General features: G+C 46.4%; 2 protein-coding genes and 1 pseudogene across 9 annotated transcripts; all 3 read left to right on the top strand.

The window, feature by feature from the left end:
• The first annotated feature begins 762 nt into the window (after nt 1–762).
• TPST1 (tyrosylprotein sulfotransferase 1) lies at nt 763–94,316 on the top strand. Of its 6 annotated transcripts, none has more exons than XR_014022543.1 (7): nt 764–991; nt 30,322–31,267; nt 66,206–66,404; nt 89,100–89,150; nt 91,489–91,536; nt 92,065–92,113; nt 93,679–94,316. XR_014022543.1 is itself a non-coding variant. In XM_081298387.1 (7 exons), the coding sequence occupies exons 3-6, from the start codon at nt 30,423–30,425 to the stop codon at nt 91,504–91,506; spliced, it is 1,113 nt and encodes a 370-aa protein (XP_081154513.1). In that variant the 5' UTR covers nt 764–991; nt 1,877–1,951; nt 30,322–30,422; the 3' UTR covers nt 91,507–91,536; nt 93,893–94,316. The 6 variants fall into 6 exon arrangements, 4 of the variants coding, with proteins under 4 accessions (XP_081154514.1, XP_081154513.1, XP_081154512.1 ...); XR_014022544.1 differs by lacking the exon at nt 92,065–92,113 and having other exon boundaries at nt 93,679–93,815; nt 93,893–94,316; XM_081298387.1 differs by lacking the exon at nt 92,065–92,113 and adding an exon at nt 1,877–1,951 and having other exon boundaries at nt 93,893–94,316.
• Nucleotides 94,317–98,635: 4,319 nt separating this feature from the next.
• Nucleotides 98,636–99,340, top strand: LOC308652193 (glycolipid transfer protein-like; annotated as a pseudogene). The gene has a single exon. The product of its transcript is annotated as a glycolipid transfer protein-like (transcript).
• Nucleotides 99,341–105,889: 6,549 nt separating this feature from the next.
• KCTD7 (potassium channel tetramerization domain containing 7) lies at nt 105,890–121,162 on the top strand. Of its 2 annotated transcripts, none has more exons than XM_081296933.1 (4): nt 105,890–107,241; nt 110,123–110,331; nt 113,241–113,419; nt 113,788–121,162. In XM_081296933.1, the coding sequence occupies exons 1-4, from the start codon at nt 106,915–106,917 to the stop codon at nt 114,162–114,164; spliced, it is 1,092 nt and encodes a 363-aa protein (XP_081153059.1). In that variant the 5' UTR covers nt 105,890–106,914; the 3' UTR covers nt 114,165–121,162. The 2 variants fall into 2 exon arrangements, with proteins under 2 accessions (XP_081153059.1, XP_081153060.1); XM_081296934.1 differs by having other exon boundaries at nt 105,892–107,241; nt 110,123–110,292; nt 113,788–121,160.
• Nucleotides 121,163–129,705: the final 8,543 nt, after the last annotated feature.

Raw genomic sequence — 129,705 nt, forward strand, 5'->3', positions numbered from 1 at the left:
TTGTTTACCCACTGATCAATTGATGGATATCTGGGTCATTTTTATCTTTTATTTTGGCTACACGATTGATGCTGCTGTGAACTTAGTGTACAAGTTTTACTGTGGGCTTCCTGATCATTACAGCAGCTCTTTAAGATTTCAAAACCTGATTCCGAGACGGTAAGGAAGAATTCTGGATAGGCTGTTGGCTCCTGGGCCCAGCATTCTGCAATCCACGTGGGCAGAGCTGAAACAGTCGCTACGCCAGGACCTGCCATGGGCGTGCAAAGGAGCTGCCACCGTCGATGACTGACTTTGCGCGGTGAAATCTGGACCCTCTCCTCAACCCCTCCCTTCTCTTCGCCTTTTTCCTCTTTCCCACTCGGTGGTGGGGACAGACGTTACTCGTTGACAGTCTGTGGGAGTGGAACGCGGCGAATCTGACGCTTGCGGGAGCTGTGGGCGGAGGAGGTGCGGAGTACCTCTAGTTCCGTCCCGCGTCCTGCAGCCGGGGACATTCGGGCCTGCACGTGGGCGAGCAGGGCTACTGCCCTGCGGTTGGCCACGCGTGCTGCCGATCGGGTGACAGGCCGCTGGCAGGTGGCGGCCGTGGCCCTCGGGTGCGCACGCGCAGGACGTGGGACCCCCGCCCCTTGGCGTTCTGACCCAAGCCCCGCCTCCGAAGGTGGTCCTCCAGAGCCAGCGAATCAGAGAGGCCCACACGGAGCGCGGCCGGGCCCCTGGCAGCCAATCGCGGCGCGCGTGAGAGGCCGCTGCCTCCCGGCGCGCGCTGGGGCGACGACCTCGGGAGTCGCTGCTGAGGCGGCCGCGGTGCGGGTCGCGGCGGCGCGTCTCCCGGGGCCGGCCCGGGCTGGCGGCGGCGGCGGCGGCGGCGCTCGGCGGCGAGAGCGGGCTCCCGGGCCGACGCGATGGCGCCCACCTAAGGCGGTGGGGGAGGTGTCTGGGCTCAGCATGCCGGCGCGGCGGCGCGGCGGCTCCTCGCTGGTCGCAGGTAAGGGGGCTGCTGCTGCCGCCCGCCGCCCGCCGCGCCCCGGCCTGCCCCGGCCTGCCGCGACCTGCGCTGCCCTCCCTGCCTGCCCTTTTCCCCTCCTTCTCTTCCCCTGCCCTCCCCAAGCGCCGCCGCGTCCCAGCCCCGCATCCCTTCGGGGCTTCTAGCGTCCGCGCCCGGCAGGGAGCCGCGTTTGCACGCCCCTCGCCGGGCTTCGCTGCCGCCGCCCTGCTCCCGTCCGTCCCGGCCTTCCTGCCGTGCCCCCTTGCATTTCAGTCCTCCCACCCCCACCCTAGCCTTCCCGCAAAGCTCCTTCTGCCTTTCGGTCATCCCAGCACCTAGCTCCCTTTGCATTTGAGTCAGCCTCTTCCCTAGACTTCCCGCCTGCTCCCAGTGCTCCCCGAGCGTTTCACACGCCCCATCCTAGCCTTCCTGCCTGCCCCTGCGTTTCAGCCGTCCTCACCCAGGGCCCCATCCCTAGCCTTCATGTGTGCCTTCTGTCCCCTTCGTGTTTCAGTGGCTCCCACTCCATGCCTAGCCTTTTTATCTTACACCTTTTGCATTTCAGTTTCCCCGCGACCTAGTGTGTGTGGGGGTGCATTTCAGTTGCTGGTCCCCCACAAGGTGCCCCTGGGTCTTGCCTTTTGGCTCCCAGATGTCTTCCTTTTCCAACTTATCATCCACGTTTCTAACTTCTTCCTTCCTTTCCACTTAAATCTTGGGTCACTTTCCTACTCTTCTCAGCATGCCAGATTCATAGACTCAGCAGGCAGTTCGTCATTAAATTACCTGCACCTAGAATATGTAAGGTACCCAGCTCTGGGCCTGCCACACAGTAAGTTTGGCACACGATGAATGTTCACACCATCAGCCTCTGCCTCTTTCTAGGCCTTTTTGTGCTCTCCAGATGGTGCCAGAAATCCAGTAACCAGAGGGATTTTTGACTCTTCTACCATAAGAGAGGTATGGGAGATGGAAGGATGAATGAAGGGATTTCACTGTCAACTACATACTGCATTTATTCAAAACAAACTCAGTTCTGCTATCTTTGTGGCTTATATTGTTTTATGTTAATTGCCTTTGTAAAAAATTCTTAGATTGCTGTTCAGGGAGCTTTGTGATATAATCACATCCTCCCCCCTCATCTAAACAGTTTAGCAAACCTTTGTTTTAGGGAAGAAAGAGCCCCTACCACCTGGCTGAAGCAGTATTTTTCTGTAATCCTGTTGACTTGTTTATTTATTAGTTGGCTAATTCAGGGACCTGCAGTGAATTTTCACCCTTTAAAAGCCAGAGGAGGAATGGTAGTAAAATGAATCAGACATCAGTACTCTGTGTGCATGTATGATTACATGACCTATGTAACTAGATGAACAACCAGATGAATGAGAAGTTATACTCAATTTATGTATGAAGTGTCAAAATGTATTCTACTGTCATGTATAACAATTGAAACAAATTTTAAAAAAGCCAGATGAACTCAGGCTTGGAATCAGCTGCTGAAGGGATCAGATAGGCTTAAGAGTGAAGTTCTGTAAGGGTTAAGAGGAACCTTCCACGTGTCTGTCTCCTACTTTCGCAATACTGTCTGTCCGAGAATAACAGTTTTTCAAAAGAGCAAAATAAATTTGACTTTAAAATTATCAAAGCATTGTTTTGGGCCTTGTGCTGTTCTCACCACATTTGCTGTGATGGTGTCAAGCCTGAATCAACTTTTCCTGCTTCTGGGCTCCAGGGTAGACTGGAGAAAATCATGTAACAGTGCTCTAGGTGCCGTTCTAAACTTCTCAATCCAACTTCACTTGCACTGGAGATCCTTTGAATCACCTCTTGGGTCCCTCTGATGTACTAAAGCCTGCATTGCTACTCTTCTCTCACCCTTGCTTTCTTACTGCTTGTTTGACCTTCTGCTTCATGGAAGAGATAGTGGGCATTGGTCTGGCCTCTCAAGGATCTGTCGGTACCTGTACTCATCTCATTTCTGTTCTTTTTTCTTCAAGGCTGACATCTTTGGTCTTTGCCCATGTAGTCCTTTTTCTCAGCATGTATACATGCTCAGGTTTCCACCTTCCAAAACAAAACAAACCTTCCCTTGCTGCTTCCCTCTTTTTGTCTTCTTCCTTTTTTCATCCTCCTCCTCCTCTTCTTCCTCCTCCCCCTCTCCTCATCTTCCTCCTCCTCGTCCTTCCTCCAACAACTCCTCCTTCCTCCTCCTCCTTCTCTTTCCTCCTCCTCCTCTTCCTTCTCCTCCTCCTCCTTCTTCCTCCTCCTTCTCCTCCCCCTCCCCCTCCTTCTCTTTCTCCTCCTCCTTCTTCCTCCTCCTCCTCCTTCCTCTTCCTCCTCCTCCTCTTCCTTCCTCCAACTCCTCCTCCTTCCTCCTACCTCCTCTTCCTTCCTCCTCCTCCTCCTTCTCCTCCTTCCTCCTCCTCCTCCTCCTTCTCCTCCTTCCTCCTCCTCTTCCTTCCTCCTCCTCCTCCCTCTCTTCCTCCCTTCTCCTCTTTCTCCTCCCTCCTCTTCCTCTTCCTCCTCCTCTCTCTCTTTTTTTTTTTGGTACTGGGGATTGAACTCAGGGGCACTCGACCAGTGAGCCCCATCCCCAGCCCTATTTTGTATTTTATTTAGAGACAGGGTCTCACTGAGTTGCTCAGTGCCTCAATTTTGCTGAGGCTGGCTTTGAACTTGTGATCCTCCTACCTCATGGCTAGTGTTTCATTTTTGCCCATTTCTGTTTTCTCTGGCTTCCTTGTGAGATCACACATTTGTGGCTGTAAATTTCACTTGTGTTTAGGTTTTAAAAGATATTTGTGCAGTCCCCATTTTCCTTGAAGTTCAGGGCCCAGTTTTCATTCCTCTACTGGATCGCCATACATGGATGATTGGTTCTTCAAACATGGTCATCTTTTCCTTCCTTAACTCTACCCATGGGCCTCTTAAGCACACACCGGAAGCTTTCCTCCTGTTTAAGGCCTTCACCTTGGAATCTCATGGCCATCCTCCATACTCCGAAGGTTATGTCTGCCCTACTTCCTCTTGCTGCTACCTTACATCGTTCTCTCATTGGCAGAGATTAGTTCAGGTCTTGGTTATATGCTTCCTGAGCAGTTAGCTGCTGGGTCCTGAACTCTGGTTCATCCTTCACACTACTCTTAGGACTTGTTCCATTTTTAAAGAGTGATCTGATCGTGCTGCTCGTTTTTATTTTATTTTATTTTATTTTTAGTTGTAGATGGACACAATACCTTTATTCATTCATTTATTTATTTTTAAAAAATATTTATTTTTTAGTTGTAGTTGGACACAGTATCTTTATTCTATTTATTTATTTATATGTGGTGTTGAGGATCAAACCCAGGGCCTTGCACGTGCTAGGCAAGTGCTCTACCGCTGAGCCACAACTCCAGCCCTATTTATTTATTTTTATGTGGTGCTGAGGAACTCAGTGTCTCACAAGTGCTTGGCAAGTGCTCTGCCACTGAACCACAACCCAGCCCCTCATTTCTTTTTCTTTCTTTCTTTTTTTTTTTGGTGGTACTGGGAATTGGACCCAGGGATACTTAACCACTGAGCCACATCTCCAGCCTTATTGTATTTTATTTAGAGTCAGGGTCTCACTGAGTTGCTTAGTGCCTTGCCTTTGCTGAGGCTGGTTTTGAATTGGCGATCCTCCTGCCTCAGCCTCCTGAGCTGCTGGGATTGATTATAGGCATGTGCCACTGCGCCTGGCAAATATACCATACACTTCTTAACCATCATCTTCAATGCTCCCACCCATCTCTTCTGTCCTTAGGAAATCACTAATCTATTTTATGTCTCTTTAGATTTATATTATAGAATAGAAATAACTAAGGCTGGGGATATAGCTCAGTTGGTAGAGTGCTTGCCTTGTGTGCTCAAGGCCCTGGGTTCAATCCCCAGCAACACACACACACACACACACGAGGAAAAAAAAAAAAAAGAAAAATAACTATTCTGGATATGTCATTAATGGAATCATACAATGTGTTGTCTTTTGTTACTGGCTTCTTTCACTCAGCATAATGTCTACAGCTTTTTTCCCTAGTGTAGCATATATCAGTATTTCATTTCTTTCTCCCTAAATCAAGAAGTCTCTTTAGGCACTATGATTGATGAGACAGTGGTGAAAAGGAAAAGTTACCTGCTTATATGTAAGAGAAAAGCATTGCAGGTAAGCCCTCTGATAAAAATAGACACTTTTTCTTCTTGGTGCTGAAAATCAAACCCAGGACCTCCCTAATGCTAGTCACATTTCTACCACTGAGCCAAACCTTCATCCTCCCTCTCAGAGAAAAAAATAGAACAGTTGATAAGTGATTGGCTAAATGTTTAGATAGACGACTGGGGAGACTTGTTTTGAGAGGTGACACATGGTTGAAGATCAGAAAGACACGAAAGAGCGAGCCATACAGTGATGGATCAGCTAGAAGAGTTTTTCAAGCAGAAAGAATAGTGAAAAGAGTCAGGAACAAGCCTCATGTTTACAAGGGAAGAACATCAGAACATCAGTGCTGGAAAAGAACCAGAAGAGCAGAAGTATTTATCAGCGAATAACAGAACAGTTTGTGGATAGGCTGCATTTTGTTTATCCATTAATCAGTTGCTGGGTATTTGGTTTTTTCCCACTCTGCTGTGAGAGCGCTGCTGTGAATGCACATGCCCAAGTCTTTCTGTGTGCTTTCTGCAGTAGCCTCATTGTTGAGTCATGGAATGGCTCTAGAACCCAAAGGTTTACACGGGGAGGGACTGCAGGTCAGCGTGACTGGACTATTTCACATTTCCACTAACAGTGTATGAGGGTCCATTTTCTCCACTCCTCACCAAAGCTTATTACTATCTGGCATTTTGATTCCAGCCATTCTTGTGGGTGTGAAGCTGAATCTTATTGTGGTTTTGATTTGAATATCCCAGATGGCTAATGTTTGAGCAAATTTTCATGTGTTTTTTGGCCATTTGTTTATTTTCTCTGGAGAACTGTTCCCATATTAAGATTTCGTTGTCTTTATATTGTAATATATTCATATACAATTATAATATATACATATATAAGACTATGCAATCTCTGTACTTTTTAAAAATTTCTTTGTAGTTATAGATGGGCACAATACCTTTATTTATTTTTATGTGGGGCTAAGAATTGAACCCAGAGCCACACATTTGCCAGGCAAATGCTCTCCCAATGAGTCACAACTGCAGCCCCTCTGATCATACTTCTTCATTCCAAACTGAGTGCCTTTTAATTTATTTTTCATGCCTTTTTGCCCTGGCTAGAACCTCCTATGCAATGTTGAATAGCAGAGTTGTGAATGGATATTTTCTCTTGTTCAGGGAGGTCATTAAGTGTGAAATTACTATGTACTTTTTTTTTTTTTTTTGGTACCAAGGATTGAACCCAGAGGCACTTAACTACTGAGCCACATCCCCTGCCCCCCCTTTTTATTTTTCAGACAGGTCTCCCTAAGGCTTAGGGTCTTGCTAAGTTGCTGAGGCTAGCTTTGAACTTGGGGTCCTCCTGCCTCAGCCTTCCAAGCTGTTGGGATTACAGACGTGAACCACTACACCCAGCTTGTGCACTTTCTTAAATGTCCATTTTACTAGGCTGATGAGGTTTTCTTCTGTTTCTAGTTTACTCCATGTTTATTATGAAAGGGTGTGTTGAATTTTGTCAAGTGCCTTTTCTGTGCCTATAGGTAGGATCATGTGTTTTCTGTCAGTGTGTATTTTGTTGGTTTTCTTACGTTGGACCAACCTTGCATTTTCAGGATAAAACACCCTCAAGATGTAATCTTTATGTATGTTGTTAGGTCAGTTTGCTGATATTTAATTGAGGATTTTTCATTTATTTTTTATAAATATTGGTCTGGGGGGCGCTGGGGTCATGGCTCAGAAGTAGAGCGCTCACCTAGCACATGTAAGGCCCTGGGTTTAATCCTCAGCACCACATGGAAATAAATAAAGGTACACTATAACTAAAAAATAAATATTAAAAAAAAACACTGGTCTGTAGTTTATTTTGGTACTGGGGATTGAACTCAGGAGCACTCGACCACTGAGCTACATCCTTTAAATAAATTTGTCATTTATTTAGGGACAGGGTCTCACTGAGTTGCTTAGTGCCTCGCTTTTGCTGAGGCTGACTTTGAACTTGCGATCCTCCTGCCTCAGCCTCCTGAGCCACTGGAATTGCAGGCATGCGTCACTACACCTAGCAAGTAGTTTAGTTTTTGTAATGTGTGTTTAGTTTTGAAATCAGAGTAAAACAGTCCTCATATAATGAATTCAGAAGTGTTTCTTCCTCTTCTGTATTTTTTTTTAATATTTGTTTTTTAGGTGTAGATGAACACAACACAGTGCCTTTTATTTTTATGTGTTGCTGAGAACTGAACCCAGGTCCTGCCCGTGCTAGGCAAGCACTCTACTGCTGAGCCACAATCCCAATCCCCCTCTAATGTATTTTAGCAGAGCTCTTTAAAAAAAAAAAAAAAGTTTTTTAAAAATAGCTTTTTTTTTTTTTAAAGTTAACATTTGTATTACAGGAAAAGTAAAAAAGACAAAAAACAAGTCATCTAGTCATGAGCAGCTTAATTGGATGTGTCCCTGCAGGTCTAGAAGAGCTTGTTAAGAATTTGTGTTGGGGGTGCTGGGGTTGTGGCTCAGCAGTAGACTTGCCTGACATGTGTGAGGCACTTGGGTGGATCCTCAGTACCACATATAAATAAATGAATAAAATAAAGGTCTATCAACAACTAAAAAAAAATTAAAAAAGAATTAGTGTTAATTCCTTACCATTGGGAATTCAGCAGTGGAGCCTTCCGTTCTGGGCTTTTCTTTGTGGGAAGGTTTTTTGTTTGTTTGTTTGGCACCAGGTATTGGCTTTGGTTTGGTTCAGGGTCTCACTAAGTTGCTGAGGCTGGCTTTGAACTCAAAAATCCTCCTGCCTCAGCCTCCCAAGTTGCTGGGATTATAGGTGTGTGCCACTATGCCCAGCCGTGGGAAGCTTTTGATTACCTAATTCTTTCTCTTCTTATAGGTATATTCATATTTTTTAAAATTTCTTTGCGACTTGATTTCGGTAGTTTGTGTCTTTTAGAATTTGTCCATTTCATCTAGGTTATGTCACTTGTTGAATTACAATTGTTTTTCATCATTTTTATTTTTGTTAAGATCGTTAGTGTTTTAGTCAGCTTTTTCACTGCTGTGACTAAATGACCTGACCGGCACAACTGTAAAGGAGGAAGAGTTTATTTGGGGGCTCACAGTTTCAGAGGTCTTAATCCACATACAGCTCCTTTCCTCAGGGCTGCAGGTGAGACTGGAACAACATGGCAGCAGAGTGTGGCAGAGGGAAGCAGCTTCCGCAATCAGAAAGCATAGGGACTCCACAAATATATACCCAAAGCCACGCCCCAGTTCCCACCTCCTCCAGCCACACCCGTCACTTCATTACCACCTAGGTAATCGCTGTCAGGGGTTAAATCACTGATAGATCAAGGCTCTCACAACCCAATCATTTCTCCTCTGAACCTTCTTGGATTGTCTCACATGTGAGCTTTTGTGGGTCACCGCACATCCAAACCATGACAGTTTTGTCTGCCTTTTATTTGTTACAGGTTTTAGTACTTTGAGTCTTCTCTCTCATTGTCATCAGTCTTGCTAAAGGATTGTCAATATTCCTGATCCTTTCAAAGAACCAACTTTTGTTTTGTTGATGTTCTCATGTTATATTCTGTGTTTCATTAATTTTACATTAGTATTTATTATTTCCTTCCTTCTGGCTTTGGTTTGGTTTCTTCTTTTTCAGGTTTCCTAGGGGGATAATCATGTTGTTGGTTTGTGATCTTTTTTAGTATAAGTATTTACCACTGTAGATTTCCCTCATGGCCCTGCTTTTGTTGTCATTTCAGAGTGTTTTGTAACTTTCTTATGATGTCTTTTAGGCTCAATGGTTATTTTGGAAGGTTGATGTTTAATCCATATTTGTGAATTTTCCAAACTTTTTTGGGTAATGTTTTCTAATTTTCATAAAATAATACTTTGTATGATTTCTGTCATTTAAATACATTAAGAATTTGTTGTAGTTGCTTTTTGTTGCTGTCACTGAAAGACCTGAGAATAGTAATTTTAGAGGAGGAAAAGCTTATTTGGGGGCTCAAAGTTTCAGAGGTCTCAGTCCTGTCGACGGCTTGTTCCATTCCTTGGGACTTGAGGCAGGATATCATGGAAGAGAGTGTTGTGGAGGAGAACAGCTCAGGACATCCACCACAGAGCAGAGAGACTCTACTCACCAGATACAGACTTTCTACCCCTAAAGGGTGCCCCCTGCGGCCCACCTCCAGCCACATCCTACCTGCCTTCAGTTACCACTCAGTCACTTCCTGTTAGGGGATTAATTCACTGATTGGGTCAAGGCTCTCATAACCCAATTATTTCATCTCTAAGCCTTCTTGCACTGCTCACATATGAGCTTTTGGGGGACACCTGGTATCCAAACCATAATAGACTCATTCTGTGCCTTCACACAGGATTTATCCTAGAGAATGTTTCACATACATTTTCAAGTAATGCACAGGCTGCACTTTTGTTGCCTGGAGGGTTTTATAGATGCTAGGTCTAGTTGCTTTGTAGCTGTTCATCTCTTCCATTTCTCAGTAATATTTTATCTAGTTATTGAAGTGGAATATTGAAGTCTCTGACTATTAATGCTGAATTCTCTATTTCTCATTTCAATTCTGTCAGTTTTCACAGTGCATTTTAGGGCTCTAATGTTAGTTGCATGCTATTTATGATTATTTTGTGGTTTTGTCAGTTATTAGATTCACCTCTTCTAAGATGTACCTTTTTTGTCTCTAGTGACAATTTTGTTTTCAAGTGTATCATATCCAGTGTGTTATAGATAGTCCAGGGTCTCTTGGTTGCGGTTTGCATGACATACCTTTGCCTCTCCGTGGCTTTCAGCCTGTCTGGTTTGGTCTTTGAGTCTGTGTGTCTTGTAGAAAGCATACATTTGGATCATGTTTTTCATTTTTCGTTTTTGGTCCATTCTCAATCACTGCCTGTTAAAAGTTTTTAATCCATTTACATTTAATGTAATTACTAGTATATTAGGATTTGCATCTACTGTTTTACTATTTGTTTTATTATAGATGTTTGTTAGGTCTAGTTGTACGTTCTTTTTTGCTTTTCTTTTTCCATTACTATTGTTTGTATTAATTAATTTCCTGTATATGTTTTAGTTATCATTTCTTTTACTTGCAGTCATGTATTACTTAGAGACAAAGAACTTTTTTTGGGGGTACTGGGGATTTAACCCAGGGTTGTTTAATCATCGAGCCATGTCCCCAACCCTTTTAAAAAATGTATTATTTTGAGACAGGGTCTTGCTAAGTTCTTAGGGCCTCACTAACTTGCTGAGGCTGGTCTTGAATTTGCAATCCTCCTACCTCAGCCTCCTGTGTCACTGGGGTTACAGGCATGTGCCATCATGCTCCGTGACAAAGATATAGTCTGAGAAATGCTTCATTAGGTGATTTTGTCCTTGTGCACATATCACAATGTATTTACACAGACCAGGACATAATAGGACAGTCACTCAATGTAGCCTGGTGTTGTGGTCAAGAGACATGGCAGGCATGGCATGCAGGAGGCTGTGCTCGTGTAACAGTGAACACTGTTCTGAGGCACCTTAAAATTTTAAGTAAGTACGAGGACAAATCAAAGTGCAGTAAATACATGTGCAGTTAACGTAGTTGTTATTGAATTTTGTGTACTGTACATAATTGTATATGCCATACTTTCACATGACTGGCAATACGATAGGTCTCTTTACAGATGCCTCACATCACACGCATGGGCAGTGCATTGAACCATATGCTGTGATGACTGTGGTGTCACTAGTGATGGGATCTTTCAGCTGCATTATAGTCTCATGGGGCCACTGTCGTCCTTGTGGCCTGCTGTTGACCAGAGTGGTTTTATGTGGCCCTTGACTGTAATTTTCAATTTTACTGGTGATTAGAACTGATAATCTAAAACAATATAGTTTGGAGTAATACCAACTTAATTTCAATAGTGTACAAAAAGTTGGCTTTAATAGAGCCCTGCTCATTTCTTCCCACTTCCTCTTTGAAATTACACCTTCTACATTATAAACTCGTCAACAGTTCTGTAACTATTGCTTTATACAGATTTCTTTTAATTCAGCTCAGAAGAATTATAAACAAAAATATACTTTACTATCTTTGGTTTTTTTCTGTGTAGTTACCTTGGTGCTGCTTATTTCTTAATGTGGATTTGAATTACTGTTTAGTGCTTTTTCATTTTAGCCCTGAAGACACCTTTTGTTATTTCTCATAGGCAGCTCTCCTTGTGACAAATCTCAGTTTTTGTTTATTGGAATGTCTGATCCCTTTATTTTCAAAGGAGAGTCTCATTGGACATATGGTTCTTGGTTGAGGGTCCTGTCTTCACTGGGAATATACCATGACACTACCTTCTGACCACTCTGATTGTGGATGAGCAGTCAGCTATGTATCTTATTAGGAATTTTGTATGCGCGAGTTTCATTTCTCTTGCTCCTCACAGTTTTAGTATTGTGTGTCTAAATGTAGATCACTTTGTCTTTCTTACTTAATATGTGGAGATGAGTGCTTATGTTGCATTTGGGATGTTTTCAGCCATTACTTCCACAACTCTTGTTGTTTCCTTCTCCTCTTCTGAAACTTCCTTTCTGCATGCATTGACATGTGTGGTGTATTAGTTTTTCTTCATTCTTTTTCTTTCTCTTCTTCAGTGTGGATAATTGGTCTTTGTTTCCTGCCTCTTCTTCCTCCTAGCCTAAGTCTGTCGTTAAGACCCTTTAGTGAATTTTTCTCTTCTAGTTCTTTCAGTTTTGTTTAAAAAAATAATTTCTGTTTCTTTAGTGAAAAATCACCCATGTAATTTCCTTTAATTCATTGTATGTGGTCTCATTTAGTTCTTTGAATATATTTACAATGAAGTCTTTGTCCAGTAAACGCAGGGTTTGGGCTCCTCAGGGATAGATTCTATGTATTGCCTTCCTCTCCCCACTCCCCTGTACTTTCCTATCACTTTATGGGTCTAATCATTTTTTTGTTGAAAAGCAAGTGTTTTAAATAGTATAAAATATGGGTACTTTGGAAATTAAACACTCACCCTCTCAGAATTTGTTTTTGCTCTTTGTTTTGTGACTTTCTGGGACAAATTCTGTAAAATCTGTGTTTTTTTCCTGTGTAACTACTGAAGTCTCTGCTTTATTAGCCCAGTGGCCCACTGAAGTAGGACAGATTCCCTTACGTATCTGGAGACAGCAGGTCATGCGACCTTTGCTGAGTGTGCATGTGTGGTGTGGCTCCCTTACTGTACTGGCTCAGCCTTCATTTCTTGCTGGTTCAGAACGTGGATGTCAGCCAGTGGCAAGACAGGGCCTTCCCAAGTCTCTCCTGGGGACGCGTATGCCTTCTAGATTCTCAGGAATATGTTGAGGTTTTCTCCACTGTCTGAACATCTTCTTCCCCAAATTCTCCTGTTAATTTAAAAATAATTTTTTTTAATTTTTAATTTACATCGTTTGCTCCATTTGTTACTGCTGCTGCCTGAGCTGTGAAGCTGAACAGTTGTCTCTGGTTGTTTTTAACAAATGCCCTGGGAATAGGACTGTTGCCATCTAGGGAGCTCTGAGCCCGTCAGATGGTCAAAGCCTGGAGTGCAGTCTTCTGGAGAGCGGCTGGGTAGGTTAGATAGTGACAGGTCTTGGGAATGCTTTTTGTGGAGTGCCCTTGAGCTGTTCTGCCACCATGCGTGGCCACTGGGTGTTCCTAAGGTGTTTGCAAGGCTTCTGGAAAGTTTTCAAGGCTTCTTCAGAGCTGAGGAGAGGAGTCTAAGGCAAATTAAAATGCCACAAACTCGCTCTGCTCACTAAGAGTCAGCCGCTTTTCTTGTATAAACATTCCTTGGATTCCTGTAAGCCTTCAATTTTCAGAGTTCTGACAAAGTTGGTCTTGACCGTTTTTGCCAGTGTTCTTGTTGCTCTATGGAGGAGTGACTTGTGGAAGTCCTTCCTTTGCCATCCTGGAAGTACCTTCCGCTTTACTTACCTCTGTGTGGCTGAGGGGCTTCACACACAGCATTTTAGCCTGTTTATCGAAGGGTCACAGCTCTGAGGTCTGTGATTCTGCTTGTTTCTCTTTTGTTCTCTTACTTCCTACATCCAGAGTAAGCTATTACTTATTAGTTTTAGTTAATCTTTCCTCAGTGTGTGCTGTTCTCTTCCACTTTGAGAGTTCTTGTTACACTGTTTTTTTTTTAATTGTCCCTTTATTTTATTTATTTGTTCGAGGTGCTGAGGATTGAACCCAGTGCCTCACACATGCGAGGTGAGCGCTCTACCCTGAGCCCCAGCCCCAGCCCCAGCCCCTGTTACACTGTTTTCTTTGCTCAAAACACTGCCCCTGTGGTGGAACTACTTGCTCACTCTCATAGACTCATTCTGATCTGTGGCCGTGCCCCTTCCTGGAGACCCCCCTGTGTCTTTGTGCATCCCTGTTGTTTGACCTTGTTATTCCATCATGGCATGTGTACATAGCATGTTTTCTCTCCCTACTGGTTTTTTGAAGTCAGATGATGAATCATACTTGTCTACATGCTCGGTAAGTGCTCAACTGAAATGTGGAGTAAGGCTACATAGGAGAACATTCCACACTCATTTACTGTTGCCAGGGATTTCACTCAGTTCATTATTGAACCGAAGGAAGTTTCCACCTTAGAAAAGTTAAATGACAATATATGATTATATGCTAAATCCTCAGTAATGTGCAAGAAGATAAAATAGTAAGGCAATTAGATTTTTCCCATAGAAATTACTATAGAGTGGTTTCTTTTTTTTTTCTTTTAGTTGTACACGGACATGTATCTTTATTTTTTTATTTTTTAATGTGGTGCAGAGAATCGAACCCAGTGCCTCACACGTGCTAGGCAAGTGACCTACCACTGAGCCCCAGCCCTAGCCCCCTATAATAGTGGTTTCTGATGAAAGACTTCCTGTCCAGTTTTTTAATAGAAAAGGTCATAGAAGTTAAGCTATGAGTAATTTTGGGTCAGAGGTTTAATCTCCCACAACAGAGTAGGAACCTCTTTACCTAGGAGTGAGTGGGCTCCAGTGAAACCACACTGATAAAAACACAAATTACAGAGCCACTTGTCTTCCACTTAGACCTTTATCTCTTTTTCTTTTTTGGTACCAGGGATTGAACTCAGGGGCACATGGCCACCAAGCCACATCCCCAGCCCTATTTCTATTTATTTATTTATTTTTAATATTTTCTTTTTAGTTGTAGTTAGACACAATACATTTATTTATTTACTTATTTGGTGCTAGGGATGGAGTCCAGCGCCTCACATGTGCTAGGCAAGTGCTCTACCACTGAGCCACAACCCCAGCCCCCCCAGCCCTATTTTGTAAATACAAAAATTTAGAGATAGGGTCTCAGTGAGTTGCTTAGAGCCTCACTTTACTGAGGCTGACTATGAACTCACGGTCCTCCTGCCTCAGCCTCTGGGATTACAGGCAAAGGCCACCATGCCCAGCTAGTCTCTCTCTTTTTTTAAACTTATTTATTTTTTCAATTTTTACTTTTTAGTGGTGCTGGGGATCGAACCCAGGGCCTTGTGCTTGTGAGGCAAGCACTACCAACTGAGCTACATCCCCAGACTAGACCTTTATCTCTTAAGACCAGATCTCGCCCTCATTCTTGGTCTTATCCACATGAAGTGGTCAGAGACTTGCAGAAAGTATGCAGATATGCATGCTGCTTATTTATGGGAGTAAATCATTCTAATTAGGTGGTTATTGTAGAGAAAATATTGTTCAAAAGCTGACATTTTTAATCCATATGCTAATAGTAGGTAGTCTCAAGTTTACCTCATTTGTACCCTAAGTGTTAACACACCTGGCTTTACGTTCACCCCAAGCCTGATCTGGGGATCATCACTGTGTAGAGTCAGACATGGGCTCCTGCAGGGCCAATAATTTCCTGAGAATCAAACCAGTAAGCAAGTTGTTTATCCTCTTTGAGTTGTTTATCGCCTTTTCCTCATAGGTAAAGTTACTGTAGGACAGAAGGGCTCTTTTACTTTTGTTTCTTACAGCAAGCCTAAGTGATTGCAAAAAAAATAAGATTCTAATTCATTTATCATTGGACATCTGAATTGGTAGAGGCAGATGAAATTGACTGATAGAGTGCATTACAAGAATCATTTAAAGGTTCCCACTTTTAATCCAGAGGTCACAATTTACTGGAAAAAACAGGTAAATTAACCATAAAATGTAAGAAGTAGCATGAAGCTGGGCATGATAGTGCACACCTGTAATCCCAGTGACTTGGGAGACTGAGGAAGGAGGATCTCAAGTTTAAGGCAACATAGTGAAACCCTGTCTCGAAATAAAAAAAAGGGGTTGGGGATGTAGCTCAGTGTAAAGCACTCCTGGGTTCAATCCCTAGTTACCCCCCCCCCAAAAAAAGGAAAAACTATAAATGAAGAGGATTGAAGAGGGGTGAGTGGAGTGAAGGGAGGGGAGTGGAGCGAGGGCTGCCGACTGGATGGAGCGGGTTGTGTTCCGTGCTTTTGTGATTATATATCCTGGTGTTGTACATTCCTGAAAAGGAAAAAAGACTCCTGTGTCATATGGGGGGGAGAGGTGTTAGCAGGGCTTCCCAGAAGTGGTGGCAGAGATGGCAGAGGTGCAGTGAGTGTGGAGGTGCAGGCAGGTCAGGGAAGCTTCAGGTTGGTGTGGGAGCATCAGGTGAGAGTGGGAGGAAGAGGCTGGATCCTGAAGGGTCTTACAGGTTAGAGTGAGGATTTTTTGTTGTTTTTTCTGGGAGAAGTAGGAAGCTATTGAAGGCTTTTAAGCAGGGAGATGGCCAAATTTATTTGCATTTTTGAAAGATCATAAATGAACTCAGATCACTTCTGAAACAGGGAAGTCAAATTCAGTTAGGGAGAGCAGTTGGGAGTCACTTTTTGAGAAGGCAGGAAGGTAAGGTTTAATGCCATACTGGTAGGGAAAGCGGGGAGGACTGAGGAGGCAGCGGGAGTGCAGCACTTCTAGTTGACTGTGCAGAGGGTTCAGGCTCTTAGCTTGGGAATTCAAGAGGAAGTTGTTCATTGACAGTGGAGGAAAGAGAAGAGCAGGAGAGACTTTGTAGGAAGGGATCTGCATTGTAGGGTTGGTTGAGGTTGACTTACCATAGAACTTGCAGGTAGAGTTGTTCCTTTGCCTCTGGTCAGGTCTGAGATTTGGGATAAGCAGTCTTGATTGCTGATGGATTTGAGGGTGGTCAGACAAGAGGGAGGTTGGCTGTAGATAAAGCAGGGTACAGTAGGTGTGTGGTGAGGGAATGTGGTACCATAAATAATCTTTTGTCACTGTTTTGTGGTATTTGCTTTTGAAGCATTGTGACTTTATATACATAATTGCATGTTTTTCTGGATTTTGTATTTTTTTCACTGATTACTATTAGCATCTCCACAGTTAAAATATTTTTGTAAAAACCTTATTATCTTTTGGACTTTTTTTCAAATACTTAGAGAAACTATTTCTCCCTGCTATGAATTTTATGATTATTTTGTTGATTCAAAACAAATTCTGTTGGGATAATGATTGGAATTGCAAAATGGTTTCATTGCTTCCAGATTACTTTGCTTCTGCTTACTTTTGTAGTTCCTTGTTTCATTTTCAGTATTTATTTGTTGAGCATTTGCTTTGTTTCAGATGACTGTGTACGTATTTCAGGGAAGTTTAGGAAAAGGTTTCGCTGGTTATTCATCTGTAATTTCCTTGCTTTTTATTTTATCCAGAATGCAGATATCCACTGCATAGGTGAGGAAAGGGTTTTAATTGGTGCTTTAAAGGGTCTTGTAGTCTGTGGAGTAAACTAGTAAGGTGGGTGAATCTGCCACGAAGATATTGTTACCAAGTGACTGTAGGTTACAGAAGAGGGAGCAACTGACAGGGGCGAAAGGGAAGGCGGGGCAGGGGGCAGGAAGAGGGAGTAGGACTGGAGCCCTGGGGAGACATGTGTGGAGGGGAGAAGGGGTGTGGCACAGGAGCAGCAGAGGCGGGCCAGGCGCCTGGTGTGGGTGCAGTGGTCCTGAAGAGGGCAGGCCACTTGTGCAAGTGCTGGGTGACCAGGAGAAGGAGAAGGAGCCATAGCTCCATCCTTTACAGGTCCTTCTCATGTGACCCACATCATTGTCATGCAGTGAAAAGGGACTTGCAGGTTTTCCTTTTCCTTTTGTAACCTCCCCTAGACTGTCTTCTTCCTCTCATGATTTATGTTCTAATTACTTATAAAAGAGTTTGATTATCATCTCACCTATTTTATGGGTGCAAGAACTATATTTGTCAGCTTTTTGTCACTGTGACAAATACCTGAGAAAAACAACTTTTTAAAGGAGGAAAGAATTATTTTGGTTCATGAGATTTTAGTCCATGGTCATTTGGCTTCAGAGCAGAATCATCACGGTGAAAGGGTGACAGAGGAACGCTGTTCAGTTCAGGCATCTGGGGAGCAGAGGGTCAGCGAGGGGCCGGCAACAAGAAATACCCTTCCAGTGCACACTCCCAGTGACCTGCTTCTTCCAGCCATGTCCCACCTCAAGCAGTTTCCACCCCCGCCCCTGTAGTTCCTCAGCTGTCAGTGGATTAATCCATTGGTGGGGTCCAAGCTCTCATGATCAGTCACTTTCCGAAGGCCCCACCTCTGAACATGCTGCCCTGAGACCAAGCCTTCACACAGGAGACCTGGAGGACAGTCCAGATCCAGCTGTAGCAAGGATGCTGCTCGGCACTTTATGTAGTGTGCCTGTGACTAAGAAAAATCTGCATCCAGCCCAGAACTCAGGTCTTACTCTAGTAGGTTTCTTTTAAGTTAATTCAATGCCATCTTTTTTCCCTTTTCTAGTTGCTTTTGATTCTCAAAGGAAGTTGGTAGAGAAGTGGCATAAACTTGAGTTACTGAAGGAGATTATAATTCGAGTAGTTAGTGTTCTTTGTATTCTCTGTCATGGGCAGTTTAAAACAAATGATAAATGTGAGCTTGGAGAATCTACAAGAGGAACAGTGTGGCCAACCATGATCTTATTTACAGGCTTAGGAAGGTTAGAACTTAGTAACTTAAACGTCTTGTTTTGTTGTATTTTAACTATTTATTATGAAAAAATTCAAATGTTTCCACAAACAGATGGTGCTGTTGAGCGCTTCAGCTTTTGTCATCTAGCTTCCAAGTTGACTCGGCAGTCTCGTCTCACAGAACCTCCCCCTCACTCCTGCCCTCTGATCATGTTGAAGCAATCCAGATATTATTTCATTTAACTTGAACTTCTAAAACTCTTATATTGAGTTCATCCTGTGCCCTATTTGTTTCCTAGACATTAGGTCCCCCTAGAAGTAGCATTCCACCAGGTCTTCCTTGCCCAGTGAAGTTTATTGACGGGTTCTTTTCCTCTAGGAAGATGGTCCAGATGACTTTCAGAGAGTGTCAGTGTGTAGATCGTGTTCTTCTTGCCATTTACCACTTCTCGGCAGTGGCTCCAGCCCCAGCCCCAGCCCCTAGAGTGCTGGGGAAAAGTGCCCCGTGTTGGTGCTGTGATCCTGAGCAGACTATGGAGAGACCTTGCAATATGGGTTCATTTGTCTCAGGTTTGGTGTCTGCTGAATGGCATAGTTGTCACTCCAAATTAACCTGTGGGTACTCACGGGCAGGCTCAGTTGTGATGCAGTTATTTTTACTTTTATTTAGAAGCTAGAAGTAGATGGTCAAACCAGCAACAGACTGGACTTTAGACAAAGCCAAAGCTGATGCCATATTGATTGGCATCATGAATAGGCACAAGAAGCTCATGATTGCTGTGGGAAATAGCTAATCATCAACCAGGAAAGAATGGCTGTGGGCCACTGCATTTTGTAATTTGTCTTTTTTGGGGACATTTCCCCAGCATCTTTTTGTACCTGGAATAGGCAGCCAGTAGGGTGAAGTAAGTGTGCTCATGAGTCCATGTGTCTGGGCCAAGATGTATAGGGGGTATTGGGTCTTGCTGACCACTGACCTCTGTATCCCTGTATTTGTTTACCAATGCTAGTGTTTTCTCTCTCTCTCTCTCTCCCTCCCTCTCTCCCTCTCTCCTTCTCTCTCCCTCCCTCCTTCTCTCTCCCTCCCTCTTCCCCCTCCCCCCCTCCCTCCCTCCTCATTACTGGGGATTGATCCCAAGGGTGAGCTATTCCCAGCCCTTTTTATTTTTTACTTTTTATTTTAGGATAGGATCTTGCAAAGTTGCCCCTGGCCTCAAATGTATGATCCTCCTATCTCAGCTTCCTCAATAGCTGCAATTACAAGTTTGTACCACCACACCTGGCCCAATGGTATTTTACAGATGCAATCTACTTTATAAAAATTATAAAGATTGGGGGGCTGGGGTTGTAGCTTAGTGGTAGAGTGCTCGCCTAACATGCTGGGGCACTGAGTTCGATCCTCAGTACCACATAAAGCAAAATATAGACATTGTGTCCACCTATAACTAAAAAGTAAATTTTTTTTTTTTTTAAATTACAAAGACCGGGATCTGGAGGTGTAATTCAGTAGTGGAGTTCTTGCTTAGTATTTGTGAGACCTTGGGTTCAGTCTCCAGTACTGCAGTGAATAAATGAATAGAAAAAGGAAAATATTTGTAATGATCTAAGTATAGAAATATAATGTCAGCACTCTCCTCTAAAGCATTGTTTTTGGGTGTCTATTTCATGTGGCCTCCTGGGAAAGAGCAGTCCTATTAATAGTGATTTCTCAGATTGTTTATTATGATTTCAAATCCTTTTTCTTTTCCCTAAAAATAGACATGAAACCAAACATTCTGTTCTTCTCTAGCTCAGCCTCAGCTCTGTGAATATTCCAGGAGGGAAACAATTGGTACTGCTTGTCTGGAAATACAGTGAGAGACACTTACATGCACACAGTGGTTAAAGGTTTGACTTTCTTCTTGAATCAAAGGGCTTCTTAAATCATGGACGTGGTGGTGCGTGGCTATAATCCCAGTGACTCAAGAGGTTATTGTAGGCCAGCCTTAGCAACTTAGACTCTGTCTCAAAATAAAAATTATAGGGGGTTGGACGTGGCTCTGTGCATGCCTAGTGTTTGTGAGAACCTGGGTTCAATCCTTAGTACTGCTCAAAGGAAAAGGAAAAAAAGCTGCTTTTCAAGAGTCTGAGAAGAGCCAGTAGGACAGTGTGAGCAGCTCTGCAGTGTCACCTGGAGGGAGAAGCTTTGCAGCCCCGTTGGCACTGCTGCCTCTAGGAGCTCGGTGTGCACACTGCTGGTGTCTGCTCATCGTGCCTGGTGGAGGTAGACCAAGTTTCTGTGTTTCAGGCACCTAGACCCGTCATGGCCTGCGTCCCATCTGTAGGACAGAGTCACCTACGTGGCATGTTTATTGCTCAAGTTAGGTTTTTATGCATTGATTGGAGTAAGTAAAATACATGAAATAAAATAAAAAGTGACCTTTGACAAACAGGTAAGGTTTAGAAAAGAGGTGAGGGAAAACTTGTTGGGTCTCAGCTTGTACATCTGTAAATGAGAGCACTGACCCTGGATGACGCGAGGCCTCTTTTAGCACTGGTGCCACATGCTTCTGTGATTCTCCAAGTCCAAGAATCATCCAAAGCAAGACAATCAGGCTCCATGAACTTAGTGTAAGTAACGGGAGTGTTTTGGGGAAAGCAGAGTCCTCTTCTGTTCCTTTTCGGTATCCCTTACAAAGCCTTTTGAAATGGATATAGAACACACCCCCTAATATTATAGGGGAGACAGTATTTGTTTAATTAATGCCACAGAAATAAAGACTTGATTGTGTCACTTGACAACTGCACGTGGGCTGGAAACATGACAGGATTTTCTTTTCCCTATATTATTCCTTAGAAACAATGGAATTGCCCTCATCTGAACCCTATGAAAACTTCCAAGGTTAGGAGTGCATCCTCAGTTACTTCACTGTGAACAAGAAACTGCCAGCTTGGGTGATGACCTATCAACCTGATCTCAGTCAGTCCTGCTTTGTAGATGCCTATAGATAGGTAGATAGGGATTTCTTACTCCCTTCCTCCCTCCCTCCCTCCCATCCTTCCTTTCTTTCCCATACTGAGTACTCGGTCATATCCCAGGCCCTAGGGATTTCTTGACAGGTGGAGAAACAACACAGATTTAGTGTTGCATGTCTTTAAATAAATAATCCTTTTAAAGACTATTTTCAAGAAAGAGCCCCCCACCCCAGGCTTTGAGCTGATGACTGACATAATCCTTATGTTTTAAAGGGATCCCTCTGGCTTGGAGTTGAGAATAGGCTGTAAGGGATAGGAGTAGAGTGGAGGATACCTGTTGGTGGTCCTGGTGGAAGACACCAAATTCTGATGTATTTTGAAGGCAAAACCAATAAGCATTTTTTTTGGGGGGGGGGTGTCAGATTTGGATGAGGAAGATGACTCAAATATGTATTGAGTGCTTTAAAATCTCTATATTCCCACCCTCCTTGACCCAGCAGTTCCTTTTCTAAAATTTTAAGAAAATAATTGTGTATGAAAGTTCTTTGTATATACAAGAATATTTATCAAAGTATAATTTAGAGTAATGCATTCTTTTTTCAGTTTTGATGTTTTAAAGAAAATGTCCATTGATTTTTAATCCATAATCCCTCCAGTGCCTTTAGGACTTGAGAAAATTTCCATTCTGCTTCTTTGCTTTGCTTGTTGTTTCTATCTCATCAACTTTCTCCATGGCCTTCACTGTTCACTTAAAAATATATATATATATGATTATTAACCCATATTAGTTGTACAAGTTACCAGGTCTCATCGTGACATTTCCACACACTCATATGTCATCCTGCCTCCCTGCTATCCTTGCTCTTCTCTTAGTGCCCTTTTCCTGGTAGGTCCTCTAGTACTTCCTGATTATCTTTTAAAAATTATTTTAAGTTCAAGATTCCACAAATGAGAGAAAATGTGATATTTGTTCATGTCTGGCTTATTTTACTGACACGATGATCCCTAGTCCCATCCATGAGATGACATGATTTTATTTTTTATGGCTGAGTAATGCTCCATTGTGTATATAATATGTACAATATATATACACACACATATATCTTTTAATCCATCTGTTTGACACGTATTGTTACCAAACCCACATTTGGAGGCTTATCCCATAAAAAACCCCATGTCTGAGATTCGAGTGTTGGGGAGAAAGAAAGGCTTTTTTCAGTGGTCGAAGAATAGAGAGCAACTTTCTTGCAAACCAGCTTGTCCACTCCAGTGGGTTGAGGGGTACAGATAAAGAGAAGAGCTATGTGGAAGAGAGAGGTATAGAAAAGGAACATCCCTGTCTCTTCTGGGAAGCTCCTCCCAGGACTTGGGTGCCATCGCTTTTCACTCCTCTCTGGTCTAGTGCCTCCACTCATGGTGCCTCAGAGGAGGGAGGCATGGTTAGCCTTAAGGGAGGGGTGGGGGAGATCATGCCAGTCCAGGTCAAGCTATCCGTATATTATAGTTGTAGACAAAACGTTTCTCAAGCATGCAAAGCTGAGTAGAATCTGACCCTGAAGTTAATACAACAAAGAAGACACAACATGAAGACAGGGATATCAAGCCTTTCCTCTCATTCTGGTCACTCATGGGACATTGCAGGCCCAAGTGAAGAGTTGGGGTTTTCAGCAAAATTGACATTCAGGTCCCTGAAACCTGGACAACTGCTGTCAACATAACCCACACATCAGAGGTGTTACCTGTAGCAAAGCTAGTGGGAAGCTGCTGATCTGTTGCCCAGCTCTGTGGTCACTGCTTTGTAAGTCAGTTAAGAACAGGTGATGCTGGAAGGTTTGCTTGGTGTTTCTGGGCCATAATTCCCCCCTTGTCTTTGTTTATTGCTCCTCCTGAGGGGGTAAGGTCTATTAGAGGTGGTTTAGGAGGCCACCGTGGACCCCACTGGTTTTGGCTGGTCTGTCCTAAGGGGCTGTTAGTCTTTAAACCCTCTGTCCTTGGGGATGAGCAGAATTAGAGGTTATTCAGGCAAGTTCAGTGAGGTGATATGGCAGTGACGTTGGTTAATGAGTTCCCCTTTTTTTCCTTTTGCTTCTCCTTTTTAGGGGGTGCTGATGGGCAAAAGTCCATTTATCCTCTATAACTTCTTCCAGCTGAATTTGGGTATAATTAAGGGGCCTGATAGAGCAGTGAAATGTCCCTCTTGTTAACTTAAGTAGGTCTAGTTAGTGCCTAGTTGTAGGCCTGTTTATAACCTGGAGTGACTACCATTTGTGATTTCGTGGCTTTCAATCTTCAGCTACAGATGAAACCAGACAGTTGAGAATGCATGGCCAAAAAAGTAGGGTAGCTGTCCAGGGGCCCCGGAGACAGAAACCAGGCGATGTCTGGCACCATGTTCTGAACATCCTGGGCCAAGCTGTCTGTAAGAGCCTGTGTTTCCCCAGTATCACAGGAGTTTACATAAAACAGTAGGATGTGTTGGATGTCCGTCCTGCTGCCTGGCAGTCCAAACAGATGTTAAGTATCACCTTACGCCAGGTACTTAAGCCTAAAAGTAAAAGAACCATGTGAACTGTGAGAACACAAGGGAAGTCAAGCCAGAGAGTATCCAATTGGACCCCTTGTTTAGGGGCTCCTTTCTCTTCTAAGTGGTTCCACAGGCATGGACCACTGGAGAAAATCATACCTGGGCTCAGTGGAGCAGTCATTTTCTTGTCTTGACCTGAATAGAGATCCCTTTTCAGAGCTGTGAACTCTGTCTTCACTGTGGAGGTGCCTAATGTTAAAAGGCTTCTGTTTTTCATCTCCTTTTTTCCTGGGTTACCATCACATACTCAGATTTGTGTTGTTCTTGGTCCATAAAACTATTTCCATATGTGTACATCCCAAGGTCTGAATTTTCCAGTAGCAGGTCTGTTAGATGAGACTCAGACAAACAGTTCTGGCAGAGCCTTTTGTGATGGTTCTTATCAGGCTCCTTTCATTACCTCCTGGCTTTATATACCTTTTGGTGGGACTGACCCAAGCGACTCCCTCTTGATTCTGATCTTTTATATTCCCTCTTGTCTTTGTGAGAGTTTCCCTGAAGACAATGCTAATCCTGTTTGTCCCTTGTTGTCCCATTTGTTGGTCTAATCTGGTCCCATGTTAGGGGACAGTGATTGACAATTGGGAGTCAGTGTCACAACCCTTTTAGCTACATTTGAACAGCAGAGTTGAGGAGGAGTGGCTTGTAGGCCAAGCTTGCCTGGATTCCATTAAGTTTAATTTTATTCTTGTAGGCAATGGCTTCCATTTCATACCACTGGGAAAGATGATTTTGTTAGAAGAGGTACTTCTGCATAATTTTTAAAAGACACTAGTTACAGAGTTTTAAAGGAAAACATAAAACAGAACCAATAAGAACAAAACAAATTCAGTTGTGTAGTGGTTTTGAACCAATTTTTAACTGAAGAGAATCAAAGGAAAACCAATTTGTATAGTAATTTAAATTTTTATCAGAAAGCTGTATTTAAGAGTACTTGTTAGAGGCTGTTCCATGAATCTGGTAAATGCTTTAGAGAAGAATCAAAACTGGGTGATAGGGCTGGGGCTGTAGCTCAGTGGTAGAGTGTTTGTCTCACATTTGTGAGGCACTGGGTTCCATCCTTGGCACCACATAAAAATAAACGAATAAATAAAGATATTGTGTCCATCTATATTTTAAAAAACTAACTGGGTGATACAGAGTTGGAAAAGTTGTGGCTACAATTTTGACCAGCGCTTAGCAATTGACAAGACAGTTCAGTTATTTCATGCACAGCATTTTAAGATTACAATCATGACTAATGTCAGGACCATCAGACTTCTAAAGATTATATAATAAGGGCTGGGGGTATAGCTCAGAGGCAAAGCGCTTGCCTTGCACGTGTGAGGCACTGGGTTCGAGCCTCAGCATCACATAAAAATAAACAAATATAATAAAGATATGCTGTCCATCTACAACTGCAAAAAAAACTTAAAAAAGATTATATAAGAGCTTTAGAATATTGACATAAAATTAATACCATATATCACATATATTGTAAAATAATAGATGTGCTTCAGAGTTATAAACCATATTTAGCCAGAGTTTAAAGTGACAATTCAGAAGATTAAAAAACAGATGTTCAAATAAACCTTAATTCTTTTAAGTTTTCAGTTTTCCTAGCAATCAGAAACCTAATAAAGACCGGGGGCGGGGGGGGCATCCATAGTTATCTTGATAAAAAAACAAATTTTGTTTCCTAGGCCAGTTCTTGTAAAATTTTACTAAGAGCAGCTCAAAACTTAAGAAAACTTATTGCTTTAAACATAGGGATTTTTATGAGAGCTTGATAGTTATGCACAATAGTTGGCAAACTCACACGCGCCTGGAATTTGGTTGTAGCTCTTGATTCTCCTTTCCCCTCATCTTTTCACCCTTCCCCATTCTTCTTCCTCCTCTCTGCCAGGTTTCCTTTTTTTACATTTGCCTGGTCCTTTTTACTTATGCCAAAGGTGACATTCCCTGTGGTACATTTACATATGCACATAACGTGATTTTTAAAATACATCTGAGTGGCTTCCTCTTCCTGTATCTTCACTCTGCTTCTAGATCTCCTTCTGCATTACGATCTTTCCATTATGATACCCTCTTCTTCCCTTCCCCTTTCTTTTATTTTACTCTAGCTTCTGCATATAACGGAAAACCTTCGATCTTTGAATTTCTGAGTTTGGCTGTTTTCACTTAGAATGATGTTCTCTACTTAGTGTCAGATGCCATGATTTGATTCTTCTTTATTACTGAGTAAAATTCCATTGTGTATGTATGCCACAGTTTCATCTATTGGTGAACACCTGGGTTGATTCCGTAATTTAGCTACTGTGAATTGTGCTCCTGTAAACATTGAGGTGGCTGAATTGCTATATGATGCTGATTTTAAGTCTTTTGGGGAAAAAAACCTAAGGAGTAGGGTAATTGGTTCATGTGGTGGTTCCATCCCTAGTTTTTTGAGGAATCTCCATACTACTTTCCGTTGTGTGGTTAAACTAGTCTTTAGTCCCACCAGTAAAGTTCAAGTGCACCTTTTCCCCCACATCCTTACCAGCATTTATTTTTTGCTTCGTTTCCTTCCTTAAATTTGCATTTTGAAACAGATTCATACAAAATTTCTGAATTTGTGCTCTCCTTTAGCTTTCCCACCCCGTTCAGCCTGCGAGTCTCAGTCTCAGTGCCACCTTAAGAAGACTTTCCTATTGATTGATCACTTTTTAAAAAAAAAATTTTTTTAGATGTATGGACCTTTATTTTATTCATTTATTTATATATGGTGCTGAGAATCGAACCCAGTGCCTCACACAGGCTAGGCAAGCGCGCAACCATTGAGCCACCGCCTCAGCCCCTTGATTGATCACTTTTGAAAAATAGATATGTATGCTCTGTGTGTGTGTGTGTGTGTGCCATGTATATGTGTGCTGTGTGTGCGTGAGTGTGTGTGTGCATCTGCGTGCCGTGTGTGCGTATGTGCATGTGTGTACATCTGCGTATGTGCGTGCATGCATGTGCAGTGTGTGTGCCATGTGCATGAGTGGGTGCATGTGCATGTATGCATGTGCTGTGTGCGTGCGTGTCTGCCGTGTGCGTGCATGTGTGTGTGTGAGAGAGAGAGAATCAGAAGAGGAGGGACAGCTTGGTCCTTGTTTTCTGTTTGGGAGCCTGCATAATTATTTCCTACACACTTAAACTTGGTAGGATAGGTCTCGATGGGGTTTGTTGTCGTTTGTTTTGCTTGAAATGTAGACCCTTCCTTGCCTCTAGAGACAGTTGTCTTTTTGTAGTTCAGGAAGGTTTTATTTTTGAACTTGTAATGTAGTTTTAGTTTCTTCAACCAAAATGTTATTATTATAGTGTTGAATTTTAATTCTCTTTTTTGTGTATTATCTCTCTCTTTTTTTTTTTTTGCCATTCTCTTTTCTTCCCACATATTTCGTTTTAAATTGAACACTGGGAAAGCACTTTAATTGTATTTCCATGTCATGGAAGTTTTGTGTGTAGACATTTCAGTGCTTATCTTAATTAATGCTTCCTCCTTTGCAGTTTTTTCTTAATTAAGCCAGTCTTTTAATCTCCACCTATTTGTGGTTCTTTGTTGAAGCTTTATGCTTGGCACAATAATATGTGCATGGACATCTCTCAGATGGTTTGAATACTTGCATAAACAAAAACCAGATCTTGGTTGATGTGTGCTACTGAGAGTGTTAAAATGTTTTTCTATTAATGTGTTCTTTTTTTAAAAGACAGCTATATTGAGATGCAGGTTTATATATCACAAAACTCATCCATTGTGAGAGTACAGTTCCATGATTTTTAGGTTTCATAGCGTTGTGTAACTGTGATAATATCCTGCTTTTAGAATATTCCAGTTCTTACAAAGTGTCCCTTTGTGCCTGTTTGCAGTTAAGTCCTTGCTTCTGCACTCTGTCTGTAAATCTGCCTCGTGTGGATGTTTGTATAGATGCATGCAAAGTTACTGCTCATGTACACACAGATACAGTTTTTGCAGTTGTTTATATGTAAACAGCTGTTAAGTAAGGTATGTAATGGACACACACACATACACACACTGTGTGATTGCTTTCATCTCCGTGTGTGGCTTTCTGGGGTCGCCTGCTTTCCATGTGGCTCCGTGGGCTTGAACCAATTTATTGAACATTTGCTGAAAATTTATAATGCTGTGAGGCTAAAAAAATACTATCACGAAATATTTCCCCCAAGCACTGTGATGAATCCAACAGCACTGGATTCCAAATTAAATTGTTAAAACTGTGACACTGGTGTGGGGTCCAGAAGCTGCATTTTAAAGAATTATATTACTTTAAATTTTTTTTGTTGTTGCCAATGGACCATTATTTATTTATTTGTATTTATGTGGTGCTGAGGATCAAACCCAGTGCTTCACACATGCTAGGCAAGTGCTCTGCCACTGAGCCACAACCCCACCCCAGAAGCTGCAGTTTTTAAAGGAAATAAGAATGGACGTGGACCCGAGCGTCTCCAGCAGCCAGGCTTTGGTCCCCTGTCAGTAGCAGCGTGTGGGGCAGGAGCAGCCATGCACATGGCCCTGGTTTGTGCTTCGGCAACGTCCTTTCATGTCTCCCTTGATGTCCACACGCAGGCTTGGGTTGACCCACCTGCCCTGACCGTGGCTGAGCCTCAGCCTGCCACAGTGCCACCCTCTTGCTCACCAACCACCTGGTCCACCACTTATGTGACGGTGCACCTGAGCATGTGTGTTACTTACCACTCCGAATGCGGCACCCACTCCAGCAGTAAAGCGGCCACTCCTCCTGGCTTGCCTTGCCTGCCCTGCCCTGCAGAGCCTCTGTGTCTACTGAGCAGCAAGGAGCTTTACCCAGCATTCTCAGTTCAAACATAAATGTTTTTTAGGTTGTTGTACCCTTTGATTGATTTCCAGAGCACCAAATATTTTGTTTTTTGTTTGTGGGGATTTTTTTTGTTTTTGTTTTGTTTCTGGATAAGTCTCATCCAGCTTTTCCCTTGGTTTGGGTAGAAGAATTGCTGGAAGTGCTCCCCTCAGAGTGTATTCTTTTTCTAGTATAGTCATTTCCCCAGTTACACTTACTGTATTAGTCAGGGTCAGAGAAGCAGAACTAAGAGAATCTGTGGGGGGATGCAGACACGGACAGAATAGATGGTTTTTTGTTTGTTTTAGGTATTTTGTTTTTATTTATAGGTGGGCACAATATCTTTATTTTATTTTTGTGTGGTGCTGAGGATTGAACCCAGTACCTCATGCATGATAGGCAAGTGCTCTACCTCTGTGCCACATCCCCAGCCCAGAAGAGATGGATTTTAAGGAATCGGCTGATGCTGTCATGGGGCTGGCAGGTCTGCAATCCACAGGGCAGTCTGATAGGTATAGCAGTCTGGAAGCTCCGGCAGTGGTTCTGTGCTGTTTTGGGATTTTCTACTTTTTTGGAAAAATTTGTCTCTTAAAGCCTTTAACAGTTAAGGCCCTCCTGTGTTGTGGAGAGTGACCTACTTGACTCAGAATCTGTCAATTTAAATGTTAGTCACATCTGAAAATTCTTCCAACAACATTTGTGTTGGTGTTTGACCAAACAGATGCTCACCGTGGCCTGGCCAGGTTGACACGTGGAACTAACATCATGCTGTCCTCTGAAGATGCAGGTCCTTGTCTTAGTGCGAGTGTGGTCTGATTGCTGTCTGCTTCTCAGGGTGGACCCTTGCTCCCACTGGACCGGCAGTTCCAGCTGTTTACATATTTGACCACGAGGCACCTGCAGCTTTGGAGTGCCCTTCGTCCAAACCTCCCCTCTTCCTCCCGGGCTCAGTCACAGGCCTGTGTGCCAGCAAGCATGTGAACACTAGCTCTCCTCAAGGGGTTGTGTCCTGTCAAGCCCTCGGGCTCTGCCTGCAGTTCCTCAGCCTGCACAGCCTTTTCAGTTGGCCTATGTGCCCCTTTTCCTATTGCTGCCTTATCCCTCTGCATTTCTTTGAGTGCTGATCACATTTTATTGTCACTGTTTGCGTATCTGTTTGAAGACTTTGTCTTCTGAGAGCAAAGCTCCTACACTGCCCTCCTTCTCACGGTCTGTCCTGGTCAGACATGAACTTCTGGTTTTCATTGCCTGAATGAACACTGAATCTCTGCTGAGGATTTGGAAGCTACATTCATACTTCTTTTGTAGTAGTTTCTCATCATACTGGAATGTGGAGATGGTGATTATTTGGGGATGAAGCAAACCTGAGTGCAGGTGGTCAGCCTTGGATCAGATGCCAGGCATGCTTGGGTGTCTTCAATACTTGCTTGACTCCTTGGTGCAGACGCTTTTATTTTTTCTCCCATCTGATGCCTGCTATGTAGGCGTTCTGAAGCAGAATTTACTGCTGGCATGTCAGACCTGTTCCATTAAGAAAAGCTGTTTCTGATAATTTATTTATTCACGCATGTTGTTTTGAGGATCAAAAAAGGGCCTCATGCATGCTGGGCAAGTGCTGGACCACTGAGTGAAGCCCAGCGAGGAGTTCCTGCTCACTTTTGTGTTTACTGTGTTCTGAGAATGCCAGGGCTGCTTCAGCTTCTTCACACCTAGAACTCAGTGGTTGGTAGCTGGAGACTGTTTGTAAACAATCAAATAATGTGATGATAAATAAACTTTTTCCTTGTTTTACCAGATATTAATCATCTTTCTGAAGTACAATCTCCATGGCCTGAACTTTTTTTGAAAATCATTTTGAGCAAAGTATTTGTTTAATAACAAGATAACCACATCAAGATGGTTGGAAAACTGAAGCAGAATTTACTCTTGGCGTGCCTGGTGATCAGTTCTGTGACAGTATTTTACTTGGGCCAGCATGCCATGGAATGCCACCACCGAATAGAGGAACGTAGCCAGCCAGCCAAATTGGAGAGCACAAAAGCCACTGTGCGAACCAGCCTGGACCCTAAAGCCAATAAAACCTTTGCCTATCACAAAGATATGCCTTTGATATTCATTGGTGGTGTGCCTCGGAGTGGGACCACACTCATGAGGGCCATGCTGGACGCACACCCTGACATTCGCTGTGGAGAGGAGACCAGGGTCATTCCTCGGATCCTGGCCCTGAAGCAGATGTGGTCGCGGTCCAGTAAAGAGAAGATCCGCTTGGACGAGGCTGGTGTCACTGATGAAGTGCTGGACTCTGCCATGCAAGCCTTCTTACTAGAAATCATCGTGAAGCATGGGGAGCCAGCCCCGTACTTATGTAACAAAGATCCCTTTGCCCTGAAATCCTTAACTTACCTTGCCAGGTTGTTCCCCAATGCCAAATTTCTCCTGATGGTTCGAGATGGCCGGGCATCAGTGCATTCAATGATTTCTCGGAAAGTTACTATAGCTGGGTTTGATCTGAACAGCTACAGGGACTGTTTGGCCAAGTGGAATCGTGCCATAGAGACGATGTACAACCAGTGCATGGAGGTCGGTTACAAAAAGTGCATGTTGGTTCACTACGAGCAGCTCGTCCTCCATCCTGAGCGGTGGATGAGGACCCTGTTGAAGTTTCTCCACGTCCCATGGAACTACTCAGTGCTGCACCATGAGGAGATGATCGGGAAGGCCGGGGGAGTGTCGCTGTCAAAGTGAGTCCAGGGCACACTTTTCCTTCTCACCCTGTGTCCCCCTGATGAGTTTGTGGGTGTGTGTGCACGGATGTGGGAGTGCGCATGTGTGCGTGTTTGTGTGTGCATATGTGCGTGTGTTTGTAGGAGGGTTGTGCACAGATGTGTGTGCATATGTGCATGTTTGTGGGTGTGTGCGTGTGTGGATGTGGGTGTGAGCATGTGTGGGGGGTGTGTGCATGTGAGTGTGTGCACATATGGGTGTGAGTGTGCGTAGGTGTGTGTGCGTGTGAGAGTATGTGCACATGTGGGTATGGGTTGCGCATGTGTGTGTGGGTGTGGGGTTACGTGTGGGTGTATGTGTGGGCGTGGATGTAGTTTTTTTATACATAAAGTTTAGACCTTTCTGGAATAGGGGTAGCTAGGATGCAGAGTTTTCTTTTCATTAGTTCTCTGTCGGCTTATTAGATACCCTTCTGTCCATGTAATCTCTGTGCGTTTATAGTATCTTGGTCCTTTGTGTCTGTGTGCTGGATGCCAACCAGCTAACAGGCAATGAAGGGCCTTTCCTCTGACCTCAGCCTCAGAGTCCGGGTTCAGTGTTACTGGCTTGTGACTTCTGACTTCCAGGTGTGCTTGTAAGTGTCAGTTTGGCTTCTGGGTAGAGTTAGGGTAATACAGGGAATGCACCTACCGTGTCAGCGGGCACTTAAGGAATGTCAAGCATTATAAAATTTTAGTTAAAGCAATAATGAAGGCACTATGACCTTTTACAGATAAGACAAGGTCATGGAAAGGTTAAGGGGATGTGCTCATATTGAGATGCAAAGCTGTCATTCAGAATGTGCCAGATCCACTGAGCTCTGCTGTTTTCTAGCACCTTGCCACAGGCAGCGCCCTGTCATCAGGCAGTGATCCCCTTCTGGCTGTTTCCAGGAGGCAAGAGCCGCCATGGTTGGAAAGCTTCATCCACACGGAGGTCCTTAGGGGCGAGCGCTTAGAACAGTGACTAAGCCTTTTGCTCAGTCTTGCACTCTGCCTCCTTTCCATGAAGGGGTGGCTGCAGTGGACCAGTTGGTGTGTGCCCTGAGCAGTAACTGTGTGCGGAGAATGAGGAGATAACAGTGGAAAGCACTGTTAAATTCAGGTGGTGCCTCCTTATTGAAGAGAATTTGGGTTAAATTTTATTTATTTATTTATTTTGGTCTTTTTTCATTTATCAAAGTAATGTATATCCCTGTAAAAAAGAGAAAGCAGTGTGCAGTGTGAGCCACTCCTTCCACTGAGCGCATCTCCTCACTTTCCCACGACTGTGACTTGTCTAGTAAGCACTGCCTTTCCATGCAGACCAACTCTGAGGAATGCCTGCCTGCCGGCGCCTCACTCTCAGTTACTGGTGGTTTACATATTATCAGCCATTACCATCACAGCAACTCTAGATCATTTGTATTGATTGAAAGAAAATTACAGTCCTAGTCACTGTCACTGCACTTTATTGTTCTTTCCAGATAATAATCTGTAGTTGATTTTTAATGACCTGTATTCCTAGGTAAGTACAGCTGGGGTTCTGCCTCTGGATTCAGCCAATCATGCATCAAAAGTATTTGCAAGAAATTGCACTGAAGATGTACACATGCAGCATGACAGCTGTCTATACAGCATTGGCCCTGTTGTAGGTCTCAAAAGTGATCTAGAGGTGATGTTAGCTATAAGGGAGGGTGTGAGCAGGTTGTGTGCAGATGCTGCTCCATTTGTGTGAGGCTCTTGAGCATCTACACAGTTTGCATCTACAGGGTTCTGGAGTCCGTCCCCTGCTGATACCAAGGGCTGTGGTGTGCCCTGGCCAGGAGACTGGTGCTAGTTCTGCTTGTCAGTGCAAAGAAGCTGACAACACCTCCAGACTCTCCTAGTGGGGACTGAAGAGATATGTGAAGTTAAATCCTGGGGATAGGAAGGGAGAGACCGTTCTGCATGTGTACCTGCTGTGCTTAAGGGACACAGATGGAGGCCATCCATAGAACCTTTAAGTCAATGAATTTCATCAGGGAACAAGCCTGGGCATCTAGTCTGTTGGTTGGAGACCCAGTCGAGCTCTGGGCTTTGTCACAGAACCTTGGCCACGTTGCAGGTGTCTGTGTGAGATGTTCAGTGTTCGGCTGGGTGAGCGCTTAGTTCATGTGCACGCCTATACTCACCACCCACACCAAGGAATAGGGAACCTCAGCAGCATCCAGGAGGCTGTGCCTACTCCTTCCTGTCAGTGCTCCTCCACCCAGAGCTGCCCTGTGCCACCCCAGTCTCCACAGGTTGTCTTGCTTGTTTTTAAACTTTATTTACATGCAGTTGTGCATATTTTTTGTGGTTGGCTTCTCTTATTCAGTGTTGTGTTTGAAATTCATTTATGCAGTTGTAATTAGCAGTGGTTGCTCCATTGTTATTCCTGTAAAGTGTGCCACAGTTGATCCGTTCTTCCATGGACAGACACTTTGAGTTGTTTCTGGTTTGGGGCCATTGTGGATAAAGTTGCCAAGAACGTACTTGTACGTTAGTTTTGTGGAACATGAGCATTCTTTTTGAGTGTATTTCTTTCTTTTTGAGTATATACCAATGAGAATTATTGGATCATACTTATATGCTTGTAGACACATACGCATGCTTGCATGCACGCACGCGCGCACACACACACACACATACTATAAAATATATACTTCCTTAAGATTTTCTAAACTGTATTATTTGTGGGTGTTTATACTGTAATTGTCTCTCATCTTTGCCAGCACTTGAACCTTTTAATTTTAAACTTTCTGATAGGGTACATGTGTTTTTTGTAAATTTTAAAACAAAATTAAAAAATGGCATATGAACCTCTTTTTGAAATAATCTTACCCAGAATTCCAATGTAAAGCACAAGAGCAAACCTTTAGTTGAATCTAAATTATCACATACTTCCTCTTTTAAGACTGAGTCCCTACTCTCGAAAAACCACGAATTCAGGGATAGGGCAGAAGCAGTTATTTCTTTAGGACCAAGTTGTAACTATTTGGTGTTCATTGTAATGTCGATTTATACCTCAGAGTCAGTCATCCTGTGTGCCTATTCCTGTGTACAAACATTGCTTTCTTCTGGAAAAATTGTTTAAAATCAGTTTCTTTTTTTTAATTTATTTTTTAGCTTTAGATGGGCACAATATCTTTATTTTATTTTTATGTGGTGCTGAGGATTGAACCCAGTGCCTCACACATGCCAGATGAGCACGCTACCCCCTGAGCCACATCCCCAGTCCCTAAAATCAGTTTCTTAATACTTGTTTTAATGTTATGTAGTATGATAGTACTTAAAAATATTTGGGAAGCCTGAAGGTTTGCAGATGTCACCAGGTAGCCCAGGAACCTAGGTCCTGGCTGTTGAAGACATTGATGTGGGACAGGCTCACAGCTCTGCCTGCCTCCGCTGGGGCTGGCATGGAGATGCCCCACTGTTTCCAGTCAGGGTGGTGCCTTTTCCTTCTCTGGTCAGTTCCAGTCTCAGAGAGCAGGTGGGGGTGAAGCCCAGTGGTGAAGCACTTGCCTGTCACGTGAAGCCTGGCTTGGGTCCCAGCACTCAGGGGGCACTTGACCACTGAGCCTCATCCCCAGCCCTATTTTGTATTTTATTTAGAGACGGGGGTCTCACTGAGTTGCTTAGCACCTTGATTTTACTGAGGCTGGCTCCTGCCTCAGCCTCCCGAGCCGCTGAGATTATAGGTGTGTGCCACTGTGCCCAGCTTACAGGTCTATCTTTTTTTTTTTTTTTTTTTTAGTTGTAGATGGTCACAATAACTTTTTTTATGTGCCTCACACATGCTAGGCAAGCACTTTACCACTGAGCTACAACCCAGCCCTGAGTCTCTTTTTTTTTTTTTTTTTTTTTTAATTTTTTACTTGTTCTCTTTAGTTACACATGACAGTAAAATGTATTTTGGCATATCATGTAAACATGGAGCATAACTTCCCATTCTTGTGGTTGAACAGGATGTGGAGTTACACTGGTTGTGTATTCATATATGAACATAGAAAAGTTATGTCTGATTCATTCTACTATATTTCCCATTCTCATTCCTGCCCCTGCCCCCAGTCTGGTGAAACTCCATTCCCCCTAACCCCCATTGAGAGTAAGCATCTGCATATCAGAGAGAACATTCAGCCTTTGGTTTTTTGGGACTGGCTTTTTTCAATTACCGTGATAGTCTCTAGATCTATCCATTTACCAACAAACACCATAATTCCATTCTTCTTTATGGCTGAGTAATATCCCATTGTATGTATATATCACATTTTCTTTATTCGTACATCTGTTAAAGAGCACCTAGGTTTGTTCCATAGCTTAGCTATTGTGAATTGAGCTTCTATGGACATTGATGTCCACTATAGTATGCTGATTTTTAAGTCCTTTGGGTATATACCAAGGAGTGGGATAACTGGGTCAAATGTTGGTTCCATTCCAAGTTTTCTGAGAAATCTCCATACTGCTTTGCAGAGTGGTTGCACCAACTTGCATTCTCATCAGCAATGTATGAATGTACCTTTCCCCCACATCTTTGCCAACATTTGTTGTTATTTGTATTATTGAAAATTGCTATTCTGACTGGAGTGAGAGATGAAATCTCAGTTTAGTTTTAATTTGCATTTCTCCAATTGCTAGAGATGTTGAATATTTTTTCATCCATCTGTTGACTAACTATTTCTTCTTATGTGAAGTGCCTTTTCAGTTCCTTTGCCCATTTATTGATTGGGTTATTATTATTATTATTATTTTGGTGTTAAGTTTTTTGAGTTCTTCAGGAATAGGTGGCAAAGATCTTCTCCCATTCTGTAGGCTCTCTCTTCACGTTCTTGATTGTTTCTTTTGCTGTAAAGCTTTTTAATTTGATACCACCCCATTTATTGATTCTTGATGTTACTTTTTTTGCTTTAAGAGTCTTGTTGAAGAAGTTGGTTCCTAAGTTGACAGGATGGAGAGCGGGGCCTACTTTTTCATGTCTGTTTTGGTGCCAGTACTATGCTGTTTTTATTACTATAGCTTTGTAGTATACTTTAAGGTCTGGTATTGTGAGGCATCCTGCTTCACTTTTCTCACTGAGGATTGCTTTGGCTATTCTGGGCCTCTTATTTTTCCAAATGATTTTCATGACTGCTTTTTCTATTTTTTTTAATATTTATTTTTTGGTTGGACACGATGTCTTTATTTATTTATTTTTATATGGTGCTGAGGATAGAACCCAGGGCCTCGCACGTGCTAGGCGAGTGCTCAACCCGTAAGCCACAACCCCATCCCTGCTTTTTCTATTTCTATGAAGAACGTAATTGGAAACCTCAGTAAGAATTGCATTAAATCTGTATAGCACTTTTGGTTGTATGGCCATTTTGACAATGTTAATTCTGCCTATTCAAGAACATTTGAGGTCTTTGCATCTTTGAGGTCTTCTTCAATTTCTTTCTTTAGAGTTCTGTAGCTTTCATTGTAGAAGCCTTTCCACCTGTCTTGTTAGATTGATTCTCAAATATTTTATTTGGCTGTTGTGAATGGGATAATTTTCCTAATATCTCTTTCCATTGTTTCCTCACTGATATATAGGAATGCATTTGATTTATGGGTGTTAATTTTATATCCTACTGCTTTGTTGAATTCATTTATGCAGGAAATAGAAGTTAAGTTTTGGTCTATTGACAGTGCCCTCTTCTTATGCCTTGTGGTTAATTGTTTCCATCAGGAAACTCAGGAAGTTCTTGGAGTGTGGAAGTGTTTCTGCTGTTCAGCTCATTATGATAGTAGAAAATGACCTGGGATAAATAGGTCAAAGGGCAAAACTAGAAAAGAAGAACAATGCAATAGAACAAGTATAGGGATCACAGCTACAGTTCAGAGAAGAGTGGCTGTCTGCTCTTGGAGCAGAAAAGGATACAGCAAAATTTAAGCCAAATAAGTTTAGACTGAAAAGATAGAGCAGTGGTAAGAACAAGAGACAGGTATCAAAACTCAGACCAGACAGGTGCACTTCTTAAAATCAGTGAGCCTGTGATGTACCGCCATCATCCCTGAAGTTCGTAGTTTACCTTAGGGTTCACGTGTGATATTGTGCATTCCGTGGGTGTTGCCAGGTGTGTGCAGACATGTATCCACAATTGCAGTTCTGTGCAGAGAGTTTTAACTAGCTAAAACCCCTGTGTGCTCACCAGATCGCCCTCTCCCCTGTGTGCTCATCTGCTCACCCTCTCCCCCTGTGCTCACCTGTTCACCCTCTCCCCTCTGTGCTCACCTGCTCACCCTCTCCCCTCCGTGCTCACCTGCTCACCCTTTCCCCTCCGTGCTCACCTGCTCACCCTTTCCCCTCCGTGCTCACCTGCTCACCCTCTCCCCTCCGTGCTCACCTGATCACCCTCTCCCCTAAATGCAGGAGCATTTTAGCTTGGCCTTTTCACTTAGTAATAGGCACTTAAGATTCCTCTTTGTCTTTTCATGGCCTGGTGGGGTTTTTTTCTTTTGAGGCATTGTATGATTTCCATCTCTTTATGCATTTCAATTTTATTTATCCATTCCTCCACTGACGGACATCTTGGATGCTTCTGAAATTTGGCAGTTATGAATAATTGTTAAAATATCCATTCAGGGGTGTATGTGTGTCAATTCCAAGGAAGACGACTGGCGGATCCTGTGGTAAGGGTATGTTTAGTAAGCAGCTGCCCCGCCATCTCCAGGAGCAGCTGTATTGTGTGTTTCCCACTCACCCTGGTGAAGCCTTTGCCCCCAGGTCCTGGTCAGCATTTGCTCTTGTTGGTGTTTGGATTTTGGCTATTTTTATAGGTGTGTGGTGGTTTCTCCTTGTTTTAATTTGCATTTCCCTGATGACGTGTGATATAGAGTAGCTCTTCGTGGGCTTGTCACCGTCTGTATGTTGTGCATCCATGTCCTCCAGGGATATTGGTCTGTGGTTTTCTTTTCCTGATATGCCCTTATCTGTTTGGTTGGTTGGTTGGTTGGTTGGTTGGTTAAGTTGCAGATGGACACAACACCTTTGCTTTTTATTTTTCTGTGGCGTTGAGGATCCAACAGTGCCTCGCACATTCTAGCAAGCGCTCCGCCACTGAGCCCCAACCCGGGACCTCTTGTTTGGTTTTGGTATCAGAGTGACTGCCTTCACAGACGGAACTGTTCCATGGGATAGTCTGAGGAGGAGTGGCATTAGTCCTCCTTAGCATCCGTCTGCTGTGGGTTTTTCTTTGCTGGAGCTTCTTATTCCTGCTTCAGTTTCACTGCCTGTTACTGGCCTGTGTAGGGCTTCTGTGTCCTTTTGGTTTGATTTTGGTAGGTCATATATGTCTAGAAATTTGTTCATTTCTTCTAGATTTTCCAGTTTATTGGAATGTAAATTTTCAAAACAGGCACTAATGATCTCTGGATACCAGTTATGTCTGTGATTATTTTCCTTCATATATATATATATATATACACACACACACACACATTTATATTTATTTTAGGTGTAGATGGATATAACACAATGCCTTTATTTTTATGTGGTGCTGAGGATCCTACCTGGGTCCCGACCGTGCAAGGCAAGTGCTCTACCGCTGAGCCACAATCTCAGCCCTTATTTTCCTTCTTTTGCATCTCTAATTTTATTAATTTGGTCTTATCTCTTTTTCTTTTGGCTTATCAGTCATGTTTATCTTTTCAAAGAACCAAATCTATTTCATTGATCCTTGTTTTGTTTTTTATTCTCAATTTCATTGATTTTTGGCTCTGATTTTAATTATTCCAAAACCCTCCTTTTGCTGGCTTTGGAATTGGTTCATTTTTCTCCAGGGCCTTGAGAGGCATCTTGTCTGTTTGGGATCTTTCTGGCTTTTCTGTGCAGGAATCACAGCTGTGACTCCTCCTCTAATGGCCTTCGAAGTGTCCCAGAGTGTCTGGTGTTTCGGCTCACTAGTCTCATAAGAATCTTTCACTTTCTCTTCCAATTTCTATTACCCAATCATAATTCAAAAGTGTGTTGTTCAGTCTCCAAGTGTTTCTGTAATTTTTCTTGCTATTGATTTATAATTTTATCCCATTATGATCTGATAGGATGCAAGGAATTGTGTTCTAAGTCCTGAAAGGCCTTGGTGGTTTTCTCCTGAAAGCCAGAGCTGATGTACTGGGGAGAGGAGAGACTGCAGTCCTGTGAGGAGGCTCAGCCTCCTGGTGAGCCGGGCCTCTAGGATGTGAGGAGGCTCAGCCTCCTGATGAGCTGGGTGCTCCACAGACAGCTCCCCAGCACCTCCCCCTTCAGGGACAGATGCTGCTGGACTTGAGGTGCTCCTGTCCCCTAACTTGGTGAGGCTCTGATAAAGCTGCAGTTGGTAGGCAGCCTTCTTCTTTCAGGTTGCTTGTTGATTTGTGGTGTGGGCTGGACCCCAGGCCTCCCACCTGCTGGACATGTACTCTGCCTCTGAGCCCTGCTGGTGGCTTCTGAGGGCAGACCTTGGCAGGAGCAGAGTGCTCTTCAGGGTGTTTCTAAGTGTCATGTTCCCTGTCCTACCAGAAGCACGTGGTTGCATCCGGTCATCAGGGAGGACCAGTAACTTCCACCAGGGCAGGCTCTCCTTTTCCTCAGGCATTGTCCTTAGGGGGTGATGGCCAGTATGACATTTCTCTGTGGAGGAAGCACAAGTCAGGAGGTCTTGGAAGATCCGTGATCTTTGTTAAATGGGGTAAAGGGAAAAGGAGTGAGGTGCCAGTTCAGGGCTCAGGGAAGGTCTCTGCAGAGAGGGCATCTGCGTGGGTTCAAGGCTCTTCTGGTGGTGGCAGGATTCAGGAGTGGATCGAGTCTGTGCACGGGGGAAGGCAGGCTCCCCCTGCCCTCTTCTCCCTGTCCTAAAGCTGGGCCTTCTGTCTCTCAGCTGTGGTCCCTCTCCTGCCCCGCGTGCCCAGGTTTCTGCCTCCCCCCCCCCCCCCCCGGGCTGGCCTACTGGTGCTGCTCCCCAGCGCACAGCCCTGGTGTAGGCAGGAGAAGACCCCAGCGTCTTTGCTCTAAGCAGTCGCCTGTGTCAGGACCATCCCAGGCACATGTTAAAACTGCAGCCTCCATGTGTCTGTGCTGAGGACCCTGCAGTGGCCCCCTGGGCTGAGTACACATAGTGACCGTGGGGAGGCCGTCAGCCGGGTGCCGTGGCCCACGCCTGCCATCCCAGCAACTCGAGAGGCTAAGGCAGGAGGATCACAAGTTCCAGGCCAGACTGGGTGACTTAACAAGGCCCTGCTCAAAATAAAAAATGAAAAGAGCCAGACATGGTGGCGCACACCTGTCATCCCAGTGGCTCGGGAGACTGAGGCAGGAGGATGGAGGGTTCAAAGCCAGCCTCAGCAACTCAGTGAGATACTGAACAACTCGGGGAGACGCTTTCTCTAAATAAAATATAACAAGGGCTGGGGATGTAGCTCAGTGGCATAGTGCCCTGGGTTTACCTCACAGTACCTTTCCCCACCAAAAAAAAAAAAAAAAAATATTTTGGGCTTAAACCCTTTAGTGGCCATTTGTCTTAACTTTTGTAAGTGATCTAACATTTCCATGATTAATAGGCAAATTTCTCAGAATGTATCACTTAGCTTAGCAGATCTTTAGCCTCCACCCACCCTAAAGCGAAGAGTGACCTCTGGGCCTAGGGAGATTTCCCACTCTGCTCTAACCTGCCTGCCTGCCTTATGTGCCCACGAGTGTACTTGGCAAATATGACGATTTGTGACTGTCTTTTGTTCTGTGACTATAAAAGTTTATGTAAACTCTTCCACAGTGGAACATTTCTTTCAGGGCAAGTTGAATGGTCACTTATTTTTGACTTACAATATAATATTTTCTTATTTATTTTAAAAAATGCAGCCTCTGGGGCTGGGGTTGTAGCTCAGCAGTAGAATACTCGCCTAGCATGTGCAAGGCCCTGGGTTCGATCCTCAGCACCACAAAATAAATAAATATATGGTCCATTAGCAGCTTAAATTTTTTTTAAAAAGTAATATAATTTTTTAAAATGCAGTTTCTGGACCCCACACCAGTGTCACAGTTATTAACAATTTAATCTGGAATCCAGTGCTGTTGGGTTCATCACAGTGCTTGGGGAAAATATTTCGTCACAGTATTTCTTTAGCCTCACAGAATTATAAATTTTCAGCAAATGTTTGATTAATTGGTTTACTGGGGAGCTGGGAAAGAGGGATTTTCAAGTGGTTTAAAAAGTTTTGCAATTTGGGAGTGCCATCAATAAAAATGATGCAGGAAAGAACTGGCAAAAACTGTTCAGAATCACTTTTTCAGAACTGCAGAAGTCTTGAAGCAATTAGCCAAGTGAATGCTGAGTCTCAGTGAGAGCAGTGAGTGCGGAGGCACTGTTGCTTCCCCAGCCCCTTGCCGTGGCCACAGGAGCAGACAGTACTGCGCTGCTGATGCTGCAGGGAGAAGGCAGACCTGATTCTCAGAGAACTCCAGTGCCACACTGGCAGCTCTGCAAAGGCTGGTTCAAGTCCATGTACTTATTTCTCCTGACTCTCCTGGCCCAGACTGACCTGCTGGGAGTGGAGGGCTGCAGTTCAAACCTTTATACAGAAATGATTCTGTCCTTGCTGCCTGAGGCGTAGGTGAGAGTTGACCAGAGTAGGCTAACTGAAAAGCCTAGTGGCAATGTCTGGGAGCACAGCGCTGGCCAGGACCTCTGTAGTTCCGCCCTGTGCCTGGGCAGGACGGCATGCGTGCTCAAGGAAGGCTTCAGGCCCATCTCCAGACTCCACAGAGGCAGGGCCAGCCAGTGTCACTGGAACTTACCCCAGACCTCCACAGCCCTGTGGAAAGACTGAGTTTTTCAAATTCAGACATTTGAGGAAATCTGTCCAGCCATTAGCTGGCCTCGATCTAGCAGAACAGAGACTTTAAGTCCCCACACACAATAGACTGACTATCGAAGAGTCTCTAGACAGACAAACTGCTTCACTGAGCAGCAATAGACGGAGAGGGGAGAGAGTATGGTTCCCAGAGGTGCTTCTTCATGGTATCTAATATGCCCCGTTTACAACAGAAAATTATTAGGCATGGAAGGAAACGAGAGAAAAAGAAAAGTCACCAGTAAAGATTGTCCCTGAAGAAGTCCAGAGACTGAACCTGCTTAGAGAAGGATTTTATTTTAAAATTTTTTGGTTGTAGATGAACATAGTACCTTTATTTTATTTATTTATTTTTATGTTGTGCTGAGGATGGAATCCAGTGCCTCACACATGCTAGGCAAGCGCTCTACCACTGAGCCACAATTCTAGCCCCTTAGAGAAGGACTTTAGATCTACTATTCTGATCAGTTCTTCAGAGAGCTAACCATGTCTAAAGAACTAAGAGAAAGTAGGAGAACCATGTCTTGCCACAGAGACAATGTTTATGAAACTGAACGTGATAGAGGTTCCAAAGTCATAGACAGTTAAACCAGATGGAAGATTCATTCCACTGGAGACTGAGGAGGAGGAAGAAAGAATAGGTTAATTTGAAGATAACATCATTTAGCTTTATTCAGTCTAAGCAGCAGAAAAAAATAATTAAGAAAAATGAACAGCCCAAGAGATCTGTGAGCCACCCTCCAGTACCCCAGCATGCACATCAGGGAAGCTCCAAGTTCAAGGTCAGCCTCAGCAACTTGGAGGAGCCGGAGAGGGGAAATGCTTGAAGAAACAGTGCAGGACCCAAATTTGATTAAATGTCTATCTGCACAGCCACGAAGCTCAATGAACTCCTCGTGCAGTAGAACCAAAGCAATGCTCCCACAGGCCTTTTGGTGAAGCCATTGGAAGAGAATCTTTAAAATAGCCAGAGAAAAGCAGCACCACATATAGGAGTTCTTCAAAAACCTACAGCTGACCTGTCACCAGAAACCATGGTCCAGAGGGCAGCGGGACAAGGCTCACACTGTTGCAGGGAACTCAGCTAGACCTTCTGGGTCTGGCCAACTCCTTTTCGGGAAAGAAGGAGAAACCAAATTGAGGGCTTACTAGAGCGGCCTCGAACAAACACTAAGGGGGTCCTTGTGGCTGACATGGAGGGGCATCAGGTGCTGACTCAATCCAGACAGGAGGACAGAGGACAGGGCTGGCGCGGATTCCTGAGGCCTGGAGCAGCAGGGTAGAGCGCACTGCTCTCTCCGCCTCAGGAAACTGCTCCCTCCTCACACCACATGTAGTCTTTGAATAAATTAGTGAGGCCAGGTCTTCTCACCATTATAATTATTTTTTTCAAAAAGTAGGTTTAATATTATTAGTTAACATGGAATGCAGGTTAAGTCCACAGTCAGATGCCCCTGTGTGTGCACTGGAAGGGTCCATATTAAAGGAATGGAAGCCCAGTGCTGGCAAGGCTGGGTGGTATTTGTGCTGCTAGGTAACACCTCCCAGCGACTAAGCACACTGCCTACGGCGCAGCAGGCCCACTCACCACGTCTTCCCAGCGTGAAGCTGGTTCACACTTTAAAAATCACATTGATCTGTGGCAGCACTGTGCATTGTGACAGCCAAAAGCTGGAAATGAACCCAAGTACCTAGCAATGTGGGAGTGTATAAATAAAACCTGATATAGCCACTGGACATGGTGGTGCACGCTGCTGTAATCCCAGCTGCTAGGGAGGCTGAGGCAGAAGGATTCCAAGTTCAAGGTCAGCCTCAGCAACTTGGTGAGGCCCTGTCTCAAAATAAAAAATAAAAAGGGCTGGGGTATGGCTCAGTGGTCACGCACCCCAGGTTCAATCCCCAGTATAAAAAAAGGTATTAACACAGTGAGATGTTACTGAGCAATAAAAGGAGAAGCTCCGCAATGTGTGAGTCTGGTTCAGTCTCATAGATACAGAGTATGAAAAGCCAGCGTGCACCACAATTTCCACTTTGTGACGCTTAAAAACAGGTTAAGCATTCTTTGTGGTAGAATAGTTAACTCTAGATAGTCCTGACGGGCAGGTTATACAAAGGAGACTACTGGGCTGGAAGCTTCTCTGCGTTTGAGTGGTGGTTATGTGGCTGTATATACCAAAAAGTTTGAGTTAACACTGTTTTAAAAGTAACTTTTCTTTATCATGTGTGTTCTCCATATTGAGAAAGATCATTTAAAATCTTTTAAAAAATCTTGATGGCTCTGTCAGTGTTGTTCAAATCAGGGATATGTAATATAAAATTCATGATGGTTAAAGAAGACTCAATTATATTTTCAATATTTATAACTACTGAAAGCCTTAATTAAATTACAAACATGTGAACTAATTCAATTTTGAGATAAGTACATAATCCTAAGTCTAATAATGAGTCTATTGATCACCTATTGAGTTTTAACCATACTTTAAATATTTAGTCACATTTCTTACTCTTGAAACCCAGAACGGGCTTTGGGTAATTACTGACAGTGTTTAACAAAATTGGGTCTGTCATTTCATGTCACAAGACCAAAGCAGGAGTGTAGGGAACTTCTGAGAAATGAAATACCAGTATTTTTACAGCTACTTGTAGGCCATAAAAAAAGAAATCAGATTTGTTCTTTGCGAAAAATGCAGGACTGGCCACCCACCAAGATATTGCTACACTGAGAAAATAAAGCCACCAGAGACAAACCACACCATCACTGCTTTTATCCCAACACTGAAGAACAGGAAATGGGGGGGGGGGGTTTGGGGGGGGTGGTAAACAAAGGAAGAGAGACTTTTTCCCCTTGACTTTGCCTTCATTAATCTAAACCCAGGGTGCTGATTTTCTGAGCAGTCAGGAGCAAACCTCCCTGGTTCCCCCTGTTATTCAGTAGATGTGTGTCAGCCCTCGTGCCATTCTAGGCACCTGAAATGGTGAACAGGACACAGGCTGTAGTCTTGAGGGGACTTACACTGTGGCAGGTGTCCCCACGAGAGTGGCAGGCCAGATGGGAGGGGCTGATGAGGAGCAATTTCCTCTGGACCTGCCGATGATGGAAGCCCTGCTGTGGGCTGTCCCTGAGGACCCCATGGCCTTCCTAAGGAGACTTGCCCCAGACTTAGTCATCAAGTCTCCCTGGCCCTGGCTCAAGACCATGTCTGTCATCAGTGGCAGAGAACAAAGAAGTAGCTACAAATCAGAGAATTCAAGATAGTGGCAGGATACCTCAAAGGGTTTGAGGTATTGGGTCCTGAAGTCAGTGTTTAAGAGCTGATATTGATAAAATGGAGACAAATAGAAAGGATAATTAAAAAACAGAATTGATTCTGATATACAGCAAAAAAAGTAAACCCTTGGCAATATTGATAAAGATAGAGACTGGGGGCTGGGTGTGACTCCTTGGTAGAGGGCTCAGCTAGCAAGTGTAAGGCACCACATAAAAATAAATAAATAAAAAATATTTACTTTATTACATAATGTATCCATCTACAACTAAAAAATATATTTAAAAAAGATAGAGACTAAACATATAAAAGATAAGGAAAAATACTCATAGATAAAAGAAATGTAAAAGAATTGAAAATACTACATGAAGTATATTTATAATAAATTTGAGTGTCTAGAGGCAAAAACTAATTTTGCAAAATAAATGGAGAATTTAAATAGGTTGATTAGCATCAAAGAGATTAAAAGGTGAAAAGATAATGTTTACAAGGAATAGATTGATTATTCACAAGTGAATTATCTCTAACCTTTAAATAATACATTATCCCAGGGTTACTTAAACTATTTTGGATCATAGAAAAAGATGGAAACCCGCCAGTTGTTATGAAGCCATGATTTAATGACAGAACCCAATAGAAATTACAGTAAAGAAAACTGCAGATCAATTTTCTTATACATTTTAGGTGGCAAAATCATAAGTAAAATACTAGTAGATAAGATTCAGCAATGTATCAAAGATCATAAGCTATTTTGACCAAACAACTTTTATTTTAGAAAAGAAAGAATGGTTTACTATTAGAAAAATCTGTCAACAAACTAAAAGAGAAAACCAGATGATCCTTCTGGGCACATGGCTCATGCTTGTGATCCCAGCTCCTTGGGAGGCTGAGGCAGGATTGTGTGCTCCAGGCCAGCTTGGATTCCCCTCTTGGGGAAAAAAGAAAGAAAGAAAACTGCATGATCATATAATTCAGTGCTAGAAGGACTCTTGGTTAAAATTCAGGTGTCACTCCTGCTAAAAGCTCTTCAGGAGAAATAGAAACTTAACTTTGATTCAGACTCTTCGTTCACGCAGCACATTTTTATTGAGCACTCCATCACATGCCGGCGGTGTTCTCCCTGTGGGGAGAAAGCAGTTCACTAAGCAGACAGAAGAAGCCCTATGCTTCGTGGAATTTCCATTAGCATCTGGGAGTCTTCCCATTACAGGAGAAGACAGTGAAACGTCTGGCTAGTCCAGTGGTAGTGGCCATGATGAAGTAAGAAATAGAGGGGTACCACGTAGACACAAATAAATAAATAAATAAAATGAGAGTGTTGTGTCCATCTACAACTAAAATATTTAAGAGAGAGAGAGAGAGAGAGAGAGAGAGAGAGAGAGAGAGAGAGAGAAAGAACAGGCATTAGGAAGTTGCCAGGATGGTGGGAATAGGATTGCCTGTGCGACCTTGAGGGACTTTGGATGGCAGGAGAGAAGAACAGACAGAAATTCTTGTCCTCCCTGGAAGAGACAAGAAAACAAACCACATAGTGTGACAAACATATAATACATTGGGGGATTTAATGAAAAAAGAAACCAAGGGGAATAAAGGGTTAGTACCCAGGGAATTGGGAGGCTTGGGTTGTTCCTATCTACTCTCCTTCCTTGAGAAGGTGGGGTCTGAGAGTCTCTAGCAGGTGAGGGTTACCCAAGTGAGTATCCAGGTAAGAGTGCTCTGGACAGAAGGAGGTCACTGTGAAGATGACAGTGGGGATAGGGGACCAGTCTGGCCTAGTCAATGAACTGCAGAGACAGCCTGGTGGGACTGGAACAGTGAATGGAGGTGAAGGTCTTATGGATTGACTGTGGCTTGTTGGCTTGCCTTCTGCCTTGACTATCCCTGTAAGGACGGACTACTTTAATAGCTTAATGAATCTTGTTGAAGAAGATGCCCTTGTCACTCCCACCCATGTCAAGACAGAATTGGACTGGCTAATGTGGAAGCCTTCCCATGAACCTGCCCCCAACTAAATCCCCTGTGCTCTGTCCTGGCTCTCTTAGAAACCATTTATATGTCTCTATCATTTTATCACCCAAATGTGCATCCCTAGATGCTCTAGTTTAGTCTTACCCATTAAAAACAATTTGGCATGTCTTATAAATTTGTATCTTTGAATCCCCAAGTTTCCAAATTTCCTCCCACCAGTGCTGGTGACTGAACCCAGGGCATTGCTTACACTAGGCAAGTGCTCAACCCACAGGGTCTTGCTACACTGCCCAAGCTGACCTCATCCTTGCAATCCTCTTGCCTCAGCCTCTCAAGTTGCTGGGATTACAAGGGTGCAACAAACACTGTGCCTGATTCTCTGTTCCTTTCTTTAGCATATATCTTATTTTTTAAGAATTCAGGCCAAATAGCCAGTAATGTTATTCATAAGTTAAGTCTTTTTGATTGCAATTTTGCAAATGAACTGCTGACTGTCCAACAGGTTCTTCATACTGATTGGCAGTTGAATCCAGAGGCTGTCAGACTCAGGATCTGATTGGGCAGTGTTATCCATTACACATGGTTGTCTATTTTCTTGTGATTTTTTTTAGCAGCCATTGATCCTTGGTACCAGATTCATCAGTTTCTTGGATCTTGCAAAATTTTGATATTCTAATTCTCTTTTCTTGTTCAGATAATGGAAAATTTTTCTGAAGAGATGCATCCTTATACCTACTATGTTGTTGCCCAGTGTAACAGTTCATATAGGAAAGATGTGATAAATACTTCTCTTAATTTGCCAGTTTTCAAGATAATGTATTAGTTATTTATCACTTTCCCAAGAGACCAATTTGATAGATTTCTAATTTTGTATGTGTTCATGTGGTGCTGGGGATGAACCCAGGGCCTTGTGCATACGAGGCAAACACTCTACCAACTGAGCTAAATCCCCAGCTCTCTGGTTAGTTTTACCAAGTTTTATCATCTGGCCACTCGCAGCCTCTCCTGGTTGGTTCCTGAGTACTTCTGCCATGACCCTAGTGGTATCTGAAAGCACCTTGCTGTTTAGTTCTTCCAAATGCCCTCGTTTCTTTTAATGGATGATGATACTTCAGTACCACTGTCTGGACAGAAGTGAGGCCAGTGAGTTCCACTGGAAATCCACAGAATCTATCTCATATTTTCCTTTTAAATCCACTCCGTGGGCACAGCTGGGTGTGGGTATGTGTGCACATGAACATGCCTCTTCAGTTCATACTGAGGCCTTCAAGTCAGAAGCATCATTGAGCGTTGGATCTTTATCACCACCTTCACATTAAGGCTCTGCTGGAAGGGCACAGGAAGACAGACCTAACTGAGTGCAACTGGTCACTTGTTGCAGCCATCATTGAGAGTGGTGAGAACATCCACAGAAAGACTCTTCTGTATGTGCTGCCTCCTGCCTCCTGCCTCCTGGGTTTTTAACATCAGTCTGTACAGCCCACAAGCCTATCACTTCTTCTAACTCCCTTAGTCTTGGTCTTTATGGAGAGTTACTGCTGCAGCTTGGATGTGGCTTGTCCCCCAGGGGCTCACAAGGCATTGGGCTGTGTCCTTGGAAGGGACTTGGGTCGTTTTCTTGGGATTCCTGAGTTGGTTCCTTTAGAGGGCTGTTCTACAAGGGCAAGACTGGCCTCTCCCAGCCTCTCTGGCTTCCTGTCTGGTGATGTGATCTCTGCTTTCACATTCGCTCTCACCACTGTGATGCCATCAGGTTCTCACCAGAGGCCAGCTGGTGCCTGAATCACAGTTCTTAAACCTCCAGAACTGTGAGCTAAACAAACATCTTTTTTTTTTAATGTTATCCAGCTTCAGTTATTTTGATACAATAAGAGAAAACAGACTACTGCTCAACCTCAGTTATTTTGTACAGTAGCAGAAAACAGATGAATACCGCTATGTATTTAACATTAGCTTAGTCCTTTTTCACGGCACCCCCATCGTTTTGGTTGTCTGAGCTCACTTTCTAGCACACTGGTTGGCAAACTGTTGTCTGCCACCTGTGTTTGTGTACATTTATTACAAATAAGAATTTATTTTATATTACAAATAAGAATTTATTTTATATTTAAAAATTTTAGTATGTCCCACTAAACATGTTTTATTACAATTATACATAGTGAAATGATTATTTCAGTCAAGAAAATTAATATACCCTCACAAAGCCTCTTTTTTTGTGGTAAGACCATCTAAAACCCACCGTCCTGACACTTCAGTACCCCATGTGCAGTGCAGCACCATTAAGTCTGGTCTTCGTGCTGTGCACCTCGTGCTGTGCAGGACCCACCCGCTCATGCTGTGTGAGCATGACGGTGCCCTAGACCTGCATCTCCCAGGCTCCTCCCCCCCTGCCCTGGATCCATCATCCTACTATGTTTCTTTGTGTTCAACTTTTTAAAGATCATGTGTATAGTCAAATCATGTAGTGTTTTTCTTCTGTATCTGGCTTATTTTACTTTTAGCAAGGTGTCTACGAAGGTCTTCCGTGTTCTTGCACTGAGCAGCATTCCACTGTATGTGTGTGCTGCAAGTTTCTTTATCTGCTCATTCCTAGGTCTTTACAGATTTTTTAAGGGTTGTAAAAAATTTAAAAGGAGAATATGAGATAGATTCTGTGGATTGCAAAGCTTAAAATATTTGCTGTCTAGTCTTGTACAGAAAAAAATTGTTGGCATGTACTCTAGTAGGGTTTAGAATCCATGGTAACAGTCTTCTCTGAGTTTGTGATTTTTATAAGATCTGTTGTGTGTCCCACTCCCTGTCCTTTTTTTTAGTTGTAATTGGACACAATACTTTTATTTTTTGTATTTATTTTTATGTGGTGCTGAGGATTAAACCCAAGGCCTCGCACATGCGAGGCCAGCACTCTACTGCTGAGCCACAATCTCAGCCCCTGTTCTGTGCCACTTATAGTTAAAAGTCATTTTTGCTGGATGTAAAATTCTTGGCCTACTTCCTTCCATGTGTGTGCTAAACAGATTGATCCTTATTTTCCTCCCTGAGGTAAAGTACTAATGTTGTATAAGAAAAGAAAATTACAGGACAATATGCCTATTGAATATAGGTATAAAAGCCCTCAACAAAATATTAGCAAACTGGATTTTAGGAACATTCTACATCATGGTCAAGTGGAACTTCTCTCTGGGGTGCATGGGTCCGTCAACATGAGGATCAGCATAATGTGCCCCAGTAGCAGGATGATGGGCAAGAGCCACAGATCATGCAGCTGACGCAGAGAGGGTTTTTTGTTTTTTTTTTTTTTGTTTAAAGAGAGAGATGAGAGAGAGAGAGAGAGAGAATTTTAATATTTATTTTTTAGTTTTCGGTAGACACAACATCTTTTTGTTTGTACGTGGTGCTGAGGATCGAACCCGGGTAGCACGCATGCCAGGCGAGCACGCTATCGCTTGAGCCACATCCCCAGCCTCAGAGAGGGTTTAAGAAGGCCCAGCAGCCTTGCAGGATAAGAGCAGAAGTGCACTCGGCATAGCAAGGCCTGGGAAACAGGCCACCCAACGTCATGTTCAGGGATGGAGAGCCCAGCCTTCCTCCACCTCCAGGAACAGACAAGCACTAATGCTCACCACTTTCTATCTAACACAGTCCTATTCCGAGGAACTGGGCCAGAGAAGGAGATGGAAGGCATCCAGATTGGGAAGGAAGACATTGAAGTGTGTCTGCTGATAGTATGCTGCTAAGCATAGAAAACCCTACCCTCCAGCAAAAAACTGTTAAAACTAGTAAATGAATTCAGTGACGTTTTAGGATATAAAATTAGCATACAAAAAATCAGACACGTTTCTATGTACTGACAACCTATCCAAAAAATAAATGAAGGAAACTATCATTTTTTAAGATGAAAGTTTAAGACAGAATCCCAAAACTTAGGAATAGTTTTAATAAAGGAGTTAAAAGATTTATACATTAGAAACTAGAGAGCACTGATGAAAGAAATTGAAGAAGACAAATAAATAGAAATATCTGATGTTCATTAATCGGAAAAAATAATAGTTAAAATGTCCATATGACTAAAACTGATCTGTAAATTCAACATAATGCCTATGAAAATTCCAATGGGGGTGCACTCCTGTAATCCCAGTGGCTCAGGCTGAGGCAGGGGGATCTCCCAAGTTCAAAGGCAACCACAGCAAAAGAAAGGCCCTAAGCAACTCAGTGAGACCCTTTGTCTAAATAAAATACAAAATAGGGCTGGGGATTTGACTCAGTGATTGAACGCCCCTGGGTGCCGGGTTTCTGTTCTTGAGACTAAAAGGCTCAGGAGTCACTCCAGTTGAACTGGGCTAACTGGGCTGCATAAAATAACCACACAAGAGACACAAATACCTTTTTCTTTGGGGTAGTTGTGACGGCTCCTCTGACCTTAAGGGTCTGCTGAAAGAGAGAGAGCGAGAGCACTCGCTGACCCCTTTTATGGAGGAGAAGCTATTCAAATGAGGCAAGGGGTCAGGTTTCAGGGGGCTGAGTCTATCTTCATGATGTCCACTGTCAGCAGGTTGACTGACACCTGGGTAGGCCACACCCAAGGGCACAGAAAGAGAAGGGGACACACATAAGGCACTTCCATGGAAGATTCTATCCCAAACAGGGCAAAGGGTTATATTACAAAGGAACAGGTGAGCATAGCTTCACCCATGGGGCTGTAACAAGACACACTCATGCACGAGACACCAACCCTCGAACCCAAGAAGGGTGGGGAAAGCTCTGTCACATTTCTGTGAATGAGCACCTCAGCACCCAGCCAGGGAGTGTGACCCAGTCACATGCAAGGTTGGTCTCCCACATATTCCCCCTTTCTTAATATATATATATTTTTTTAAATGTAACTGGGAAATTTTATCTTTCAGTCACTTGACTCTTGGTCCAAGGTCATCACAATCTGCTATTGAAACACAAAAAGAATTAGTAGAAAACATATCATCTTCATAATACAACCAACTTGGAAGATCCAGGTTATTATTATTATTTCGCCAAACACTCATCAGAAGATTTAATCTTTTCCCAATTTTATTGGGAGGTATTGTGTTTGGCCATAGTAATATAGACATTTTCATTGCCATGGCATTTAGGCCTCTTCATAAACCATAGAGAAAAGGGCTCACTTGCATTATTTATTTGCCTCTCCATAAATCATAGAGCAAAGGGCTCACTCACATTATTTATTTGCCTCTCCATAAACCATAGAGCAAAGAGCTCACTCACATTATTTATTACATTGTCTTCTAGAGCATCGTTACTTAGTTCTCATCCTTCCATCAGCACTTATCTGACCATGAAGGATTTTGGAAGTAATTTAAGTCAAGCATTAAGAAAATCCATACATTTTAAGTTTTAAGACATAGCTACAAAGGCTGTAATTGAATAAGCAAGGAATAATATTTAAAGTTGTTACTTTAGGGATTATGAAACCAGGAATTTGCCTAGGTCTGGTTAATTGACATACACCTGTTTCAAAGCCTGAAACTTCAGCATATTATAGCTCTGAAATATTAGCTGGCAATAACTAATAATACAATAAGTTGTATTCTTACAGGCTACAGGATATTTATCATCCTTTCTCTTAACTCTCACATTTAAGGAGTTAATTAGGTCTATTAGTAATATAAATACTCTTGGAAAAATCTATTTTAATAATATTTCCAACAATTGTCCAAATATGTAAATGTCACTAAGTCCAGCATAGTTGACTGGCTTGGGTTTCTCATCTGCTGTCTCGCGTATGTTCCTGTCACTGGTGTGGTCAGTTAGTTGTTCGGGTACCTCAGTCATGGGAGCTGGTGATAACTGGCTGGTGACAAACCTCAAGTCGACGTCCAGTAGCTCGGTTTCTTTTTGGAATGCACACAACTGTTATAGGGTTTGAGTGGGGCGTGCCCGTCAATCATACATAAGCAAGATAATATCCATAAGCAAATCATCTTCTGCCTAATGTAACCACACTGTGAGGAAACACTAAATGTTCATAGCTATTGTAACTGAAGGCTATTCCAACATGTCCTCCCCTTTTATTAAATTTGTTTCCAAAGGAGAACCATGATGAGAGAAGAAGGAAAAAGGGAAAAGCATAGAAAAAAAAAGTGGAAGAACCAAGAAAGAGAAAGCCTCCAGACTGGCCCATTCCTGTAGCTGCAGTTGTTTCCTGCTGTGTGAGCACGCAGTCGCTGTTGACTAGGTCTCTGTCACTTGGGTTCTGATCAGAGCTGGACATGGGGATAAAGCAGCCATGGGGCAGGAGACCTCTCTCAGAAGGGGAGAAGAATTAAGACTTTGCACAGGTGGGGGGGTGAGATTCTGTGCCTCACCTCTGTTGGCCCCAAGTTTTCTCCTGATGGCCCCTCTGTGACTGTGCCTGTCTTAGGTTGTCCCTCCCTTGAGGAATCATTGACTAAGCAGCCATCCTCCGGGGCCAAACAGGGTGATGTGGAGTGTGCAAGGCATTGTCCCCGAGAGGGCTCTCTGTCTCCTTGGTAGATAATGCCCCCGTGGCCTCCACACCAGCATTTACCTTAGGATTAGCAAACTCGGGTTTCTTCTCCGTGGAAGGTCCAGCTCACAGCACTGGGCTGGTGAGGCTGCGTTCAGGAAGGAAGGAGAAAGGCCACAGACAAACAGTAATATTGTGACAAAGCCAAGAGACACAGATGAAGAGGAGAGCACTGCTAAGACTCAAGGCAGATCCCTCATACAGAACTGGCCCTTAGTTGGTGTTACTTACATCTGGTCCATAGCCACCATCCATATGGATGTGGAACAGTCCGTTATTTCAACACTGTCTTTTTCTCAAAAGATTCTTCCGGACAGTCTGTTTACCACAGAATCAATATATAGGTAAACTGACCATTACAGTCAGGACAATTAATCTAGTTTCATGGGTGGACTTTCCAGTCCACACAGCAAGACACATTAAAGGTGGACCTGGAAAATGGGTCCATACAAGTCTTTTCATTATTCTTACTTACCTGACAAGCTCGTGAAGCTGCATGGTTATAAACTCTGTAGCTGGAAATCGACCTTCCTATGCCGGGTTTCTCAGTCATTATCATGATGACGGGCTTAAACTCTCCTTTGATATCTGATTTAATTCACTGAATCATGTTCAGTAACATTAAGACTCAATATTACAATTAAAGAAAATATTACAATTTAAGAAAAAACTTTAAAATATTTGTAAAATCTAGTGTGCATCTCTGGGGTCCTGTAATCCCCCTTTTTTTTAATTTAATAAAATTGAGTAAAGGCTTGGCATAAGTCATAATATCATTAGTTTAAGTTATAGATAATAATACAGGTATTTAAATGATAAGAATAGATTTACCTTTTACTGATTATTATATATTTTTTTTACCTTGGCCACAAAGCTTTCTTTTTTTTTATTGGTTGTTCAAAACATTACGAAGCTCTTGACATATCATATTTCATACATTAGATTCAAGTGGGTTATGAACTCCCATTTTTACCCCAAATACAGATTGCAGAATCACATCGGTTACACATCCACATTTTTACATAATGCCATATTAGTAACTGTTGTATTCTGCTACCTTTCCTATCCTCTACTATCCCCCCTCCCCTCCCACCCATCTTCTCTCTCTACCCCATCTACTGTAATTCATTTCTCTCCTTGTTTATTTTCCCATTCCCCTCACAACCTCTTATATGTAATTTTGTGTAACAATGAGGGTCTCCTTCCATTTCCATGCAATTTCCCTTTTCTCTCCCTTTCCCCCCACCTCATGTCTCTGTTTAATGTTAATCTTTTCCTCCTGCTCTTCCTCCCTGCTCTGTTCTTAGTTGCTCTCATTATATCAAAGAAGACATTTGGCATTTGTTTATTAGGGATTGGCTAGCTTCACTTAGCATAATCTGCTCTAGTGCCATCCATTTCCCTGCAAATTCCATGATTTTGTCATTTTTTAGTGTTGCGTAATACTCCATGGTGTATAAATGCCATATTTTTTTTATCCATTTGTCTATTGAAGGGCATCTGGGTTGGTTCCACAGTCTAACTATTGTGAATTGTGCTGCTATGAACATCGATGTGGCAGTATCCCTGTAGTACGTTCTTTTAAGGTCTTCAGGGAATAGTCCGAGAAGGGCAATAGCTGGGTCAAATGGTGCTTCCATTCCCAGCTTTCCCAGGAATCTCCATACTGCTTTCCAAATTGGCCGCACCAATTTGCAGTCCCACCAGCAATGTACAAGAGTACCCTTTCCCCCACATCCTCGCCAGCACTTGTTGTTTGACTTCAGAATGGCTGCCAATCTTACTGGAGTAAGATGGTATCTTAGGGTGGTTATTATAATTTTTTAATATAGACCTGTCGATCCATCCTAACAATTTAGAAAGAACCCTCAATCTCTTTTTGAGAGAAGGTTTCAAAATATCTCTATATTTTAGAATATTATCTTTTAAATAGGTATCTCTTAATTGCCTTTAAAAAAGTATGATTAAGATTATCTTTTAGTGTAGGGAGCATTATATAAATCTTAAAATATTTTTATAGATAATAGGTCCAGTCAAAGAACTTACATAATATCAATGAATTTTTAAAGTCTGTAACCTTTATTGTTCAAAATTAACATACGACTTTAATTTGGAGAACCTCAGTCCTAATAAATTTTTTTTAAATTTACAATTATTTAACAAACAAAATATGTAAAAATTAACAGTATCTTAGTGTATTAGAATCAATTAAATTTAGTCTTAAAGGACAATTGTCAAAATTGGGGTCTAAGTTAGCAGTTTAATATACTTAGTGTTTGCTGGGGATGTGGCTCAAGTGGTAGCGCGCTCGCCTGGCATGCGTGCGGCCCAGGTTCGAACTTCAGCACCACATACAAACAAAGATGTTGTGTTCACCTGCCAAGAACTAAAATAAATAAATATTATAAAAAATATATATATATACTTAGTGTTTAATCAATTATGTGAATTTATTTACCAAAATTAATCTTTGTCTTAAACAGCAAGAATCATTTGACAATAAAGACCTTTCTTTAAAGAAATAAACTTAACATTTTAATAGGTTTTATCATGTCAAAATATGGACAAAATCTTAGCTCAACTCAGTTTAGTCAAATTAGGAAAATAGCATGAAATATCCTTGAATTAATCAGTTAAAATTAACTGTCAGTTCAGTACATATAACTCTCTTTTTTAATTGTTTTAACTTTTTTATATCATCTGTTTAGATAATAATATAAAAATCTTTTTATTTAGGAAAATATTTTTATCATTAAAATTTAGAATATAAAGACCTTATTTTACCTAAAGATGATTTTTTTGTTTTGTTTTGTTTTGTTTTTAGGAACCAATGTGTGCTTTCTCTTTGTTGAAGCATCTTTTTGTTTTAGAATTTTTTTCTAGTTATACATTGGAACAATTTTTGAAAACTTTAGAATTTATAAACAAATTATTGTACTTTGATAAGAAATATCAATGAAAATATAGTTAAAATCCTTAGATATTTTGTAGACAGAATTATATTTGTTTATCATCTTATGAGTTTGTATAATAACTTGAGAATTAGAAATTACTTGAAGATTGTATTTTTTTAAATGCAAATTTATAGTAAATACATTTATCTCAAATATCTATAACTGAAAGGCAAAGTACCTGATAAATGTACATATAAAACATATAAATTATGGGTTTTCTGTTGAAGAAAAACAATTAGGCAAATATATATTAACTAAACAATTAGACATGTGCTAATTATTTTATAGATTAACAAATATAGGTTATCTGAATACCCAGAAAAATATATATTAAAAATAAGGACATAATTTATAATTGTATTAACTTTATGTAACCACGTGGTTCTTAAAATATTTGGATCCATTTCCATTTATTTTTACCTAGGAGTACAGTCTTTTATGTGATGTCACTTGATGTAACTGAAATAAGATCCTTGTGTATACATATTTATTTTTTATAGTCAGGAATGAGAATAAGGATTTTTTGTTCATCACAGGAACATTGTTGGCTTTGTTCCTGTGGCGAGCAAATGTATCCCCATAACCTCCAAAATTAAAGTTAAATACAAACAAGCATGTTTGATGTCTCTTATCAATAGAACATTATTTATTAACACAACTATAAAAAAAAAGTCAGGTTATTTAACTCAGAACTAACTTAAATTTAAGGCTGCAATGTAGAAAACTGTGGAATTAAATTTTGTCTGAAAAAGATATCTTTCATTAGCATTTACAGGTAAAAGCATTCTTTAAAATACAGGCTCTGAGCAGCTCTGGTAACAATCTGAAACAGTAAGTACAAGATAGCAGCTGGAAGGCGGGACCAGAAGTCCTGTCTGAGTGACTGTGGAAGAACCAATCGGAAGCCCGTGAAAATGTGGGAGGTGGGACCAGGAAGTCCGCTCCTCCAGACTGGCATCTCATGGTTACCATGGTGACGCAAACAACATGGAGTCCACTGCCTGTTGTCGGAGCAAAAGTTCCCCAAGAATTTTCCTAAGGGCTGGGGATGTGGCTCAAGCGGTAGCGCGCCCGTCTGGCATGCGCGCGGCCAGGGTTCGATCCTCAGCACCACATACAAACAAAGATGTTGTGTCCGCCGATAACTAAAAAATAAATATTAAAATTTAAAAAAAAAAAGAATTTTCCTAACCAATTGCATTTTATTTGGTTTTGTTTGTATCCTCCCAGCCCCCCACCCCGGCCAAGATCCTATGGGGGTAGCAGCTTGCTTTGTGTCTGCGACCTGCATTTGCAGCTTGTGTACTCCGGTATCCTGCACTTTTTTCTGTGGCACGAGGGTGCTCCAAAAGTTTTTTAGCAGCAGATGCCAGCGTTACCATCAGATCTTAAGTTAGTCTGTGTTTGGCATTCAGGTCAAGTCATTTAAGGGTTAAAAGCACTGCTGGCCACTGGGGCTAGGACCCCTTAGCGAGCTGCAGCAAGCAGCAGCGGCTAAATTCTCTTGTTCCCAGCAGCTGAGTTACAGCCATTCTGATTCATAGGACAATCATGTAGCAAAGAGGTCAGTACAAACTTTCTGAGTATTGACGAAAACAATAGAAAATTGAAACTTATTTCTTTCCAGGTAAACATCACAACATTTTCTCTCCCTTTTGTCACTCTCGTATCGCAAACATGTAAAACATAAAGGCCAAAAAAAAATTTTTTAAGAATTTTTTTATATTTATTTTTTAGGTGTAGATGGATATAACACAATGCCTTTATTTTTATGTGGTGCTGAGGATCGAACCCGGGTCCCGCCCATGCTAGGCAAGCACTCTACCGCTGAGCCACAATCCCAGCGCCCAAAAAAATCTTTTATAAAGATTTATAAAAACAATTTCTAAAAATCCACAAAAGCGCTCTTTCCATGGAGAGGACTTAACACAGCCCACTAATCATCTTAATAACTATTTTTATTTAGAGTCTCTAGATTATACCCCAATATTAAAAATTTTAATGTCACAGATTTTCCTTACTTTCTACAATTCAGCCCACAATACTCTGCAATCCTAAGCATACTTAACTTCTAGAGAGAATTACCAAACGCACTAACTTCCTTTAATATTTAAATTGGAGTTCCCTTAGGAGCCACCATTTGTTGCTTTTGTCCCGGGGGCTTAAAGACTCAGACCTTTTGCCCCACGTTGGGCGCCAATTGCCGGGTTTCTGTTCTCACGCCTAAAAGGCTCAGGGGTCACTCCAGTTGAACTAGGCTAACTGGGCTGCACAAAATAACCACACAAGAGACACAAATACCTTTTTCTTTGGGGTAGCTATGATGGCTCCTCTGACCTTAAGAGTCCCTAGAAAGAGAGAGAGCGAGAGCACGGTTTATGGAGGAGAAGCTATTCAAATGAGGCAAGGGGTCAGGTTTCAGGGGGCTGAGTCTATCTTCACGATGTCCACTGTCAGCAGGTTGACTGACACCTGGGTAGGCCACACCCAAGGGCACAGTAAGAGAAGGGGACACACATAAGGCACTTCCATGGAAGATTCTATCCTAAACCCCTAAAAAGCGGTTATATTACAACGGAACAGGTGATAGCTTCACCCATGGGGCTGTAGCAAGACACACCCATGCACGAGACACAGACCCTCGAACCCAAGAAGGGTGGGGAAAGCTCTGCCACATTTCTGTGAATGAGCACCTCAGCACCCAGCCAGGGAGTGTGACCCAGTCACGTGCAAGGTTGAATTGCACTGGAAACTGGGTGTTGGTGGCACATGCCTGTAGTCCCAGTGCTCCCCCTGCTGGGCAGGGCTGGGGCAGGAAGACTACACAGATTTGGCAACTTAGTGAGACCCTGTCTCAAATGAAAAATAACAGGGGCTGGGGATCTGGCTCGGTGGTAGAGCACCCCTGGGTTCAATCTCTAGTACAAAAATGAACACACCAACAAAAACTCAAAAGCAGTCCAAAAACTCATGTAGAACCACAAAAGACTAAATAAAGACAGAAATCATGAGCACCAACTAATATCAGCATGTTCTGCAAAGCTCAGGTGGCCAGGACAGAATAGGCTGGCATAAAAACAGACAAACTGCCAGCAGGATGGGGCGGGCATCCAGATGTAGACCTTGCATTATGTCAGTGGATCTTCAGCATAGGTGCCAAGAGCCACACTGCGGACAGGACAGTCTCTTGAATAACTGTCACTGGCAAACCTGTATTCCTAGATGCACAGGATGCACAGACTGGTTCCTCATACCGTGCACCAAGGGCAACTCAGAACAAAGAAAGATTCAAGGTAGGAACTGAAACTGGGGAGTTGCCGAAAGGAAACGGGGACATTTCGTGGTGCTGGTCTGCATTACGACTTTTTGAATTTGACACCAGATTCACAGGCAGCAAAAGCAAAAACTGGTCAGTGGGTGACTTGAAACCTAAGAGGTTAGGAAACAAAGCCACACGTAGCCACTGCCCTGTCAGCAGTCTGTGTGGTTCTGTGTGCACATGCAGTACATGTGTAACACGTTCTTATAAAGTGGAAGTGCCATCACATTTAAAGTCCTGTTTCCCGGGACAGAGTCTGAGCCTTTTCCAAGGTGGGAGCTCTGCAGAGGAGACTTTGGAGAGCCTTCCTCCTGAGCGTCACTGGGCTGGGCTTGCCATGCCTCGTGCATTCCTTCTCATTCCTGTTGCTTTTCCATCCCTGTGGATGCTTTAGTGCAGAGGATGTGGTTTCCTGTGGTGGTTTCTGTGTGGTTTGACTTACACCTGTGGCTCGGCAGAGAGCCTGGCTGTCATGTTCAATTATGCTTAAAGTAAATGTCGTGGAGGATGTGGTCACCATGGCTGTTCTAGGCCGTGGCACTGGCCCTGATCCTTGCAGGAGAGCAGCAGAGCCTGGACACCTGCAGTGGGGGACCTGCTGAGTCAGGTGCCTGGCCGTGCTGGATGAGGCCCTGGTTCTGAAGTACACCAGTCACTCACAGTGATATGAGGCTCCAGGGAGGTGGAGGGTGCCAGAATCCTAACTAGTTCATCTCTAGGGCACTTGAAGCCTGAGGGTTGGTTCATTTCTGGAAGGCTGAAGGAGCTGGGGAGATCTGATGAGCTCTGTTTGCAGGTCATTGTCTAGAGAAGCAAATTATGCTGTCTGAAACCAGGACCCTTCTCCTCTGATAACTGTTTTCTTCTGAACAAGGCGGACACCCTGGCCTATAAAGGGCCAGATGCTCTTGGCTTTTTAGCCGTAGGCTGCCTGTTGTGGTAGAATTTCATGTACATGGCGTTGGCAGCAGGACAGACTTGGTAGTTAGCTTATCCTGCTTTTGAAAATTTTTTGAAACTGTCCCTGTTAGTGATCTTTATCCCCAGTCTCTGAGGATCAATATTTCTTAGGTAACAAAGCTGGATTCTACAGGCCCAATTTCTAGGTCTGTACTCTACTCACTACGCTTTGAAAAAAGAAAACTTAAGTACCTAGAACTTGTGAGAAGATAGGCAGGGTGAGTCCAGAGATCGGATATAGAACAAAAAAGCCACTCTTAAAAGTTTTTTTGTTTTTGGTTTTGGTTTTGGTTTTGAGGATTTTAAACCCAGGGCTGCTTAACCACTGAGCCACATCCCCAGCCCTTTTTATTTTATTTTTTAATTTTTTTAAGTTGTCAATGGACCTTTATTTTGTTTATTTATATGCAGTCCTCCACACTGGCCAGGTTCTTTTGTGCAGAGAGTTGTAGTGAGCCTTGTGCCAGGAAGATACCCCCCCACAGAAACCCTGAATTCCCTTGCGATGCAGCCTTAGATCAGGGTGGACAAAACTGTCTGTAGTGGGCTAGTCAGTATTTCAGGTTTGCACACTGTGTGGTCTTCACCTCAGCTACTCAGCTCTGCCCTTGCCTCAGAAGGGCATCATAGACAATATGTAAATGGCAGATCTTGCTGTGTTATAATGAAATTTTACAAGTGTTAAAATTGGAATTCCATGAGATTGTCATGTGTTATGAAATATTACCTGATTTTTAAAAAAACTGTTCAGAATATAAATGTCATCCTCAGCCTGAAGGCCAGATAAACGCAGGCCATGGAACTGGGTTTGACCCAGGACCTGGCCTGCCAGTTGCACCTTAGCTGTTGGGGGCTGCCTGACTGCAGCAGAAGGCCTGTCCCCACAGGTGTCCTCACAGCCCTGTGTCCAGCCGCTGCACTTTGATCTTGTGTGCATGGTGGTCTCACTGGATTCTGAGCTGCTGCTTTTTGATTCTGAGCTTCTTGAGAGGAGGCCCATGGGCTGTAGTCATCTTTGCGTGCTTATTACCTTAACACCCGGACACACGATGGGTATTCAGAACATACTGGGCTTGATTCATGCTTAGAAATGTGCACTGCCATTTCTGCTGCTCCGATGACAGGCAGCAGGCCTTGCCGTGTGCCTCCCGGGGGCATTCACGGTGGCGCCTTTCCTAACTCGGTGCTATGTAGCAGAAGCCTTTCCAGGGTCATTCATTCTGATGTCCTGTGTGTCTCAGGCTGGGCTTCAACATCTGATCTGCAGAGCCGTGCTGCGTTGGTGTGGAGTTGTAGCAGGTAGTGTTTGCTGGGCCCATGCTGCTACGTTCCAGGCAACTCCAGTTTCCCCCAGACTTCTGATAACTTTCTGGTCATTTTCTTTGTTCTGTGTAGCTCAAACAAAACGAAGCAGCAACATAAAAACACTCCTGTGCTTTCCTCCACATGCTCTGTCCTAATGCCCGTCAATACTGTCCACCCAAGCCTCCAGGCCAGAAAGCAAGCTCACCAGAGCCTCCTCTTCTCTGCACTGCCATATCCACTTGGTGGCTAAGGCTTATCAGTTTTTAAAATAATCTTTGGAATTTAATTTCTATTTCTTTTGGTCTGGTGGAAGCCTTAAGTGTTTCTTGACTCTTTCAAAATATAAATGAATCAGACACAGCATCGTTACCGTTTTCCTGAACCGGCAGGCCTCCTCCTTCAGTCTTCTTGCAGTTGTCAGCGCTGAGTGGTGATCATCATCATGCAATCAGACCCGCCCTCAGTTAGGACCCTTGGTTTTCCCACCATCGTCTAGGAACAGCCACCTTCCACTCAAGGCACACCAGATTGTGTGGGACCTTGGTGCCTTCACAGATGCATCTCAGACTTCAGAAATTGTTTGGATCTTAAAAGGTATGTGTAACACATCATCCACTTACCATGCCAGCCCTCCATGACAAGCACATCCCAGGGTGTGTGTGTCCAGTGGAACAGACTAATCCTTTTGGTTTGTTTACATTTTGCTGTCAAACAAGTTATAGGAAGATGTTTTCGGAGCTTTTTGGATTCAGAGTTTGGACTCAAGAGATTGTGGCCCTAGCTATCCAAGGGTCTACCTGATGGAGATTGGCTCTTCCCAGTTCTGAGGCCCATTTTGTGCATCTCTTCCCAGTTCTGCAGTGAGCAAGGTCATATTAGCAGCTGACATCAGTCATGGTAGGAATTACCCATGGACCTCAGTAAATGCCCCACAACATGCTTTGGTGAGTGCATTGTCAAACCTCCAGTGTAGCGCTGTATGTACCTGTTGTATCTACAGTGCACTGGAACAGTCAAGCCCTGTCTATCTGTGCTACGTCAGATGGAGGGCAGGGCTTTCAAGAAGGCACAGGAGGTGAGCGTGCAGGTGGTGAGGAGGTGGCAGTGAGAGACACTGGAGAGGCAGACACTGTGGGCTCACCCAGCTCATTCCCAGAGCAGGTGACCCTGGGCAAATCACTTGCTTACCCATTGAAAAGTAAATATTGGTCACCTCCCTCTCCTGGGTGGTTGTAAGGATTAAATTAGATATATATACCCCATGCCTGACTTAGATGGACAGAAAATGTCACTCTTTGTGTCCTACAAGCCTTTCTTTTCCTTCTGGAGTATTTTTGTTTGTTTGTTTGTTCTTTAAGTCTCTGCAGACATGACCCCCATTCTCTAAAGCCCATGTGCACACAGAGGTCAGCACTGGATGCTCTTAGTGTCTCTCTTACTCATCCTTAGCCATGGTCTTACCAAGGCGTGATACTTGAATCTCTTGTGCCCATTTGTATAAGCTGCTATAACATGCTTTTTTCTATGAAAAGCTTCAGTCATTTACTTGATACAGATTTATTGAACATCCATCATATGTTAATGTACTAGGTGTGGGTGATGATGAGATTACTAAGACACAGACCCTCCTGTATCCTGTGGGGTGATGGATAAATGTGGGAGACCAACCTTGCACGTGACTGAGTCACACTCTCCAGCTGGGTGCTGAGGCGCTCAGTCACAGAAATGTGTTAGAGCTTTCCCCACTCTTTTTGGGTTCAAGGGTCGGTGTCTCGTGCATGGGTGTGTCTTGCTACAGCCCCATGGGTGAAGCTATGCTCACCTGTTTCTTTGTAATATAACCCCTTGCCCTGTTTAGGATAGAATCTTCCATGGAAGTGCCTGTGTGTCCCCTTCTCTTACTGTGCCCTTGGGTGTGGCCTACCCAGGTGTCAGTCAACCTGCTGACAGTGGACATCATGAAGATAGACTCAGCCCCCTGAAACCTGACCCCTTGCCTCATTTGAATAGCTTCTCCTTGATAAAAGGGGTCAGCGCATGCTCTCGCTCTCTCTCTTTCAGAGGAGCCGTCACAGCTACCCCAAATAAAAAGGTATTTGTGTCTCTTGTGTGGTTATTTTTCGCAGTCCACTTAGCCCAGTTTACCTGGAGTGACCCTTGAGCCCTTTTGAGAGAACAGAAACCCGGCAGAAGGAAACCACTATTGATGTGCAAACAGAGGGCTTTTTCAGTGGTAGAGGGGAACTCAGGTCATGGCAGCAGGCAGGAGAAAGTGGTCCTCTCCATGAGGAGGGTACGGCATGTGGACTGGAGGTAGCTGGGGAGTGGCCCTGCTCTCCTCATCCCATCGCAATCTCTGGTGGGGTTGTTTATCAAGACTGGACTGGCCTGCTGCTGAGACACAGGAAGCCCACATGGGCAGGACAGTGTACTTTACCACAGTGCTGCTCATGATGAGGCTGGGCAGTTGTTACCAATTGCATCTGTCCTGGAAAACCAGGTACTCTTTACCTGGGTTAAGAATGTCCAGCAATGATGTTTAGGGGTGATACTGTGGGGGCGGCGGGGGGGTGGGGAGCGTGTACAGGGTGAAAGTGCGTAAGTTGAATCCTTGAGAAAACTTGAGGGGAAAGAATGTGGTATAGAACAGCAGGCAAGTTTGAGTGGTGGTGCCAGACCCCCAGGGAGGAGCCACCCTGCTGCACATCTGTCCTGAGCGGAGCCTTTGAAAGACCCTCATCCAGTGATGAGCTCTGCAGTGAGGAGTCAGATGCCTCAAGGAAAAGAGCGTTTACCTTTGCTAGATTTGAGTGGCTTCTGTGCGTTAGGGTATAAAACTCCTGAGCACTTCCATAGGACCCCAGATGTCATTTCATTTATGTCATATCTTTTTTTTCTTAAATATTTATTTATTTATTTTAGTTTTTTTAGGTGGACACAATATCTTTATTTTATTTTTATGTGGTGTTGAGGATTGAACCCAGCGCCCCGCGCATGCCAGGCGGGCGTGCTACCGCTTGAGCCACATCCCCAGCCCCTATGTCATATCTTAAGGTCATTAGGCATTTAGTCAAAGGTGGTGCAATCTCCAGGTCGAGATTCAGAACACATTGTCCTGTAGTCTTAATTCTGTGATACTGAAAATCATAAGCAGCACCTTTTCTGTAGAAAATAGGAGTCTTTGGGAAGTCAACAGAAAGATAGAACAAGTGGGTATTTTGCGTTCTTAATGGTTTATGCTTCATGGTATCCCCCCAGTGTTTTATTAAGAAAATTTCAAACATGCAGAAGAAATCGAAAGAATCATGCCCACCAGCAAGATTCTACAGTTAACATTTTACTGTTTGCTTTATTACATACCTGTCCATCTCTGTCCCTCTCTCTAGTCGTCCATCAGTCCCATTTTTTAATGCATTTCAAGTAAGTTGACAGTTTTTCTGAGAGGACTTACCTTTGTTATCCCCCCATGCTGTGATCAATGAGTCAACACAGTTTATACAGATGTTTTCAGCCTGACCCTTTTCCCTGCTTCTAGAAACTAAGGTTGCCAGTAATCACTGTCCAACTTAAATTATTTTTTAAAAAGTCTGGTAAATAGATTTAAACCTTATTAGTGCCCTCCTTTGCAATTGCTTTATAATCCAATTATAATTTTTATCAAAAATAATTCAGAGTTTTAAGTTATAAGTCATCAAAAATAATTTAGTGTTTTTTAACATTTTAAAAATTTAAAGCAAGTATTTATTGCATTGTTTTCAGAGTGGAGAGATCTACAGACCAAGTCATCAAGCCAGTCAATGTGGGAGCTCTTTCAAAATGGGTGGGGAAGATCCCTCCAGATGTCTTACAAGATATGGCAGCGATTGCACCCATGCTTGCCAAATTGGGGTATGACCCTTATGCCAACCCACCCAACTACGGGAAGCCGGACCCCCGGATCCTCGAGAACACCAGAAGGGTGAGTGAGTGCCCCAGGGCAACTGGACATGCAGTCGGACTCCAAGTGGCTTTTTCCTTATTTTAGTTCTAGCTTTTTTATGATCAAAAAATTGTTCTAAATTAGAGTGATTCTGCACATGAGTGCTTTATTATCAGAAATCTGCATTTTAAAGACAATTGTGGCTGTTCCTGTGAACCATGGGGACAGCTCTTCAATGAGTGCCGCCCACTTCTAGGAGTAGTACTCACATTGGAGAGATTCGTCCATAGCTAGTTCCCACAACTTTGCATAAAACCAGAATCATTAAGACTTACTTTTCAAGCCTTTTTTCTCTAAATCTAGTGGATATGTTCCTCTTAAGTGTTTGTATAGAGGAGGCACCACCTCTCGGGACCCAGTATGTGGGAAGAGTGGCTGAACAGGCGGACGCACAGACGCACCAGCCTTCCAGCTGAGGGACAGCTGCTGCCACGGGCAGTTAGCTGTTCTTTGTACAGGTCAGGTTGGTGTTTTTACAAGCACTCTTCCAGAAGGGGCTTGTCTGGGTGAATGCTGCTGCCATCTCAAGGCAGACCTTCCCCATTCTTTCCAACAACTGTTGTCGGACATCCCTGACCTCACTGTGCCATTTCAGCTATCTTCCAGGGTGTGGTGCCACAGCACTGAGCCTTTCACGCTGGCTCCTATCACCATCCACCTCCAGAGCTTTTTCCATGTTCTCTTGTATGTGTCGATGTCCTCCCCCATAGCCTTGTGATAGGTCATCTCTTTATTCTCTTCCTTTTGGTACTCTTAGTTGGAAACCTGGTAACAGTGAAATGTGTTTCCTGAGGCCATTCGCGTGTGGATCCCCTGCTCTTAGTCACTTTCAGTTCCTCCTTCGGTTCTTCATTTGTGGCAATGTAGGAAGGGCTGTCTATTGTAAATCATTGAATATGAAAATAAGCTTATTTTTAAGTAATCTTTATCCTTTTTATACTTACATATAAACATTTTTAATATAAAAATTTAAGTTCAAGCTGGCAGTGGTGGCACATGCCTGTAATCCCAACTACCCAGGAGACTGAGGCAGGAAGATTGCAATTTTGAGGCAGACCTGGGCAACTTAGTAGACCCTCTCTCAAAAAATAAAAAAGGGCTGGTGATATGGTATGGCTGTGAGGTGTCTCCCAAAAGCTCACGTGTGAGACAATGTAAGAAGGTGCAGGGGAGAAATGACAGGGTCAGTGAATTAACCTCTGATGGGATGAACTGGTTGGTGGCTAGAGGCAGATGGGATGTGGCTGGAGGAGGTGGCTCACTGGGAGCATGGCTGTGGGGTAGATATTTTGTATCTAGAAAGTGGAGTCTCTCTCTCTGCTTCCTGATCACATTGTGAGCTGCTTCCCTCTTGCCACGCTCTCCCGCCATGATGGTTAGCCTCACCTTGGGCCCTGAGGAGATAGAGCGACCTTCCATGGACCGAGACCTCTGATACCATGAACCTGCAAATAAACTCTTCCTCCCCTACAGTTGTTCTGCTCAGATATTTTAGTCACAGCAGTGAAATAGCTGACTAAAACAGCTGAGGTTGTGGCTCAGTGGTAAAGTGCCCCTGACTCAATCCCCAGTACCTTCCTAAGTATACATATTTATAATAAAAAGTATTTTTTTCACTATATAAAATTAAAATGGTAGAAGAATGAAAATTATTTATAATATTACCTAGATACATACAATTCTTAATATTTTAGTATATTCCCTGCCCTCTGCATTTTATTAAACAAAGGTAAGATCATAAGTTATATTTCTTCCTTTATGCACGCAGTTTCTGTCTAACCTTTTCCTATTAGTACTAGTGGACATTTCCCATCATGTGCCTGCTTTTTTACGCATAATGCAGTGTACCATCACAGGAGCCATCACCAGTCCTTCCTGAAACATAGCAGTGAATGAATGAATAGATGAGCAAACAGAATACATCTCCCTAGTAAATGTCCCTAGTCCATCTTGCCGTTTTTCTTTTGTGTTTCTCTTTGACAGACGATGCTGTATCAAACATCTTTGAAATACTAAATTTTAGGTTTTTATTTACATTTAGACTAATAAAAGTGGGAGTAAGCCAGGTCCAACCATCTGGGATATTTTTAAGATGCTCAATATATCTTGATAAGATTTTTTAAAAATATTTATTTTTTGGTTGTAGTTGGGCACACACCTTTATTTTATTTATTTATTTTAACACGGTGCTAAGGATAAAACCCAGGGCCTTGCATGGGCTAGGCAAGTGCTCTACTGCTGAGCCACGACCCCAGCCCAAGATTTTTTTTAACAAATACCTTCAAGCTGGAGTTGTGGCTCAGTGGTACAGCGTGTGGTGCCTGGCATGTGTGAGACCCTGGGTTCAATCCTCAGCACTGCATATTAATAAATAAAAAAAAAGATTCATTGACAACTAAAAAATATTTTAAAAAATATTTTCAAATTACCAGCATAATAGAGGGGATTCTATTTTAGATTTTTGCTAATTTTAATAGGTTCCATTGACTAACATAATTGAACATTTTCTAGTTATTAGCTGTGTGTATATATTCTTTCATGTACTGCCTCTTGACTTTTAAAATGCTTTATGTGATTTAAAGTTTTGTGAACTACAGCTTGCTAAAAATGAAGCAGAAATCAGTCTAGCATCCTGCCTTCATAGTCTTGATTGCCTTTCTGTAACTGGTAATTTATAGCTTTCCTCTGCTGGGGGACTTTATGAACCAGGATACATGACTACATGGCATTGCAAAGGTTTCCCAGAGCAGTAGCCAGTTTGGGTTCCCCACTACCATTGGCTTGGCAATGCTGCTCTCAGTGCTCCTGAGGGGCAGGTCAGGAAGCTGCTCTGGTTTGAGTCCGTGTGACTGAAGAATGGGTTTCACACTGGTGACTGGAAGGGTTTCAGAGGACACTGCAATACAGCTTTTCTTTCATTCTTTTTTGTCTTTGCCTGTCTCTTAACTGACAATAATTTTGAGGAAGAAAAGATAAAATGTGAACTATAATTGTATTTTGAGTCCTTTGTAATGAAGCACAACAGAGGCCATTGTGTGTCTTGAAATTGGGTTTCATAGATGTTCTTATGTGATAGCTTGTGGAATGGAATTACAAAAATTGGTAAGAAACCAGTGCCTGGGGAAGGGGTTGGTTTACTCCCCTCTCTTTCTCTCTTCCTTTTTCCAGGAAGCCTAATTAACCATGGGTTCCTACTTTTTTGGATTATAAATTACTGCCCCAGGAGTCTGACCACTCTCTCTTGAAGTGTAACACCTGTGAACAGAATTACCTGTTTCTGTGAGCATGCTTCATGTTAGAGACTCTGCATAAGACCCTCAGCCACATAGGTTAGGAATTTTTTTTTTAAAGATGGAAAAGCCCTAATGTTAGAATAGGTCTAAGATGATGCCAAATAACCTGTAAATATTATGAGAAACTGTAGATCAGGGCTCAGAATTTGGAGTGTTTGTTTTCCTCTGTCCCCTCCCCCCCTCTCCCCCCACCCCCCCCCATGTCCTCCTCATGGTGTCCCCACCTCCCCGCCCTCTGCATAAACTAAAGCTTGGAGCTCTCCTCCTGCCCCAGAGTGCTGCTTGCCGCCTCTCCAAGTCTGTTTGCTGCAACATTTACAGTTAGGCATCACCTGTATCACTCAAGTCTAGGCTCTTCAGAGCTTTCTTCTGCCTGTGGCAACTCAAATGCTAATGTAGCTAGCATTGGTGGCCCTAGGTTTCAGCAAGTCCTGCTTGCAAAGAGACTTGATTGTCAGAGGTGGGCTCCAGAAAAGGAAGGTGGCTGGGGAAATGGTCCCTGATTTATGGGGTGAAGGGAGAAGAAAACTCACATTTGGATTAGGAATACAGAATCTCAGTCTCTAGGTTACAAAGACGGTTTTCATACCGTTGTGGGGAGTCCAACAGTAATGATGTCTGAGTCAGCTCATTTCAGGGACAATTTGCCCAGTTTTGAATGGAAAGTCATGTGTTTTGTGGCTGTGTGACTCACATGGCAAGCTGGAAGTGAGCTGCTAACATGTTCCATGCCTTTTCCCACCGTGGTCTAACTCCAGAGTTGCTGCACAGTTTAATACATAGTGCCCTCTAGGTTCTCCTCAGCCTCTCCCTCCTCCGTTGGTTCTTAAGCCTTTTAGATTTAGGAATTTATTTTAGAACCTAATGAAACCTGTGAATGCCTACCTCAAAAATGCAGACACATCCTGCACAGAATTCTACCTATGGTTTCAGTGGATTCATAGATGCCCCAGAAGCCCATCAGGTTAGGACTTCTGCATTGTGTAGTCTCCTGAATCCCACTTTCTACTCTGTGGCTCTTATCACCGTGATGGGGACCCTGTTTCCTATTAGGCCCCAGGTTCACATTCCAGCTGCTTCTGTGAAACTTCCTGGAATTTCTAAGGGGCCTCATGTGAGATTCAGAGTCCCAGATCAAACTTACTGTTCAGACTTGTTCCCTCACAGGCACAGCTAGATGGAATTGTCTTTGTGTGCACGTGAATGGCCTATTTCCCCAGTAAGCCTTCATATTTCAGGTGTGTTGCTGATACACTGGTAACGCTGGTATTGTTAAATTGGTTTCACAGCCTGCATTTTAAGTGGAGTATGGAATCCCTTACACTTAATGTCATCACTCATCTGGCTGGGCCTGAACTGCTACTTGCTATTTGTTTTGTTTTTTAAAATATTTATTTTTATTTGGACACAATATCATCTTTATTTTATTTATTTTTGTATGTGGTGCTGAGGATCGAACCCAGGGCCTTGCACACGCTAGGCAAGCGCTCTACCACTGAGCTACAACCTCAGCCCTGCTATTTGTTTTTAATTGGGACCATTTGTCTTTGTTTCTTTGTTCTCTTTTCCTGAATTCTGTTGGGTTAATCTAAAATTTTTTAGATGATTTCCTTTTATCTTTTCTTGGATATTATCTCCTTCTTTTAGCTGTAATTTCTTGTTTTAATTAAGGTTGCTGTAGAACAAAACAGCTGCAAATCTTTCTGTAAAAAGCCAGATAGTATCTTATGCTTTGTGGGCCACAATTTGTCTCTGTTCTTTTCTGAAGATGCAGATTTCACCTGGGACATTTCCTCTTTGGCCTGATAACTTCCTTGAGCATACTCACAGTGAGCATATGAAGGCTAGTAACTCTTTGGGGAGTTTTTTTGGTTTTGTTTTTTTAAAGCTGAAAATGCCTTTTTTCTTCATTATTTGAGAATATCTTTGCTGGACATAGAATTCTACTGTAGACAGGGGGGGTTTTTTGTATTATTTTACTTGTAACATTTGTTATTTTATTGTCTTCCACAATGTTTTTGATGGGAGGTCAGCTGACATTCTTATGAATGAAGAGTTATTTTGCTTTGCTTTGCTTTGCTTTGCTTTGCTTTGACTGCTATCTTTCGCTTGGGATAAGAATGTCCCCCAAAGGCTTATGTGTTGCAGGCTTGGTCCCCAGGGCAGCAAGTGTTCAGAGCTGGGGCTCCTGGGAGTGAGAGTACTAACCTCATCACGGGGTTGATCTATCAATGAGCTGATAGCTGGATGGACTGTTGAGAGGTGTTTCTAGTTGAAGGGAGTGAGTCCTTGGGGATTGTATATCGTCCCTGGCCCCCTTCTCTTTCCCCAGCCCTTCCTGGGTGCCGTGAGCCGAGCAGCTTTCCCCTGAATGCTCTGCCATGATGCTTCTGCCTTGCTGCAGGTCTAAAAGCAGTGGAGCCAGCTGACCCTGGACTACTAAAACTTCTGAAACCACGAGCAGAACAGGTCCTTCCTCCTCCATGTGGATTTTCTCAGGTGTTTTGTCCTGCAAGAAAAAGCTGCCAAACACATACTGTAAGATTTTCCCTTTGTATTTGGTTTTCAGCAGTTTAACAATAATGTACCAATTTGACTGATTCTTGCTTCTTCTGTTTCAGGTCAGGCATCAGCTTTGATTAGTTCTTAATTAACCTGTCTTTGAATTCCCTGGGTCTGCCTTCTGTGTCTAGTCTGCTGTTCAACTCCTCTGGTGACTTCTTCATTTCAGATTATTTTCCAGTCCTTGAGCTTCCTCTCTCTTCCTTCATTCTTTCTTCTTCCTGCATTCTTTATCATAGTCATGATAACAGTCTTAGAGTCTTCATGCATGGCTCTCTGCTGATTTTTCCCTTAGTTATGGGTTTTACTTACTTGCTTCTTCGTGTCTTAGAAGTTTTGCCTTCATGCTGGACTTCTTGTTATAAATAGATAGCAAATGAACTAAACAATATTGTTTGTTTTATTTTCTCCAGAGAGCATGTTCTTCCCTCCTTCATGCAGCTAGGGTGAGGAAGGGAATCTGGCAGTTAGCTGAGCTGGAGCTGAACAACACCCTTAGCTTCAGTTTACCTCTGAATTCAAATGAGATTGTGGAGATTTGACCTTCAGTCCAATCCCTAGATTCCTGTGTGCTACAGGCAAGGGTCTCATTTCTTGATTTTCATCAAGATTTCAGCTGGGAGGAAGCTGGATTAGACCTTAAGTTGTTTCATCTCTCCAGTACAGCTGCAGCAGGACCCTGGACCCAAGCCACACCAGACTGGGAGATCCTCTGTGTCCAGCTTTGGTCCCACCAGCCGTACTCAGCAGAGTCCCCCAGATACAGTGGTCAGGCCCTGAGATTTAGTTTTACATCTGGAGCTCCTCCAGATTCCAGATTCTAATCTGTGTGGTCACACTGTTGCTAGAGCTTGGCTTATTTCTTTTTGTCTAAGCAAAATGTTTTTATCTCTAAATTTGCCTCTCTGCCCACCTGTGCCCAGCCTGGCCATTCATGGTAGAAAGATACCTTGCTCAGTATTCCTAAGAAGAACTTGTCCTTCTCTGGAATTTGATTCACTTAGACTTCTTTGCATCCCTGCTCCTTGATGGCTCTAAGGAAAAATACGCAGTGGAGTTCATCCAGTGTTTCCTCCTTGTTCTGATGAAAGCAGTGTCTGTTGAGGCCTGCGCTCCACCCGGAACAGAGCTCCTTGGAGTGCATTCGATTTTTTTTTAAAAGAGACCCTGTGGTCTCTTGTCCCTGGGTCACTGGGAGCCTCCTACTGAGTTGCCTGCACTGTGTCCTAGGTAGGAACCCTTACCAACAGACTTTTAAAAAAATACCTTTGTTTTATTTATTTATCTTTATGTGCTGCTGCGGGTCAAACCCAGTGCCTCATACATGCTAGGTAAGTGCTCCACCGCTGAACCCCTGCCCAGCCCCTCAACAGACTCTTCTGCATATCCCTTGGTCACAAGTTTTTCAGCCTTGTTCTTCTTAAGTTTTTTTTACCTTTCCAGCCGAACCATTAGCTACTGCCTCTTTTGTCACCTCCAGTGTGTCACAAAGTGGCTACAACAGGGCCAGTACAATTAGTGTATACCCATAGCTCCAGCCATTTCTTCTTCCAGGCCAAACATGCAGTCACATGCTGCTGGACTTCTGTGCCGAGCAGCAGAGGGCTCGGTGACCTCTGGGAGGCACCCAGAAGGACAGCGATCCATAGGATTGGGTGATGCTATACACTCCAGCCCCAGGGTCTCCTGAACAGCCTCGGAGGCACAGCAGCAGCAAGGCAGCTGATTGCTTGCATAGTCTCCTCTTGTTCTGAACCTTCTCAGAATGTCACCCTTAGGACCGCTTGGTGAATGAGCTATCTGTTGTTTCCAAAACCCCAAGCAGCTCAATAGGTTTCACTGGTGCAAAATTCTCAGCAAAATTTAAAGACTCGAGATCTTGAGCTTAATTAACTTTAATATGAGAGGCTGCATGGCTGTGAATTCCATTAGTGTTGTATTGAACCACCTGTAGGATCACACTTTGGGCTTATTTTTCAGAACTCTTGATCCAGTGGCTGTATGCTATAGGGGTCTGTTCAGGGCATTCTTAGAAGCTTCCTGGTACCGCGTCTCCGACCTGAGGTAGCGGTTGAAATTGTGCAGTCCCCACTTCTTTTCCCTGTTCTGCAGGACACACAGAAGCAAGGCCACAGCCCTGGGTTCTCTCCTGCTGTTTCCACTGTGCGCTTCTAGTGCTGTTACTTGTTTACTCACAGCCTGTCTTTTGTGGGTATGTGTGACTGCACATAATAAATTAAGAAGCTGTTTTGCCTCATTTACCATGAACTGCTCTTGTTCCACTGACCACTTTTACTTATTTAGTTAGTTACTTGTTGTTTTCATGATGCTGGGGATCAAACCCAGGGCCTGCTTGGCAAGCTCTCTACCACTGAGTCAGCCCAACACCCATGTTCCACTTCTCCATTCCACCAGATCAACTCGTTCATTTCTGGCCGTGGGGAAGCTGCTGTTTACCTTGGTCCTCCAAGAGCAGTGGCCTGATTTCTGCCATTGCCATCTTACATGGGTCTCCTTCAGTGAGAAACCCCTCCTGGCATTGTGTGGGGAGGAGGTTCATGCCAGCCTTGGACAGAGGTGGTGGTGGGAGTTGTCATTCATCCAGCACAGTGACCCTGCCCTCTAAGAGTCCTCCCAGATTTGTCTTGGGACCCTTTCCTGGGTTTCAGAAGTGGAATGAAGAGAAGAAGCATTGTCCCCCTGGCCAGGGCCCCAGGGCGTGAGGCACAGCAGGTGTGAGACGAAGGAAGCTCAAACATCAGCTGCACTTCCTAGGACTCCCTGTAGACGGATGGCCATGGACCAGTTTCTTCTGGCCATGTTTATGTGAGGAGGTGTTTGTTAGCAGTTTTTCTGACCCAACTGTTGTGGATAAGAGTCGTATGAAGAAAGTTTACCCATTTTTTCCTGCTTCTGAACATTGCTATGAAAGGACATTGAACTGGCCCTGTTGCAGCCACTTTGTAACACACTGGAGATGACAGAAAGAAGAAAACAGAAATCAAGGACCTTGAACCTAGCTTCAGCCTGGCCTCCATCTCCTCTCTAGACTTCCTGTGTTTTTGAGTTACTTTAACGAGGCATTCTGTTCCTCAAGTAAACCCAGCCCCTCAAAAGAAGAGAACCAGGTGTCAAGAGGGGTCTCACTTTCAAGTCCTGGTTCCCAGCTCCGCCCCAGCCATGGATGTGACACATCTCAGTGGGCTCCTGATAGGTCCCCCCCTCTTTTTTTTTCTTTTTTTTTTTTTAAGAGAGAGAGAGAGTTTTTTTAATATTTATTTTTCAGTTTTCGGTGGACACAACATCTTTATTTTTATGTGGTGCGGAGGATCGAACCTAGCGCCCAGCATATACCAGGCGAGCGCGTTACTGCTTGAGCCACATCCCCAGCCTGGTCCCCCTTCTTTTAATATTTATTTTTTTAGTTGTAGTTAGACACAATACCTTTATATTATTTATTTATTTTCATGTGGTGCTGAGGATCGAACCCAGGGCCTCATATGTGCTAGGCAAGCATTCTGCCACTGAGCCACAGCTCAGCCCCAAGGTAGGTTGACTCTGTTGTCTCAGTTGGCTTCCTGTGCCATGGTGGGACTGTTCCAACTACCACTGGATTTGAGGTATGATTTACCTTTAGTTTCTCATTTCTTTTATTTGTGCGCTCAGACGTGACAAGCTTTGTATTCTAGTGGTTATAGTTAGAGAAATTCACATTCCATTGTGTTAACATTTGATGCCCCTTCAAACAGCCACCACAGAGCTGGGTGCTCTCCCAGCATGACAGTTCTCTTCCTCTCCTGTGTTTCGCTTTATTTCAAAAGCAGATGCCAGTGCTTCTGCAGCGTCCTGTGAAGTTTGGTGTGGGACGTCTTATACCACAATGCTCTGGTCTGTCAGGATGGTCACTGCAGGGATCTGGGCATTGGATGGGTAGTCACAGAAGCACAGTGCCTTCTTGGTGCCCAGGAAGTGCAGACCTGGCTTGTTTTCATGAGGAAAGCACCAGTGACTGGAGAGAGAGGTCTGTCCACTGTGCTGGCAGTTTACTTGTTGAGACATCCCCTAACCATGCTGCCCAGGCTGGGCTCAAAAATCCTGGGCTCCAGCAACCCCTCCACCTCAGCCTCCCCTCCACCACAGCCTCCTCTAGCTTCTGGTTCTGTGTCTGCAACATACAGAGGCCTTGTCACATCAAGGCCAGACAGAGATGCGAGGCTAGTTTCTGTTTCTTCATCTGTCTTCAGTCTATAAAATTTCATTGCTCATTCACCTGTGGTTTCCACATTTTCCCTTATATGTTATACCTTCATTAAAATCACCTAAAATTAGAAAAAGTTATCTGGATTGAGTTTTTAAATACTGGAGTAAGAACCATTTTCTTGCTGGGTACAGTGATGCATGCCTGTAATCACAGTGGCTTGGGAGGCTGAGACAGGAGGATCGTGAGTTCAAAGCCAGCCTCAGCAATAGTGAGGCACTAAGCAACTCAGTGAGACCCTATCTCTAAATAAAATACAAAATAGGGCTGAGGGTGTGGTTCAGTGGTGAGTGCCCCTGAGTTCAATCCCCAGTATGGGGTGGGGGAGAACCACCCCCCCTTGATATTTCTTGATCATGGAAATATCTAAAACAACAACAAAAAACAGAAACCTAGATTTTGTGTCTGACCCATAACAAGATGCTGAGGAAGAATAAACAAATTCAGTGAAAATCAAACAAAAAATGAGAGAACTGCCTGAGCGGGGTCCTTGAGGACGACCAGCAGGGTGGCAGCAGTGGTGGTGGAGCGAAGGTGAGAGCCCTGTGCAGGTGCAGGCCCAAGCACTGATGTGGGCAAGGTCCCGCAGGCAGCTCCAGAGGTGAGTGTGCCAGGCCCATCAGGACACAGGGAGGCTGGGCAGAACACAGACCCAAGCCACGCTGTAACAAGTTTTCTTTCTTTTTTTAATATTTATTTTTTAGTTGTAGATGGACACAAAACCTTTATTTCACTTATTTATTTTTATGTGGTGCTGAGGATCAAACCCAGGGCCTCTCACATTCTAGGCGAACGCTCTACCACTGAGCGCAGCCCCAGCCCTTTAATAAGTCTTCTGCCATGAAGCAGGTTAAAGGAGACCCACGAGAGCATCCATACGATGGCTCTCGTCAGTGTGGGGATGTGGGCCTGACCACTCAGTCCTTGCCTCCCTGTGCCACATTCTTCCACTCAGGACCGCAGCTTCCAGTGCCATCCGTGCTGTTGCAGGTAATGGGGTTTCTTCCTCACGGCTCGACACTGCCTCTTGGCGGGGTGAGGTGTTGCAGTGAACACTGGGGGGGGGGGTGCTGCAGTGAAGGCGGGCGGGTTCTCTTTCCTCTGGGTGTGCACCCAGTCGTGCTGCATCAAGTGGCAGCTCCGAGGAGAGCCTTGCTTAGCTCGCCTGGAGCCCCAGAAGCTTCGGTCTTTGAGGGCTCTCCATGTCTCTCCATATGGTGCTCCAAAGCGACATTCCCACCAGCAGCAAGCAGGGTGCCCACTTCTGCACACCCTTGCCCAGCCTTGTTGCTTCCTTCTGGAGAGGCCGTGTGGGTAGTTTTGATTTGAGCTTCCCTGGTAGCTAGTGATGTTGAGCGGTTTTGTATGTGTTTCTGTGTTGCCATTCATATGTCTTCTTTTCAGAAGTGTCTGGATATGTCTAATGCCCAGACTTCCCTAGAAAATCCAAGTCTCAATGCTGTATTTCCTATAGTGTCTACTGCTTTCTGCAGTAAGGAGAGGTTTCTATTATGCAGTTGCTGTACATTTCCAGTTAAATTCACATTTCAGGCCATTTTGTCCAACTTCACCCAAAAGTCATCACACTGAAACATTTCTTTTTCTTTAAAATGTTTTGGAGTAGAATCTTATGCTTCTGAGGGCTGGGGTTGTAGCTCAGTGGTAGAGCGCTTGCCTAGCATGTGTGAGGCACTGGGTTCGGTTCTCAGCACCACATATAAATAAAAAATAATAATAAAGGTACATTGACTACTAAAAACATATTTTTTAAAAAAAGAATCGTATGTTTTAGGGCTGATAATTTGTTTTCTTCTTGATATAAGAAGTATTAACAACATTTATCCTGTTGTTTCCAGACAGGATGAGACTGTTGCACTTCTCAGGGCCAAGTCTGAGATTTGCAAAGGCGCCAAAATAATTCCAGAAAAATGAGAATATGTAAACAAGCATGCTATCAGCTGTTTTACAGTATGTGTGTTTTGGAGATCATAAGCCTATAGTGGCCACAAGAGCCTGGAGGGATTAAAGATATAAATTTCAAACTCTGGATCCCTTCCTGCATTAGAATATCTGGCTGCAGTTGCATGTTTTCTCTTCTTGTGAAACTAGCAAGTGTAATTCCTCAAGGGGGAATGTTCATTACATTACTAAAAATAATGAATTATATTACTAAATAAATAACAGCAGGCTATGCATGGAGTTAGGATGAAAGTGTGCCAGGAACCAAGAATTACAACTAATCCAATTCCTGCCTCTTACACAGTGAGCTGCAGCCTGAGTCCACTTAGTCCACCCCACGCACAAACAGTGTGCCCTGTAGGCCACCCCTCATGAGCTTTGTGTGGGCAGTGTCTATGTGCTGAGCTTTGATCTCCCGACTTCTCCGTGTTTTCACATGAGGAGCTGATGCGTGGCACAGGGGGCACACACCTCTCCTGATCCCACTGTATTGTTGCTGTAGCATGGCCCATTGGCTTGTTGTTCCCTAGTGCCCACAGGAGGTATCTGGTGTTGCCTTGTGTCGTACTGCTATGTTTTAGTTCCTGGACAGTTGCGGTGTCAGGGTCCTTCTGCACTTCTGTCTCTGAGACTGTGAGAAGCCCCCAGTCACCCGCTCCATTAAGATCTAAAGATGCGTGTGCCCTTCGCTTGCCCGAGTCACCGTTGATGAGCTGCAGGGGTCTAGGCATGCTGTTGCTGCCTGCTGCTTGCATGTGGTGGGCCTGCAGATCCCACCTCCTCATCCTTGGGTGGGACCTGTTTGCTCACCTGGCAGAGCACTCCCCACCAGGAATGAGGAATCTAAGTCATGCCATGATCCTGTCACTTGGTGCATGGAGAGGCCACAAGGCCACATGTGGGAAGCACACTGAGGAGGCAGCAGACGTGGCACAGGGTGCTGCCTCGCTGCTCCACCAGCACTGCTAGGGGCCCTGGGTGTTACAAGCCTCCACCACCTGGCTCATTTCCCTCCCTCTGGTCTCCTCTGTTGGCCTCCCTTTCTCCTCTTGCCATTCACTGTGCATATTAGGGGAAGCCACCCTCAGCACATGACAGGGAAACCTCCATGGCCTGGCCAGCTGCTTTGTGAGCCAGGCTTTGACGTCTTACTAGTGTACACAGGTAGAGTGGTTGGAGTATGGGCTGCTGCTTGACAAGGACCCCCACCCCAGTTTCTAGTCAGATGTCCCAGTGTTCTCCTTAAGCCCAGCTGCCACCCACGGCCCCCAGAGTCCTCCCTCGGCTCTGCCTTTGTCCTGTGACTGCCTTCCTGACACCGGGAGGTCCCTGTCTGTCTGCTGGAGCACAGCAGACCACCTCAGAACCATAGGTGTGTCACTTCACAGTTTCCGTGACCAGGAGTCCAGGCACAGCTCTGCTGGCCGCCTGGCTCAGGGCCCTTGGTGCAGCTGCAGTGTCTCAGGGATCAGCAATGCAGCACACTAGTGCCGTCAGCCTGCTTCGAGTCCTCGCTGCCTGTGGATGTCAGCTGGAGGCTGTGCAGGCTCTGCTGCTGGCTTCCCACCTGGGGTGGCCGCATCCTAGAGGGAGCACCACCTTGCCATGCCCCAGTTGTATGGACACAGCCACCGGACGCACAGAGCCACGAATGCCAAAGACGGGATCTCAGTGTGCAAAACGTCCTCTTGGGTTTTCAGCTCTGAACTGAAGTCATCTTCAGCTGAAGACCATCCTTCAGTGCAGTTAATTACCCCTGATTTCAGCCCACAGGCCCCAAACAGGAACACTGCTCACTTTGTTGTTTGAGTCATTTCTTTGGCAGTGATCTGTTGCCAGCCAAATCCTGTTATGTGGAAGTTACTGTCATTGGCAAAAGTAAAAGCTAAAGATCAGTGTCAAATATGTGGAGCTCATATTTTTATGCATTTATTTTAATTCTTATGTGTGTTGCTCTGTAAGATAATTGACGGAATTGTGGTAACCTCTGTAACTCATTATATAGAAGACTGGGAGGGGCTGAGGTTGTGGCTCAGTGGTAGAGCTCTCGCCTAGCATGTGTGAGGCGCTGGGTTTGATCCTCAGCACCACATAAAAATAAATAAAATAAAGGTATAAATAAATCACATCAATCTTTTAAAAAAAAAAAAAAGAAGAAGAAGAAGACTGGGAGCCCTTCTAGAGAGCTGGGCAGACACACAGAGCTGGAAGGTGGCAGCTATGGTGAAGTAGCACCCTGGCTTTCATTCTGGAGGCGTACCTCTGTGCATGGTGTTCTGTTGGTAGAAAGAGGAAAGAGTAGAAAGAGGAAAGCAGTTCCTGGGATATTCAGGCTTAGAGAAATTCCTTCAGACTCACAGAATAGGAGCGCTTGGGGCAGAGAAAGGAGGCATAAAAACCCTAGTTCAGTTCACCAGCTCCCCTCTCTTACATATAATTAACAGTGAAGCTAAACATCATGAGAATTATGTGCCTTACTTACTGGTCCTTTCTCTCACATGACATGGAATTTCTTTCCTAGGAGCAATGTGTTCTTCCACTTAGTAGTGCTGTGTATGGTGGTCTCCAGCCTCTGCAGACCCTTGAACCCCATCCACAGATCACTTGCCTGGACCTCAAGAGACCGGACATACTGTTTGAGTACACTAACAACACAGTTCCCAAAGACTGAGTATTACTGTAGCACTCCTCCTTGTTCAGCTTGACCTATGGAAATAGAAAGCTATTGTAGGAGTGTTAAATGACTTAGCAGTGTGGAAGATAGCCAGACTTAAATACCTGGAAGAAAAGGGGGTGGGGGATACATGCAAGCAAAGAGGTAAGAAGTAATCCAGTTCATCCTCAACCCCACAGATTCTCAGGAATTAGAAGCACCAGGCATTACAAATTGGGGGGGGGGGGGGAGGAGGAGGTCTGATACTAAAAGTAGGAAGAGTCAAAAGTTTGCACAGGAATAGAATTCTCACCCAAGCACCCCAACACACCATACAGAGGAGGGGATGGGCAGAACACCATGCACAGAGGTACGCGTCCAGAATTAAAGCCAGGGTGCTACTTCACCTTCGCTGCCACCCTCCAGCTCTATGTGTCTGCCCAGCTCCAGAATGCTGGCATCAAGCTTCCTACCTGCAACTACCTCCTGCAGATGGGAAATAAGGCACCTTCTCTGGGGGCTTGATGACCCCAAAGAAAAGAACTGCCACAGGGTACTCAGAATCCTGAGCAAAACACCAGCTCAGGAAGCACCCCTGCCATGGACTCGACCCTCCCTCGAATGTAGGCTCTAGTGAGCTTGAGCGCCTCACAGCCTAGATCTCCAGACTTAGCAGAGCACCCCTGGGGAGAGAGAGGCCCTCAAAGGAAGCACAGGATGCATGAGCAAAATAAAACTTTAACTGAACAAGATGTTACTTTCAAAAATAAAAACAGAGATCCGGGGCTGGGGGTATAGCTCAGTTAGTAGAGTGCTTGCCCCATATGCACAAGGCCCTAGGTTCCATCCCTGGCACCACCAAAAAATTGAAATTTAAATAAATAAATAAATAAAAACACATAACCAAAAAACTGGGAAACTAAAAATATGAGTGCTAAATTAAAATTAGTAAAAGAATTGGAAAAATAAAGTTGAGGAAATGTCTTAGAAGATACCACAAAAATAGCTTATGGTAGAGCAGTTGCCTAGACAGTGGAATAAAAAAGATGAAGAGATGACTTAGAAAGGGTAAGAATTTTTAGAAACTTAATTCAGATGGTCCATTGTTTGACTGACTAGAGTTTCAGAAAAATGGTGGGCAAGAAATTATTAAAGTAATGAAAGAAGGCCATGGGGCTGAGATAGTGGCCCAGCGAGCACTTGCTTAGTATGTGTGAGACCCTGATTGTCTGATCCCCAGGACCACACACACACAAAAAAAAAAAAAGAAAGAAAGAAAAGAAGAAAGGACAGACATCTTCAGTACCACTGAGAGAAGAAAATAAGCCCAGATTCAAGGCACATGAAATTGTAGAATACTAGGATAAAGAGAAAGAAAGTTTTACAAACTGAAAATCAGGTCTTATATCACTCAGAATTGAGGCCACAGGTCAAACTGCTGCCCCAAAATTCAAGGGAAAGGTGTATATTGAGAATCACAAATTACTTGTAGGAGACCCACATCTTCTTTAAGTAAAGATCTGGGAAAATGTCTCCTAGTGCTTCTGACAGGGAGAGGGGGAAAGTGGACATTTTGATATAAGCTCAGAGCACTCCTCAACAGTGGACTGCCCTGGGGGTGGGTCCTTCCATAGGCTGGGCTTGGGCTTTACCAGAGCCTAGAGGACCTGGGGGACATAGACACCCAACTCCAGCCCCCTCTAGCTTTCCTGTCTCACCCGAGGAGGTTATAGGGAGCCCAGGCAGCCTTGGTGAAGGTCATGGCCCAGCCAGAGAGTCATTAAGAGACCTGTGCTATAATCCCACATTATAGAACACTCCTCCACCCCACATATTTTACAGCACACCCATCAGGCTCTCATAATAACAGTAAGTCACTGACAGACCTGCAATTTCTACACCCTAGTTTAAGGAGGAGTCTCTAGGGAAACTCTGAAACAACAGAGCTACAAAGCAGGCACACTAAAGAAAATTTTAGCATCTGATACCTTCAGTAGAGTAAATACAGCCTAGTTCCAAAATTAATGATAGGCATCAAACCACAGATCCTATAGTTTAGAGGATCCAAACAGGATAACCAAAAATTTTTACACCTCAGCATATCATATGAAAAACTGCAGACAATCAAAGACAACTGTGCACACCTATAATCCCAGTGACTCAAAAACCTGAGGTGGGAGGATCACAAGTCAGAGGCCAGCCTTAGAAACTTAGTGAGGTGCTAAGCAACTTAGCAAGACTGTGACTCAAAATAAATAGGGCTGGGGTTGTAGCTCAGTGGTAAAGCACCTCTGGGTTCAAGCCCTAGTACAAAAAAAAAAAAAAAGAAAAGAAAGACAATCTTGAAAGAACCTAGAAGTTTAAAAAACAAAAGAAGGAGGAGGAGGAGAAGTTTACAGAATACATGCAAGCAAAAAGAGAAGGGGGGGGCTGGGGTTGTGGCTCAGTGGTAGAGTGTTTGCCTAGCATGCATGAGGCACTGGGTTTGATCCTCAGCACCACATAAAAATAAAAGATATTGTGTCCACCTAAAAAATAAAAAAAGGGAGAGAGAGGGGCTAGGGATGTAGCTCAAGTGGTAGCGTGCTCGCCTAGCATGCGTGAGGCACTGGGTTCAATTCTCAGTACCACATAAAAATAAAATAAAGATATTGTATCCTCCTAAAACTAAAAATAAATATTTTTTAAAAGAGAGAGAGCAATGGGGTCAAATAGCTGAAGTCCTAAAGCAGAAAATCCATCTACCCAAAATTCAGTATCCAGCAAAGTTATCTTTCATAACTGAAGAAGGGCTTGCTTAGGCGAATAATGGAGGAATGTCATCACCAATAGATCTCCTTGAGAGACATGTCACAAGAAGTTCCTTAGAGAGGAGGAAGGTAATGTAGGTAAGAAACCAGAGCTACCTAAACAGAGGAAGAGCTCTAGTGAAGGAATGAGAGTAAACTTCTTAGCTATCTGACAGACAACAGTTTATTCAGAACTGTAGTAGCAGCCATATATTTGGTGATTGTAGCTCATGAATCAGTGAGTGAGTGACAGCAGTATTGTGAGCGCAGGGAGTGCTGGGCAGTGAGAGGATCTCACCACCCGCAGGCAGTGCAGCATCATTTGGAAATGGGCAAAGATGAGTTGTAAATATGTATTGCAAACTCAAGGGCAGAGACTCAGAATTTTTTGAAGAGTAGCGTACTTAATATGCTTAACGAGGAGAGAAAATGAAATCACGAAACGCTCCAGTAAAACTGAAGAAGACAGTAGAAGAAGAAAGAAAAAGTCACCAATGGAAAATAATTATAAATATGATAAGATAGTCATCCATTGAAAAAGTGAATGGCCTAAGCTCACCAGTGGATAGACTGTCAGGGTGGATTAAAACTCAAAACCCATTTATGTATTGTTTACAAGAAACTCATTTTATTTTATTTTATTTTTAAAGAGAGAGTGAGAGAGGGGGGAGAGAGAGAGAATTTTTTAATATTTGTTTTTTAGTTCTCGGCGGACACAACATCTTTGTTGATATGTGGTTTAACATCTTTGTTGGTATGTGGTGCTGAGGATCCAACCCGAATCGCACGCACGCCAGGCGAGCGCGCTACCGCTTGAGCCACATCCCCAGCCCCTGAAACTCATTTTAAATATAGATTTTAGGGGCTGGGGATGTGGCTCAAGCGGTAGCGCGCTCGCCTGGCATGCGTGCAGGCCGGCCCGGGTTCGATCCTCAGCACCACATACCAACAAAGATGTTGTGTCTGCCGAGAACTAAAATAGAAAATAAATAAATAGGGCTGGGGATGTGGCTCAAGCAGTAGCGCGCTCGTCTGGCATGCGTGTGGCCGGGGTTCGATCCTCAGCACCACATACAAACAAAGATGTTGTGTCCGCCGAGAACTAAGAAAAAATAAATAAATATTTTTTAAAATAAATAAATAAATAAATTTTAAAAAAATAAAATAAAATAAATATAGATTTTAAACTATGATCACACTAATAGATGAAAGTTAAAGAATCTTTGTTAATTTCAGAAAAAGCAAACAAGATGAAGAGAATGAAAGGACAAACTGCAGACTGAGAAGCAATTTTGCAAGTACACTAGTGATAAAGGCCTGTCATCTAGAATACACACAGAGCTCTTGAGGCTCAGAGATAGTTAGGGCTGGGGCTCCATGGGAGAGCACTCACCTAGCACGTGTGAGGCACTGGGTTCAATCCTTAGCACTACATAAAGATAAACAAAGGCATTGTGTCCATCTACCAATACAATAATAATAATAATAACACCTCAAGAGATAATAAGACAGCCCCATTAAACAACAACCAGAAAATCTGAGAAGGAGTTCTGCCAGAGATGCCCAGATGGAAGCTAAGCACACAACAGTCTGCTGGGCACACACGGATAGGGAACTGCAGACTAAGCAGTCCTGAGGCACCACTACCAGTTAACATGGTCCAGATCCAGAGCACTCACTGCAGTGCCAGGTACCACTGGATGTGGCAGCAGACGGACTCACCGCGTTGGTTGCTCCTGGAATGCAAGTGGTATAGCCTCTTGGAAGTGAACATGGTAGTTTCTTGCAAAACTAAATACTCTTATCATGTGATCCAGCAGTCACACTCCTTGGTGTTGACCCCAAGGAGCTGAAGGCACACGTTCACATGAAACCTAGGCACAGAAGCTTATGACAGCTTCATTCATAATTACCAAAGCTTGGAAGCAAGGAATCGATGATCAAACAGTGGGGGCTGGGGCTGGGGCTCAGTGGTAAAGTACTTGCCTTGCATGTGTGAGGCACTGGGTTTGATCCTCAGCACCACATAAAAATAAATAAAGATATTGTATGTTCATCTACAACTAAATAAATATAAATAAAAATTTTCAAACAGTGGTACATCCAGATGCTTGGAATAGTATTCAGGAAGGAAGAGAGCTGTCGAGTCACAAAAAAACAAGAACTTCAGATGCATAGTGCTAAGGGAAAGAAGGCAATCTGAATCCAACTCTGTGACACTCTGGAAAGGGCAAAGCTAGGGAAATAGTAAAAAGATCAGTGGTTAAGTGCTCTCAGGGTTCAGTCCCCAGTACCAAACAAAAAACAAATGATGAGATAGATGTAGGGCAACATAAACAGCAAGCCCTGTTGTAAACTGTGGGCTTTAGTTGATAACATTATTTCCACACTGCTCCATTAATTGTAACAAATATACTGCAGTAGCATAAGATGTTAAAAATAGGGAAAGGGCAGTAAATATATGAGGACTCTGCTTTGTACTCAATTTTTCTGTAAATAGAAAATTGCTTTAAATAATAAAACTAAGTCTTAGAGATGCTTCTGTGCTGCAGAGCTGGAGGCGGGAATCTAGTGGGTGCTGCTCTTCTGCAGAGCTGGAGGTGGGAGTCTACGGGGCACTGCTGTGCTGCAGTGCTGGAGGTCGGAGTCTAGGGGGCACTGCTGTGCTACAGAGCTGGAGGCTGGACCCAGGAGCTTATTAATGTAATATAGCCACAGGAGGCAGCTGTCAGCTCCAGTCAGACACCACCACAAGCTGGTTGTACAGGGAGGAATTGTGGCAGTGGCACGCCCCACAGGTGAGGGTGCAGCTACACAAGGGGCTCTCCAGTGACCGTGCTGCTGCTGCCCACTGTGGGCCCCTGGGGGGGTCTGCATCCCTGGCCTCCTGCCTTCAGCAGAGCACTCTGAGGGCTGGTGGGAGCATAATGTCCAAGGCATGTTCTTTTCCCCAGGGAAATCCATACCTGGCTTTGCTCTGCAAGCAGAGTGGCCGCTGCCTTCCTGCACTGGGGAGGAGCTCTTGGTCAGAGGAAAGGGCTTTCTCCAGTGTCAGCCTTTGTTCCCTACGTGATGCTGAAAGGAGAAAACCTCAGGCATCTTCCCCTTTAAAAAAATTCATACATTTTTATTTATAATTCTGCGTAATGCTGGGGTCACTGGCATGCATTGGCACATATACATGTACATGTGGCCATGTGATTTGGCCAGTTTCGCTCCCCAGTGCTCCTATCCTGTTCCCCTTTCCTACTGGTCTCCCTTATGTTTTCACAAGATTCCCTGTTCTTTGTTTTTCCTTTTTCCTCTCTAGCTTCCACCTAGGAGAGAAAACTCTGTGCCACCCTTGACTTTCTGAGTTCAACTTAACATAATGCTCCAGCCATTGCCATTTTTTTTTTTATTTTTATATATATACTTTTTTAGTTGTCAATGAATCTTTTATTTATTTATATGCAGTGCTGAGGATCAAACCCAGGATCTCACACATGCCCAGTAAGTACTCTACACTGAGCCACAACTACAGCCCATTATCGCTTAATTTTTTTAAATTTTTTTCCTTAGTTATTGATAGATCTTTATTTTATTTATTTATATGTGGTGCTGAGAATCAAACCCAGTGCCTCACACATGCCAGGCAAGTGCACTACCGCTGAGCCACAGTTCCAGCCCTCCTGCTTACTTTTTTCTTTTTTTAATATTTATTTTTTAGTTGTAGATGGACACAATACCTTTATTTCACTTACTTATTTTTATGTGGTGCTGAGGATTGAACCCAGGGCCTCGCACATGCTAGAGGAGTGTTCTACCACTGAGCCACAACCGCAGCCCCTTTTGGATTTGTTTGTATTTGTGACTTAACATTTTTTTTCATCCCTCCATAGAAGCCTTACTTCTGAAACCCACGCGTGCAGCCAGCCTGAAGATCTCGTGGGGAGCGGGGAGAGGGAGGCCTTCAAGGGTGGGGGCTTTCTACATCTTGAGGTGCACGGCCCGTGAGGCTGCGTGGATTACAGTCACTGGAGGGGAGGTGAAGGTACACTTTCCTGCATGTATGTTTCACTTCAGTAACTAAATTCAGAAGGCAACCAAGTTGCCTGAACCCTTGGTAGCCCAGCAGCAGTCCTGTCTGTGCTGCTGCCTGTGGCTGTAGGCACCACTGTGGCGGCAGCACCCCTTGCACATCACCGGCTCTGCACAAGGGGCCTTCTGGCTCCCGGTTCTGCTTCGCACCTAACTGTGGTGGTCATGGCTATTCAGTGAGCTTAGCTTACGTGGGTGACTAATGTGACCTGAGCATGACTGAGTACTAAGTCTTGGCATCTGTTACCATAAGCCCTCCTGCTTTGTCCTTCCTTTAAGGTGTCCTTGACCACTTGGGGCCTGTACACTTCCAGTGACTTTCACTGCCTGCTTGAAGTCTCAAAGAAAAAACATGCTAGAATCTACCTGGAAATAACTGAAGGTGTGAATGTCACTACTGTTGGAACCTTCCTGTCCCTAAAAGTGTGTGCCCTGCCACTTGAGTAGCTCTTTAGTTTCTCTCAGTGTTTTACAGTTTGCTATATATAGGTCTTACACATCTATTATTATGTTCAACCCTAGGGCAGGGTTGAGGCTGTTGTGAATGGTAGTGTTCTTTAAAATTACTTTTTAGCTATTTGTTGTGCTAGAAACATTTTTATATATTGAAAATACTTATTGATTATAATAAGTTTTTATGAAATTAAAGTATGTATCACTTTTAAGAATCATTCAGTGTTCATATCATAGTGGGAATAATGTGTAAACTGAGGAACATAAAGTTGGATTATCCCCAGAGTTGCAAGGAAAAGCTTATTCCTAAGCAGGTGGGTCCTGTGAGCCTTACTGGGGCCTGCTGCCTCTCAGCTGGTGTGTCTGGAAGCTTGGACGCTGATCCTGCCCAGCCAGCCCACCAGGGGCACTGAGGCAGCCCTGAAGCAGCTCGGCCATGGTCCTACCCCATGGCTGCTCTGAACCCTCCAAGAGGGAAGACAGTCAGTGCTGTAGACTCCTGAGGGGATGGGCCAGGGTGGCTTCCTTCAGCCTCCTGAGGGGATGGGCCAGGGTGGCTTCTTTCAGCTTCTTGAGGGGATGGGCCAGGGTGGCTTCCTTCAACTCTCACATGCTCTGTTTTCTCAGGTCTACAAAGGAGAATTCCAGCTACCTGACTTTCTGAAGGAAAAACCCCAGGTACTGTACACTGTATCTGCTTCCTCCTGCTGTATAAGAGATGGGATCTTGCATCAAACTAATCTTTCTAAAGACATCCTGGAATTTAAAAAGTCAAAATTAGGAAAACAAAAGAGAAAAATAGGAAAGAGATCATGATATGTGCTGGTGGTAGGAGGATTGGCATCAGTGCCTGGCAGTTTTAACAATCTTGATTTCAGGGAGCTCAGTAGCTTCCAAAACTAGGGAAATTCCTATTGATAGCTGAAACCAAGGCCACATAGTGTTTCCCACCTAGGAGGGTGCTGTGGTGAGTCTGCCCTGCTCCAGATCAGCAGAGTGCAGGCCACCCTCTCTGTTCTCACTACACTCCCCCATGGCCCTCCGGTTTCCTCACTTAGCGCCTACAGGACCCAGCCGTTAGCCCTCAGGAAGAGTGGCCAGAGTTTGAAGCTTGTTAACTTTTCCTTTCAAACCAGAGTTGTTCCTGGTAACTTCACACCCACTTGCTTTCCACCATGGCTTCCTGATACACAGGGAACAGGGAGCATGATGGCTGACGGGCCAGGAGTAGCTCCTCTGGGCATCCCCAGTCACCACAGGCAGGGGTTGGAAGGAACAAGGGCCACTGCTGGAGGGCAGCAGCCACCTGCCATCTCCCGATGCTGCTGTCAGTGCTCAGCTTCTTGGTCAGAGTGAAACTCAGCCCTGAACTCAGTTCCAGGCTCTTCTAGATGCCACCGTGCTCAGACTTGTGAGGTGTGCATGAAGCAAGCCTGGAGCAGACGGCTGACCACTGAGAAAGGCCCGACTCACACCACAGAGGTCACAGGACAGCCGCCAATCCCTGATACCTGTTGCTTGAAAATTTCAGAGTTCTTTCGAGGCATTATATTTTTTAAAATATTTTTAGTTGTGCATGGACACAATAACTGTATTTTGTTTATTTATATGGTGCTAAGGGTCAAATCCAGTGCCTCACACGTGCTAGGCAAGTGCTGTGACACCCATAATCCCAGATCCTAATCCCATATATTTAATGAAATTCAACAATCCAGTCATTTCATTTACTCAGCAGATGTTTACTGGGTATCTATAATACATGAGAAATTGGAATTCATCCTTAGGAGTTTGAGGAAAAAGAAAGATCTTCCCAAGAGACTCCCGATTTATCTGAAAAAACTTTGATCAACTTACAGATAGAGGTGTGCAAGGCTGTGGGCCTGACGTCCCAGAAATCTGGATGGGTCATAAGTGGACTCTCACACAGAAGCTGCAGTCATCCAAGCCAGAGAACGGTCCAAGAGGCAGTCTTGAAGGGACGTCAGGTCCAAGGCTGGTTTGGATGAATGTGGAGGACGCAGAAAAGGGAATTGAGACTGAAACTAAGGGGACAGCCCTGGCCCATGGCACATGAAAGTCATTTGCAGTAGATTGTAGACCTAACTGGGAAAGACAGAATAATGAGGTTGTTAGAAGACCACGGAGGAGAATATCTTCATGACCTTAAGAGGAAAAGGCTTCTTTTTTTTTTTTTTTTTTTTTTTTTTTAAGAGAGGAGAGGGGGAGAGAGAGAGAGAGAGAGAGTTTATTTATTTATTTATTTATTTATTTATTTTAGTTTTCGGCGAACACAACATCTTTGTTTGTATGTGGTGCTGAGGATCGAACCCGGGCCGCACGCATGCCAGGCGAGCGCGCTACCGCTTGAGCCACATCCCCAGCCCCGAGGAAAAGGCTTCTTAAACAAGTCCTAAAAGCACTGATCATGGGTCTGGGGCTGTGGCTCAGCGGTGGAGCGCTCACCTTGCCCGTGCGAGGCCCTGGGTGCCATCCTCAGCACCACATAAAAGTAAATAAATCAAATAAAGGTATTGTGTCCACCTACAACTGAAAAGTGTTTTTTTTTTTTAAAAAAAAGCACTGATTATTTAAAGATGGACAATTTGAACTATTAGAGTTGAGAATATGTACTTATTGAAAATCATGAAGAATAATAAGCCTTAAGCAGGAAAAATGTTTGAAACAAAGGACTCACTTGTAGAATATAGATAATTACTACAAATCAATATAAAAAGGTTTTTAAAAATTGGGCAAAAGACTTGCAGCCATGTCGGAGCCCTGTGGTTAATGTGGTTCAGCTCACATATAAACTTCACTTGGGAGACTTCAAGGGTTCAGTCTCCCTCTCTGGAACCCGGGAAGCCAGTCAGAGGCTTCGTTGTACAGCAGCTGTAGACTGTGTTTATTGGGAAGTCTGGGCTCAGAGCTTGCAGACCCTGCCTGATGTCTCAGTGGAACAGACACACTGGGCCAGCCAACTTCAAGGACTTTAAAGCATCTTTTCTTCCCTCAACAGACGGAGCCTATGGAGTAGCAGGGCCTGGAACCTCCTTCACACCTCAAGGTGAGGGTTGGGCTTCACTCCTGGGTTCTGGGGTGTCCCCCTGGGCTGTCTCAGAAGGCCACATCACCAGGTGGAGAGCACAGCTTTGGAGTCAGGTGCCTGGGTTGGAATCCTTCCTCAGTCACTTGCTGTGTGGCATTGAGCAAATTACTTAACCTCACTGTGTCCTAGTTTCTTCATCTGTAAAACAAAGGGCTGAAGATACAGCTCAGTGGTAAGAGTGCTTGCCCAGCATGCATGAGGCCCTGGGTTCAATCCCAGCACCACCAAAAAAAACAAAGAGTGCCACCTCTAAGATGAAGAGGTCACTGGTAGCACTTAACACCCTCACGTCTTCAGGGACACACAAATAGAGTTAGGTGTTACCTTGGTGATGAAGGGGTCTGACATCATGACTATGGAGAGGACAAGCCCACTCACCTTTTGCTGATGAGGAAACTGATCTCAGAGGGAGCAAGATATTAGGTCATCTCATGGAGCAAGAGGGAGCCCAGAGCTAAAGAGCATCTTCTCTTGACTTGTCACCAGTCTCTCCCCACTGCCCCTGCTGCTTGCTCTCTCTGCTGGACTTGGACGAGTATGTGTGTATGAGATTTTTTTCTTCTGTTTTGTTTTTCAAGATTGCCCTTACACTTTTATTTATTTATTTATTTGAGACAGGATCTTACTGCTAAGTTGCTGAGGCTGGCAATCCTCTTCCCCAGCCTCCCCTATAGCTGGGATTGTAGGCGTGGGCCACTGTGCCTGGCCCTTGCTCTACTTAGTGTATCATGCTGTCTGAGATGACTTGTAAGGGCTGAGTGTTGAGTGGCCAGCACGCCTTCCCAGTCCCCTGGGGACTGGGTGCATGTGCGTCCTCAGGTCAATTGTGGTGAAGCTGGTTCTGAACCCAGGTCTCCTGGCAGAGCTGCTCCCAAGTGCTCACACCCCAGGTCATTTGGAGCCCAGACAACGTCTCTAAACACGTGGTTGTGATTTTTTTCTTTAGTTTGTTTGCTGAATTTCTGTTTGGTTAGTTGGGTTTTGGTGCTGCATATTGAACCCAGGGCACTTAACCACTGAGCCACATCCCCATCCCTTTTTCTATATTTGATAAGAGCACGGTCTTGCTGAGTTGCTAAGTGCCTTAGCTAAGTTGCTGAGGCTGGCTTTGAACTTACAATCCTCCTCCCTCAGCCTCCTGAGTTGCTGGGATTACAGACATGCACCACTGCACGTGGCCTGATTTTTGCTTTTATTTTTACTTTATGTAATAACCATGTACTGAGTGCATAAGCCCACAAGTGCACTCTGTTTTTATTTATCTATTAATTATGTTCACATAATATATATAACTATATATATAACTATATATTATGTGAACATAATTAATATATATATTCTTTCAGTTCTCAAAGCATTCTGGCAGGTAAATGCTATTATTCCTGTTTTCTTAACTTATTTTTTAATTTTAATTTGTTATATATGACAGCAGAATGCATTACAATTCATAGTACACACATAGAGCACAGTTATTCATGTCTCTGATGGTACACAAAGTAGAGTCACACCATCCGTGTCTTCATACATGTACTTCGGGTAATCATGTCCTTCTCATTCCACTGTCTTTCCTACCCCATGTTATTCCTGTTGTTGTAGATGAGAAAACTGAAGTTAAGTAAGAGAGATTGAGTGGGAGATCTTTGTGGTTTGCTGTGTTTATGGAGCACTGCTGTGTCACTGAGTTAATAGGTTTTAGAATCACAGTTGCCTTTTTTCCAAGGTACAGATGCTGCGTGTCCCTACCATGTCCTCTGCACACCCTTTGCATGCCCCCTTGCATACAGACTTGCATGTCCAACCGCTGTCCTGCATCCTGGATGATTTTGTTCACCCAGGTGGCCTCAGCATCCGCAGGTGGTACCCCAGCCCTGCCGATGCACAGGGGCCTCCTTGACCCACTGGCTGGTCCATGAGAGAAGGCGTTGCCTGTTGACCCGGCCCTGGGGCGCCCAGGGCAGTGTTCCACCCTGGCCTGCTGACTGAGCCTGTGGGTGCCCAGCCCTCAGGGAAGCTGGGGGCTGCCGCGCATCCTGGGACATGCCCGTCCCTGGTTTCTTGGGTCCCTCTACATCTCGGTGCTCTCTGGCACTTTCTCTGCAGGGTCTCGGTGTGCACCTGTTCAGATGGCCAGGGCATCAAGGTGACCGCTGCACCCTGGATGTGGTGCCCTCAGTGGCTTCACTGAGCCGTGCCCAGGGTAGGGCTGCCTCTGCACTTTGCACAGAAGTCACTTGCAGGTGCGCGTGCCCTGAGCAGGGATGGAGGCAGGAGGCAGGGAGCCCGGGAGTCCTAACGCTCTGTCTGTCTGCCCCAGGGAGCTGCGGAGCCCAGCGGAGCCCAGGCAGCCAGCCGTCTCCTGTGCACTCCAGCCCCTCCTGCCAAGGGCGGGTGTCCGCTCCTGTGATAAGGAGCCAGGGGACAATGCCCTCAGTTAGCCCTACTCTTGTCCTCATCTTTTCTTAACAAATTCCAAACTTCGTTTTCAAGGGGAGGGTTTAAAAATGGTATTCTGTAAGCAAAATGGGCAGTTTCATTTTGGGGTAGGTTGTCTGTACTTGGTCCAATGTTTCGTAGAACACTTGTGCCTGTTTAAATGTATTGATGTGGATAATATTAAATATCTTAATTATTTAAGTAATTCATTGTATTGTTTCTGAGAAGTTGGGAAATTACCGTATACATTTACAACTTAATGACTTTTGTATTTTATTTTTCAAAATAAAAGCTTTGAATGTGGAGCATTTCTGCAGTTGCGTATTTTCATTGGTGATTTCAGAGAAGCACAGACCTGGTTCTTTTAAGCTGGGCCCTGCAGACCTTCCCCTCAGGCGTCCTTGCCTCCCGATGAAGTCCTGCATGATTCATAGAGACCTGCTGCGGCCCGTGGTCCAAATCCTATTCTGCTCCTCACTGGCCGCTGTGTTTGGAATGGAGGAGTCGGTGTTCCCAGCCTGTTCTGGAGACCATTGTCATGGAACAGAGAGACTATGTCAGAGCACCCACGTGGCCAGGTGTCTTCTCATCCTGCCGGACTCCTGTCCACCTCCTGTCGGTCCACGTCAGGAATTGCATGCAGTCTTTTCTGCCCTGCCACTCAGGCCGAAACCCCGGGTCCTACCTGACTCCCTCCGTCTTTCCCACCCAACTTCAGAGGACCCCTAGAACCTACCCCCTTCCCTCCACCTCCTCACCCACCTCAGCCTGCTCACCTAGCTGGCCCAGCGGGCCCCAGCACCCCTCCTGCTCACCCCTTGCCCTGCCCCTCAGTTTGAAGTGACGTGTAATGCCAGATTCGTGTAATGCCAGATTCGTGGGACCCCAGTAGACCTCCAGGAGCCGAATCCAATGCAATCACACAAGAGTGTTTATTGCAAGCTCACAACCGTTCACAATGCAGCAGTCCCAGGGAGTGAGTCCCAGTCCTTTGTTCAGTGAGATTTTATAGGTTTAGGGGGGATACTCTATGCGTCACAACATCACACAGCAAATCATTCCACACCCCGGGAAAGTAAAATAACAACTCTTAACATTGATTAGCACATTCACTGGCAGGAACAAGTTGGGTAGGGGTGATTGGTTAGTCCAAGAGGGGGATTCCTTTGAACTGATTGGTTTAGGCCACGAGGGGTGTACGTGCTAAACTACATGATTTCCCAACATGTTATCAACCACCATAAACTACTGGGGGTCATCTGGCATACCAGGTATTTTCCCTGACTCATGCTGATTGGAGGTTGCTATGGGTTCTCATCTAGCCTGAGTCACGGACACCTGGCGCCACAGATCTCTCCTGTTATTTGCAGACAAACAACTCAGCAGGGTGGGTATGTGCTTAGGAGTGCTCTGTGGGTTTTTCCAAGGACAAGGGTCACGCCCCCTTTCTTAGGACAGGCCTTGAGGAAGAAGCTGCTGTTATTTATTTATTTTTAAAAATGGAGTCACATCAGTTTGTCACACAGCTGCCAGGTCCTCAGTCAGGCGCTGGTTTATGTTAGTCCCTTGCTCCCAAGCCCTCTTTGATTCTCTGATGCCTGACACTCGGTGCCTCAAGACATCGTGACTCTCCCACCACCACAGCAGAGCCTCGTGTCCCCTCAGAGGTGGGCTCCCCTCTGCCTTTCCCTCTGCTCCTTCAGCCCCTCCTGGGCACCTGCCCAGCCTCACCAGGGCTCAGTGCCCTGAGTCTCACTTCCTCAGACGTCCTAGTCATCTCTGCGAATTCCAAACACTGTAAAGTCACAGACACAGACGCTTCTCAGCTCTGTCCACCCCTGGGGAAGAGGCCACATCCCTGGAGAGCCTACCACAGGCTCGTTCCTGAGGGACATCTGGAGTGTGTGCCCCACACTGCCCACCCTGGAGAACCCACTGTCAGTGGACAGGAGAGTGCTAGAGGAGACCGCAGAGAAGCAGGGACATGACTCCACAGCCCTGCCACTCCCTGCTGTCCTCCAGAGTGGACGCCATGCTCCCTTGCCCACTGAGTCTCCTGCATGCACACAGCCTCATTTCTTCTGGTCTGAACACACTTGTGGGAGCCCTGGGAAGAAAGCACTGCTATTACCAGGGGCACACGAGATCAGCTTCAGCCTTGTCCGAGGGCAACGTGACATCCGGGAGGTCACAGCTCTTGGTGGGGCCCAGTGGAGCCCTGCACAGGGAGGGTAAAGGGCAAATGTGGGCCTATAATCTCAGAGAGCCCATGGGGCAGGATGGCCACCACACACAGTGGCAGGGGACCTGGGAGGATGGAGGCTGCAGTCCTCAGTGACTGTGGAGGCATGAAGAACAGCAGCTTCAAGAGTCAGAACTTAGGAATGCAAGGGAGGACCTCAGCATCGTCCACTCAGCAGCCGCCTAAAGGAGTGCAAGGAAGGACCTCAGCACCGTCCACTCAGCAGCCGCCCTAGAACCAGCTACCGAGTGTCCCTCAGGCCTAGGCCCTTGCACCTGCCCATAGCACCATTAATGTGTTTTGACTCTTCCAAGCACTCTCTTGGGTAAGTACTCTCACTACATAGCAGAAGTGATCGTTGGCTCAGGAAGTAAAGTGCTTTGCCGGTAAGTGATGGGGTCCGGATACAGTCCCAGGCAGCTTGGCTCCAAAGTCTGGGCCTTAACCATTACTGTCCCCCTCGGTGATCATCTTGCAAAGAATAGAAACCGTCATTAGTGCTGAATGACAACTTGCTAAGTACCCACCTTGGACTTAGTCATTTGGTGGGCATAATTGTGTGTGCCAAGAAGTGTAGGCAGGTCACTGCCCTCAGGAATTCATGATCTTGGTGAGAGTTGAGAAAGATGGCTATAGAACCCCTGTTTGCAGCACCATCTAATAAAACGCACGGTACTGCCTACCAGAAAGGCTGGTGGGTGACAGATGGGACGTGCTAGATGCCTGCTGGGCCCAGGGAGTAGCTCTAGGGTAGAGTGCCTGCTAGCACTGTCAGGGCCCTGGGCTGCTCCCCAGCTCCACAGAGAAAAAAGAAATGGCAACACCCTGTTCAGTTTTGCCTCGAAATTTTCATTCCTAAGGAGCTGTGAATCCTAGGCAGTCTGGACTCCTGCTGTGGTACCACCAGTATCCTCAGGTTGAGTCTGCTTTCCTGCTGCATTGTCACTGCCCCCTGCCACCCCCACAGAGACTTTGCCACCCTGCATGAAGCAGAGTGCTCCTTTAGTTATTCTGAATTGGGCGTCAGGCCATTTCATTCCTTTGTTAAGTCTTCACAGTTTACTACTTTGAGTGTTGGGGGTGTGTGTATTTGATCTTGATAGAAAAATTAATAACTTCTATTATCCCTTTGGAGTTTGTGGATAATTACTGAAGATTCAAAATGGGATAATTTTCACAGTACAAGTACTATAGAAAAACAGCCTCCTGGCCTTGCTCTGAGCAGGAAAGCCCACCACGCCCTCTGCTGGCCCAACTTGGGACGACTGCAGAACCTGAGAAGGTTGAAAGGTGAGAGGGAGGAAGGGTCTTGAGTACACACCATGCAGTGCAGTGCCTGAAAAGAGAAAGTCTGGAACAACCAAACCATGGAGGTGAGTGGTTGGATGCATTATGATACCCACATGATGGACTATCACTCAGCTACTAAATGTGAAGACATAAAAAGAAACACTAATTCTACCCATAAAAATAAATAATAAACGATGAGGTACAAAATTACTTAGCAGAGAAATGTTCATTCTAAATTAAGTGATAATTTGAAGTCACAAAGTTGTTCAATACAAACTACAAAGTACTTTCGCTCTATGTTTGTTTTTTTTTTTTTTTTTTTTTTTGTTTTTTTTTTTTTTTTTTTTAGGCAGGGATTTGCTTAGTGGCCCAGGCTGGCCTCAAATTCTCTGTCCTCCTGCCTCAGCCTCCCCAGTCACTGGGACTACAGACATGTGACATCATGTCCAGCTCTGAACTCTTTTACTTCTAAAGAATAGACAGAAAAGCCAGGCATGGTGGTACACGTCTGTAATCCTGGCAGTTTGGGAGGCTGAGGCAGGATGATCGTGAGTTCAAAGCCAGCCTCAGCAAAAGTGAGGTGCTATGCAACTTAGTGAGACCTTGTCTCTAAATAAAATACAAAAAAGGGATGGGGATGTGGCTCAGTGGTCCAAGTGTCCTTGAGTTCAATCCCCAGTACAAAAAAGAAAGAAAGAAAGAAAGAAAGAAAGAAAGAAAGAAAGAAAGAAAGAAAGAAAGAAAGAAAGAAAGAAAGAAAGAAAGAAAGAAAGAGGGAGGGAGGGAGGGAGGGAGGGAAGGAAGGAAGGAAGGAAGGAAGGAAGGAAGGAAGGAAGGAAGGAAAATAAGTAGGATGCTAAACTGATATCCCACTGACAATGTGCATCCCAAAACACCGGTGATGGCCCCTCTCCATGGGTATAGTGGGCATCTTTGTTTTCTTTTGATTACCTCTTTTTTTAAAATGTGTTATGATTGACACAAATACTTTTGGAAAAAAAGTAAAAAAGAAATGAGGGAGGCGCTCGGCTACCAGGGCGCGGCGCGGGCGGAAGTGGCGACGCTGGCGTCCCCGGAGCCTGTGCTCCGGCGCTGACGGCGGCGGCCTGGGGGGCAGCGTGGACGCCCGCGGCGCGGGCTGGGGCATCACCGCGGGCCTCAATCCTGAAATGGTGCTGCTGGCGGAGCACATGCTGAAGCCACTGCCCGCAGACAAGCAGATACAGACCGGGCCCTTCCTGGAGGCGGTGTCCACCTGCCGCCCTTCTTCGATTGCCTTGGGTCCCCCGTGTTTACACCCATCAAGGCAGACATAAGTGGCAACATCACGAAAATCAAAGCTGTGTATGACACCAACCCATCCAAGTTCCGGACCCTGCAGAACATCCTGGAGGTGGAGAAGGAAATGTATGGAGCAGAATGGCCCAAAGTGGGGGCCACGCTGGCACTGATGTGGCTGAAAAGAGGCCTTCGTTTCATCCAGGTCTTCCTCCAGAGCATCTGTGATGGCGAGCGGGACGAGAACCACCCTAACCTCATCCGCGTCAATGCCACCAAGGCCTATGAGATGGCCCTCAAGAAGTACCACGGCTGGATTGTGCAGATCTTCCAGGCCGCGCTGTACGCAGCGCCCTACAAGTCGGACTTCCTGAACGCCCTCTCCAAGGGGCAGAACGTGACAGAGGAGAAGGCCTGGAGAAGATCCGCCTCTTCCTGGTCAACTACACGGCCACCATCGACGTCATCTACGAGATGTACACCAAGATGAACGCGGAGCTCAACTACAAGGTGTAGGCGGCGCCCCGCCCACGGCCGCAAGCCAGCGCCATGGGCCACTGGCCCGCGGGCCGTCTGCGTCCCCAGAGCCCCCCAGCCCAGCTGGGGCCTGCAGGCGTCGGCCCTGCTTTTAAAAGTCATTTTTTTTTGGGGGGGGGGGTCTATTCTAATGAAGAAATAAGTAATGATCCTCCTCCCAAATCTCCTTTGGATTTCACCGCAGGTAGACCCACTGGACCCCTGCAGTCAGTGTGAAAAAAATCAATTAACCGTTCTAATCAATCAAGTCCTAGGAGTTTTGGTTTTTGGTTTTTCCCCACCAGGAGCACAGCTCTCTGGCGAAGGTGAATGCCTCTCTTTATAGAGAAGCAGGTGTCCTTGGAGGATGTCGCTGAACCAAGCTATGGGTATTTTAAGGACCATGAAGAGTTGATAGGAAATTATACAGGGTCCCTACTGCGTTGTTTCAAAAAGCAAACTGGTGTGTGTCCTTGTGTGGTATGTGCAGTGACCTCACAGCATGTCACTAGGAACCCTGCTCTCTGACTGGCTTCTTTCCACCAGACAGGTTTTTTTTGTTTGTTTGTTTTGTTTTGTTTTGTTTTTTTAAGTAGCCGAAACCAATCAGCAAGTCTTTCATGACCAAGAGGGTGTTTCTTTTCAAGCTGTTGGGCACACACAGTTGACCACAGATGACTATATTTGCATTCTTCTGCACGATTATTTTCTTCCGGGGCAGGTTTTCCAACCTGAGAAACTACTACCACATGAATTTCTGGAGGGGGAGATGGGAGCCCTCCAGCCCATGAGACCCCAGGAAACGCCCTGCTGCCTTACCTGTCCTTTTTGGCGCTAAAAAGAACTCTATTTTTTAAAGTGGGGGCAAACAAAGCAACCCCAGAACAAGTGGTGTGTGTTTAAAAACCCAATGAGGAATAATTGGTGATTTGTATGAAGAAACTAAATGATCCTTAATAAACAAATGTCTATTTTGGAATCACAAAAAAAAAAAGAAAGAAAAAAAAGAAATGAGGGAGTTTTTTAAATAATCCCGAGATTGAACCATCTACTCTTATAGATATAAAAGTGGTTTTGAGTAATACTGTGACTTACCAAGGCTACATATCTAGCTAGACCAACATTAACTTTCAACTTATTGATTTTCTAAGGACTCTCATTATTTAGTCTACCTTTTTGATGAAAAATTCATAATCTCAGAATTTGGTTCTTCATTGGGCGCAGTGGCTCATGCCTGGAACCCCCGTGGCTGGGAAGCAGAGCATTCCAGTGATGGAGCCTGGGTTCCATCCCCAGGACCAAAAAAAAAAAAAAAAAAGCCTTGGTCTTGGTTGTTCTTATGGAACTCAGACCGGGAGGAAGCAGAGCGTCCACTCTCAGGACACTTGGGGAGCTCAGCTGGAAAGACCACCCTGAGGTCAGGACTTGATCTCCTGCTGGGGCCAGAGCCCAGCCTGCCACACCTGCTCAGTTCCATTCCATCTGTGGTTTGTTTCCTGCTGTCAGGAAGGATCCAGGGGTCAGGGGTTGGGGTTGAGGGGTGGGGATGGGGTGGGGGGTATCAGGGGTCGGGACAGAAGCCACACAGCCTGGGAGCCTGAAGTGTGGCCACCCAGCCCTTTGCTCTCAGGGGTCATTTCAGTCTCTCCAGGAGCCGTCAGCTGCATGCCAGAAAAATGTCAGGGCTCCAAAGCTCGAAGCCCCCAGGTGGCCCCCATCTTTGTGTTGCCTCTGAAAGAAGCAGCCCCCCAGCCTCAAGTCCAGGGTGGTGTCTAAGCAGATGGTGGTGCCTACCAGGAGAAGGGCCCTGGGGTTGCGTCAAGGCCCCAGAGATGAGGACTAGGGGATGGCGTCTCAGCCCCACTCTCTCCTCTCTCCGTTTAGAGGGCTCATACCTGGGTCACAGATACTTATACTTCAGCCGCCTGAGCTGGCACAGAGGAAATGCTGCAGGGCGTACGTGGCCGAGGGAGCACTGGGAAGAGCTCCAGGAGGCTGGCCAGCCAGCAGGGCTCCACCAGGTGTCAGCAGGGACCTGAAAACAGCAGGTAGCCTCAGGACAGCTGGGGACCCTAACCCACAGCCACACGGCCCCTGTCCATGGGCTTCTGGAGAGTGGTTTCCACATCATAGTTTATGCTACCTTTGTTTTATTTTAATTAAATAATGAATGAAAATATAATACAACAGTCATAAAAGTCCACATATGGGCTGGGCTGGGCTGATTTTAAAGTCTACATATAGGGAGCACTTAGGGGCCCGTGTCGTCTAGCACAAGGAAGATATCTGAGGTTCAGGCGCAATGGTGCACACCTGTAATCCTAGTGACTCAGGAGACTGAGGCAGAAGGATTGCAAGTTTGATGCCAGCCTCAGCAACTTAGAGACCCTGTCTCAAAAAAAAAAAAAAAAAGAAAGAAATTTAAAGGCCAGGATGTGGCTCAGTGGTAGAACCCCCATGGGTTCCATCCCCAGGACTCTCCCAAATAAAAGAAGAAGAAGATAATGAAGATATCATGTAACCAGTGTGCACCCCATATCAAAGGGCTCTCCTTGAATATTCTGCTCTGGATTAGACCCCAGGACCTGTCACAACTGGGAGGAGTCCTTTTCCACCAGCCAGCCTGTGGCATCAACACCAAGGCCTATGTCTCTATGCTGACAGTGCCATAAAATAGAGGAGAAAAATCTGTGCAGGGAGGCAATTATTTAAATTAGATCTGGCACAAAAACTTGTCTATTCATGGAATTTCTGCCATGTGTTGGGCATCATGCTGGACTCTGGAGATAGTCCAGAGGTCATGAAAGAGCAGAATGAATCCCTCCACCCTGCCTGCTGACATCCAGGAAGCTAGAGAGACCAACAGTGGGAACGATGCTAGAGCCACAGCAAAAAAGATAGTTTTAGCCCTTGGACGACCAGGATTGCCAGTGGAAGGAGAAAGAAGCCCAATCTCAACTCCGTAGAATATATTTTGATATTTGCCCTCCAAATCTCACAGGCACCCATCTGCTTTGGAAGGTCAGTCAAACAAGGAACAGGACCCAAGGCACTCTGGCATTGTGTGTGCCACTCAGAATGGGTCAGAGACAAGAGAGCAGCACCTCTGAGCTGCCAGCTCTTGTTGCCACGCAGACAGCAGAAGAATGAGCTGCGGAGCACCTGGGATAGGTGGGTGCAGCAGCCAGGAGCTGATCTCAGCCATGCTCCACACCTCTCTCCAAGACCTGGAGCACACAGAAAGGCTGACACACTGGGCCCACCTTCCCGGTCTCTCCTAGACCTGGAGCTCATGGGAAGGCCAACCTTCCGGCCGCACCTCCTCAGTCTCTCCTAGACCTGGAGCGCCCAAGAAACCAGACCCTCCAACACCACCTTCCCAGTGTCTCCTAGACCTGTAGTTCACAGGAAGACCGACCCTCCAACGCCACCTTCCCAGTCTCTACTAGACCTAGAGCTCAGAGGAAGACCAACCTTCTGGCCCCACCTCCTCAGTCTTTCCTAGACCTGAAGCTCAAGGAAGGACGACCCTCCAACGCCACCATCCCAGTCTCTCCTAGACCTAGAACTCACAGGAAGGGCGCCCCTCCAACGCCACCTCCCCAGTCTCTTCTAGACCTGGAGCCCACAGGAAGGCTGACTCTCCGGCCCCACCTCCCCAGTCTCTACTAGACCTGGAGATCACTGGAAGGCCAAACCTCCGGCCCCATCTCCCCAGTCTTTTCTAGACCTAGAGCTAAATGAAGACCGACCCTCCAACACCACCTCCCCAGGCTCTCCTAGACCTAGATCTCACAGGAATATCGAGCCTCTGACCCTAGCTCCCCATTCTCTCCTGGAACTGGAGCGCCCAGGAAGACTGACCCTCCAACACCACCTCCCCAGTCTGTCCTAGACCTGGAGCTCACAGGAAGGCAGAACCTCAGCCCCACCTCCCCAGTCTCTCCTAGAACTGGAGGTCACAGGAAGCCCAACCCTCCAACCCCACCTTCCCAGTCTCTCCTTGACCTACAGCTCATAGGAAGGCCAACCTTCTGGCCCCACCTCCCCAGCCCCTCCTAGACCTGGAGCTCACAGGAATGGTGACCCTCCAACGTCACCTCCCCAGTCTCTCCTAGACATGGAGCTCACAGAAAAGGCAACACAGTAGTTGGGTCTGGCATCAGAAAGCCACTCCGGACTTCAGTGAAGTGGCAGTCAGAGCCCAGCCTCCGTGGGAGGCAGTGAGTAGGAGGCCATGGTGAACTGTGACGATTCCTACTTCACCAGGCAGCGCTCTACCTGCAGGAGGCTGCAGATCCAAGAAGGCTTTGCTTTTGTAAAGGAGTGAAATAGGCCTTAGCCACAGCAGCCAAAAGAGACAGAAGACTGGACTTTCAGAGGAAAGGAAGGTCAATGCATGGAGCAGTTTCCATCCTGGAAAAGCAAGCAAGAGCCTCCAGTGAGGGGAATTAGCCTCAAACCCAGCACGGAGCACCTCTTCCTCCAAGCGGAGGGTCATGCAGACAGACTGAGAGCAAGCAAGAGCCTCCAGTGAGAGAATTAGCCAAGTTGCCATTTCCCTGGGGAGGGGGCTCCTGGAACGAGGAGGGGTCCTGAAGAGAGGGGTTAGTTTGGAAATAGGAAGCGGAGCTTATGAGAACACCATGAGGGCACCAGGGGCCAGCAGTGCATGTGCAGGACCAGCAGTTGACCAGCTCACAGGGCCATGGGTGCTGGAGAAGGCAGGGGAGAAGCCTGAAGGTGTCCCAGAGAGGGCTGGGTCTCAGGTGGAGGGGGGGGCAGGCGCATGGTGAGACCCTGAGCCTCCACAGGGGCAGCAAGGCAGAGCTTCCCAGGCCAATGGGGTTGGGGAAGGACAGAAGGATAATCTAGTGGCCAAGATGGATGTGTCCTCAGTCAAACTCAAGGTGCTAGCAGAGCGCCCACACCTCACTGGGGCACATGTTCTTCTTCCCCTCTTCAGAAGGAGGCCCTGGCGGGCTGTACAGAGTGGACAGCCAGGCCCAGCCCAGCGACTCTGGCGTGATTGCCAGGATGTGAGAAAGGAGTCTCCACAAGGCTTCCAGTGGCAGAGTGACAAGAGCTGACGTGATACCAAGTCCGCAGCAGAGCTGTCACAGAACAGCCCTGGAGAGTGGTTCTTCCTTGCAGTGGCCAAAGGACAGCTTTCCACTCATTGCACGTCCCCAAACAGCCAGGATCAGCTGCACTGCTCAAGTGGGAACTTGATGGTTTAGCATGGAAAACAGAAATGACTGTCAGGAGCGAGTACGTGGTGCCCACTGGACTAGGAGGCAGATCCTCTGCCAGGGCCAGCGCCACAGGGGTGGGGGCTGCGGGGGCCGTAGGGGGTGTCTTCTTTACAGTTTCCCTCTAACACGCGGGTTTTGCACTTTTTGGTGCCATGTCATCCAGCTCAACACAGCATGCATGCCATGGTAGCCTCTGTGGGATGCCCTGGAGGGGTTCCTGCTAATGGTAGGAGTCAGGTGCCTTTCATGGGCTGGAGTCGGGTGGGCCATGGGTTTGAACTTACTATATGATTGACTATAAGCATTCATATGTCTAAAATATCTACATCAAATTTACAATAAAGACAAGGTAAGTGGAGGAATGAATGTTTTTTTCTGTTTTTGTTTCTTGTTAAAATATTCATTGAATTAAAATTAGGATAGAAAACCGGAAGCTGAATAGCACTTCAAAGACTTGTCAACATACAAAAACTGTTTTCTAAAGGAAAGACAGAAAGTGCTTTCCTTGGGGGCCACGGCAGAAAGCAGACACGAAATCCAGTTGCCCATCACAAGACTGGCTGACTGTGGGCCACTCCTGTGGCTGGATTTTGGAGAAGTAGTCCCAGGGCTATACCTGCCTGGGATCTCAGAGCTGCAGCCTCTGCATGGGCAGGGAGTAACAGGCCTTCTTCAAGGCTCCCTGGTCCCTGTTGTGATCTGGCTTGGAAATCCTTGCTGCCAGCAAACTGCCCTGTCTTGCCAGAAAGCCTGCCATAATCCCTCCCACTCACCCTGTAAGCCCTCACCCCAGCTGCTGACCTTGGATTTCCCCAGAACTAGTAAACAAAACCAAATGGGAAACTTCATTCCTAACAGAAATCTTCAGCAGACATGGAAACTGCCGGACATTTCAGCCACATTAAGCTGACTGCACACAGATTTCCCCTCCTCCCACTCTGAGCCTGTCCCTGCAGCCTTGCCTTCAGAGTGTTAGAAGAACCATCTCCCTGATGACCCCTGAGTTCTGTGGTCTTCATATGTATCTCATACATATGATCCATTAGGGTGGGACAGGACTGTGAATAGAGGTTTTTCTGGGGCTTATTGTATTGGGGTCAGCTGACCCATTAGATGGGGGGTCAAGTGCCAGTCAGGTTCAAGAAGGCAAATGGGGGAAGAGCTTCAGATAGGGAAAATGTCCTTGTGCGGTGCCCAAGCTGCATCCTCTAGCCTTGGGGCCGCGTCCCAACCCCCCCCCCCCCGCGATCCTTCAATATCCTTAGAAATATAGATACACAGAGTTGTGGATGGACGGTACCTTTATTTTTATGTAGCGCTGAGGATTGAACCCAGTGCCTCACACACGCTGGGCAAGTACTTTGCCACTGGCCACAGCCCAGCCCAGTTCTGTGGTCTTCTCCCATGGATTCCTGAGGGGGAGGCCACTTGGCAGAGTGGATGAACCAAGGAAGCTGGTTTAAGGCCCCTGTTGAGTTAGTTAAGGGACCACCCTAGATCTGTGCAGGCTTCTTGTTACATAAGATAATGACACTCTTTTGGCTAAGATTTCTACACCACTTTTGGCTGAGATTTCTGCTACAAACTGAAACATCCTAATGGTAAAGGTGAAACGAGGAAATTTTGTAATTGGTACTTCTGAAAAGGTTACAGCGAAATGGCAGATAGGAGGAAGCCTCGGGGGGCCTTACTATGGGGCGGTGCTGCTTGGAGGGGACGCGCCAGGCGGCCGGATCGGTGCTGGGGCGACACCGGAGCTGGCCTCTGCACTAGGCCCCTGCAGCGATTCTAACGCAGCTCTGGATTAGGGAGTTCCTACAACCGGAGTGCGACTGGCCCAGCGGTGGAAGTGCTGCGCCAGCCGCTTGTCGCTAACCTCCCTGACTCCGGTCCTCTCAGCCTCCTTTCCTTTCCTGCCAACTCCGGAGGATCACGTGAGGCACTGGATCTTCAGCCTCCACCCCTAGGAGGGTCTCGGAGGGCGACCCGGCCCAGACGGCTTCCCCGCCCACAACGCGGGTCACGCAACGAAACGCAAGGGCTCAGCGGGACGCCGGCGGACTGTACCGCGCATCCACGCGGAGGGTCCAGCGCGGTGCCCAAGCTGCATCCTCCAGCCTCAGGGCCGCGTCCTCTGGGGGAGCTGCCCCGCCCGCCCCGAGCACGCCCCCGCGAGCGCGCATCCGCGTCCGGAGCACCAATCGGAGCGGGGCAGGCGGGCAGGCCCGCTCCCATAGGCGCGCCCGCGCAGGCCTCTCGCGCTGCCTCCGCCACTGGGCAAGCTTGCTGCCAATCAGGGCGGAGTCGCAGCGGCCTCGACCAATGGCAGGAGGCGGCCGGGGATCGGCCTCTTGGGCCGCGCTGCTAGCCACCGCCTTCGATCCGCGCAGGTTCCGCTGCTCCGCCCGCCCCGCAGCCGCGTCATGCCCCGCGCTGCCCGGCGCTAGAGCCCGCGGCCACCGCCCTCCCCGCCCGCAGCCGCGCCCACCGCCCAGAGCCAGAGGGATGGTGGTAGTCACGGGGCGGGAGCTAGACAGCCGTCGCCCTGACGGTGCCATGTCCAGCTCCGACGCCGAGGACGACTTTCTGGAGCCGGCCACGCCGACGGCCACGCAGGCGGGCCACGCGCTGCCGCTGCTGCCACAGGAGGTAGCGGACCCGGGCGGGGCGGGGCGGTGGGACAGGTGCAGGCAGGACCGACCTGGAGCGGGGTGGGGCGGGGACAGGTGCAGGGAGAACCGACCTTGGGAGGGGACAGGTGCAGGTAGGACCAACCTGGAGAGGGGACAGATTCACGCAGGACCGACCTGGGGAGGGAACAGGTGCAGGCAGGACCGACCTGGGGCGGGGCGAGGGGAGCAAGTGCAGAGGACCGACCTGGGGAAGGGACAGGTGCAAGCAGCACCGACCTGGGGAGGAGACAGGTGCAGGCAGGGCCGACCTGGGGAGGGGTCAGGTGCAGGCTGGACTGAAAGGGGGGAACAGGTGCAAGCAGGACCGACCTGGGGAGGTGAGAGGTGCAGGCAGGACCGACCTGCGGAGGGGACAGATGCAGGCAAGACTGAAAGGGGGGGGGAGTGCAGTAGGACCCACTTGGGTGGGCTGGGGCTGGGGCAGGGTTGGGGAACAGGTGCTGACAGGGCCCACCTGAGAGAGCAGGGGCAACTGGAGCTTCCCTGCTCTCCTGCAAAGCCCACTGGGGTGTGGCAGGACAGGCGTGTCCCTACCCCACCTTCCAACACCAGCTGGCCAGAGTCCACAGAGGCTGGGAGGTTGCATCCTAAGTTTGTGTCTGGAGTGGGATGGGTGAGCCAGCTCTTCCCAGGAGATGATGGGGTCTTCCAGAGAGCCAGGGAGGCTGCCCAGGGGCAGGCAGGGCTACCTGCAGGTGAGGAGCAGATGCAGGAAGAGAAGTCTCCCCCAGCAGCTGCGGTGCCCCTGCACTGTGGCTTCACTGGTTCTAATTGTGTGTACCGCAGTATCACTAAAGAGACCCTCAGGGGAAAGGGTAAGGAGGGTGGACCCTGAAGTCAGAGGCTAGGATTATTGCTGGACACGGAGGGCTGGGCTGGGTGAGGCCCTGGGCTGCAAAGAGCATCTTAGAGCCCTGAATACGTGGCATCTTGGAAACCTGTGAAGACAAGCAAAATTCTACACATACTCTCTGCAGCTGGGAAAAATAGCCAGCAGAGACATAGTTTTGTGCACTGTCATTGAGGAAATGGTGTGGCTTGAGGGAAAGGGCACAAGACCCACAGACTGTAGCGCCAGTGCTCCGAGTGAGCACCAAAACTGTGTTTTGATTACCTTTTTTTTTTTTTTTTTTTTTTGAGACAGGATTTCACTTAAGTTGTCCAGGCTGGTCTTGAACTTGTGATCCTCCTGACTCCTCCTCCCCAATAACTGGGATTACAGGTGTGTGCCACCACACCCATCTACCTTTGTTTTGTTTTGCTTTGTGGTTCTGGATTGAACTCAGGGCCTCACACATGCTAGGCAAGCACTCTACTACTGAGCTGCATCCCAGCCCTCCATTACTGTTTTTCACGATGGTGCTGTAGCCCAGTGGTAGAGCATCTGCCTGGCAGGTGTAAGGCTCTGGGCTTGATTTCCCAGCACCCCCTACACACACACACACACACACACACACACACACACCTGGGGAGGAGACAGGTGCAGGCAAGACTTAGAGCCCTGAATGCCTGGCATCTAGGAAACCTGTGAAGACAAGCAAAATTCTACACATACTCTCTGCAGCTTTTTTTCATCTGTTTCAATTCTCATCCCTAACATGGAACAAATACATAGTTTGGTATCAAATATCCTTAGAAAAGATTAAAAGAGCTCCAGAAATATAAAGTATTATTATTCCAAAACAGTATTTGAGTCCTTGGTGTGCACATCCAATGGGTGAAGAAGGCTTGTAAAGGAAGCACCCTCTGGGTGCATGGGAGTCAGCACATACCTACAAAATCTGCTTGTTTCCTTCCTTCCTCCATCTGTAAACCTCAGGTCTTCACTGTGAGCCGGGTCTTAGGTGTGTATCACGTCACATCTTTACATCCAACTTTATGTGACTGCTTGAATAGATGCACAGAGATTTTGACTAGAGCCAGGGAGACGCCACTGCACTGCCGGGATAGAACTCTAGTTGGCCTGGAGGAAGCCTTGGGGAAGTTAAAGGCCTGGCTTCTTTGCAGTTTGGTGGGAGCCACAGCAATTGAAGACCACCTGACGTTGTAGGGCTCTGAGTTTCCCAGAGCAAGTCTGTCTTTCTGTCCTTTCCCAAGCCCTTGCCTCCCGGGCCTCAGGTGAACTGGGGACTGATCGTCTCTTTCTGCAGAGTGAGTGGGACAGGAATGGAGCAAGGGAGGGACGAGGACTGGCTGGACCCTCAGCAGACATCTGCTGATCTCTGCTGCCGGCAGGCTGTCCCCTTGGTGAGCCGAGGTCTAGTGGAGCAGGTCAGCAGCGTGTTGTGCTGGGTGCTGAGGCAGGGCTGTGCATGGAGTGGGGGTGAGTGTGCTGGGCAGAAGGGGCAGTGGAGCAGCCAGACCCACAGAGAAGGGACTTGGACAGGAGCCTTGAGAAGGACCTGCCTGGTGCCTGGAGTGGATCAGAAGAGGAGACCCACGGGTTGGCAGCTTGGCAGGTCACCTCCATCCAAGGTCCTCTCTGCAGTGCACAGCCTGCACCTCCAGCTGGGGTGATTTCATTGACTAGTGGACATAGGAAGAGCAGTCACAGAAGGCAGCTCGAGCCAGGGCAGGAGGACAACAAGCTGAGGAAGTGCAGGGAGGACAGGGAGGGCTTGGACTCTGAGAGCAGAGGCCTGATTACGAGCTCCTGGGTGGGATGCAGGACTTAGCAACTGGAGGATGGAGGAGGAGGGAGGGGAAAGAGAGGACCGTCCAGACCAGGGCTCGGCTTGCAGAGGCTGAGCGGACAGGTAGCAGCAGCAGACTGAGCAGACTGCAGGTGGGAAGCCTACTCGCCCCCACTGCCTGAGGGCTCTGGTTGTTCCTTCCAGTTTCCTGAGGTTGTCCCCCTTAACATCGGAGGGGCTCACTTCACAACACGCCTGTCCACTCTGCGGCGTTACGAGGACACCATGCTGGCTGCCATGTTCAGCGGGCGACATTACATCCCCACAGACGCAGAGGGCCGGTACTTCATCGACCGGGATGGCACACACTTTGGGTACGTCTCCATCCACCATCCACTTTGCAGTCCTGGCAAGTGAGTTACCTGGGCTCAAGTCTGGGGCCTCAGCATGGCACCAGGCACCTAGAGGGCAGGGGAGTAACGTGGGGTTGGTAAATGGGCTCATGCATTGGGGCAGAATTCTGAGTCACTTTGCCAGTGGAGACAGGACAGCCAGAGATCCCAGCATCACACACCAGCTGGATGGGATGAAACACAGAAGCTGGGCACCCAGGTGCACGCCTGAGGCAGAGGATCGTGAGTTCAAGGTCAGCCTCAGCAACTCAGCAAGACCCTGCCTCTAAATAAAACATATAAAAGGACTGGGGATGTGGCTCAGTGGTTAAGCCCCTGGCTGCAACACCCAGACCAAAAACAAAACAAAACAAATCCCATCTATCCTGTGCAGTCTGACTCCTGGGTAGTAGTCACCTGCCTGGAGAGGCCAGGTGTGATCTCACCGAGCACTGGGATCCTGGGCTCAGCGTGGCCATGTCATAAGACAGAGACAGCTGAGGTGGGGCTGACCGGCATGCCATACCTGTTTGCCAAGAAAAGTCTTAAACAGACCAACCCTTTGTTCCTGTGATTTTAACACTAAAAGATGTGAACACTCAAGGGCAAAAAGAAAAGCCCTTCTGAAGGAAAGGCTTCATAAAGATCCTAGGACTCTGCCTCAGTTTCTCTTGGTGACAGAAGGAGTTAGGGCTGCCTCATGGACTCTCAGGATCGAGGAGCTTTGGTGTGACCTTTGGCCAGGTGCTCTTCAGAGTATTTGGCTGGGATTTTTGTTCCTTCAGTGGAGTGGAGATGACTCAGAACCAGTGTGGTCCTTGACCTTGAAGCACGTGTCCAGGGAGACAGACTGCACCACCGCACCTCTGTGCTGCCCGCACTGGGGGAAGGGTCACTTCTGTGCTCAGCAAGAAGCTTCTGGCCAATGATCTGCTTTGAAGCATCTGGGTGTCCCAGTGGGCTGTCAGCTGCCTCTGATGCTGGGAAAACAAAGTGTCACCTCACTCGTGGAACTATAAAAAGGTCTTTGTTTGTAGGTGGCACTCTCAGCTGGCCTTGCCCTGAGGCCTTGTTTCTCAGAGCACCCGAAGGTTTGCTGAAGACCCCCGAAGACCAGTTTTATTTTTTATTTATTTATTTTTTTAAAGAGAGAGAGAGAGAATTTTTTTTTGAGAGAGAGAGAGAATTTTTTTAATATTTATTTTTTAGTTTTCGGCAGACACAACATCTTTGTTTGTATGTGGTGCTGAGGATTGAACCCAGGCTGCACGCATTCCAGGCGAGCGCGCTACCGCTTGAGCCACATCCCTAGCCCCCGAGGACCAGCTTTAGAAGGGGCTATGAGGAGGGGGTCGGGGTTCGACCCCAGGCCAAATGCCCACACCCAGGTGGCCATAGCTGGTATGTGCTAGACCCTGGCCAGGCCACAACAGGAGGCAAGAAGTGGCAGCATGCCTGGGTTGCGGGCCCCAGTGGCCAGTGGTGCACCCTAAGCAGAGGTGTGCAGCTCCTGTTCCAGGACCCACAGAGGCTGCGCGGGTGCCTCCTGGGGCAGTCCCCATTGTGGTCAGCACAGGGCGCTGTGGTCTGCATACCTCCCAAGGCCTGGGCATTGTGGCTGTGGGCTGAGAGGCAGCCGGTCTGTGCCTCTGGCGGCTGGTCTCTTGCAGCAGAGGTTTCCGGGACCTCCCTGGACCCCCAGGAACTTTAGAACAGAGGTGGAGAGCACCATGCTGAGGCTGCCGAGAGGACTGCGTGGGCAGCAGTGGGCAGTGGCTGGCACCGACAGGTCTCCAGTGCTCACCAGCAGGCTGCACTGAGCTGCAAGCCAGTTCCTGAAGCCACCGCTGGGTCCTGGGTTTGCCGGTCCCCTCCCATCCCGTCAGCAGTGGGGTGGAACACTCAGCACTAACTCTGAAAGAATCTGAAAACAGAGTTAGAAGGATGGAATTTTTTTGAAGAAAATATATGTGATTTTTTTTCAGTCCTGAGACCAGTTGGTCCCAACACTGGGGTCCGGCGTTTTGTTTCCTTGATGGTGGGGATGGGCACCAGGTGGCATGCCCAGGCCGAGCTGGTGGGAGTGTGAAGTGCGGCAGCCCCTGGGTGCCTGCCACTTCCCACAGTGCCCAGGAGAAGTTAGCACCTGTCACAGAGACCTCACCAGGAGGGTCTGTCATGCTCTGTGACAGCCAAAAGCGGGAGCTAGCCCCAGCGCCCATCACCGGAGGATGGATGAATGGAGAGTAGTCATCACCTTCAGTGATGTGCCACTTAAATGAGGAGTGAAAGGAGCAGTGAGCAGGAGCAGACCCTCTGGGCAGCACAGGTACATCTGAGAGCCAGTATGTCGGAGGGGGAGCGGCTAGGAGAGCTGCAGCCTGCCCTGTGAGTCTCAGGCCCACCCAGCTGACCTTGTAGGTGGGACTGACCTGGAAGGGCAGGGAGCCCCGCAGGTGAGTCATTCTATACCTGGGTTTGGGTGGTGGTTGTGAGAATGTGTTGCCTGCTTACACCGGTAACTGGATTTTATAATCGAGATGGGTGCATTTGGGTGGGGGCTGCAGCTGGGTGGTAAGCTGGACGCCCCTCTCAGCCATCTTTCCTTCCTTCCTGCACCCGGGGACTTGCTTCAGTCGTGACCTTCCGTGTGAAAGCCGTACATCTGTATGTGCATGTAAAGATCCTATCTTCTCATGGTACCTGTGAGCTCCTAATAAGGACACTGACTAAGGCAACTAGTCACACCACTGGGAGTTTTCTGATGCTCTCGTGTCAGCGTGAGACGTTGCGAGGCGCTTTATTATTTTATTTTGCAAAAGTGGAGGTCAGGTTCACTTAACCACATGGCACTGCCGGCCTTGGTCCAGGCCCTGTGCTCCAGCCCAGGCTGGTGGGCTTCTGGCCAACCCTGTCCTCTCCCCGCTTAGGGACGTGCTGAACTTCCTGCGCTCTGGAGATCTGCCGCCCCGGGAGCGCGTACGTGCTGTGCACAAGGAGGCCCAGTACTACGCCATCGGGCCGCTGCTGGAGCAGCTGGAGAACGTGCAGCCACTCAAGGGCGAGAAGGTGCGCCAGGCCTTCCTGGGGCTCATGCCCTACTACAAAGGTGAGAGTCAAGGGCCCTGTCGGTCTGGGGCCCGGGAGGGGGGGTGGTCACAGGGCGCGGGTCAGTGCCTAGGTCTCCGGGGCCTGGGTTCCCGCCAGAGCAAGGGGGTCCAAGGTTCCATCCTCCCTGGGTGGTGCTGGAGACTCCGGCCCAGGCTGAAGGGGCCGCTGGCTTGTGGGGCAGCATGTTCGGAGGGCAGCCTCTGCCGCTGGCCCCCTATTGCTCAAGGAGCTGTGACCTTGTTCAGGCTTGTGCCAGTGGGCCCCCAGCCCCCCGCCCCAGCTCAGCCTCGGTCCTGGCGTCCCGCTGTCCGGGCGCTCCCTCGGCCCCTGCCGCCCTGCCCATGACTGGTACTGTTTTGCCCGTAGACCACCTGGAGCGGATCGTGGAGATCGCACGGCTGCGGGCGGTGCAGCGCAAGGCACGCTTCGCCAAGCTCAAGGTCTGCGTCTTCAAGGAGGAAATGCCCATCACGCCGTACGAGTGTCCACTGCTCAATTCCCTACGCTTCGAGCGGAGCGAGAGTGATGGTCAGCTCTTCGAGCACCACTGTGAGGTGGACGTGTCCTTTGGGCCCTGGGAGGCCGTGGCGGATGTCTACGACCTGCTGCATTGCCTGGTCACCGACCTGGCGGCCCAGGGCCTCACGGTGGACCACCAGTGCATTGGGGTGTGCGACAAGCACCTGGTCAACCACTACTACTGCAAGCGCCCCATCTACGAGTTCAAGATCACCTGGTGGTGAGCAGCGAGGGAGGCCTGCCCCTCCTCAGTGGCTCTGCTGTCCCGGAATCCAGGGGCTGCGGCTGTCCCAGAACCCAAGGCAGGACCAAGTCCCAAGGCACCACTTCTTGGGACAGGTGCAGCCTCAGGGCTAGTCTCAGGGCTTGTGGCCCTCAGGACAGGGACGGGTTTCCCACGCCTTTTCCTGGGCATGGCAGCCTGCACCTGTGGCTGGACAGGTCCAGCCAGGGCTTCAGCAGGAGGTAGAGAGAGGTTCCGGTGAGGCTGCTGCCCGAGAGGCCACTGCATGGGCATGAGGGTGCCCTCCTGGGCCCAGGGCAGCCATGTGGACCAGTTGTGTGGGCTCTGCCCTGTGCCTGCCCTGGCAGGGGGTGTGGAGACCTCCTCAGAACAGCTCCCCGCACCTCTTGGAGATGTGGCCCTTTTTGCCAAAGCCACGTACCAGGACGGCCATAGGACAGCACCATGTTTACAGCAGGGCGTCTTCTCAGTATCGCGGGAGTGCAGCAGTTGGGACGCCTGTCTTCTGCCAGCCAGAACACCCTGACACCCGTCCGGGTCCCTCACACTGAGCTGGAGGGGCCTTTCCAGACCCTATTGCTCTTCTTGCTGATGCCCTCCCCCAGGGTCTGCTCTGGAGAAGTGCCCAGGCCTGCCACCCCCCCCCCCCCCCCCCGTCGGCAGAGGAGGGCCCTCGGTGGCCTCTGCCACTTGCTTCCATGTCACTCTGTCTGCAGCTTGGGGCAGTGGGCTCTCATCCTCCAGGGAGATCTGTGCAGCCCCCTGTAGGGCAGACATGTCCCCGCGTCAGGCTCCTTGCTGACAGTAGTGTCCTGGACAACTCGGGGTGACTCCAGAGGGAGAGATCTTATATGTGAAGAGTTGACGAGCCAGGATTGGGCTGCGCCTGTGGTCCCCGCTGCTCAGGAGGCCCTGGGGTAGGAGGACAACGTGAGGCCCAAGTTCAGTACCAGCCTGGCAACAGAGCAAGACCCTGTCTCAAAAAAACCAAGGGAGAGAGCATCATTGAGCTCAGCCTCACTGCACTAAGTAGCCAATAAGAAGCTCAGGTGGAGGTGGCTACGTCCTACTGAGGAAGAGAGGGCCGTGTCGGGACCCTGGCTGAGTCCTTCATCCTGATCCCAGTGGGAGGAGAGTCCAGGGAGTTCCCATCTCACTCCTGGGAGGGTGGGACGGTGGAGACTCCATCTGAGAGGACAGGGCTGTCATTCCTGGTCCAAGACTCGCATTTCCTCTCATTCTCAAGAATATAGTCGTCTGTTCCAAAGCCGACATCCCTACAGTGACTGACCCTGCTCTGACAGGGAGGCCATCCACTTGATGGGGCTGCTCCTATGCTCCTCTCTGAGGGACTGTAGCAGATGCTTCCAGAGGAGTGCCTGGTCTGGTGCCCCCCTGGGGCCCTTGGCTTCCTACCCAGCACCGCCATGAGCATCAGGGAGCTCGGCTGTTGTCCTCCACACCTGCAGGATGGGAGAAAACTGGTCTGCCCAGGGTCACTCGTGCCCAGGAGCAGGTCCTAAAGGTTGCCCGGGTTGCAGGGTGCTGGCCAAGGACACTGTCCCTCTGGCTCCTGCTGGAGATGCTCATTTCACCATTCTTCATGCTGTCCTCAGTGGTGAGTTCTCTGCCACTGTGGGGAGGGGAGGAGACAAGGCTCGGGGGCAGGAAGACCGGCCGAAGGGACACTGGGCACCAGCCTGAGGCTCCTCCCTAGAAGTGGTCTCACCCTCCTGTTAAGTCCAGCTGGCCTTGACCTCCTGGGCTCACACAATCCTGCCTCCTCAGCCCTCTGAGTGCTGGGACTTGCAGCAGTGCCCGTTGCACCTGCCCCCATCCTGCGCAGTGTCTGGGGGTGTCCTGAGTGCTGGGGCTTGTAGCAGTGCCTACTGCACCTGCCCCCTGTCCTGCTCAGTGTGGGGGGGAGTCAGCAAAGACTTGTCAGAAGCATGTGGGTTTCTTTTTCTACAAACAACAAAAAAATCCTTTGTTTTCTTTTAATTAGTGACCTTTCTACTTTTTTGTGGCACAAGAACTTTGTTCATGCTGAGGAGCATAATCATTGCAATTCTTCCCGTGGCTAGTGGAGCAGGTGTACCTAGATGTCCTCCTGTGCCCTCCACGCTCACGTCTGTCTACCTGCTCTGCCTCCTGGAGCACTTCCTAAGGCGAGTGAGGGAATTGGGGCCCAGCATGGCCTTCTCTTCTAAGAAGCTTGGGCCAGGTGACCATGCCGCTGGGTGATGGTGTGCAGTGGCCATCTGTGGAAGCCACGTCTCCCAGGCCATCCTTGTGACCTCAGGGGCCAGGAAGGGTGGTTAGGAGAGCTCCCAGGGCCACCCAAGGCCCTCCACTAGAAGGGATGCGTGTCCATGGCTGAGGGGGTGGCCAGCCAGTGCCTGCCAAGGAGCTGCCCTTCCCTGCCACTTGGCAGGTGGAGGACAAGACCTTGTGGGGCAGTGCTAGCCATGACAAAATTCAACAAAAATGACTGAAGCAAAGCCACATTGAAACACCCCCGCCCCTCAACTGGCCGCCCGGTGCCATGGGCTGATAAGGGCTACCCCTCAGGCTGCTGTGACCTTCCTGTTCTGACACTTGCTGGAGGACAGAGCATGGGATGAGGTCAGTGTCATTTCAGGGGTTGAGACAAAGCAGCTTGCAGTGCCTCCTCCAGGGGGAGTTGAGATGCTGCCCTCCCGTGTGCCTGCTGTCCACATGATTCTGGTGTAAGTGACTAGGCCTCTGGGGCACTGTTTTGCTGTTGCTCTTGTGTGAAGATGAAGCGCATCTCATGGTCCTTGAAAGAGAGAGGCTTTGCTGGGCGCCGTAGAGCACACCTGACCCCCTAGCAACTCAGGGGGCTGAGGCGGCAACTTACAAAGACCCTGTCTCAAAAAGTAAAAAGGGGTGGGGGTGTTGTTAAGCGGTAGAGCACCCCTGGGTTCAGTCCCCAGTGCCAACAGGAAAAAGGCTGGGCTGGGAAGGGCATTTCTTGGAATTCTGGAAGAAACCTACTACAGGGTGGGGAAGGTGGGAACTGCAGTGAACTCAGGAGCATGGCAGTGACCTGGGTCCCTGTCTTCTGTACTGCGTTGGTGTCTGTGCCCCAAGGGGTGCTTCCGTGGGTGCTCATGGGCCTGCCCTAGCCTGTTTGTGCCTGGAGCCCCGGTGCCCTCCAATGGCTCCGAGGTCGAGAACTAGGACAGGGTGCTGTGCCTGTTTTCAGAGACTCACTCTCACCCTCCTCTGCCCCTCACTTGGCCAACAAATAAGGAGTTTCAGGTGCTGCATGCACTAGGTGAATGGCTGAGCTCTGCCTGGTGGGAGGCTGGAGGCAGGAGGCAAGGCCTGCGGAGACCCAGGGGTCTCTCCAGCCTCCTCCCCACAGCACACAGCTCTGGGCTTTGGCAAGAACCCCGGGGAAGATGTGCTCCAGGGTATAGTCCTCCCAGCCCACAGTGCTCCTTAAGGACATTCCTCCTGGTGTCACCACACACGTCCCCTGAGGGCAGAGCTGGGCACCTTCCTGGCCAGCACGCCTGTCAGGGTGCTCCTGGGGGTCACCCCTGGGGTCAGCTGCCATAGGTGAGGGCTGAGGTGCTGGGTGGCTCTGCCCCACAGCTGCGTCGCTGACCGCTCGGGTCATTGTGACTGGACAAGAGCCTGCATCACCCTTGCCACAGGCCCCTGGCCTGAGCCTTGGGCACACAGGGCAAGCCTCCCCTGCGTGGGGGAGGACTTGCACAGTGCCATCCCCAGGAGTGGAGCCCTCCCACGGCAGCACCTTGCCCCCCTGAGGCTCAGGGCCGTGCCCTGTCTACCTGAGAGTCTGTAAAGGGCACGTGTTCCAGGGGACAGCGTTAGCGCCCCTAGGCCCAGTGTGTGGCACACGCCTGTGGTCCCTGGTGCTGGGGGCTGAGGCAGGAGTCCAGGGCCAGCCCGGGCAACACAGCGAGGCCCTGACTGGAGCCCAAGGGGACAGATGGTGCCATGCAGCTGTACAGCAGCAGGCCCCCACAGCAACATGTGGGCTGTCTGAGGGGAGGCCACTGCCCTCCAACGGCCTCTGTGAAGGACTGCAGGTGGGGAGGAAGGCCTTGGCCTTCAGCCTGCTGCGCTGCGGGGGCACTGAGGAAAGGGCAAGAGGAACCCAGCGGCCCAGGCGGACCCCAAGTGCTGCCCTGAAGCCAGTCTCTGGTGCCCACCAAGGCTGCCCTCACATGCGAACAGGGGCATCTGGAGAGAAGGAAGGTGCCCATTCACAGGGCTGTGGTGAGAAACCAGCCTCCTCCGGCCCTGTGCCGGGTCGCGTGCCCTGGAGTGTGGTTTTGTCCCTGTGAAGGGCAGGGTATCATCAAGAGCCTGTTTATCTGCAAAGAGGGAGAAACCGGTCCCCAGCCTAAGCCTTTCGGGTGAGGGATGCGTGTCCATTGGGAGGAGAAGGGCCCTGCCCTGGTCACCAGACTCCTGCAGGCCCCTCCCCAGCTGGCTGCGACCTGTGATTCGACTGGCCCAGCCACGGCGAGGCCTTGGCTTCCTCTACTACCCGAACTTTGTGTCCTCTCTTCCTCCAGGGTACCTGGACATGATTTCTGTTTTTATTTAATATATTTTTATTTTTTTTAATGTTTATTTTTTAGTTTTCGGCAGACACAACATCTTTGTTGGTATGTGGTGCTGAGGATCGAACCCGGGCCGCACGCATGCCAGGCGAGCGTGCTACCGCTTGAGCCACATCCCCAGCCCTGATTTCTGTTTTTAAACCATGACTTTAACCTTCACTTCTAAATGAAGTAGGTGTGTGAAGAGGAGGTGACTCTTGCTCTGAGCAGGAATGATCTGTGCCTTTTTTCCTTCCTCATTCATTTCTACAATGATCTTTTTCCTTTTTCTTTTTTTGTACTGAGGATTGAACCCAGGAGTGCTTAACCACTGAGCCACACCCACGTCCCTTTTCATCTTTTTTATTTTGAGACAGAGTCTCCCTAAGTTGCCGAGGCTGGCCTTGAACTTGTGATCCTCCTGCCTCTGCCTCCCAAGCTGCTGGGACTAGAGGAGTGCACCACCCATAGTGCAGGGTCTACAGAGATCTTATTAGCTGTAAGCTTCAGTACCTCACCTGCATCTGTACCCTGAGTGCAAGGGAAAACAGACGTTGTTACTATAAAGTCCTCACATTTGGGTTCTCTAGTAGGTCCACATTTTACTTCCTCCTCAGAAGTACTCACCCTCCCCAGCTCCGCACACAGTGGTAGTGAGGGCAGGGCTGGGAAGGGGTAGCTTGACCACTGGACTAAGGACTCCTTCCTCACGCTTACTCTGAGGAGTGACAGTGGGAATCCGGGGACTCTCCTGTAATAGCCAGCTTTCCTGTGACGAAGGCTGAGATAATTGGTTCACACAGAAAAAGGTTTCAGTCTGACCTGTTGGTCCTGGGCAGCACAACATGGCTTGAGGACTTGGAGGACTTCAGCTCATGCCTGGAAACAGAAGACAAGAAAGGACCAGGGTTCTGCAGTCACCCTGGGGGAAATATCCCAAGGACACACTTGGCACCGGCTCTTAGACTGCGTGCCAGCTTCCATAGTGCTAAGAGGGGCCCAGGAGACCCAGCCTCTGTCTCTGTCTTCCTCAGGTGGACTCTGGGTTGGGCTTGACCCGGGGCTCTGGCATCCTCTCCCAGCCTCCCACCAGCCTGTGACCACAGGTATGCTGCCTTTCCCGTCTTGATTGGCATGTCATAGTTGTACACATGGTGAGATTCCTTGCCACGTACTGGACGTGCCAGTGTGTACCTTATCGAAGCTCTTGACACGTGGCCTGTGGGGAACATTCATGGTCCACGTTGTAGTGCACCCCTGGCCGCTGACCACCATGTGGAAAGAGGAGCACTCCAGCCACTGCGGGGAGGACTTGGGCCACCCACAAGTCCTGCCTGTAGCAGGGGCCCACGAGCAGGTCGTGATTTGCCCTTCCAGAAAACACAACTTCTAGAGAATTCTCTGTGTATTATACCTGATTTTTTTTTCTGCACTGTATGATTTTGGCAGGTTTCTTTGCCAAGTAGATTTGGGAACAGGACATTCATACTTAATCATCACTAAAATCAAGAAATAGAGGGGCTGCAGTTATGGCTCAGCTGTAGAGCGCTCGCCTTGCACGTTCAAGGCCCTGGGTTCAATCTTCAGCACCACATATAAATAAATAAAATAAAGTTATTGTGTACAACTACAAAAAGTACATACTAAAAAAAAAAAAAAAGAAATAGAACCTCGAGGCTGGGACTGCAGCTCAGTGGCAGAGCGCCTGCTGCGCATATGTGAGGCACTGGGTTTGATCCTCAGCACCTCAAAAAAATAAAGATATTGTGTCTATGTGTAACTAAAAAAAAAAAAAATTAAAAAGAAATAGAACCTCAAAGTACCACAAAAGGAGTTCGAGCCCCATGAAAAGAAACAAGGTGAAGGCTGGGGTGTGCTCAGCGGTGGACTGGCCTGGCGTCCTTCCCCAGCACCACAAAAGAGAAAAGGAGAGAAACAAGTTCAGAGTCCAGCAGGAGAAATGTCTGCCTTTGGCACTTTTGTAAAGGGGACGGGATGGAATCCTGATGAGATTTAAGTCCCTAGAAGGAGACAACGTCTGTAAATGCCTTTAGAGTCCAAGTCTCTTGATTTGACAACACGACCACCAACTGGGCCTCCGCTGCTCTGCCTCAGGGCCCAGCCCTGGGTACCTGCCCACTGTCCCTGCCTCCCCTCTGCTCACCACGGTGCTGGGGGTGCCTGCCCCTTCCTCGGGCAGCTGACCCTGTCTTTTCATATCTGGCCTGTTGGGGTTTGGAGAGCATTTTCAGCCCTCTGGACAGCTGCAGGAGGGGATCCTACAAAATCTGCATCCCCACGCATTAGGGATCCTGTAAAGTCCTCTAAGCTCCATGTTTATCTCCACAGCAACGGGAGAGGCCAAGAGAAGCTAGCCACCCTCCCCCACCCCACGAAGGGGTAGTGGATCTAAACATTTTACCTGGAAACCCAGTTCACCAAGAGCTCTGAACAGGAATGTGACGTCCCGAGGAGCCCACCACAGCACCACTGGCTGAAACAGGGGTCACCCTTTTACCCGATTGCCCAAGTTTATTCTGGAAAGTGCAGCTGTTTGGAAGTCTCCAGACAGGGAGGACAAGAAGTCCCTCCTCAGTGGTCCTCAGGAGTACCCACACTGCTGTGGGCTGTACCCTCACCCAGAGGCTTCCGCTGTGGCCTGATCTTTGTCCTCTCCTGCCTGTTGTCTGAAAACAACCATTCCATGTGTTCCCAGGTTATTTTACTGTTGAAGTCAGGAGGATCAATCAAGTCCCTGTTCCTCTGTGAAGCCAGAAGTGGAAGTCAGCAATGCAGTTTTGTCATCACACTGTTAGTGTGGACACTTGTAGTGACACATCTGTGAGCAGTCCCTGCCCTTCCTGTTGCAATGGCAATTCCAACCCTTGGTAGTGGCAGCACCCTGGGACAACCTGGACCTGGGGATTGAGACCCACAGGTGGAATTCCCAGACCATCCATCCAAGGTGGCTGCGTGATAATGGGGGGACTACGATGTGTGGGAGTGGTAGGCTGTCCCGGCGGCTGCTGCCCTGTCTTAGGAAAAGGTTCAGCAGCTTTCCTCCTGCCCCAGGCCCACGCCACTGTGACACCGTAGGGCCCCCAGGAGACACAGCCTGGACAGCCTCTTCCTAGCTGAGGACAGCAGTCACGAGGGGGGTTTGGGGGACTGGAGCCCTCCTCTGAAGACGTCTCAGGGTCTTCCCAGGGCAGCTTGGAGCGAGGCCCGCAGTGGGGCTGGGCCACACTTCCCCAGCATTCGGCTCCGGGAGGTGCTCCGCGACGGCACAGGACCCAGGACCTGGCCAGGCACTCCTGCTCCAACGCCCAGCTGCCTGGGGAGCGCCCTGCAGTGGCAGCCGTGCCAAGTATGGCCGCGGCCGGCCCGCAGCCAGCGCCCCAGTGGATGCCAGCGGCACTGCGCCTGGGTCCCTTGAGGCAGCTGAACTCAGCGAGTGCGCCCTGCGCCGCCTCCTTCCACCCGCCCGAAACGGCAGGGGGCCTTCACCCAGCTCCTCATCCGTTCCTCCGGTGCAGTCTTGCCTTCACTGCACTTGGGGTCATTTGTATTATTCAAGAGAAAGGGCCTCGCAGTAACTTGAACAATTTACATCTTTAAAGAACTGTTAACTCTAGTAGAAATGGAGTAAGTGGAGTAACTATAAAGAATATAGGACCGGGGACCGGCGGTGCGCGCCTGGGATTCCAGCATCTCAGAAGGCTGAGGCAGGAGGATTCCAAGTTAGAGGCCTATGCTGGTGGTGCACACCTGTAATGCACACTTAACTTCCATCTCGATAGAGTCATTTGTATTACCTAGAATCCTAAACAACTGAAACCATAGGCATTGTGTTAGCCAGCTTTTCACCACTGTGACAAAACAGCCAAGACTATCAACTTATAAAGAGGAAAGGTTTATTTGGCTAATGGTTCCCGAGGGTTCAGTGCATGGTCACCAGGCTCTGAGCTCTGAGCTGTGGCAGCACAACTCATTACAGAGGGACCACTTGGTGGAGGTCAGCTGGGAACAGAGAGGGGAGGGGCTCCCAACAGCCCCCTCCCTGGGGGGCCTAACCTCCTTCCTCTAGGCTGCACGCCCAGGGGAGCCTCAGGCTGGGACAGCCTTACCCGACGGGGCTTTGGGGCATCGCCAGCACCGGCCCGCGGTGGTCACACAGGGGCAGGGCGGCTCTCCCAGGCCTGCCCAGCCAGTCCCCTATCCCAGGCGCTCAGGCCGTCCACTGCGTGCCTCACCCAGGAGGAGAAAGGCTGGGTCATGGTGGGGACATACTTCTGAGGGTTAAGAGGCTGCGCACTCTCGCGAGAGTTCTGGCCCTCTCCCTCCTGGCAAGCTGCAGGCAGGACCGGTCTCCGCTCTGGCGGAGACAGTTGGAGAAGGTGTGTAGTGTCATATTGTCATTAGTTTGCACTTGCACCACACACACCCAAGTGGGCCAGGGAAGGGGCTCAGCGGTGCAGCTCTTGTCTAATGTGCAAGGTCCTGGGTTCGAGTCCCAACACAAAAAAATCTTTAAAAAATTGTGTTGTTTGTCCTATCAGTGAGTTATCAGAGGTTTTTATTTTATTTTTTCACCAGGGATGGAACCCAGGGGAGCTTAACCACTGAACCACATCCCAAGCCCTTTTTATGTTTTTATTTTGAGACAGGGTCTTGCTAAGTTGCTCAGAGCCTCACCAAGTTGCTGAGGCTAGCTTTGAACTTGAGATCCTCCTGCTTCAGCCTCCCAAGCCACAGACATTACAGGCATGTGCCACCATGCCCAGATTATGTTTGTAATATAGGTAATGTGTTGATTATGTTTTGCAAATGTTTTTCTTACCTTTTCATTTTGTGGGTTACAAAAATTTCTTTTTGCAGTGCTGGGGATCAATCCCAGGGCCTTGTGCATGCTAGGTAAATATTCTATCACTGAGCTACAAACTCACCCCATTTTAAAATTTCATTTGAGATAGGGTCTAAGTTACCCAGTTGGGCTGGAACTTGTGATCCTTGTCTCAGCCTCCCGAGTATCTGGGAATATAGGAATGCACCACCTCACCTGGCTAAAAAATTCGCCCATTTGAAGTTTATAATTCAGTGATTTTTAAGTGAGTCTACAGAGCTGTGCAACCATCACTACATTCCAGTTTGGACAATGCTGTCCCTCCCCCCAAGATGCCATATGTTCATTTGCAGTTATTATTTCTGCCTCTGGCCACAGGTAACCCCTGATTTCCTTTCTTCTTTGTAGATTTACCTCTTCAGGACAGTACATGTAAAAGGGGTCATGTAATGAGAGGTCCTTTGTGAGTGTGACTTTGTCGTTTGGCACTGGGGATTGAACCTGGGGCATGTTACCACTGAGCTAAAACCCACTTCTCTTTTGAAAATTTGGAGACTGGGTCCTGCTAAGTTGCCGAGGCTGGCTGTGAACTTGTGATCCTCCTGCCTCAGCCTCCTGAGTCCCTGGGATTTCAGGTGTGCACCACCCCACCCAGCGACTCAGGAGCATCAGCATCGTGTTCCAGAGATTGGTTCTTGAAATAGTTTGTTCCTTTCTCATGTCCGTGTTTATCCATGATGCGGCCGCACCTCATTTTCACCACCCATCCTGGCAGACATGTGGCCCCCTAAGCACTGCTTCTGGTGAGCTTGTTCAGCTCCTGGGGCAGACTCACCTCGCCCAGGCCTGCTGCAGAACGCTGGCTGCACCCCAGGGCCCGGCTCTCCTCGCTGGCGCTGGCACCCTCCTTACTACTCTTCACCTTCTTTCCCCGATGCTGTCCTTCTTCTTTCTGAGCCCTTTGGTCCACTCCAGGATTAACTGAGCCCCCTTCTGTATTCACACTTTCCAACGGGACTGATTTTTACAAATTAATATACAACAAACACGTAAGTTGAAGTACACAATACGATATGTCAACCTAGATAATAATCAACAGGGTATTCTTGGGCCGGGCTGTGGCTCAGTGGTAGAACACATGCAAGGTACTAGGTTCAATCCTCACATAAAAATAAATAAAATAAGGTACAACTAAAAAAAAAAAAAAAAAAAGCAAAGGAAAAAAGAAAGATATTCCTTAAAGAACATGGGTACTTTAGTGACAGAATAGCCACCCAATAGGAACATGCCTGCGCCTGCCATATAAACTAAGCACAGCCAAGAGCAGAGGCACAGGGGCTCTGAGGGTGAAATGAGGGCTGCATAAGCAGTTTTGAAACAGTCCTCCCTGTGGCGAGGATTCACACAGGGGGGTGGGTGCCTGCTTTCTCTCTTTCCCTTTCTTTCTGCACTTAACTGCTGAGCCATCTCCCCAGCCTTATTTATTGTTGTGACAGGGTCTCTTCAAGCTGCTAAAGCTGGTCTTTAACTTTTTTTTTTAATAAATATTTTTACTTGTAGTTGGACACAAGACCTTTATTTTATTTATCTTTATGTGGTGCTGAGGATCAAACCCAGTGCCTCACACATGCTAGGCAAGTGCTTTCCCCACTGAGCCCCCGCCTCAACCTTGAACTCTTGATCCTCGGGCCTCAGTCTCACCAGATGCTGGGACTTTAGTCCTGTGCCAAGGCTCCTCCCTCCCTCTCTCTCTTCCTGCAGGGGATGGAACCCAGCCCTGTGCACTCTCAGCAGGCGCTTTACCACTGAGGTACACGCACCCCTAGGCGAAGGCTGAACAGACAGCTGCCAAGCAGACGTCTGTGTGAGGTTTCCTAGGTAAGCTCCTGTGGGGGTTACCATCAGGCAGTGCGTGTGAGAGAACCTCCCCTTCCTGAGACTTGCAGTACCACTTCCAGCCGCCTGGCTCCTTCCCTCGGTGGTGCTTAGCATTCACACACAGGGACCATACCCACTCTCATGACTTCTAAGGAACACTAATGACCCCAGATCATTACCTTGAACCCAAAGCCCACCTCATATTCAATACCTTACAGGAGGCAACCGTGACCTGGTCTATACTCAGGACTGCTTGCAGTTAAGTCAGATCATGTCGTTGGCTCAAAATTTTCTGATGAGTTCTTATCTCAGATTAAAAAAAACAGAGTCCTTCGAATGGGCAGAAGATCCAACATGATCTGATATTCCAGAACTCTACCACTGAGCTATTTCCCTGGCCCTTTTTTAGATGGGATCTCACTAAGTTGCCCAGAGTGGCTTGGCTCCGCCTCCTGAGTAGCTGATCTACAGATGTGCACCACAATGCCCAGCCCATTGCCTTTTTAATGTTTCAATCAATTGACCTTTTAAAAAATATTTTTAGTTGTAGATGGTCACAACACCTTTATTTTATTTCTTGGGGTATCAGAGATCGAACTCAGGAGCCACTAAGCCACATCCCCAGCCCTGTTTTGTATTTTATTTAGAGACAGGGTCTCACTGAGTTAGTGCCTTGCCTTTGCTGAGGCTGGCATTGAACTTGCAATCCTCCTGCCTCAGCCTCCTGAGCTGCTGGGATTACAGGCATGTGCCACCACGCCCAGCTTATTTATTTTTATGTGGTGGTGAGGAATGAACCCAGTGCCTTATAAATGCTAGGCAAGTACTCTACCACAGAGCTACAACCCCAGCCACTCAGTCGAGCTTTTATACTGTCAGACCACAGTGAAATATTAGAGTTTTATGTAACCCAGTAGAGTAAGATCATGTCAGATAATATTTTCAGCCTTACATTACTGGGGACCCATAGCATTTTCTCTCTTCATTTGCAATGTTGCCTCTGAAAACTTATTTGAGCTCAGTAATCAGATTTAAATGTACCTATATTATACGATGTTGTGTAATGTATTATTTTCTGTTCACCAAAGTGGACAGAAAATCTCCTTTTGACAACTCCCTTTGTGGGAAACGTTACTAATTAGCAAGTCTGCATGAGTCAGTATCTTTGTGAAATATATTGCATCCAAGTTCTTTCATGGCATATCAATAGTTGGTTAATTTGGGAATACTCTTCTAGAAACATTGAGTATAATTGAGTGGAAACATTACTCACTAAATGTCACATGTTTTTGCTGGGCAGAAGAGAGCACATTTATTCAAGAAAATTTAGTTACTTATTTCTTACTGCACTGTGACCCAAACACTCATTTTGCTTATAATTTGTCAAAATAACATCACCTGTGTCAAAAAGACAAAATTAAATTTAAAGATCTTAATTTTGTGAGAGTGTGTGTGTGTGAGAGAGATTCTAGAATCGAACAATACTTTATTCCGTGAACTACAATGAGCATTCTGATGGGGGGAGCAGAGCAGGCCAGTTCTATGGACTGAAAAGGCTGAAGCAAACAGAAACAAAAAGAACTGGCCAGGGAGACAGAACAACGGAAAAATAACCAACTGCTCAGCACCAAACTATTTTAGTGCTGGGATGGGACCCAGGGCCTCAGGCATGCTGGGCAAGTGCTCTGCCACCAAACTTTTATTTTTTTAAAAAATATTTTTATTTATTTATTTATTTTAAAAAATATTTATTTATTTTTTTAATATTTATTTTTTAGTTTTCGGCGGACACAACATCTTTGTTTGTATGTGGTGCTGAGCATCGAACTCGGGCCGCACGCATGCCAGGCGAGCGCGCTACCGATTGAGCCACACGCCCAGCCCCTTAATATATATATATTTTTTTTAGTTCTCGGCGGACACAACATCTTTGTTGGTATGTGGTGCTGAGGATTGAACCCGGGCCGCACGCATGCCAGGCGAGCGCGCTACCGCTTGAGCCACATCCCCAGCCCCTGCCACCAAACTTTTAAAAGTTTATATTTTGAGCTGGGTGTGGTGGCACATGCTTGTAATCCCAGTGGCTTGGGAGGCAGAGGCAGGAGGACCACAAGCTCAAAGCCAGCTTCAGCAACTTGGTGAGGCCTTAAGCAACTCAGTGAGACCCTGTCTCTAAATGTCTCAATGGTTGTGTGCCCCTGGGTTCAATCCCCATACTAAACATACATAAATAAATAAATTTACATTTTTAGACAGGTCTAAGTCGCTGAGGTTGGCCTCAAGAACCTGTGATCCTCCTGCTTCAGCCTTCCAAGTAGCTGGGTTTGCAGACATGTGCCACTGGATTCAGAAAATTTTTTTAAAATAAGGATTAAAACAGAAGGAACTTCATTATTATGCCAACTGAAAATGGCCTGTTTGGATTGGGCTGGGGATGTGGCTCAAGCGGTAGCGTGCTTGCCTGGCATGCGTGCGGCCCGGGTTCAATCCTCAGCACCACATATAAACAAAGATGTTGTGTCCGCCAAAAACTAAAAAATAAATATTAAAATTCTTTCTCTCCTTTCTCTCTCTAAAAAAATAAATAAATAAATAAAAAGTTAGTCTCACTAAGCTCCTGAGGCTGGTCTCAAACATAATCCTTCTGCCTCAGCCTCCAAGTTGCTGGGATTAGAGGCCCACGCCACCATGCCCAGCTACTATAAAAAAAAAAAAAAAAAAAAAAAAAGAAAATGGCCTGTTTGGGAAATTTGTTACTTCTTTCTCAGGTCAGATAATTTCAGTTTGGTGACATGCAACTTTAATATGCATGATCTCATTTTGATTTTAGTCAGGTATGTTGGTGAAACCAGAGTTTTTTTTTTTTTTTTAAAGAGAGAGAGAGAGAAAGAGAGAGAATTTTTTTAATATTTATTTTTTTAGTATTCGGCAGACACAACATCTTTGTTTGTATATGGTGCTGAGGATCGAACCCGGGCCGCATGCATGCCAGGCAAGCGCACTACCCCTTGAGCCACATCCCCAGCCCGAAACCAGAGTTTTGATATGAAATTGGATTCTCTGTTCCGCTGGCAGTTGGGGCATGCACAGCTGCAGCTCTTAATGGTGGACCATGCCCTCCAGTACTGCAGCTGACCCCAGCAGCTCACCATCAACTTCTTTCTGGGTTCTTGTCTGGTGAATTTGGAGAATGAAATCCCTACCCCAGGATAAGTGAGTTTAAGAATAGGGTTTATTAAGATTAGAAATAGGTAAGTTCATGTAGGAAGACACGAATGATGTGAAAATACTTTGTATACAATCAGTGACTTGAAAAATTGTGCTCTATATGTGTAATATGAAACGAATTGCATTCTGCCACCGTGTATAACAAATTAGAGTAAAATAATTGAATAAAAAACAACTTTGAAAAGTTAAAAAAAAAATTAGAAACAGGAACTCAACTCTTGTAATGCAAGAGGGCACCGGATAGCAGGTGTTCTCCATCCAAGTGTAGAGTCTAGGGGTTTACCTAGCACTCGCTTCACTGCTGTTGGTCCAAATTTATGCTAATGAAGGTTTGGAAATGTACTATTAGTCAATTCCTGAGTCTCAACTTTCACTCAAGTCTGCTTTACCTCAATTTGGGGGGAGATGGGTCAGAAATTGGGAGGTTAAGGTCATCAGATGCTTCTGCGGTGGGCATCGAGGCGAGTACCCAGGCAGGGCGCCCGGATGACGGGTTGCCCTCTGTGCACACCATGCCTGCTGGGAGCCCCACGTGGCGGCTGGCCAGTGCGGGCCACTACGTGGCCATCACTTTGCTGCCGCTCCTTGGCAGGGACCACTACGCCGGCTTCCAGTCCAAGAGCTTCACTAGCAGGCAGACAAGGGCCAAAGCCACCGCTCGTGGATTCTACTCAACACCCTGCTGCAAGAAAACAGGGCAACAACCCCAGTGAGGCGGCAGCAGCACCACTGCCTTTTCTCACTGCTAGAAACCGGCCACGGCAGCTCCGCAGGGTGCCCGGGCGGGTCTGCTAGACGCGGCGGCAGACAGCCTTCCGTGCCTGCTTTCCCAATACCTATGGGCGAGGAGGCGTGGGCGTAAGCTCTCCGTTATCCCTGGGATGGTCCCTTCCCCGCCCCTGCCACGCACTGGGGTCCCACTAGGACACGCGAACGCGGGTGCAGCCCCGGAGGTGAGGAGGGGATGG

This window comes from Spermophilus citellus, assembly GCF_964194105.1.
Source record: "Spermophilus citellus genome assembly, chromosome: 6".
NCBI lineage: Eukaryota > Metazoa > Chordata > Mammalia > Rodentia > Sciuridae > Spermophilus > Spermophilus citellus.

Excerpts from the sequence above, each read along its gene's own strand:
- TPST1 (XM_081298387.1), top strand. The coding sequence starts at position 30,423 with ATGGTTGGAAAACTGAAGCAGAATTTACTCTTGGCGTGCCTGGTGATC. Across the intron at positions 31,268-66,205 it reads GGGGGAGTGTCGCTGTCAAA|AGTGGAGAGATCTACAGACC; the intron begins GTGAGTCCAGGG and ends CATTGTTTTCAG. Across the intron at positions 66,405-89,099 it reads TCCTCGAGAACACCAGAAGG|GTCTACAAAGGAGAATTCCA; the intron begins GTGAGTGAGTGC and ends CTGTTTTCTCAG.
- KCTD7 (XM_081296933.1), top strand. The coding sequence starts at position 106,915 with ATGGCAGGAGGCGGCCGGGGATCGGCCTCTTGGGCCGCGCTGCTAGCC. Across the intron at positions 107,242-110,122 it reads TGCCGCTGCTGCCACAGGAG|TTTCCTGAGGTTGTCCCCCT; the intron begins GTAGCGGACCCG and ends TGTTCCTTCCAG. Across the intron at positions 110,332-113,240 it reads CCACTTTGCAGTCCTGGCAA|GGACGTGCTGAACTTCCTGC; the intron begins GTGAGTTACCTG and ends CTCCCCGCTTAG.